General features: G+C 37.6%; 1 protein-coding gene across 13 annotated transcripts; it reads left to right on the top strand.

The window, feature by feature from the left end:
* Nucleotides 1–5,827: 5,827 nt before the first annotated feature.
* BRD1 (bromodomain containing 1) lies at nucleotides 5,828–63,425 on the top strand. 13 transcript variants are annotated; one of them, XM_081331178.1, is made up of 15 exons: nucleotides 5,828–6,196; nucleotides 10,307–10,373; nucleotides 12,128–12,235; nucleotides 14,740–16,117; nucleotides 21,874–22,030; nucleotides 29,237–29,368; nucleotides 32,066–32,194; nucleotides 36,368–36,680; nucleotides 38,935–39,195; nucleotides 42,990–43,094; nucleotides 53,678–53,813; nucleotides 54,398–54,525; nucleotides 58,213–58,322; nucleotides 59,413–59,567; nucleotides 61,586–63,425. In XM_081331178.1, the coding sequence occupies exons 3-15, from the start codon at nucleotides 12,187–12,189 to the stop codon at nucleotides 61,767–61,769; spliced, it is 3,237 nt and encodes a 1,078-aa protein (XP_081187304.1). In that variant the 5' UTR covers nucleotides 5,828–6,196; nucleotides 10,307–10,373; nucleotides 12,128–12,186; the 3' UTR covers nucleotides 61,770–63,425. The 13 variants fall into 13 exon arrangements, 4 of the variants coding, with proteins under 4 accessions (XP_081187304.1, XP_081187301.1, XP_081187303.1 ...); XM_081331175.1 differs by having other exon boundaries at nucleotides 42,606–43,094; XR_014026919.1 differs by lacking the exons at nucleotides 54,398–54,525; nucleotides 58,213–58,322; nucleotides 59,413–59,567; nucleotides 61,586–63,425 and adding exons at nucleotides 43,459–43,495; nucleotides 44,637–44,703; nucleotides 45,215–48,273 and having other exon boundaries at nucleotides 42,606–43,094.
* Nucleotides 63,426–114,414: the final 50,989 nt, after the last annotated feature.

The following is a 114,414-nucleotide window of genomic DNA, read 5'->3' as shown; positions in this document are numbered from 1 at the left end:
TTATTCGTACAAATGTCAATTCTGTCAGACCAAAAAGCCTTAATTTCCTTTCCAGTCAATGTATTGTTTAGAAAACAAATTCGTAAATTATATAAAGATACTGCCCTAACATTAATAATGTAAACTGGCTGTGGAAGAAAATGGATAGAGGGCAATAGGTGTGGAAAACTCCAAAATGCAAACAAAAACTTTGTTTCTAATTCTGTCTACTATTAAATGACTTCTGAGCCCCTGCAATATTTAACACATATTTCTTTTTACTAGCATTCATTTTCTAGCATGAAGTAGGGATGCATATTTTATCCTGTTAGGCTTTTCCATTTCCAGAGATGTTGACTAGATTACAGTTACAATATTAATGCAATACAATGCAATACAAATAATTCATTGGGCTTTATAAAATTTGTTTAAACCAGCAGTTATGTACCTATAACTATGAGAAAATACCGTTGAGTTAATATTTATTAAATTTATGTTTCTATACATAATTGTTCCTTCTTAGTCTGAATATGTTTCGTGTTTTACCTTATGACCACTACTTTAGGTGCAGAGATGTAATATACATTTTTATCTTTAGGTATTTTTTCATTCCACAACTATGTATTTTTCATGAAGAGACATGTATGTTGACTAAATACACAGAATTCCATTATACTGGATTGAATCATGTAATTATCAGATTACTGCTTGGTTCACTCCCAGACATTTGTCTCTTCAGCATTTGAAGAACTCAAGTATGCCAAATATCACCATTATGACCCATTAAAAAGAATATGTAAAAGCTTTTATTTACTTGTTTGACCAGTTGTATTCCTTTGGTTTTAAATCAAGATAAAACATCACTATTGTTTTTATTTTTGTGAGACAGATCTCTGCAGAATTAATGTAATTTTGCATTTCATACATTTTAAAATACCAGGAACATGTAGATATTGTTTAATTAAGCTTTGAAAAATCAGGTGTAATTGTTCAAAGTATACTTAATGAGTTTTGTTGAATCATGAAGGTAAACCTGACCAGGAAAAACTGGATGACTCATAGATTTATATATTTAACCCTTTATGGCAATTTTGTCTACTTGCTCAAACAAAGCCTGTCATCTAAAAATAAATGAATACATTTAACTACCGCTGCCCAGTAGTTAAGCTACAACCTGTTTTGTTATATTGTCTTTCTTTTTATGGTAAGCTTTTTTGTTGGTGGTAGGAAGGGTAACTATTGAACTGTTAAAAATGTAAATAATCCTATAAGTTAGTATGGTTCTCTTTTCATCTTTAGTGATCTTTGCTTTGTAAAGATGTACTACATCCACAATCACTTTAAAACCAAAAGCATTATTTAAAAGATAAAATAATGAGAACTGAAAATTTACAATTCTGAAATGCCCCAAATTTACAAAGTGAGAAAGAAAAAGAGAAAGTCTGGAAACAATTACAGAATGAACAAAGTGGTGTGAATGAATTTTGATAATATTTGGAAAATTCATTATAATATTAGATTTTCTTTGGTGAAATGTATTTCACTGTGTGCTATTTTTGCAATGTCTAAGCAGCTTTGGACACTTTTCAAAAGAACATTTAGAAATTTATTTCAATTAATATTGATTAAATCTTCAAAACAACATGGATTTGTATTTAGATAATATATTCCTAATACATGGAAACCTGATAACTATAGTTACTGAAATGTAAACTTTAGCATTAGGTAAAGAGGTTATTTTACTTACTACAGTTCCTATACAGCTCTAATTAGGTATTTTCAATTTCAGTAAAAGGGCATAATAAATATTTTCTTAATTTTGACCTGCAGATATTATGCTGATCTATTATTTGAACAATTGATCAGAGTAAGCAAATTTTGCAAAAATTTCAGGATGGCTGTAAATGTGCATTGTGATCACAATCTAGCTCAAAGAATTCTTGTTAAAATTTGTTTTATTATGATGCTACACTTTAATTCGTCCTGATAAATTTTACATTTTTGTGTAGTTCTCACCTATATCCAGTGATTTGCTTTTGTTGATAGAATGACATCTGTGGGAAAAAGGAATCCTTCGTCTTGAACATCTGAGTTGGGTAGGTAGAGACTAAAGAAATAAGAATAAAGAGTGAAGGGTCATTTAATTTAACATTTATCTTAAACTGTAATTACAATAAAAATAGACTCCAAACAAAAAATCTATATTGTAACATGAAGATAGTATTCACTAATACTAGACAACACATGCTTCATTGGGTCATGGATTTTGGACACATTCTGTAAGCCCATTTTAGGTATCCTGGTTCAAAAGTTGTTGGCTTCTAGCACCACTTCTCCACTTAAAGGTCATGATGAGAGTTTTAGTAGTATGTAAATAGCTGCTTTCCAGCTTCAGACATTTTGCTTGTCATTTTTTAAAAGATTTCTGAGGTGAAGAAGTTTGATTGATCAATTTTGCCAAAATAAATTTGAATCATTTGTTCAAAACAAACTTTCTTTTTGACTAGCTGAAAGAAGCATCCGATTATACAACTAAAATCACTGCCTTATTTTGATCAGTACAATATTCTAGTGACTTCAAATGGTGTTTTTTAAAAAAATAGGTATATGTACATGTGTGTATACATATATATGGACATACATACATATACATACACACACACACATATGTGACAGGATTTTGTATGAAAATGAAAATAGCTAGTCACGTATTTATGTTTGAATTTCACACTGGCTTATCCTTATAACCAGTAGTGGGATTCAGCCAGTTCACACCACTGGCAGAACCGGTAGCTAAGTTTTTGTTGCCCATTCCCAGAATGAACTTCTGGAAATGGCATCCACATAGAGATCTGGTTGTTCACACATTTGAATTCCACCACAGCTCGTAACATCTCTTCATATTATGTGCATAGACTTGCATGGAAAAGTTTGACTCTTGGTCATATCATATGTTTCAATTTACCTCTAAGCAGAAACAGAGAGAAAATTTGCATGATACAAAGTTAAATAAAACGTCTTTTTCCAGGTCAGAATATGTACCATTTATATGTCATTGTTTATCAGTTCAAAATAAACTACTTATCAAATGTTGCAGTTCTTCTAAGCCTACCACCTGCTATAGGCACTTTCTGCAATAGCCTCAAAGCAAATTATGTAATGGGAAGAATTGGTTTTAAAAAACTAATTCATTTAATTGCTGTTCATTTAAATAATTTATATCTCAGGAAACTACTGTATTAAAAGATTGTGTAACATATATACAAGTGATCAACCATTCCCCAACAACACACATCTATTCATCTGTGGATGATATAGCAGTGGCTGCACGAGGGTCAACTTTTAATGAGGTAGCGATTCTTCTTATTGAAGAATTAGGACAATATTATACCATCAACAATTTAAAGTGCAACCCAAACAAGATCCAAGTACTGTGTTTCCCTGAAAATAAGATCTATGTCAAAAATAAGCCCCAGCTTGATTTTTACACATGCACCCAATATAAGCTGTACCCCCAAAACAAGCCCTAGTTTTGGGGTGAGGTTCATGCGTAAAAATCAAGCTAGTGTAGGGAGAAGTGGAGCTTCCCCATGCACCCCACACTCACTTACCTTAGGACCGCTGCGTCCAGGCCTCCCACACCCTGACACCTGTTGTGCTGCTGTTGAGTTCTGCAGCTGCACGCCATGTACTGCATTGGTCCCAGCAGGAGGCCATGAGCCTTGTCACATTGATAGCATTGCTGATCTGCTTGCAACTGGAGGCCACAGTTCGTTGCACCACTGCTGCTGCTTGCAGGCGGCCAGTGGTGTATTGGCAGGCTGCAAGCTCACAATTGGCACAATGTGCCAAGTGGCATGCAACCACAAGCAGCCACAGAACTCAGGCAGCAGTGCGACAGGTGTCGGAGTATGAGAGGCCTGGCTATGGCAATCCTAAGGTAAGCGGATAAGACATCCCTCCCAAATCAGACCTGGTACCTCTTTTGGAGGCAAAAAGTACATAAGACAGGGTCTTATTTTGGGGGAAACACGGTATGTACTTTCTACCTCTGAAACTAAGATGCAAGGGAACTGACGTTCAAGGAACAATATCAGGAAATTGATAAACTACACATGGGGAACTCAACCATCTACACTGTGTACATCAGCTTTGGCCTTGAATGTCTCTGCAGCAGAGTATGCTGCTCTGATGTGAGGCACATCTGCACATGTGAAACAAGCTGAATCACCATCAAAGAAGTAGTACACTTGGTGACAGGATGTCTCAAACCTATACCAATTGAGAAAATATATCTATTCGCTGGCATTGTCCCACCTAAGATCAGGAAAGTTTGCAGGAGATGCCAAATGAACTAAGCAAGAGTGACCCTCGACATCCTATGAATGGACATATGCCCTAAACCAGCCAACTCAGATCTAGGGACAGCTTTATGGCAAGAACAAATATTCTTGAGGAAACAAAACAGCATGGAATTAAAAGACGGAGAAAGGAGTAACATTAAGGAGGATATAGCTGAAATATCCCACTCCCTTATACTACTTGGAGAACTCTGAATAGGTTGAGAGTTGGAGTGCAAAACCAATATGCTCAAGTAGAGGATTTTAGCTGGTAAGTTGTTAAATGTGGAGAAATGCAGAGCCTGACCCATTTGCTGATATGTCAGCTTCAGAAACATGTACCGATAATGACTTATTTTTGCCCAACAACAAAGCCAGAAAGGTGGCTTCATTTTGGCAATTTAAAATTGGACCTAGACAGGGAAGAAGTTTTTGCTTGAGCAGCACTGTTATTCTTCCTTCCCAGAATCAAAACAATGTTTTATCCCACTTTACTTAAGTAGCCTTGGTGGAGCAGTGGGCTAATGCCTCCTTAAGTAACACCAGCTGCCTGCAATTAGTGCAGGTTCGCATCCCACCAGGCTCAAGGTTGACTCAGCCTTCCATCCTTCCGAGGTAGGTAAAATGAGGACCCATATTGTTGGGGGCAATTAAGCTGACTTTGTAATAATGCCGCTTGGGGTGTGTGTGAAAGCCCTAATAAGCAGGCATATACATAGAATGAAGGCTACTGCTAAGCTTGTAAGCCGCCCTGAGTCTTCGGAGAAGGGCGGGATATAAATGGAATTAAAAAAAATGTGCTTGCACGTTTCTGTCAAGATCACCTTTACTTTCTATATCCCCACAACCCTGCGGGGTAGGCTAATTGAAAAAAAAAATGACTAGCAGCCACCCAATACTAGCTAGAACTTAAACACACGCATTTTATTAACATAAGACACCCGACGTCCTGCAGAGACTCTACCATAGGGAATGGCTTCTGGCAAGAGAAATGCGGGAGTCCCTACTCACATATTACAATCCGCGACTCTGCCAGCAAACCAGAATTAGTCCCGAGCCATCATCCTTTAATGATGATGGGGGGATTTCATAGGAGTGAACCAAAATGGCAGCCCACCACACCGACAGCGCTAGCTTCCAACTGTCGTCTTGCTTTTCAGCCGGCAAGTTTTAATAAGTCAGCCAGCAAACAGCAACCCACCCTGCGCCGCGAGAACTCCCGTTCTCCGATCCAGACGCACAGTTTACGTCCGCCAAGAGAGGCTTGGGGGGGGGAGGGGAAACCTTAAAACTTTTCCAAGTTGATTGGCTGACGGAGGGGTGACGAACGTCATGGGGGGGAAAGGGAAGAGAAGCGACCCGTTGGCTCCGCCCACAAAACGCGCGGCGTCTCAGCTTGCCGTTTGCGTCGGCGTCGTCCGCGGGGCTGGGAGGTGCCTGGCGCCCTCACGTCCTGCTCCTCCTCCCCCCCAGCGCGCTCCCTCCCTCCCCTCCCCCGCCGGCGCGAGCGCTGTGGTGAAGCCGCCGCATTGTTTGTGCCGAGGGGGGGAGGAGGAGGGGAGGATTCTCGGCCACGGGCGCCTCCGCACCCAACCCGCAGCCGGACTGCGGCCCTTGGCGACGCGCTCCGCCTCCCGCCCCGAATGCGTCGCTGCAGCCGGATCCAGCCACCACCACCACCACCCCCTCCGCCGCCACAACCGGGAGCTCGCGGGCGGCCGCGACGGCGCGGACTATCCGCTGCCGCCTCGGTCTCCGTTCAGCCGGGCGCTAAAAAAAAACACGGAGGAACGCCTCAGCCGCCATTCGTTCAGACCCAGCTCGGCGTCTCGCGTAAAAAGGAGGGCCTGTCAGCCGCGTCCTTGCGGCTCCCTCAGGTGAGCGCTGAAGATCTCGGGCGGGGGAAAAAACTGGCCCGGGTCTGGCACAGCCTCTTGAGTGAGCTCCGCTGAGGCGAGAGTGAGGGGGCAGGATGGCATTGGGCGGGCGCCATGTTTGCGGGCCCAGTATTGTCCCGGCACGGGTGGGGAAAGCGGCGAAGGAAGGAAAGGGTGCGCCGGGGGGCCGCTCGCGGTGGAGGAGGCTGGAGAAAAGAGTTGCTAGGCCTGGTGCGGAAGGAACCATTCGGGGAGTGCGGGGGAACGAGGGGGGGGAGGGGAGCGCAGTGGTTCTGGGCAGGAACTATTGGCGCGGAGGCGGGGTGTGGGAGGGGAAAAAGAGGCGTGCTTCGGAGCCATTCAGCGTGTGTGTTTATGTCACGATGGGCGCGGACAGGGCGGGGAGAAACCAATGTTTGGGACAGGGGGACGACTCGTGCGGGACGAACCATTCTAAGCTAGGAAGGCATTGTAGCTTAATGTTTGGGTTTTTTTCCCCCCTGTGCAAGGGATTCAGTAGCTGGGAGGCGGTGCGGGATCGGGTGGGAACTGCTCTCTGTATCTCATTTCAAGGCTTTCATATCAATTGTCTTCCTTGAAAGGGTTAGGCTTGATGACGTCAGGGGGAAGGATTCATTTCTCTGAAGATCACTTTCACTTTTTGGATGAAATGCAGTTTGCCCTTCCATTGACTTGGTTTACTTTGCTCCAGTGGGGTTCCGACGACCACACGGGTATAGATTTGAATGTAAACGTGAAGATCAGATTGCTGGAGTTTTTAAGATTAGCATTTATAGATAGGGTTCTCTTCTGCTCAAGAGTCGTTAAAAGAGTTGGTTGGCATACAAGTTTAATAAATTATTATTCATCTGAACGTTTCTTTTAAATGAACTGAAAAAAGTGTTCTTGTTATGCTTTTATAGATACCATAAATTCAGCAAATAGTAAAGTTTGCTTATTAGTGTTGTCTAGAATATTTAATGTGATAGTCATTTTGGTCTAGTGGTTAAGGCAGGGGTCCCCAACCCCCGGTCCGTGGACCTACACCAGTCTGCAGCATGCCAGCCACAGTGCCGCACAAACAAGCAAAGCCACATCTGCAGGATGCAGGCAGTAGGAAAACCACACCCCATCTCGTCCACGGAAAAGCCTTTATACATGGCACAGGTCCCTGGTGCCCAAAACGTTGGGGACCCCTGGGTTAAGGTTTAGGGATAGAAAGCAGGAGACCAGAGTTCACATTCCACCTTGGCCATGAAATTCAGCTTTGTAACTTTGAACCGGTCACTTTCTCAGCCCAAATTATTCCACAGAGAAAATAGGAAGAGGAAGGTGTGTTGGATATGTTCATTGCCTTGGATTATTAGTAAAAATAATAAATGCAGGATATAAACAAATAATAACTTCAGCTGCAAGAAATGTTGACTGTTATTGCTGCAGCTTGGTTATTATGTTGAGAAATTCAATCATATCTAAGGTCTGAAATAATTAGGATAGCATGTGTGATTTAAGCATTCTCTGAAGTTGATGTAGATAGTTTATGTTGTACAACTAGACCTTGACTTATGACCCCAATTGAGCCCAAAATTTCTGTTGCTGAGACATTTGTTAAGTGAGTTTACCCTGTTTTATAAACTTTCTTGCCAGAATTGTTAAGTGAATCACTGCAGTTAAGTTAGTAGCTGTTATTAAGTTAATTTGGCTTTCACATTGACTTTGCTTGTCAGAAGGTTGCAAAAGTTGATCACATGACTCCTGGATACTACAACTGTCATAAATATGAACCAGTTGCCAAACTTCTGAATTTCAGTCACATGGGGATGCTACAGTGATAGTGTGAAAAATGGTCATAAGTCACCTTTTTCAGTGCTATTGTAACTTTAAGCACTCACTAAACAAATGGTTATAAGTTGAGTAGGTACCTGTGTTATGGCTTAGGGTGTGTTTGCATGCTTAGATCTCTGGAATATCTTGTCTTTTTAGCTGTAAAATAATAATGCCCTAGGAATGTTTGGATGAACTATAGTGCACTTTATATTTGAGAGTGAAACCTGTTGAAATCTTATAAGTTATATTATAACAGATACTTTTAAAGTTATATATATACTTATTCAAAGTAAAAGATTACTGTTTTTGGTTAGAAACTAAACTTGGCTATAAGGTACTATTTTAAAAATAGGTTTTAAGTAAGCCTGTCAATATTGTAATACATTGTTGTACATATGGAATATATATTAAATACCCCATGGAATAAACTTTTATGCCTAACAATGTTAATTTTATGGAACTCTGCACATGCTTATATTTCTTATCACTATTTTAATATAATTTTTCTTAAAATATATACTGTTTAAAAAGACATTTTTAGTCTATAGCAACTTTAGCAATTCTTGATTGCTTAGCAATTCTACAGTAATTGGTATTATGCATTATCTACGACAGGAATGCTTTCAAAAATAAATTATTTTTAAAAACAAGTTATATGATTAACTGTTTTAGGATTCTATATTTTTTAGTAAAGCTTTGTAATGAATTTGAAAAAGTAGAAAGAAATTGAGCTAATCTGGGTAAATTATGAGCACAAGTTAATGTCATTCAGCAAAACTGGTGCTGTGACTTAAGACAGTTTGCATGTGATATAAATTTTTACAGGAAGAAGCATACACTTTAGAGCAGACATGTCAAACTCGCAACGTCATGTGACGTCGTGAAACATATTGGAGCTTTTTTGCCATTGCTGGTAATCAGGTGGGTGCGGTTTCTTCATGACGCCTCCGGCCTGTGGGCCAGCAGTTTGACACCCCTGATTTAGAGAGTTAGATGGAATTTAGAAGGTAATCTAGTCCAACCCCTGCACACTACAGAATTCATCTCCAGTAGGTGACTATCCAGTCTCCTTCTGAAAGACACCACTGCAGTGTTTCTCAGCTTTCATAACTTTAAGATGTGTGGAATTCTGAGAATTTGAAGTTGAAGACACATCTTCAAGTTGCCAAGATTCAGAAAGTTGGTCCATTTGAAAGGATTAACTTATTGACAGCTGTTAAATTTATGGTAACAAAATGTTTGAATAAATATTTAAATGTATTTTATAGTGTTTATTGGAGATTCATTTGGAAAAGAAGATAATTGAAGATAATTAACTATATTTTCCTCCTAACAGTTTGTTTTTGCTTATTTGTAATCAGAAGACATGGTTCTTTGCTGACGGGGTACAAAATCTTTATACATGAGAATAAGATATTACTCAGCTTTGTGCCCTACTCTTCACCAGCTTATTTTTTTCTATTTGCTCGTGTTCCTTGACTTAGTGGCTTAAGGAAGCTCTAGACAAATGTCTTGTTCTCTTGGTGTTCTTACTACTGTTTATATCCATATGCTAAAGATTGAGAGGGGAATTAACTGGTAATAGTAGATAAATGTTTTCATGTAGAGTCTTCATCTGGATATTCTTGATCAGAATGGTCAAAACATGCATTATTTTTCTGCATGTTTTAAATGTGTACTTTAAGACTAATCTACTTCACATTACAACTTTTCTCAATAGAATACATAATATATGTGGATTATCATTTGTCCTACCTTGTAATTTGCTAAAATAGAATCAACTGCATCAGTGAAACTTTCCTGAAGAAATCAGAAAGAAATAAGAAGAAATCAGAAAAAATGACATTTAGATTACATTTAGCATCTCTTCCCCCCCCCCTCCCCACTGAAAAATATCTACACCAGTAATAATGAGGCAATATGTGATCTTGGTCCATTTTTCTTGCCATTTTTAGTTCTACTCTTCATGAAAAGGTTGCCAGATTTTTTTAGCAAATCCTCTGTGTATATAAGAAATCGATTGTAACAAAGATAATTTCCTCCCATTGTACTTTTGGGAATGAAAGTTTTCCATAGACAATTGGTTCCTGAAGTTCCTTGAAGAACTGCTGCTGCCATGAGTGGGCAAGCAAGACTGAAAATTAAATGCTGACTGCAGTAATTCAACAACATAACATGATCTGGAAAGAAATAGGGGATCATTATTGGAAGTTACTTTTTGGTCAATTACTATTCCGGATATTTTTTCTCAATTGTTTCTGAGGAAGATATATTTTATTCCAGGTATAACACTTAGAATGATGAAGTACCAGTGGAATCTGATAAATTTACAAGGGATTTCCTGCCTTGGGTAATTATAAATTCTGGATTTTCAAAATTATTTACTGGAGGTAATACATTTAAATTAAACAGTAAATGTTTGGTTTGTAATATTTGTAAACATAAAAAAGATTTTTTTTGAAAGTATAGTGAATGACAAGTTTACTTGTTTAGATAAATTTACAACTTATCTCAGCAGTTCATCATAGGAATAATAGTCTGTTGAATCTCATCCTTTCACAACTTGTCTGACTGAAAGCTACATTAAACGTTTGATTTTTTTTTAAAAGCAGAATTCCTTTACTTTAACATCAACCATCCGAATACAAATTATCTACCATTAATTTAATCAGTAATACAGTATGGGGAAAACATCTAATTCTTTTGAACTATATTACAAGGATTTTAACATTCAACAGCTTTCCCTAAGGTCTCATGCTATAGTCCGGGGGGGGGGGGCTTGTTTAAACTGCTCCTCAAGAGTGTACAAAATTGGGAATACATGTTTTAACTCAGAACATTCAAAAGCGAATCTTCCTATTATTCAGTTGTAAAAACTAATAGGAACGAGATACATGTGAATTCCCTGCCCCCCATTTTTTTCTTATACTAGCATCAAAGCAGAAGTCAACAATTTATTCTTCATGCACTTTATTAGTCAGAAATTGGTCAACTTGATGAATTGCTAAAAATAAATTTCTCCACTGTGAATAATAGGACCAATAATTAAAGCTAGTTTCTTGTTCTCTGATATGCCCTCACAACATAGAACTGAGTCAGAGAAGTAACCACAGCAATGGCTTTTCTTCAAATAACCCACAAACAACATAGTATAAAAATATACATCTGTAGACATCAACAAATGAAATAATATAAATGTTGCATTTAACATCTATAAGTTTAATGGCATTTCACTATGCTTTTCATGTTGCACAATATACATTTTTTCATTTGAGAATTTGACAGAAAAATAAAACAGTCCCCATAGAAGACAGGAACAATAAGGTTACATTGAAACCATGAATTCTTATTTACTTAGTAAAGAATATAAACTGATATTTAATACACCCATTGAGCATTCACAAGTCTTTTTTTAATATTCAAAACGTTATCCATGTTTTAAAATGTATGTGCTTATTTAAATAATGTGATTGTCCAAGGCACAAGTAGCAATATTGGACAGCAAACACATGATTAGAAATATAAAAAAAGAGTAACAGGAATGTAGATGTTTCATAATACTACATCATCAAAAATCAAGCCACGTGTGCTTATTTGACTCCATTTGTGTTTCATAATACTACATCATCAAAAATCAAGCCACGTGTGCTTATTTGACTCCTTCATTTTCATCCATCTCTTCAGCTAGCATCAGACAGCGCAGCAAAAACTGTATTTGTAAGTCGCCTTGACTTCAAAGAATGTAAATGAAATGAACTAATCATACAGTGGTTTGATTTATTGAGACAACTGGAACAAAATTATACATGTATATGTATACATACACAGGATCTTTTGTCCTGAACTTGGAATAAGCAAGAAATATTTCATTTTGAACTTAGAATAAAACACAACGTGGGATGTTTTCTTCCAAGTTCAAGACATATTAAAGTGCCATTTCTAAGTAGGAATGTTGCATTAGAGTTACCTTTTTGTTCCACATGTCTCCTAGCCAGAGCTTTGAAATATGAAAGCTGTTCTGAGAATAGTGATAAGTTCATAATCTAGACAATGCTGTCTTAAAATGTCAGACATTTTATTTATTTATTTATTTGATTTCTATAGCTGCCCATCTCGGCAAATGACTCTGCATTAAAAAGCCTGACATTTTTACCCTGTTGAAGATGAGAGCTGGAAAAATCTATAACATATATCCTGTGGCATCACCTGAGTGTCAGTAGGAGGATAATTATTGGAATTGAAGAAATAATGCAAAAGTGTATGTGTGTTAAAAGTTTTTCCCCCCTCTGAGATAATTATGTGAGGATTGTCTTTGTTTTGACTTCATTTAAGAGCAAACCAAAAATTTCATACTATTTGATGTATTTATACATATACACCAGGAATCCCCAATCCCCTGGTCTGTGGATTGGTAGTGGTCCGCGGCATGCCAGAAACCGGTCTGCGCAAATAAGCGAAGCCGTATTCTGCTTGAGCAGGGGCCTGGACTAGAAGACCTCTTAAGGTCCCTTCCAGCTCTATTCTATTCTATCTGCAGGATGCAGGCAGCTCATGAAACCATGCCCCCTCCGGCCTGCAGAAAAATGTCTCTCCATGGAACCGGTCCCTGGTGCCCAAAAGGTTAGGGGCCTCTGATATACACAACAGATACAATGTTGGAATTTAATTCTAGATAAATATATGTATAAATATAACTTCAACCAATTCACTCATCAGATTTGCAGATGACACTAAGCTGCAGGAGGGAGGGGAAATTACTAAAATTTTGGAAGGTAGACTAAAGATTCAAAAGGATCTTCACGGACTTGAGCATTGGGCCCTATCTAACAAAATGCATTTTAATGGTGAGAAAAGTAAGGTCCTCCACTTATGTAAGAAAACTCAAATACAGGTAGTCCTTGACTTAACTATTTTCTTGCTTTTTTTCTTCTTTCTTTCTGTTTTGAATAAGTTTATGTATTAATACTATAAAATGCAAAAGAAAATAGGAAAGAAAAGGGAAGAGAAAAGTGTAGGAAAAAGGAGAAAAAGAAAGAAAAGGTGTTGACTTCCAACTCCCTTTGGTGCAGTAGGATCAAACCTCAGTGTTTAACTTTTATATAATAGTATAAACTAGCCACTTCTATAACAACAAACCTGTCTAATTGGTATATCCAAAATCAAGAGTTTCATTTTTTTCTACCTCAAACACAAAGTCCAGAAGTGGCTTCCAAGGAGAAACAAAACCAGTTGTATTTTTGTCTTTAATCAAAGCTGTCAGTTTAGCCACCTCTGCTAACACCATCAACATCTGCAACCATTCGTCCTTTGTGGGGATTCAAGCGTCCTTCCATTTTTGTGCATAAAGAATATTGCTGCTGTCAACACATATATCATCAAAGTTCCATTTTTCCCCCCAAATCTTTTTCCATTAAACCCGAAAGAAAAGTTTCTGGTTTCATAGGTAGTCCTTGATGTACGACCACAATTGAGCCCAAAACTTCAGTTGGTAAGCAAGACGTTACGTGAATTTTGCCCCATTTTTACGACCTTTCTTGCCACAGTTGTTGAGTGAATCACTGCAGTTGTTCAGTTAGTAACACCCTTGTTCAGTGAATCTGGCTTTCTCATTGATTTGCTTGTCAGAAGTCTCAAAAGAGGAGCACATGACCCTAGGACTGCCAGAAAGACATGCCAGTTGCCAAGCATTCTCATTTTGATTGTGTGACCAGGAGATGCTGCAGTGGTTGTAAGTGTGAAAAATAGTCATAAGTCACTTTTTCCAGTGCCATTGTAATTTCAAATGGTCACTCAAGTCGAGGACTACCTGTACTGCACTAATGAGGCCACACTTGGAATACTACATCTGGTTCTGGTCACCATGATACAAAAAAAGATGTAGAGACTCTTAGAGCAGAGCAACAAAGATGATAAGGTATCTGGAGGCTAAATTGTACAATAAACAGCTAAGGGAACTAGGTATGTCTTGCCTATTTAAAAAAAAGGCTTAGCCATCTTCTAATACTTGAAGGGCTGTCAAAGGAAAGAGGGATGATTTGTTGTCCATAGCACTGGAGGAAGGTAAGAACCTCCTCAGAGGGAAATTCAATATTGAACTAAGGAATTTCCTGACAGTGAAAAAAATCAGTGGAACAGCTTGCGTCCTGAGTTGTGTGTGCTCCATTGCTAGAGGTTTTCAAGAGAAGATTGGACAATTATTTGTCCAAGGTGGTATAAGGACTTCTGCTTTGGGCAGTGGGTTGAACTGGATACTAGAAGACCTCCAAGATCTCTCCTAGCCCTATAATTCAATATATGAAAGACAAAACTAATTTGTGAATGTCTGTAAATGAGTTTTTAAAAGTAATGATTTCAGAATAAGTTGCTTAATAATTTTAAGATAATTATAATATGAGTGGACTTGTATTTTTAGACCATTTTTTTCAATTAAAGCAGTCTTTTCTATTAATTCATTTTGTCCAAGAATTGTTCCTATAAGAATATGTTTCAAATGAAGGATAAAGGTAGATACTAATATTGGTTACTTATAAATTGATTACTGTAATTGTAGAAGATGTGGAATTGATTTTAAGGTTTGTGTTTTGTTTTCTAGTGCATAAGTATTTTTCAAAAATGCAGGTACTAGCCTTACCCTTCAAGAGGAAAAAAGTAAATGTTCCTATTTTCATAGTATAGTTCAAGCTTACTGCTTTAACAATCACTCTTTTAAATTGTAGGTAATCATTACCAAATGAGGAGGAAAGGAAGATGTCATCGAGTATCTTCAACACGGCACTCTTCTTCTCCATGCAGTATTAAACGGTCCCCTACTAGAGAAACTTTAACCTATGCTCAAGCGCAAAGGATGGTAGAAATAGAAATTGAAGGTCGATTACACCGAATCAGTATCTTTGAACCCTTAGAGATTATATTGGAAGATGATCTTACAGCCCAAGAATTAAGTGAATGCAACAGCAATAAAGAAAATAGTGAGAGGCCACTTGTCTCTCTCAGAGCAAAGAGGCACAGAAACAATAAAGTTAAAAAGAAAAGTGAAACTCTTCCAAACACACATGGCATTCCACCTACTACAAGTACTCTTCCAGAACCAAAAGTGCATGTTGTTGAATATAGCCCACCTTCTGCACCTCGTAGACCTCCAAATTACTATAAATTTATTGAAAAGTCCTCAGAAGAACTAGATAATGAAGTGGAATATGATATGGATGAAGAAGATTATGCATGGTTAGAAATAATCAATGAGAAGCGAAAGAGTGATGGAGTCTCAGTTGTATCACAAAATATGTTTGAATTTCTTATGGACCGTTTTGAAAAAGAGTCTTACTGTGAGACTCAAAAACAGGGTGAACATCAGTCTTTAATTGATGAAGATGCAGTTTGCTGCATTTGCATGGATGGAGAATGTCAGAACAGCAATGTGATTCTTTTTTGTGACATGTGTAATTTAGCTGTGCATCAGGAGTGTTACGGGGTGCCATATATACCTGAGGGCCAGTGGCTTTGCAGGCAATGCCTACAGTCCCGTTCAAGGCCTGTAGACTGCGTACTGTGTCCAAACAAAGGAGGTGCCTTTAAAAAGACTGATGATGATCGGTGGGGACATGTTGTGTGTGCTCTTTGGATTCCAGAAGTTGGATTTGCCAATACAGTTTTTATTGAGCCAATAGATGGAGTCAAAAACATTCCCCCTGCCCGATGGAAGTTAACATGCTACCTCTGTAAACAGAAAGGTGTTGGTGCCTGTATCCAGTGCCACAAAGCAAACTGTTACACAGCATTCCATGTTACATGCGCTCAAAAAGCTGGTTTGTATATGAAAATGGAACCTGTGAAAGAATTAACTGGGGGTGGCACAACGTTCTCAGTGAAAAAAACTGCATATTGTGATATACACACACCACCAGGATCTGTTCGGAGGCCTCTGAATATTTATGGAGAAGCCGAAATGAAAAATGGCCTCTACAGAAAAGAGGGCTTGGTCAAAACCAGGTCTACATCAAGGGTCAGAAAAAAAGCTAAAAAGTCAAAGAAAAAACAAGCTGAAACACGTGCAGTTATGCCTGCAGTATCAGCTCCATGTATTCCTCCCCAGAGGTAAGAATGTTTTTTTTTTAAATTCTTTACAGTTGTTAGTGTTACCAACTTATTAATGATGAGCAAAAATTAATGCTTAATGGGCTTTTTCAGAACAAGGCTCCAGATCATTAACAATTAAATGGAAATTAGAAATGGTCATTCTCTTAGATCTTACTTTAGCAATAAATTTCAGTCGTAAATAGTTTTTATTTGTTTTCCTTGTGTTGGCTTGGACTATGTAAGCCTGGTGACTATTTGAGAAAGACTGCTAGATATGTATTAGGGTGTGCAGTGTTTATGTTTCAAAGGCAGAAAGTTGCCCTGGAGTATGTGGATTTGCATATGTAGCACCTGTCTGTAACTCATTAAAATAAAGATTTTTCTTTGGATAATGCCGCAGCTGCAAAGAATAGCTACATGATCCTGGGAAACAATCCAGCTCTTTAAGGAGTTGCTGTGTGAGTGCCCAATCATGCTCCAGAGCATCTTTTTGCCTTTGAATCTGAAGCTATGCAAGCCAGAGGTAGGAACATAACCCTATCCTGTTGTTTCTTTTCATCTGGTATTTGAAGGCATGTTATTTCCAATCTGGAAGTAACACTGACTTTTCAAGACTTGAAAGCCTTGATAGACCTGTTCTTCATGCCTTTATCCTCTCTTGTTTTAATATCATCCAAATGAGTGACCATGATTCCATCTGATAGTAATGAATTTCACAAGTTAATTATAGACTGAGAGGAAGTATTTTCTTTTCATTTCTATTAAATTTTCTTTCAGTCAGTTTAGTAGGCTGATCCTAATCCTAATTTGATTTTTCCTTATCTATATTCAGTATTCCATGAAAGAAATTATGCATACTTTGATTATCTCCCTGTTCAACTGCCTGTTCCAACTATTCGGAATTATTCAATTTTGTTTAATGGTGAAGCATTACATGTTTCCTTGTGTATAATTAATTTTAGTAATATGCTGCTTCAGAAACACATTTTTGGACAAAAGTTGTTTCAGTCTTAAAGTGATTACAGAAAGGATATCAGTTTCTAAGGTATTACCCAAGTTGCAGACATATTTTATGGAGAAAGAAGAAGGGAGTTGTATTGCATTTTGTTTGCTTGTTAAGAAGAAACAAAATTTTGTCCTTTAAATATTTTGCAATCCAGCTTCCACAATCCTACATCATTGGCATTGCATAGTCTGGCTATTTGGAAAACAAAATATTCTTCTTGTGTCTTATACCTTAAATATATCAAACATTTAACTAAGACATGTCAAACTCATGACATCATGTGACATCGCCCGACGTATCAGAGTTTTTTCTCGACTGCCGGCAATGTGGTGGGCACAGTTTCCTGATGATGCGTCCGGCCTGTGGGCCGGCAGTTTGACACCCCTGATTTAACTCTTCAGACTTCCATAACGTTACTAGAACTTCAAGTGCAAGCTTATAAGCTATGAAACAGATAACTTTAACTAATGCATGCTATTCCTTGTCCATGACTTATATTTAAACAAAACCAAGAATTTCTTTCTGTAGTTTATTTAGCTTGATACTTGAACCAGATATGTATAGTTTGTTCCCTTTGTGGCAGGGCAGAGTTTGAAGTCAGGAATAAGCTATGTAGAACTATGTTACGATATTACTTACTTGATTTCTAACAATTTTCAGATTATGTTTAACATAACAACTTCAGAACATTTCTCTCTGTGTGTGTAGATATAGATATTTTCTGGATAATTTAATATTAAGAATTTAAGAATATTTTAAAGTGTTTATGAAACTATTAAATGATAATGTGCTGCTAGCATTAACTAATACAAATATATCAGGCCGCCCTGTCGTCAAGTGTCTTCAAATAAAACAGTCTTGTGGTACTTTCATGTTATAAATTTATAAAATACTTTCAGTTGGAATATACCGTATATACTTGAGTATAAGCCGACTCGAGTATAAGCCGAGACCCCCAATTTCACCCCCAAAAACTGGAAAAAGTTGGTGACTTGAGTATAAGCCGATCCGCCGTTCTGCAAGCCTCCGCCGCCGGCTGCTTCGTTCCGCAGCGGAAAGAAGCAGGCAGGCTGCTTCGTTCCGCAGTGGAAAGAAGCAGCCTGCTTCGTTCAGGCTGCTTCGTTCCACAGCGGAAAGAAGCAGACAGGCAGGGGGCGGAGGAACGGAGACCCGGCGACGTTTGGGGAGGTTTGGGCGCCTCTCCAAATATCCCCAAACGTCGCCGGGTCTCCGTTCCTCTGTGCCCTGCCTGCCTGCTTCTTTCAACAGCAGAAAGAAGCAGGGAGGCAGGGGGCGGAGGAACGGAGACCCGGCGACGTTTGGGGAGGTTTGGGCGCCTCTCCAAATATCCCCAAACGTCGCCGGGTCTCCGTTCCTCTGTGCCCTGCCTGCCTGCTTCTTTCCACAGCAGAAAGAAGCAGGGAGGCAGGGGGCGGAGGAACGGAGACCCGGCGACGTTTGGGGAGGTTTGGGCGCCTCTCCAAATATCCCCAAACGTCGCCGGGTCTCCGTTCCTCTGTGCCCTGCCTGCCTGCTTCTTTCCACAGCAGAAAGAAGCAGGGAGGCAGGGGGCGGAGGAACGGAGACCCGGCGACGTTTGGGGAGGTTTGGGCGCCTCTCCAAATATCCCCAAACGTCGCCGGGTCTCCGTTCCTCTGTGCCCTGCCTGCCTGCTTCTTTCCACAGCAGAAAGAAGCAGGGAGGCAGGGGGCGGAGGAACGGAGACCCGGCGACGTTTGGGGAGGTTTGGGCGCCTCTCCAAATATCCCCAAACGTCGCCGGGTCTCCGTTCCTCTGTGCCCTGCCTGCCTGCTTCTTTCCACAGCAGAAAGAAGCAGGGAGGCAGGGGGCGGAGGAACGGAGACCCGGCGACGTTTGGGGATATTTGGAGAGGCGCCCAAACCTCCCCAAACGTCGCCGGGTCTCCGTTCCTCCGCCCCCTGCCTCCCTGCTTCTTTCTGCTGTGGAAAGAAGCAGGCAGGCAGGGCACAGAGGAACGGAGACCCGGCGACGTTTGGGGATATTTGGAGAGGCGCCCAAACCTCCCCAAACGTCGCCGGGTCTCCGTTCCTCCGCCCCCTGCCTCCCTGCTTCTTTCTGCTGTGGAAAGAAGCAGGCAGGCAGGGCACAGAGGAACGGAGACCCGGCGACGTTTGGGGATATTTGGAGAGGCGCCCAAACCTCCCCAAACGTCGCCGGGTCTCCGTTCCTCCGCCCCCTGCCTCCCTGCTTCTTTCCGCTGTGGAAAGAAGCAGGCAGGCAGGGCACAGAGGAACGGAGACCCGGCGACGTTTGGGGATATTTGGAGAGGCGCCCAAACCTCCCCAAACGTCGCCGGGTCTCCGTTCCTCCGCCCCCTGCCTCCCTGCTTCTTTCTGCTGTGGAAAGAAGCAGGCAGGCAGGGCACAGAGGAACGGAGACCCGGCGACGTTTGGGGATATTTGGAGAGGCGCCCAAACCTCCCCAAACGTCGCCGGGTCTCCGTTCCTCCGCCCCCTGCCTCCCTGCTTCTTTCCGCTGTGGAAAGAAGCAGGCAGGCAGGGCACAGAGGAACGGAGACCCGGCGACGTTTGGGGATATTTGGAGAGGCGCCCAAACCTCCCCAAACGTCGCCGGGTCTCCGTTCCTCCGCCCCCTGCCTGCCTGCTTCTTTCTGCTGTGGAAAGAAGCAGGCAGGCAGGGCACAGAGGAACGGAGACCCGGCGACGTTTGGGGATATTTGGAGAGGCGCCCAAACCTCCCCAAACGTCGCCGGGTCTCCGTTCCTCCGCCCCCTGCCTCCCTGCTTCTTTCTGCTGTGGAAAGAAGCAGGCAGGCAGGGCACAGAGGAACGGAGACCCGGCGACGTTTGGGGATATTTGGAGAGGCGCCCAAACCTCCCCAAACGTCGCCGGGTCTCCGTTCCTCCGCCCCCTGCCTCCCTGCTTCTTTCTGCTGTGGAAAGAAGCAGGCAGGCAGGGCACAGAGGAACGGAGACCCGGCGACGTTTGGGGATATTTGGAGAGGCGCCCAAACCTCCCCAAACGTCGCCGGGTCTCCGTTCCTCCGCCCCCTGCCTGCCTGCTTCTTTCCGCTGTGGAAAGAAGCAGGCAGGCAGGGCACAGAGGAACGGAGACCCGGCGACGTTTGGGGATATTTGGAGAGGCGCCCAAACCTCCCCAAACGTCGCCGGGTCTCCGTTCCTCCGCCCCCTGCCTGCCTGCTTCTTTCCGCTGTGGAAAGAAGCAGGCAGGCAGGGCACAGAGGAACGGAGACCCGGCGACGTTTGGGGATATTTGGAGAGGCGCCCAAACCTCCCCAAACGTCGCCGGGTCTCCGTTCCTCCGCCCCCTGCCTGCCTGCTTCTTTCCGCTGTGGAAAGAAGCAGGCAGGCAGGGCGCAGAGGAACGGAGACCCGGCTTCGTTTGGGGACTTTTGGGGAGGTGCGCGCGCACCTCCCCAAACCTCCCCAAACTTCGGCAGGTCTCCGGACGGCGGTGGCTTGGGAGAGGTGAGCGCGATCCCGGAAGCTCCAAAGCCTCGGCCGCGCACAAGTCCTCAGTAAGTTTTTTTGTTGACTGGAGTATAAGCCGAAGTGGAATTTTTCAGCCCAAAAAGTGGGCTGAAAAATTCGGCTTATACTCAAGTATATACGGTACTCCATCAGGGGCATGGTTTGTTACTTTAAATATTATTTAGAATGTTGTCTTGTTCAAAATTTCCATTTTGAATGTCCTGGACTAAAGGAAGACTTTTAAGCTAAATATAATAATTGTGGTATTTCTCAAAAACAAGGATAGTTTGTAGTCTACTTTTTAAAAACAAACAAACAAACCCTGCCTTCCTAGGTTGTAAGATAAATAATGCTCAGGACTTAATATGTAATTGTAGATAGTGTTAAATTATTAAACCCAGTAAAACTAAGAGGGGATATAGGGTTTCACACTGCATTATAATAAGAGATTGACCAGACATGTCAAACTTGTGACGTCGCACAATGTATCAGAGCTTTTTCGCCATTGCCGGCAATGGGGTGGGTGTGGTTTCCTGGTGATGCATCTGGCCCGTGGGCCAGCAGTTTGACACCCCTGCTCTAAACTGCATATTAAATTGATGGAAACTGCTCACAAATAGCATGAGTTATTGGGGAACACCTAATGTGCTTGTTAAACAGGGTGTAGAGACTTTTAGATCCATAAGCTGGTGGGGGGGAGATGGATGAATGGATGGATAGATAGATAAACTGTGTCATTTATTTATTGAAGATTTTTGTCTATATGAAGTGTTTTAAGTGTTAAGAGTTTGTTTGGTAACCTTACTCTTAAGTGTTAATTAACAAAATTTGTAATGAATGTATATATTCATTTTCTTATTGAAAGTTTTTGAATATGTGAATTGTTAAGAATTTGTTTTGTAACCTTACTCTGGAAATCTGAGTAAATACTTCAAAGTACAAAAAGATTAAATAATATGAATTATTAGATTTTGTAGTTTCTGTGTAACTGATGAACATAAATAATTGTAATGGATTCCCCATGCCAAAAATGTTACTATGTTTGTTTAGCATTCTTCTTTAATATACAATAAATCTTTTAAACTTGAAAGGATTTCTGCCAACAATTTGTGACACAAGTATCCAGTATTAGAAAAAGGATTGGAAAAAAACAACCATGTAAAGATGTTCATATAGTAGAATATTTTTGAAACAACAATAACATCTAGTCAGATTTATAATTAAATACGTTCAGTGTTTTGTTTGAAAATATTGCCACTTCTTTTCCTGTTTCAGATTAAATAAAATTATGAATCAGGTGGCAATTCAGCGAAAGAAGCAATTTGTAGAAAGAGTCCACAGTTACTGGCTACTTAAAAGGTTGTCCAGAAATGGTGTTCCTTTATTGAGGAGACTACAATCCAGCTTGCAATCACAAAGAAACACACAACAGGTACCTTTATTTCCTTACTTCACTTATGATTAAATTATTTCAGTTCATAATGTATGGGTACAATTATCCAGGACCACTGTAATTATGAATGAGTTCTTTTTTATGTATATATTTTTATTAGTTTTTATAGGATTAGAAATAGGGTAGGTTTGGGTTTCGGGTTAGGATTTTTTAATAACATTCTAATATTTTAATAACTCAATATTTAGCAAACAGCATGTTGTCTGGGTACATGTATTTAAAAAAAGTAACTATCATAAACAACATGTTGATCAATCGCTAGATAGTCTTCTTACTAGTATATATTCAGTGGTACATACCACATTCCTTTCTAACTCATTTTTCTAGTCATTGATAAAAATTATCCCATGTTCTAAAGCACAGAGTCTTCTTTCTCTGTTATCTTTAAAGTCAATCTATCCATTTCTGCACACTCTAAAATTTTCTTAATTAATTATTCATTTGGTAAATTTCCATTTTTCCAATGTTGGGGAAATACAATTTTTGTTACAGTTAATACATGTAAAATTAAATATATACATTCTTTATCATAATTTGCTTCTATTACTCCTAACAAGAATAATTCTGGCTTAAAGTCTATTTGTTTGTTAGTCATTTTCTCCAACCATAAATGTATTTTTGACCAAAATCTTTTAGCTTTAGGGCATATCCACCAGATATGGTAATAAGTACCTGGTTTTTGTTTGCATTTCCAACACTTGTTTAAAGTATTTTTAAACATTTTTGCTAATCTCACTGGTATTAAATGCCATCTGTAAAACATTTTATATAAATTTTCTTTATATGCTACTGCTTTCTTTAATTTAACATTTCGTTCCCATAACTTTTGCCAGTTCTCTAATTCTATATTATGTCCAAAGTTCTTTGCCCATGTTATCATTGTTTCTTGTACTTGTTCTTCCTCCATCTTTAAGCTTAACAGATATTTATAGAGTTTCTTAATTTTTTATCTGTTTTTAACAGTATCTGGTCGAATTCTGTTATTTATAAAATTCCATTGTTTTAGCATCTTTTTCATATCTCATTTGGATTTGCAAATATGGCCACCATGATAGATCAATACCTTGTTCTTTTAAATCTTGTCTGTCTTTCAATTTTCCTTCATTGTCCAAGATATCTTTATAGGTCACAGCTTTATCATAATTAATTAAATCTGGGTAAGCAAAAGCTTCCATTGTTGAAAGCCATCCAAGTATCTTGATATAAATTTTTGCTTTTATTTTTCCCATTCTAAAAGAAGTGCATTTCTTACAAAGTGGTTTTGAAATATCTATGAATTTTATTCTTCCCATACCACAGAAAGGCATGCCAACCTGCTTGTAGGTCATGACCCTCTAGGTATAATAGTCTTTTATCTCTGAGCATTATCCATTCTTTAAGCCATTTTAATATAGTTGCTTGGTAGTATAACGTCTAATCTGACAATCCAAATCCTCCACTTTCTTTTGCTTCTTGTAATATTTTCTATCTGATTCTAGTTTTTTCCCCTTGCCAGATAAATTTCAGTATTGTATTTAGTTCATCAAAAAAGGCTTTTTCCAGTCTTTCCACTTTTCCAAATCCAGTTTTATTTGTTTTAGCAATCTTGCATAATTGTCTTCTTTTATTGTTGCACATCTTGCTGTTAAATAAATTCCCAAATATTTAACTTTTTTAACTATTTGAAGATTTGTTTTTGTTTTTTGGCTAGTTGTTTTTTTTTTTTGTTTTCCTCTTAGATTTTTAGTTAGCACTTAGTTTTTTCTCTGTTTATTTTCAACCCTGCCACTTCTCCAAATTTTTTCTATTTTCTCCATAAGTTTAGTGCTTATTTCAAATGGTTCTTCCAATATAAAAACCAAGTCATCTGCAAATGCTTGTAATTTATATTTTTCATCTTTTATCTCTAGTCCTTTAATTTCCATATCTGATGATTCTATTCAATACTTCCAGTGTTAGTATAAATAATAATGGAGATAGTGACATCCCTGTCTTGTGCTTTTTTTATATATCAAAGTTTTCTGTAAAATCTCCATTCACAATTATTTTGGCTTTTTGTTTATAATAAATTGTTTTGATTACATTTATAAAGTTTTCTTCAGAATCTATTTCCTCTAATTGCTGAAACATAAATTGCCAGTTTACGTTATTGAACGCTTTCTGTGCATCAGTAAATATTAAAGCCATCTGTTTCCCTGGGTGAATTTCATAGTACTCTAGTACAGGGCTTTTCAACCTTTTCACAGATTGTGCCACTTTTAGGATATGGCAGTATCCGAGTACCACCAGTCACCTAGCAAGGTGTTAAAAACGTGACCCCCCCAAAAAATTGATAAAGTACAGGTAATCCTTGACTTACAACAGTTCACTTAGTGACTGTTCGAAGTTACAACAGCATTGAAAGAAGTGACTTATGACCATTTTTCACACTTCTGTCTCTTACAATATCCCCAGGGTCATGTGATTTATATTCGGATGCTTGGCAACTGATTCATATTTATGATAGTCAGTGTCTCAGGGTCTTGTGATCCCCTTTTGCAACCTTTTGACAAGCAAAGTCAATGGCTGAGGGTGGAAGTGGTGGCCAGCTCAACGTTACTCAGGTCACAGGGCTTCTCTAGGGGTTGGGGCTGTAGGGGGGATCAGGGGTCTCCCGTGGAGGGAGGTGGGACTGGGGTGGGTGCCAGAGCATGGTCCCCTGGAGGAGCCTCGCTGTCCCTCTTGTCCAGTGGTGTGGGTTGCCCAGAGCCATGGACAGCAGAAGGCAAGCACCTAGCTCAGCCCTTGAGCTCCTGGGGCACCAGGACCCTGGAGCCCAACCCAGTCCATCCCCACTTCCCTGAGGGGGTGCCAGACTGCACTTATCTCCTTGTCAAGGCTGCTGATGTGCCCATTCTCCTTTGCCAGGTTGCTTATGGTGGGTGCAGGAGGGCAAAGTGTGTGGGTCAGAAGGAGGCCCACTCCCTCTCCATGTGAGGAATCCCGGCTTTGTAACCAAAGCATCCTTAGCAATAGGATGGGAGACCATCAGGATAGGACAGGAGAAGGGGCAAGGGGATGGCAAAAGGGCAGCAGGGCTGCTGGTGGTCACGTGCTAAGGCAGGACTTCCCTCAGACCCTCCCTCCATTTCATTCCACTCCTTCCTTCCTTCTTTCTTTCCTTCCTTCCTTCCTTCCTTCCTTCCTTCCTTCCTTCCTTCCTTCCTTCCTTCCTTCCTCATTCCCATCTCCTTCCTTCCTGTTTTCCGCCCTCCCTCCTTCCCTGCGTCCCTTTTTCATTCCCATCTCCTTCCTCTCCTGTTTCTAAAAAAAGTCTGCTTTTTTAAACTACTGCTGCATTTTTTCTTTTGAAATTTCCTCTGCATTGTAAAGTATCTTGTAATAGTCTTTGATATATTTTTTTTTAATTTTATCATTTTGAAACTAATTCACCTTTTGAGTCTTGCAATTTGTTTATCAGTTTGTTCTCTTTTTTCAATCTATGTGCTAACCATCTCCCCGGTTGGTTGGCATTTTCAAAAAAGTTCTGTTTAGCCCTTTTAATCTGTTGAGCCATTATTTCCATCTCAGCTAGGTTTAATTTATGTTTTATTATCTCCATTTGCTTAAGTATTTTCTTTTGTGGGTCTATTTGTAATTCTGATTCTAATTTTCTGAATTCTTCTTTCAATTTTAACTGTTGTTTCTTTTCTTCATTCTTTTTAGCAGTATAAGTTACAGCCAACCCTCTGAAATATGCTTTAGCTGTGTCCCACACATTTTGAAGCGATGTCTCTTCTTTCTTGTTTATTTTGAAAAAAAATGTCCATTTCCTTTGTCTCTAGTTGTATGAATTCTTTTTCTTTCAATCAAGGACTATCTTAATTTTTTCTTGGCTCCTCTCCAGGTCATCTTTATTGGGTTATGATCTGCCCAGATATTAGTTTCTATCTCAGTTTCTTGTATCATCATGCTAAGATCCGAGGATGTCCATATCATATCAATTCTAGACCATGATTTATGTCTGTTTCAGTAAAATGTATATTGTAGTTTCTTTGGATTTTTTTCTCTCCATATAACTTGGCTATAGAGTTGTTCTGCCATTTTTAAAAACGCTTCAGGTAATATATTTCTTCCTTTCCTCCTTGTTTAGTGCTTTTATAGTCCAAAGGTTCCATCTGTTATTGAATTTAAGCCTCCCATTATACAAAGATTTTGATAGACCAATTCTAATATTTTTTTATATATTTTTTGTTAAAATTGTTTTTGTTTATCATTTGATGCATATATTACTACCATCAGTATCTGTTTTTAATGTATCATTATATCCACCGTTAATGTTCTTCCCTCTTCATCCACATAAATTTGTTTAGGGTTCTTCGTTTCTTTAATGTATAGGGCTATTCCTCTTTTCTTTTGATGTGCTAATGCAAAGTGAAGTTTACCAATTTTCGGCTGTTCTAACAATTTATAGTGTCTCTTAATATGTGTTTCTTGGAGGCAAATTATATTCATTTTTAATTTTTGTAGTTGTGTAAAAAATGTTTCCTTTTTAAGGGAGAATTTAGTCCATTTATATTCATTGACAAGATCCCACTTTCCTTCTCCATCTCTTTCAATTATATCTAGGTCTTAATCTTCTAATCAATCGTATCTGTCTCTGTTCTCTTGGTCTTGCTCCTTCTTCTATGTATGTATTTAAATTTCTTCCTCCTCTCTTGGTTTAACTGCTCCGTCTACTGCCAACTCTTCCTGTTTCTTTGTTTCTCTTGTTGTACCAGATTCAAAATCACCTCCTTCCAGAAACGCTCTGTGGTTATCATAGAATTCCATTGCTTTAGATGGCGTATCCAGTCTATATCTTTTCGTGTCCCAATAGATTAAAATCCCTTCTGGAATCAGCCATCTGAAATTCACTCCTTTTTCAATTAATTTTCTATTTAGAAACTAGTATTCTCTTCATGATTCTCTTATTCTTCTAGGGATTTGTTTGAGAACTACAATTTCTTTTTCTTTGTATTTCAGAGGTTCATCTCTTCTCAGAATCTCTTATTGATATTTTAAGAAATCTAATATGTACTTCTCTAGGGACTTTATTTCTTCTAGTGTAGTTTGAGTTGACTTGATAGATCTGATCTAATTCTCCCTGTTTCCCCATTCCTAATACCTCTGCCAATAATTCCGTTATCAGGCCTAGAAGGTCCTCTTCCTTTTCTTCCATTATATTTTGAAATCTTAAAAAGTATGAGGCCTTTTCCATTTCCATGACAGCTATCAAGTCTTCTAGTTCACCATTTATTTGGATCAATTTCTGATTTTCATCTTTTAACTCTTAATTTCTGGTCAACCTCAGTTGATTTATCTTCTATTTTTTGAATTCTTTGTTGGTTTTTGTAACCATCTGCTTATAATTTTGAAATTGAGAGTCCATGTTATTAACTTTTTTATTCATTTTATCAAGATAACCTTTCATCTCATGGTTTGTCGTAACTGCCATGTGAGTAGCAATTACCTCTTGAATTGCTTGTAGTGTCACTTGTGTTTCTTTTTGGAAGTTGTTAGCCATTTCTTATTGGAGCATTGTATCAGTTGATCTCTGATAAAATGGACTTGCAGAAGCAGAGGAGGGAGTAGAAGTTACATATTTTCCAGCTTTAGATAGATTTGGGATGCTCACCTTTATCTTTTAATCATACTTTATAATCCACCAAGTAAATCAGAATTTGTAATTTGTAATCCAATATGTTCCTAACAAATAGGAGAGGTAAATAGTAAAAATAATAAGTAGTAAAAAAAGGAAAATATACTGTCAAATTTGTAATCCAAATTGTAATCCAAAATGCTAGTAGAAGTTTCTTGTTATTCACTCTGTCTCAAAACAGCTTGTAAAAATTCCAGGTCAAGCTGTATTTGTAATCCAGGGAAGTCAGATGACTTCAAAACAACTTTTATTTGTAATTATAATCCATCCTGTAAAGAAGGGCAACCAAAAAGATTCTTTTCTTTTCCAGCCACAATCTTCAGGACTATAAATTCCAAGGACATCAAAGAGTTTAGTCTACAAGCTGTGTCTGGGCATCTAGCCATTTTCTCACTCCAACCACAATAGCTTAATAAAAAAAAGGGGGGAAGCAAGTGTAGTTCTTAGTTTTGCCACTAGATGTCATTAGATTTCCATTTTATATTTCCCCAGCCAGGCTTTAGCAAGTTTGCGAAGTTATAGTCTGATGGTTTTCAAACAAAGAATAAAAAGAAAAGTTTATGGATGTTAAAGTATTCTTCTTCTGTCCCACTTAATTATCTTCACAATGTTATTATAAGTCTCTTTAATTTCCCCCCAAAGCTTAAACCGCCGCTTGTGTTTTTCAGGAGGGAGGAGTAAAAGAAAAGTCTCCCCCACTTATAGCTTTGGGGATTTCTTGCTTTTCGGGAGCTTTTTCCCAGAACCGGAGAGATAAGGAAAATAGTCTCACCCAGATCAGCTGTTTTGCTTTCCGCTTGATTGTAATCGTTTTCTTCCAGTGATCAGCAGCTTCTGGCTGACAGCATGGGTGCAGTCAGCCTTTCTTCCTGCCAGTCGCGAGGGCTTTCTTGGATCAAGCGGGTCAGCTACCGCTAACTCGTGATCTACAAAGATTCGCCATTTGGCCCATCGCCTCTACAGGGCAATTTTCGGTCCTTTTGGTCCCCCCCAGCAGGTAGAATTTTGGTGTGGGAAATGGAACATCTTTCCTCTGCACCCATGGTGCTACAAGCATCACCAGAAGTCATTGTGAATGAGTTCTTGTCGTGTTTCCCCTAAAATAAGACCGGGTCTTATATTAATTTTTGCCCCAAAGGATGTATTAGAGCTTATTTTCTGATTAGGTCTTATTTGAGGGGGAAATGTAGTACTGAATGTGTGTTGTCTAACTGACAATCATAACGGGCTTATTTTGGGGGGTGGGCTTATATTATGACATTCTGAAAATCATGCTAGAGCTTATTTTCCAATTAGGTCTTATTTTGAGGAAAACACGGTATATTTTACACAAGGAGCAAAATATATGAATAAAAGTGTAAATACGAAATTGAGATACCTTGTTTTACATGAAAAAAAATATTTCAATTGCCAATAATTTTGTACTACAGGCAAAATGTACTAATGGTTGTTTTTGCAATAGAGTAACTAGCTACTTAACATTACAATTAAAGTAATAAATACATGGTGTTTTTTTCTTTCTTAAGAGGGAAGACGATGAAGAAACACAAGCCTTAAAAGAGAAATTGAAGTACTGGCAAAGACTCCGTCATGATCTTGAAAGAGCACGGTTGTTGATAGAACTTATACGAAAACGAGAAAAATTAAAAAGAGAACAGGTATAAAGCTGTTGATGATTTTGTCTGAGTTTACATACCTTACATTTCACGTCACAATGAATGGAGATGATTTATTTTCCCTTTTACAAAATATCTGTACTAATAGCAAGCACTGTAGTGAGAATTAATGACATCCCCTAAGATTGTGGAAGGAAGGGACAGCAATAGGGAGCTGCCCCACGCTTACCGCACTTGCTTACCATAGCAGCCAGGCCTTTCATGAATTGACACCTGCCTCGCCTCGCCAACCCACTGCTTCTGCAGAACAGCCCCCCAACCCCCCCCCCCCCCCCGGTCTGCATTTCACCGTCAGAGGCCTTCAGAAAGGCCTCTGCAGTTGAGAATGGAGCTCTAGATTTCCCCTGGCCTGTATTTCGCCGTCAGAAGCCTTCTGGAAAGGCCTATGCAGCCTAGAACTGAGCTACAGATTCAATCCGTAGCTTGGTTCTCAGCTACAGAGGCCTTTCTGGAAGATACATATACATACATACATAGATTGATACTATATGGCACAGCTATTAAGAGCTGTGATGGTGCAGTTTCAATTCCCTCAATCCTGACTGGTTCATGATTGATTCAGCCTTCCATCAGGGATGGCCGGCAGCTGCACGCAGTCTTTGGGCAAAAAGTCATCTGGGCTGCTGAGGCTCTGCTGAAGGCCCAGGATCGGCTTGCGCAGCTCCAGCTGATCAGCGCTGTGTGCATTTGCCAGCTGGGGAGTGGGTGTCTCGATGAGGGAGTGGGGTAGTGACAGACACTGTAGCTCTCCCTGAGCCCCAGAGAGTGGTGCACTCAAAAGAGAAGAGAAGGAGGGGGGGGAAGGATATAAAAGGAGGTTTTGGCGGGAGAGGAAGAGAAAAAAACGGGGAAAGAAGGGAACGGAGAAAGAGAGAAGGAGAAGAGAGGCTTCTGTGAGACAAGTAAAAGGGATCAACGAAGGAGTAGAGGCTGTGAAAGAGAGAGCAAGGAGAGGGAGAGAGGAAGTAGGGTCCACTAGCGACCTGACCATCAAGGTAGTGGTGCGTATTAATATGGATAAATTCATCATACATTCGTCAGTGCAAAGGGAAAGTGATTCAGTAAAGGAACCTCCACCATAGAAATTAAAACCGGTACTTTTTTACTTTTTTTTTTTTTGGTCATGAAGTTTTTGACACCTTGCTAAGCACTGGTGGTACTCAAATATTGGCAGGTCCTAAAAGTGGCACAATCTGAAAAGATTGAAAAGCACTGAATTAGAAGACAGCAAATACACAGTGAGGAATACACATTGAAACCAATCAACTAGGAGACACCAAATGCCTAGGAAGCTAACAAAAGTCTTTAGTGATTAATTGTTAATTTCAGGCTGTTAGTGCCAGCCAATCAAGGAGGTTAGTGCTTTTTAGGGATTGCTGTATTGTCAGGTAGTGACCTCTCTGCTCTTTGGGGAGGGCAAATGGGTCAGGAACAACAAGACAATGTGTACTAACTGACAATAATGGCAAACGTGATGAATGCTGTGAAGGTCTAAATTTATGCAAGGATTGCAAAGCTACTTTTTCATCCCCATCATAATTATGAATGCTCCCTGTCTAAGGCAGTGGTTAAACAAGAACTACTGATATATGTATTTAAGAATGTAAATTAGCTGAGAGAAAGGGGAAAGAAATCATGGTTGGCTGGAATTAATAAGATCTTCAAGACAGTCAGAAGAGATAAGTTTAAAAAACAAAATAAAAGCAATGTATGAATTGTATTGGACCTGATATATTCAGGGATGATTTGTAACGTTATTAAGATATGAAGAAGTATAATTATGTTGATTATTTCTTTGATTTCTTACTTCTTATTTCCTTTATATATTTTGCATAATGTTGCTTACCCCAACAATAGTGTTATCCATTACTGCAAATATAGGGATTCGCTCTTGTGTATGAGTGGTACAACATAAAGGATTGCTACTTGGAGAATTAAGTTTGCTTTAACATATATAATTCTAATAATGTTGAATTTTGATTAAGCTTAGTAAATATTGTTTTTAATAATCGATTCTCAAAAGAAGAAGGAAAGAGTAACAATTATTTGATCAACATATACTATATATTAATGATGTCTGTATCATCATATCTGCTAAATCAATTATAGTTCTATTTTTTAAGTGTATAAAAACATAATCATTTGCTGAGAAAGGAGGGAACCATCTGAATACTCAGTACATAATTAGTATTATATAGTTATTTTTGTTAAATTGATAGCTTTAAAAACCAAACAAAAATTAGATCTCTCCTTTTTAATCAATACCAAAGTTAAGTGTGGTGAAGTTTACTGAATTTTTTAAGAGAGCATTATAGTTACTTATCAGATACACAGTTTGCCTCGTATCAGGCTTAACAATCTTTATTAGTAAATGCCACAGTTGGATTTGATAAACGATCAAATGCACTATAATGCATGTAATTAAAGTCTGAACTGACCAAATCAATGCTAAATAAATAATTTCTGCAATTGATTTGTTATCTATTTTCCTATGCTATTATAAAATTATGCACGTATGGATATTCCTTCTGCCTATAACTTCATTGTGAAAGTTTCATTACAATGGTAGAATTTATCGCTAAGTGTAGTTTTCATGGGTTTGAACTTTAATTGTGATTTATTATAGCAGCAAAGTAGCCAGTGATCAAATTTTGATGACAATTATCCTCCGTTGTGCAGATCAAAGTCGAACAGGTTGCCATGGAACTTCAACTGACTCCATTTACTGTATTACTGCGTTCGGTATTGGACCAGCTACAGGAAAAGGATTCTGCTCGTATATTTGCTCAACCAGTGAATCTTAAAGAGGTAAAATAAAACATTTCTGATATACCGAAAATTTCATTGATGTAGTAGAATGTAACAGACATCTGTCATTGTTTTGACTGTTAAAAAGTTTAATAAAGTATAATTTAACTACATTAAATTTAGTTACTTAAATTCTGAAGGCATATAATATTAAAATAAATGTGAGAAGAGATTAATATTTTGAATGTATAGTTTTGGATTTGACTTACATGTTTTTAAAAATGATTTCATTAAAGATGTACAATAGTAATATCTAATACAAACTTAGAAAAATAAACAGAAAAATAGGTGCAGAAAAGAAAAAGTTAAAAATTAAAAGAAAAATAAGAATATGGTAAAGAAAAAGAAAATATATATATATAAAGAAATAACTTCTCCCTTCATCGCAGTATAAACAATTTTAATGTTACCATCTTTTAAAATACAACAAATAGTCTCTTCCATATCCCATCTCTTATCTATAACAAATTCATAAAATTTACCGTATTTTCCGGCGTATAAGACGACTGGGCATATAAGACGACCCCTGACTTTTGAGAAGATTTTCAAGATTTTTCGTCTTATACGCCGGAAAATACTTACATGCCAGTTGCCAAGTGTCCGACACAAGCCCGATTCAGATTCAGCCCCGTCTGATGCAAATGGTGCAAAGCCACGCGCTCTTCCAGGCCAGACTCTGCAAACAGCACGCCAGAAGCCACAACCACCGCGGGAACTCTTAGTCCCCGCCTTTCGGCAGCCTGCATGGCCAAACGCGATTCGGCTTTGAGATAGCATTTGCAGACAGAGCAGCCGCCGCGTCTGAAGCCAAGCCCCGCCCAGGAGACGGTTGGCCAGGCGGGCCCAGAAGACGCGCTAGAGAGCTGGGCTTGGGGCAGCCATGGCGAGGCCGGCTGGCGAGGGCCGCTGCATGGTCTGCGGGCAAGACGGGCGCCAAGTACCGCTGATCTGCACTCCGTGACCAGGCAAGCGATTCTTCCGGTCGGCGCAGGTCAGGCGGTGCCTCGGCAGGAGCAAAGGTGCTCCCTACTGTCGAGCAGCGCGCCTCTGGGGACCGCCTGCCCCTCCTCTTTTCGGGGACCTGACAACCAGCATTGGAAGCGCCAGCATGGCCAGTCCTACAGAAAGCAACGGTGGCGGCTGCAGTAGCCGCCCCAGGAGCTGACGAGAGTTTGCCCTCCATCACCCATTCGCCATCGGCCGCTTAACCACGGGTCGCCATCGCCTACCTCCATTCACCCAGCGATCCCGCCGTCCAGCAGAAAAGAGAAAAGATCAGAGAGGTGAATAGTATTTTCCGGCATATAAGACGACTGGGCGTATAAGACGACCCCCAACCTTTGAGAAGATTTTCATGGGTTAAAAAGTCATCTTATACGCCGGAAAATACGGTAGTCGTATCTCTCCTGATTTCAGCAAAAGGGTTACCACAGACAACCAGATATCTATTTTAATAGTATTAATCAAATAAACTAACCCTAACTTTATATTCATTCCATTTACTTCTAACAATCTTGCTCTTAATCCTTTCAAATAAGTATTTCCATTTTTTTTCTTTGTCCCTTCTCATATCACTCTTCAAAGCTTAAACAAACTTTTTTTTCTTTGTTGTAAATCCAGTATAGGAATATTATCTGGGTTACTTTGTTGGCTTTTATCTGTATATCTATTTTTATTATTAAGACAATAAATAGTTCACTTCTTCTGTCTGTCCAGTATGACATCTTTTTCCATGTCATTCTTGAAACTTGTCATTTTTAAATTCATTTTCAAATCAATCTTAATTATTTCAGGTAATTCTTGATTCTTTTTCATAGCGTTTTTTAAACACAGTCTGTTTATAGAGGCAGACACTCTTAAAATTAAGTTCTGGGTCCATGGTTCAAAAACATCCTTCAGTATGCTTTAAAATATTTTGCTTCATTCACTGTTAGTAGTCAACTTTGAGTGTTCTTCTTTAATTGCAATCTTTAGTTCTGTCTGGTTTTATCTACAAGTTTGGTTGTAAGTGCAAGGACCCAACTTTTTTCAGCATCGTGATTACTTTGAACACTCACCAAACAAAGAGTTGTAATGCGGAATTTTTAAATTCTTTTTTTTTTATTGAAAAGTTTTACAATACATTTTTAAATACAAAAAACCTTTGCCATAATCCACAAAGGAATCATCATTGTTAAGTGCAGTCATATAATTGTTAAGTGAATCTGGCTTTCCCCTTGATTTTGCTTATTGTAAGCGCTCTTGGAAGATTGCAGGAGGTGATCCCATGACCCTGGGATGCTGTAAATATTTGCTGGTTTCCAAGCAGTAAAAATTTGATCATTTGACCGTGGGGAAAGCTGCAACAGTCATAAATGCAAGAACCACTCATAATTCATTTTTTTAATCCCATTACAACTTTGAACAGTCATTATATCAACGATCATAAATTGAGGATTACCTACGTATAATTACCCTTTTGCTGCTTATTCCATAAAAAAGTACTTAAATTTATATTTGAAACTTCTTTCACTATGGATTAAAAGTAAGTGTTATAAAAATCCAAAGGTTTCTAATAGCTTAAAACTAATTAAGCAGTTTCCAAAAATGATTTTAAGAAAAATATGCAAAAAACCCTTTTGAGGCACCAAGCCATGGTTTGAGCAAGATGACTATTCCTGTATCTTCAAGAGTTTTAAACCCACCAGAGAATGCTATGTTATGGTTTCCTTCTGAGGAACAACTATTTCAAACACTTGTGAACAATCTCAAGTCCTCTCCTTGTCTGGAGAGGAATTACAAAGAAGCAGGCTGCTCATTGACTTTTCATTCCGTTATGGTCATCAGCTTCGCTTCAAACCAAGTTGCTTTATTCACAATTTCTTCCTTTGGAAGTCCAGGCTTAAATGATAAAGTTAACTTAATTGGGTTAAACTCACTTTAAGAGTTTTAAAAAATGCATTTAAATATAGGATGCTTAGAATAAGACGCAAGAGTCAAGTTCTAAGTGTCAAAAATGCACTGCAATAAAATCAGGCCATTTTGGTTTTTCTCAGTATTTTCTAATAATCCGTTGCAGCTTTTCAAAACAATATTTTGAATTTTAGTATATTATTCAAAGTGCATATAAGAATGTGCAGAATACTCTATGCATGGAATTGGTGGCTTTTCGCAACCTGTATGCAGACTGAAACAAACATGTACAGATGTGGATAGTTGTCCAGAATGCGGACAGTAGGAAAAAGATAAGGTCAGTGGAAGGATGATGATGATAATGACAACAACAACAACATTGGAAGGGGCCTTAGAGGTCATCTAGTCCAACCCCCTGCTCAGGAAGGAAAGCCTATACCATTTCAGACAAATGGCTATCCAATCTCTTCTTCAAAACTTCCAGTGTTGCAGCATTCACAGCTTTTGGAGGCAGGTTGTTCCACTGATTAATTGTTCTCTTTAATTCTAGTTGCTTCTCTCTTCGGTTAGTTTTCATCCATTGCTTCTTGTCCTGCCTTCAAGCACTTTGGAGAATAGTTTGACTCCCCCTTCTGAGATATTGGAACACTGCTATCATGTCACCCCTCGTCCTTCTCTTCATTAAACTAGACATACCCAGCACCATTCCTTATATGTTTTAGCCTCCAGTCCCCTAATCGTCTTTAGGGGACTGTTGTAGTGTGCAAACTTTAAGGGAAGAAAAAGAAAGCATGAGATGATTGTGGGAAAGGTGGGCAGACTATTTGGACATGAGTGGCACCAGGAGTGCTATTCCGATGGTAACATTCAACAAAAAAAATCATGAGATTATTGGGGAGGGTTACTGATCAGTTAAATATTCGCTCCTAGAATATAGATGATACAGAAGGAATGGCAACATGTAGCTTGAGGAGGGAAGATTGGAGTAAGGTGCTCAGATCAGAAAGATGAAGACATGCAACAAGTACAAAATGTATCGGCCTTGTTCTATTAGTAAGACCCCTTCATATTTCTCTTGGTAAAAACCATTGATATCTTGCAGGGTTTGGTTCATCAGGATTGAAACACATGCACGCGCGCGCGCACACACACACACACACATACAGTCACTGAAATGGTCTGACTTAACTTCTGAGCTACAGTTTTTCTGTGCGTGGAGCAAAACACATGTTTTGGTTTCATGCATTATCACATGTCTTCCATTTAAAATCTGTATTTCAGGTTCCTGATTATTTGGATCACATCAAACATCCCATGGATTTTTCTACTATGAGAAAACGGTTAGATGCCCAAGGTTATAAAAATCTCAATGAGTTTGAAGAAGATTTCAACCTTATTATTGAGAACTGTATGAAGTACAATGCAAAAGATACAATATTCTACAGGGCTGCTGTGCGGTTAAGAGATCAAGGAGGTGTTGTTTTGAGACAAGCTAGAAGAGATTCTGAAGCAATTGGGTATAATAATGAAACTGGAATGCACTTACCTGAACGGCCTAAACTTGAATCTCCTCCACCTTTTACCTGGGAAGATGGTAAGGAAATAAATGTCAACTATTGCAGCAATATTTTCATGTTTTTGTATGAACAGACATATTTTTGTGTATATATTCTACACAGTAAATGAACTCTTTTAGGCATGTTCTTCTATATTCTTAAGAATTGCATATAATTTAACTCTACATAACAACAATCCTGTACCACAAATTGTTTTAAAATTAATTGAATAGTTATGCTGATGGACTACTATTAATAAGAAAAAGGGGAAAAATGAGACACTCCTTGAAGTATATATGTGTTATACTGTGTTATATGCTTTTGAATTGCTGCTTGGAAGAGACTTCATGAATGGAATTCTTTTTTTCTAATGCTTAAATATAACTTCTCTCTGTTTTCTTCATTGTCTGTTACTTTTTCCTGTATTCTCCCTACTTCCCTTCCTATTGTTCCTTCCCATATTGTCGTCATTATATTTATTTATTTACTGTTCTTTCTTTTGGAAGGTAATGTCTGTCTATATCCCAAACTGGTTTGAATGATTGATGTAGGCAGGTGTGGATCAATTAATGGAGTAAATGGAGTCCCTTACTTTACAGATACTTTTAATTAGAAGCTTTTAATTTAATTTAATAATTCCATAATATATTTATTGGGCAAGCAATAAGGCTGTACTAAATTATTCTAATATAGAGTTACTAAACCTAAATTCACAAGGCAGGGAAAGCGAGCTTTACCGAGGAATTGCAAAACCTAGAACAAGAACTTCTTTCAGTTCATCTTAACAAACCTCTTCTTGATCAAAGTAGAGGTAGTGTGATATCTTTAGAGAAGTGGAACAACATAATGTTGAAACTGGAGTTGGGAGTGATGAAAGTAGGGCTGAACTTTCCCATAGATTTTTACCACAACATGATGTAATAGTGGACTCAGCTATTGAACCATATTAATTAGGATAAGTATTATTATATTTTCTATTAAATTTGTCCTTTCAGAAAATGTGGTTTGTTTACTAGGACTGCTATGGTGACAATTTATTAATTACTTTGCAATGATGTTTCGGAAATTTCTTTTGTTCAAGGCTAAATCATACCTTGGATCTTACCATTGTACTGTTTATACAATTAATATGAATTCCTACTTGAATACTAATGGAAAACAAAAGCATAATGGCAGCTCACACTAATACATTTTAGTAGATTTGCAAAAAATTATTGATTGCCTCATTCATCTTACATTAGTCCACCAGTCCTTTCTCAGTAAATAAATTTATATTCTGCATCATTAGATAAATCCCTTCCCAAGTTTTTAATGTTTCATAATTTTTAGAATAAAGTTCAACTTGATTCAGGGCTATATTGGATATAAATGTCTCTTCCAAAAATCAATTGCATTTTCTTTTAATAGAATGGCTGAAGTCTTTTATTGCTATAGAACAAGGGTGTCAAACTCTTCATGTCATGTGACGTGCCGCGATGTATTGCAACTTTTTTTTGCATTGCTGGAGCTAGGGTGGCTGCGGCCTCTGTATGATGCTATAGAACTTTGTACTATGAAAATAAAATGAAGGACAAGCTTTACTTGAGGCTGCTTAGTTTCTTGAATAACAGCCTATGTGTTCTAACACCATGTGGCACATGTTGTAAACATTGAAGTAATACTTTGAGATACAACAATAAACTGCATGAGTGATACAGAAAACAATTTTTGGCTCCTTAAAATTAAAAGCTGATTTGAGCATTAAGGCAGAAGTTAGATTTGATCGGTTCTTACCTTGCAATGGAGTAAGTGGCAACTATTTGTGCTGTACTTCAGGAGTAAAAGTCTATGTGCAGTGACTTTCTTGTCTGTGAAATGGATTCGGAAAAGTGATGCTCTCATTAGTAGTACCATACTCCATATAGGATTCCTGCTGGAGGAATGAATAGTTTAGCAATCAATATATCAAGTTTATGTATTGTTGATTGCCAGATGAGCTCATAGTTACCTGTTGAGTGGCAGTATTACCTGTTCTTAAGGTGCCAAAAATTGAATTTGAAATACATACCATCCAGTTTTTATGCCAGCAAAATCATTCAACAAGGGCATAGGGAGATTTACTGTTTTAAAATAATAACTAGGATAGAACTAAAGGTCCTATGTTAACGTCAGATGCTTCTTTAGTGTTTGCAGTGAAAGTCAATTGAAATAGCAATCTAATAGCATTTGTTTTATTGAGTATCATTGTGCAGCAGAGTCATGCTGTTTCTCATACTATAGAAAAGTATTGTAAATGCCTGTGTTTTAATTCAGTGGATAGGTTACTGAATCCTGCCAACAGAATGCACATGTCTTTGGAAGAGCAGCTGAAAGAATTGTTAGAAAAACTTGATCTCACTTGTGCAATGAAATCCAGTGGGTCTCGGAGCAAACGAGCAAAGCTTCTAAAAAAGGAAATTAACTTGATTCGCAGCAAGATAAGTCAGCAACATCATCAACCCCCTCAAATTGAATCAGGTATTGGAAGTTTTGAAGAAGAAAATGCAGTAGTGGAACACGAAAGTGAGGAAGAAGGTAAGAGACATCTTGATTTAAATCATAATAGTACATTCAGAAGGAGAAGGTTGGGGGGTGGATAGAAGAGCTAATTTACTATTAGTTGTAAAGTTTTAGAAGTCCAAAACAGTTCTAAATAGGAGTATAAGGGGTATTTTTTTTTGTTACTACATAAATATGCAGTAGCTTGGAATGATTTTTTTTCTATTTTTCCCTACCCAGATTCAAACAGTACATTTAAATGGTAAATTCTGAACCCATGTTCTTTTTAGGGGAGGGGAATGGAGATTTTAGAAATATTTTAGTGGTCACTATTAATACCTAAATTTACTTTTAACGCTTCAGCATAAATTTGTTGATGCATTTAATAAACTTGCACAGCAACTCCATGCATTTTTATTCAGAATAAAATCTGTTCTCTTTTGTAGAGATTACTCTCAGGTAATACATGTAAGAGTGCAGTTTCCAAAATGTTAGTTTTCTACAAGCAGAATTGTAAATATGTTCAATACTAAAGGAGACTGAAATGCAAAATGTTGTGACAATATCTTTGCATTTTATTTCTAAAATGTAGGGAAAATATTGTAAATAGAAACCTTAGATGTTGTAGAAAGCCAAAGAAAGCACATCCAAGACAGACACACAATCACAGTACTAAATATTTGGAAATTAAGTTGATTCCTAAACAATTTATAATCTGTAAGAGGTTGTTGGTGGTGTCATAGCCAGTTTAATGGGAGAGGTGAACAGGTTAAAAAAATCCAAATTGTTATTCTAAGTCATAAAGATAGAGGATGCAAGATTTTTTCCCCAGAAGACCTTTTTATAATTTCATACTTTCCAGATTTAACAGTTGACAACAACTGACATTGTGAAAATTTCAGTGTTTGCAAATTGTAGTGCATGAAACAGGAAAGCTATTCTATTTATTTTTTCCAAATTAGATCAAAAGGCATCAGAAGTACCAAAGTAACAAAGACCCTTTAAGCTGTCATAAACAAGCCAACATCCTTTAGATAGACTATACACTGAATTATTGAATGCTATAGATTGTCTTATATCAAAATTTTGATACAGTATAAATAGAGTAAAAAGAATGGTGTTACAAAAGATTAAACACAAGGTGGGCTTTTTTGGTTGTTTTAGTATTCTATCAAATTTTCAGGATTTTCATCTTCAAATGGGGAGAGTAGGACGAAGGATTAAGATACATTTTTCCCCTTTGACCTTCATTTTTAATATTATAGTATGTGAAGTATAAACCACAGTTTATACATGTACATGTACATATACATGTACATTATACATGTGCAGATCAAATTGCATTCTGGCACAATAAAAGATGAGACTTTTTTTAAAAAAAAGCTATACATATGCAGCCTTGTTTAGTTTTTTTTCAGGCTGAAGCTGCTGGTGACTTTCTACATAGCAATCATTATTAATAGTATAATAACTGCAGTTCACATAGCAGTAAAATGAATTACCATATGAATAAAGAAGTGACAAATTCTAATTCATTAGAAAAGGCCAGTTTTTTTCCCTTTAGAAAAACTTCACAAATTTCCTAAAGTATGTTGATTAAATCTCAAAATTACTCTAAATATATTCCAACTTGAATGGTGTTATTTGAATAGAAACAATAAGATTAGGTCAAAAAGATATGCGTAAAGGATACAGAATAGTAAGGAAATTATGGCCAATAAATTCAGTTACATTTCTTTGGTGGGATTCAGATGGCTATGCCTTTCTTATTCTGTCACACAGATGATACCATTACTAATATTTCTCTAAAAATATGTATTCCCTAAAGGTGTATAGGATAGTAATATTATTAGTCATGTCCATATATTTACTAAGCTATCAGCTGTCCCTGATCTTCCAGTGCCACTGTATTTTAAATTATTAAATTGGCAGGAATGTAAATATCGCTCTTTATAAACATAAATTTTCAAACTACTCAAGCTGATTATTTAAATGTGAAAGAAATGTTATAGTTGAGGCTTTTTAAGCCTCTGCAAAATAAAATAAAATAAGGTTAAGACATAAAAAAATCCGTGCTCTGAAATTATTTTTTCAACCAAAATATTGTAGAGGTTGTCATCTGAAGTTGGGATTCAAATAGATTTGTTAATAAAATTGTACAATAGTAAATTTGGTTAAATTGATCAGTAGTTTCAGTATGTGTAGGGCAGATACCATGTGAAGAGTAACTTTTGTAAAATGTCGGGTGTGTGTGTGTGTTTGGTTTGTTGTCTACGCAAAAAACATCCACAGTAATATAGCCAGACTGAGATATTAACGAGAAAATTATAGAAATAACTATCTTGATTATGTTTTTATCTAGACATTCATGCATATAATACAGGTAGTCTCATTTAATATCTGCTCAAAATTTTGATTCACTGAATGAGGGGGATTTAAGATGGATCCTTGTAAGTGTGGCCATTGCAGCATTCCTGCAATCACGTGGTTGCCATTTGTGATATCTACTACCTGCTTCTAGCAAGCAAAGTCAATGGGAAGCCGGCAGGAGATAGCAAATGGCAATCACATGACTGTAGTAAAACACAATTGCATGGTATTCACCTCACAATGAGAATTGGGATTGCTGGAACTCCTGTCAGATGGTCATGTAATGTCATACCTTATGCATGGGTCACTTAGTGAAGAAGTTCTCAGTCCCAATTACCAATGGTAGAGAGGAATACCTGTATTTGGAAAGTTAAAGTAAGAAAATTCTAAAATATTCTAAAACCCTCATACAAAACTTCTGAAAAGAATATCTAAAATATCACATAAATAAATAAATAAATAAATAAATAAATAAATAAATAAATAAATAAATAAATGATAAAAGAGGAATTGATAAGGATTAGTTCTCTTGAAATATTTTAATGTTTCCTGCCAAAGTATTTTAATTTAATCAAACTGAAAATTTATCATAATTATAATATTGCTTTCTAAATACATTAATTTAACCTCTATTATTTTAGTTAAGAACAGTTGAAAAGGGTAAATACATAAAGTACATATAAATACATATTCACAGTGCATTCTACTGAAGGTGAAGTACTTTTATAAGTACAGCATAATACACAAATGCTGCGGTATAAATCTTAATATTTAAACATTCAATTCATTCATAAGAGGTGCATAACACCAAGAATTCATAATATTCGTTCCAGTGAGAGTTTCTATTCCCAAATAATGACATTGAATATTAAAGCCACTCTTTTTTACTTTTACATCATTCCCACATAAATTTAGGCATTAACTAGGACAGATAGTTTGTTTAAAGTTTACATACATGAGATGCTTTACTTTGTATCAAACAATATTTATTGCGGGCTACCTATTTGATACTAAGTTTTATGTAGTAGCTCTTATAATTACCAGTTTTCAAAAAAAAACTTTATTAATTTTTTCAGGAGATAAATCTCCCCCTAAACTTGAACCATCAGATGCATTACCTCTTCCTTCAAACTCGGAGACTAATTCAGAGCCACCAACCCTCAAACCAGTAGAACTCAATCCAGAGCAGAATAAATTTTACAAAAGAGTAAAATTTGACAATGAATTGTATAGTACTTCCATTCAGAAAGAAATAAACGGACACACTCCAGAACACTTACTTGACAGTAATCTCAGTGAGTCGACTGTTTCTGCTGTAGCTGAGTCATCAACTGATGTAAACAGACGTACATCAATTCTCTTCTGCAAATCGAAAAGTGTAAGCCCCCCAAAGTCTGCAAAGAACACTGAAACCCAGCCAACTTCTCCACAGCTAGGGACCAAAACCTTTTTGTCTGTAGTCCTTCCAAGGTTGGAGACACTACTGCAGCCCAGGAAAAGATCAAGGAGTGCATGTGGAGATTCTGAGGTGGATGATGAGTCCCCTGTAAAGCGTCTGGATACAGGTAAACATTTGCTTTACCTACTTTTTGAAGGTAACCTAGATAAATATTAAATATATTAAATCATTTATGTATATATATATATATATATATATATATATATATATATATATATATATATATATATATATATATATATATATACACACATATTGTGCTTTTCTTGGTATATCTTTATCAGATTAATTTTCTTTTATGTCTAGCTCTACTTTTGGTACAGTAGGTTTTTGGTCTGCAGTTGAAATCTTGCTTCACGACTATATATAGTAACCTTTGTTTCTAATGAATAGAAATTACTCTATTTAAAATTCAGCTGCAAATTATATCTATTTCCATGTAACAATTTAATAATTATTTCTTTTTCGAGGGGTGAATTCCATGAGATGGCATTTGAAAATGTATAGGTGTGTATCTGTACATCTATTATATTTAGATACAGGTATATATAAAATGTTTCTACAAGTGCTTTTTCAGGACTATTAAATAGATTTTGTATTTTCTGTATATTTTATGCAGTGCTTCTAATGAAAACTAAAAAATAGTTGTTCTGAGTATTGATAACACTAATCTGAAATCTCTACAAGTGAGGGGGTAGTAAACGTCTTAATTACTATGTTTAATTTTAGCATAGATAATTAAACTTACACTGTTCATAACCCCTAATGTGATATAAATTGATGTAAGATCAAAATTTTTATCTCACATTAAAATCAGAATGCTTGGTTAGAAACAGTGTGTATATAATGGAACATGTGCTGTTTTCTAGATACTGTTATCTACAAATGTGCTGTCTACAAATTTCTTTGACTTTTTATTCCTGAAAACAAATTACTTATATCATAAAAATCACTTATTTTAGTATTCGAAGTCTACCAATCTATATAAAATATATTCAAGAAGTCCGTGTTTCAATAAATAGGATAAAATAGTTGATTAATGTTTTTATTTCTGGATGTAAACTTACACAACTTCCTGTTTAGAAACTGTGAATTCTATCTTTGAATTTGGAGCTATGAACCAAAATAGTAATGACTGGCTGACTGTTCAGCAGCTATTGTTGCCTTTACACTGTTTTTATACTACATGTATTTTCAGGTTGAATGTTCCTTCTAAATCTGTGGACCTTACTTAAGGTTTTGCTTTGAACAATTGTATGAAAATGATCAAGCATAAGTTCTACATGCATAATAGCATTGTAATTATTTAAAGATGAAAGTTTATATATTTTCAGAATTTATAACAGAAATTTCATAACAGAATTTCAGAGTGATTTACAGGTCAGAATAAAACATGTCAAGCTGAAATACAACATCTACAGAAAAAAATAAATGTCAATCTTAGAAAGTATTAGTCTGTTTAAACCTAATTCAGATAAAAGCTCTTGAAATACCTTTTGCTCTCCAAAAGTTAAAAAAATAAGTAGGAAGAGATTTTTTTAAAGAAGGAAGAGAACAATACCCAACAAATCTAGAAGGTTCTCTATTTTTTTTAGAAGGTAGAAACAATTCATAGAGTTCCCTTAAATTATTTCACTGTCTTTCACAGAAGGGAAATGGAAAACAAAAGATCTAGTGTGAATTAATCATGTTGGATTGAATTCAGAACTGTAAAGGTAAATGATACGCGTTTGTTAGATCTCCTGTTAAAATATTTCTACTCTAGTCACTTTCTGTAGATGTGGGGAGAAAAGAGCTGGTTTTTTTCACCTTACTATATATAAAGAGGATACAAGATGTTATGCTACACAAAAGACTGCATTTTGTAATCTTCCATTTTGGGATTTTATTTTTATTTTATTTTATTGGAACATACTACACTTGTTCAAGGACTTAACATAATTGATAGTTGGTGCCAGAAGTATTCCTATGCTATGTTGTAAGATTTGGGGTTTGTCTGTAATTTGGGGGGTCTGGCTATCCATGTGTTGAATGTCTTGCGAGTGCCATAGAAGTGGGTTAAAAAAAGTAGCTTCATGGCACATGAGCATTATCTTGACCTAATATAATAGGATTTTGAAAAAGCTGCTCAGGTAAGCTTTTAAAATATATGAGCTTCTTGCATATAGTTATAATTTTCACATTTCATGCAACTCCTTATTTAAATTGCTTTCCTATTTTAAAAAGGTGAAAAATAATCACAGATTTCACTGCCTTCATGAAAATACAAAAGCAGGAGAATTGTACTTGGTGAGCAATGCTTTTAAATTTGATGCTTCATACCTGCATGTATTGAATCATCAAAGATCCGTTGTGTTTTTGATACCAACAGACCACATACTTCTAGAAGGTTCACAAGTGGGAGTGATGATCTTTCTCTGAAATAACACAATGCTATGGTATATATTAAGTGAATTGGATTGCTTCAGTTAATGATTTGAGTAACATGATTTTTAATCCATTTTTTTTAATCTGTAATCTATAGAAGTCCTCAAGCGTGATCAGGGCACCATACTGGATTTAAACCAGTATATGTTGGATTGAATCATGCTTTGATTCCATTGAACCAATGATATTTAAGAATGAAATACAACTCTAAATCCACTCTATTTATTTATTTATTTTTGGGACTTATATGCCGCCCTATCTCCCGAAGGACTCAGGGCGGCTAACAACAATAAAAAACAACAATACAAAAATTAAAAAAGAATTAAATAACAGCCCCAAAATAAATTAACTACACAGTTAAAAAATTAAAAATTAAAACATATTTAAAAACCCATCATCAATCCAGGTCAGCCTGATGGAAGAAAAAAGTTTTGAGGTCGCGGCGAAAGGACTGGAGGTCCGGGGCCATCCGAAGCTCAAGGGGGAGTTGGTTCCAAAGGGCTGGTGCTCCCACAAAGAAGGCCCTCCCCTTGGGGGTTGCCAGCCGACATTGTCTGGCCGACGGCACCCTGAGGAGGCCCTCTGTGTGAGCGCACTGGGCGATGGGAAGTCGTCCCCGGTAGCAGACGGTCCTGCAAATATCCCGGGCCTAAGCCATGTAGGGCTTTAAAGGTAAGTACCAGCACCTTAAATCTCGCCTGGAAGACAACTGGTAGCCAATGCAGCTCACGCAGGAGGGGTGTAATATGGGAGTATCGGGATGCTCTCATCACTACCCGCGCGGCCGCATTCTGCACCAGCTGAAGCCTCCGGGTGGTCTTCAAGGGCAGCCTCATGTAGAGAGCATTGCAATAATCCGAGAGGTAACGAGTGCATGAGTGACCGTACGTAGGGCATCTCGGTCCAGATAGGGGCGCAACTGGTGCACCAGGCGAACCTGGGCAAATGCCCCCCTGGCCACGACTCCAATATGATCTTCAAAACTGAGTCGTGAGTCCAGGAGGATGCCTAAATTGTGCGCCCTATCAACGGGAGGCAACAGCTCTCCTCCCATAACCAAAGATGGAACCTCTTGGACAAGTCGAGATGCCGGTACGTAAAGCCATTCAGTCTTGAGCTGGAGCCTGTTCTTCCCCATCCAAATCCGTACCGCTTCCAGGCAACGGGACATTACATCGAGGGCATCACTGGCTTGGTTCGGGGTGGAGATAAGCTGGGTATCATCGGCATATTGATGATACCTCACCCCAAAACCATGGATGATCTCACCCAGCGGCTTCATATAGATGTTGAACAGGAGGGGCGAGAGCACTGACCCCTGAGGCACCCCACAATTAAGGGGCCTAGGGGTTGACCTCTGCCCTCCTGTCAACACCGTTTGCGAGCGGCCCGAGAGGTAGGAGAACCACCGTAAAACGGTGCCTCCCACTCCCAACCCCGCAAGACGTCGCAGCAAGATACCATGGTCGATGGTATCAAAAGCCGCTGAGAGATCTAAAAGGACCAGGACAGAGGAATAACCCCTGTCTCAGGCCCGCCAGAGATCATCCACCAGTGCGACCAATGCCGTCTCCGTGCTGTACCCGGGCCTGAAACCCGATTGGTACGGATCCAGATACTCTAATATATTGTGTCTTTAGGTAAGGATTTGGTTTCTGGGAATGCATATTATAGTAAGCAATTTGTTGTTTGGCACTATGGTTTTGTGAGAATTACAAGAAATGTTCCACTGAAGTGCAGAGAAAAGATATTCTTTCTAAATGTTCTATTACTATCGCTATCATCACCAATATTTCTAGGCATAATTTATATTTGAAGTATATATTTGAACTATATAGTTAGGAATTGGGGTAGATTGCAAGGGTGACTCCAAAATATAATTTTATCATATTTTATCTATATCTTAAATTATTGTACACTATTACAATTACATTTTAGACTGTATTTTATTCCCATTTCATTTTAAATCATATTTTATTCTAATTCCATTTTAAATTGTATTTTATCAAATTTCATTTTAAATTGCTTTTATCAAATTTTAGTAATAATTTGTTGCTGGAACTTTGCGCTTTGATATGGACCAAGGGCTAATCAATAAAGACTTACTGTTATTATATAGTTGGGAGTAAAAGAGAATTTTATTTTTCTCAGAACTTCAGTTTTCTAATATATTTATAAAGTGCCTCCTAAAACTTTAAGAAATCAGGTAGTCCTCGTTCACAGACCATTCATTCAGTGATCAAAAGGAAACTTAAGCCTGTTCTCAAAGTTGTTGCTGTTACAGCGCACACTGACCCATCACATGATTGCAGTTCAGGCACTTCGGCCAGCACCCATTTCATAGCACCCATGCTATTACTTGAAAAGAAGTTTTTCCCTGAGCCGGATAGTGCTAAAATGCCTTGGTGCCATACTGGCTGTATCTGGCTGGATTGCAGAGGGGAGGCAGGTGGCTGGGGGGGGGGGGGAATCAGAAGCAAGGTTGTTTTTTTTCCCCTCCCCCCTGAGTAAGCCAGCCCTGCCCAGAAACTCTTTACCAAGAAACACCCCTTTCTTCCGCTCTGGCTCAGGGAGGGGTTGCTTTGTGCCTTTATTATTATTATTATTATTATTCCTTTTTCACAATCCAAAGCCAATCCCGTAAGCCCAGGAGAATGGCATTTTGGTGCATGTGGGCTCAGGGAGGAGCTGCTTTACTTTTTTTTTCTTTTTCCCCGGTGAAGCCAGCTCCATATGGCCCCAACATCAGACTGAACATGTCTTTTCAACAGGATCAAGAAGACAGTGGCAAAAGTCAGCTGGGGTGGGCACAGGATGGCAAAGGACCAAAAAGGCATATAGGAGGAGAGATTGACGGGGTGAGTTTCAGCTTCCCTGTGTTCACAAATGCATCAGCAGTTGGGACCTAAACCATATGATCCGGAGATAGATAATATAAACAAATTCATAAAATTGAGGGTTCGGGAGTACTTCAGTATAAAGCACTACCTCCTGTGATTGGATAAATACTGAATGAGTTATTCATGTGTTTTCTGTAGGGGTATTCCCTATTTATTTGTGGATAAAGATGAAATATATTTACTTTCTAGACTTCAATTCTGCTTGGTGTTCAGGATCTTTAGAAACAGATTTGTGTTTAGCCTTATCAGTTTGCCTTTTTTGTGTGAAATAAGCATTTTTGACTCAACACACTTTATGGCAGACATTTTAATAAATAATGCTTTCTAATAACTTAATCCTCCAACTAACAAACTAATCCATTAGAGCAATATGTATAGTTGCAGCTAACAGTCTCTTGCAATGTTTTGTTCAACATTTTTAAAAGGAAAGGTTAGAAAAATGATACAAACAAAAACAAAATATTCTAATACCCTTGAAGTGAGATAAGCTCACAAAACAAACAGGGAATGTAAAGCATTTGGAAGGCAGTCTTCCCCCTTCTTAAAGCATTAAAATAATCATGTCTCCCAGAGGATTATTATTTTCCTTTCCCTGCTTGCCTCCATATGTGTGAGCCTGCGCAGAAGCTTTGCTGATGGGTGCTGCTAATTTGTTGTCTATGAATGCAAATATTGGTACCTTTTCTAATGCTGGAAAGGTAGCTTCGTTTTCCTATTCATTCCTGTGTAGATAAATTAGCTCAACTAGTTTAGTAAAGTGAATACATTTAAAACTGATTACATTTTTTTTAAAAAACAACCACAGGGAGATATTTAAAACAGACCCATTAATTAAAATGACATCATAATTGTTAAGTTGTATGTAGAAATGAGTAAAAATTAAGTCCAGGGCTTGTGATCTGCATTCAAGTAAAAGGATTTCAAGGTTTATACCCATTGTACCTTATCTCCTATAAAGAAAATGAATTTAGTATAACTATTCTCATTTTTTTTAATCAAACAAGATTGTTACAGAAATATTTATGTTAGATAACAGTGATTCATGCTGTGTGGAAAAAAAATAAAATCTCTGGATTTCCAACATCTATGCAATCTATTTTTATATAAAAAAATTCTACATCTTTGTGTTCTGATTGTCAGAACTCATTATTACTAAACATACTGTTAGCAAATGATGTCTCTAATATAGAAAATGACATATTTTGTTTGTAAAAAAATGCAAATAATGATAAATGTGCACAAAGTACATCTTTCCTTCTCTTTGAACAATTGACAATATCAGGCTATAGTATTTTTTTAAAAAAAAGTATCCTGTCTAAAATCATGCAGTATCAAGGTACATTCCTATATATTTAAACTGGTTTATAGGTTCAATTTCTTATCTAGTATTAAACTGCTTTATAGGTTCACTTTCTTATCTATTTACATTCTTAGGAAGTTCATTATCAAAATTCATTCTACCGTTTAATCTGCTTTCTTTGAACATTTTTAAATACTATATAAGTTTTAAATAGAAATTTAGAGGTAACAAGTAATTTTAGCTAAATTCAAGACAACTGTATTTTTCCTTTATATATGCTGAATGAATTAGTAGCTTCTAGTAATCTTAAATGTGTTACCATAATACAGCATATATACTCAGGATAGTTTCTTAGGTTTTCATCACTAATATTTTTTTCTGTACTACTATGGCATAAGGCAAATTACTAATATTGACTATTAAATATAGAAATAAGTGCACAAGTATCATTTGAATTTTGTTTTGGAAAAAGAAATCTGCCCTCCAAAATCAGCCCATGATTTTTATTAAAATACTTGAACATTTTCTGCTGATGCCAATTTCAATAACGAGCAGCAGATTCAAAACACTGTTTCAGTCCGTTACATCTGGTTTTACTATTTTGTATTCTTTTAATACCCACAGAACTCTTCTCTATAGATAGATTAAACATATAATAAACAAGTAGTAACATGGATAATTTGCATAGTTTTTGCTAATCTTGCTCTGAAAACTGCTGGGAGGAGGGCTTATTTATATCAAGCTCTTTTCCTTTCAGTGAGACTAAATGGCTTTTTCACTGTCTTCCAGGTTCTCATATTAACTAATATGCTGACTATTTATCTATTTGGATCCTAATTATTTTCTATTATCCTGAACACGGACTGGAATTCAATGTAATGATCATTTTGGAACGCAGAAAGACAATTACATTTCAAGTAATTATTTTGGATCATGTTGGAGACATCAGCCATCCTTATAACAAAATCAGTATCTTGAACACTGTTGGAGGAACTCTTTGATATATATGAACCTATGCTCTTCATTCAGTATATTTTCCCATCTCCGTAAGTTATAAAATTGTATGTTGCAATCTATGTGACATAAATTGGCTGCAGGTTTACCAATCCCCAGAATTCTTACCTTAGATATTTTACTTGTGGGTTGATTGGTTAAGAATGTTCCTTTCCATTATCATTCCTCTGCAAACTAATTCAGTCTTCCATTGGCCCAGATTTAGACTTCACCAATAATGTAACAATTTTCCACTTTATTCGTTGCCTAAGGTATGAATATCCACACAGCATACAATAAAGTCACTAGTAGTTTTTTAAAAAATAAATAAATAAAGCATGATTTTTTGCATACACGTTTTTGCATACACATGTTTTTACACAAACTCTTGAGTTGGAAAAAATTGTTGAAATTTCTCACATTTTATAACTTAGCTAATGTCTACATAAGATAACCTAATCCTGTGTGCTTCAGTTAGCCAGAAAACAAGTAAAGTAGCTTTGTGCTATTTAAAGTGGATGGGCATAATTTTCCTCAATTCAGTATCTCATCGCTGACTTTACAAATGTTAATAATTTTACCTTTATGTTTCCTATATTATTTATGCTTGCTTGTGTGGCTGTGCTTGCATTTCTTTAAAATTTATTTTGCTTTTTTATTTGTTTCGAGAGAGGGATCAGTAGAGAACACTACTCTGGTAATAACAAGTTGATTTAGTTGTATACATTTCAGAAGGCTTTGTTAGCAGTGTTAAACCTTCTCCACCGTATTCTCATCTTCAATACAATTCAGTTATGTTTATGGTACAAGTAAAAAAAAGTAATGATTTCCTTCCATTTCTGTGTGTGTTGTATGTCAATAAAACAATTTGTTAAAATAAATACAATTATTCTATGATAAGGAGAATATAATTGCTGTTACAATTACTTATTTCAACCTCCTGATTTCACATGCACATGCATACATTGCCAGTTAAATTTTATATGCCTATATGCTGATATAGTTACTCTGTGGAACAGCAGTAATATAAAAAAAACCCTTTAATATTGCAGGGGTAAAAGACTGATTCTTTAGAAGGAAAATAAACTTTAATGGGTATTTTTAACTGAATAATAATAATCTCACTTAAATGTCATAAACTGTTTTTCTTAAAACCAAATTAATAGTTGATTTTGCTGTTATGAATATTGTTTTATCTAGCTATACCAAAGAATGGAGTGATCTTGAACTATTGTTTGAGATGACCATGTGAAAATATATGCACACACTGACACATGCAAAAATCATGGGGAGTTAAATAACCCTTTGAATTAAAAACCTATGTATTGGGACATATTTTAGGTAAATGTGACAGAACATCTAATAGGCAGAAGTTGAATTCAGATGTACATCAGTTTCCTGACAGGGCAGTCCTTGAAATTTTCCAAAATTGTTTGAAATGCCATCAGTATGCATTTTCTAGATTATTTTCCCTCTTCATTGTTTTAAGTCAATCTCTTAAATAGCCTGTCAGCTAATCAAAAATATGAATGGAACTATAGATATACTATATCTGTTCCCAGCAATATTCAAGCATTTGGTATGTTTTATATTTTGAAACTCAGCCTTTGTATAAAATGAGTAGAGAGTACTATGTAGACATAGGCAATAAAATATTTTTATGCATTTAGATTCATTTATCTAATTGGCTAAATAGAAAAAATGCACATATATGCTTGAAAATGCAATGTTTTATTTGCCAAATTTACTTTCTAGGCTTCTGAGAAGTATACAGTCCTTCCACAGTTCCATCATCTCTGTATGTGTATATTTGTACTAAAATGCATGCACATGGTAACTGTTATTGATAGTGGGAATAACTTTACCTTTATGCTGTTGTACAGATTGAGCACAGGTGTAGATATAAAATAGATATAAAACATGTGATGTTAATACCTCTGGTAACCTTTTAGGCAACAAGCAAAACATGTTCATTTTGCTATCAGAAAATGATTGCCTTTAATATAGAGAGGATAGTATCTGCTGCCTGCTCTCATGCATTAATATGTTTTAAATACCGAGCCAAATGGTAATATCTTGCTAATAGTAGTAGGTAAATATTCTTGTATTGCTTCTTCCTTATATATGAGTCCATGTATTTCTTTTGGCGTGCATAAATTATATGGAAATTATAGAAGATAGCGTAGAAATCTGAATTTCATTCAGCAGGATCGTATACTTTGGATTATTTTGTTGTATGAGTATCAGATGGTAACATCCTTTAAAAATAGTTGTTTAAAAGTGAAATATTGGAAATATTTCATTTATGATACATACTTTGGTATCTTGATTATTAGTCATAAAAAATCCATCATTCATTTTAGTACTTTCTCAGCATGTCCACAATAACCCTACAAATATTTTCTTACTATATTAGATTTGCCAGCCTCTTTTCTCAAATTTAGAATTGTCAAATAGTTTAGGTTATAGAAGTTTGGATTCAGTGAGTGTAGTACTGTTTTGTATGGGATAGCCTGTGTATAGAATAATAATGCTGGGTGGTGATGATAATGATGATGAAGAAGAAGAATTTTAAATTTATGGAAATAAACACTTTGCTGACTGTTTTTGATCCAATCATGAGGTGAGAAGTGGAGGACAATGACTTCATTTTTTTCTGGTCAGTTGGGAAGAATAATTATACTTTCTTTTGCAGCTATGGTGGTTTATACTGAATATCATTCACATGGTTACAGTTTGAGATTACATGTTTTCTAAAGTGATAATTGAATGAAGGGTTTTAGCTGTGTGTTGCTTTCTGTGATTTGATTCTGCATCTATTATTTCAGGAGCAGTACTGTTTGATATGACTTGCAATTATTATTTCCTTTGACGACCTTTTTTCACTGGTGCCTACACGTCTTCTGAGTTTTGTTTTTTTTAAATTAACATTTTATCCTTTCTTTTCAAATACTACAGTTCTGTTAATAGAGACAATAAAAAATGCAAATTAACATACATAGAAACTTGTATGAAACTGCAGCATCCTTCCAAATTAGGCGTATTTTTTTTTCTTTGTTAACCTGCCAGGCCTTTCAAACGGTTTTGGAGATGGCAATAAAGAGTCAGAAATAGATGACACTCCAGGAAGAAAAGTTGAACCTCGTCGCCGTTGTGCATCAGAGTCTAGCATATCTTCAAGTAACAGTCTGTTGTGTAACTCAAGGTAAAAATATGTTTGCTTAAATGAAAGGATGCTGAAAATATAGTGGGGGGATCAGCAGTGTTAAACTTACAATATTCTAGATGGAATCCATCACACACACACACACGAGATTCAGAAGTTAAATTTAGAAAATTAAATTCCTCTGATATCGCATGAATTTTTGTACTAACAGACAGAAAGAGATCTTTGCAATATTCCATGAGATGGATTTTAGTCCTTATATAAATCACAGGATTTTTAGTTCTCAAAGAAAGCAACTTTTTTGCTAGCTATTGAAAATATATTTTAAACAGTTGGCAGGTGCATTGGAACAATATGGGAAATGGCATAACTGTGTATAAGAAATTAGTGAACACTGTTCCCATTTTCTCATCAGGGATTGCAGGCATTGTTTGAAATTTCAGCATTTTTAAAAAATGCTCTGTGTTATTTTGAATTCCTGAATTAGAATTGAAAGAATTTGTTTTGCCCTTACAACTTTTGCTGCTGGATAGTAGCACACACACAGCCCTATTAAGATAATGTTTGGATCTCTGAGAAAAATATATTTCGGTGATTTCTAATACATTTTAAAATATGTGTAGTTTTAGCCTGCCAAAATGTGGAAAAGGTAAACCAGCGCTAATACGAAGGCACACCTTAGAAGACAGAAGTGAGTTGATATCATGCATTGAAAATGGAAACTACGCAAAAGCAGCAAGAATTGCAGCTGGTAATTGACGTATTTTCATATATATCTATATATGTATATATAGATAGATATATATTTATAAAAATTATCTCTCTATCTTCTAGTTTGCTTGGTAAACTGAAAGGCCTTGTTTTTCCAGGTCTGGGCATCTATACTCATTGAAATGAATAGCTGATTATATATATATATATATATATATATATATATATATATATATATATATATATATATATATATATATATATATATATATATATATATATATATATATAATTTGCATGTGTTTTCTTAACCTCACTTATGCTTCCTTTTGACTAATAACCATACATGTAGTCTGACTTATGCTGATCTCTTAACAACCATTGAATGTCACAATGGTCACCCCCATAGTTTGGGCACTTCGTAAGCATCCTGCATTTATGGGCTTTTGCAGCATTCCCATCATGTGACCACACTGAAGTTTTGCTGGAAATCGGTATTTACTTACAGTTTACAGCAAAAATCGCCTGTTGCAAACAGTGTGTTTTGCTAACGACTACCATGTTCACTTAATGACTGCTGCTAAAAAAGATGGTAAAATCGAGTTGTGGTCAGGTAATGATCCACTAAATAAGTGGCATGACTTATGACTTTAATTCTGGGCTCAGTTATGGTCATAAGCTCTCTTAAATTTTAAATATAACAAAATTATTTTCAACTTCTTATCTTTGTAAACCCATTCAACAGCTTTCATAAATGTTCCTTTTAAGATGTGTTGTGATAAAGTTTTGCTAACATTGCCACATTTTTCCCAGTTTCTTCATGGCTATTTGTCACTCATCTGATATACTGTAAATCCTATTTGTTGGACTCAAATAGAGACACAAAGATTGCACATAAGCCAGGGAGCTCTTATAAATACCTCTGGTGCCAGCTGTTGGAGGGCAACAGTATCCCTAAAGAGAATTTAAGATCAGATCATCATTTGATGATATTTTCCCTTTCTTCTCAGACATTTTGTAGCATTTATTAAAGGAAGGAAGAAAAAGGAAACTATGCAGGCCATTAGGGGACAAGGATTTGAATTTAAAGTCATGTATACCTGACTGAGATAGAGGTAGTGCTGCTCTTTTTTTGGCGGGGGGGGGGTAGTATTTTTTTAATCTTTTATCATTTTTGTAAATAACACAAACATGAATAATGCTCCTTCCTCCCCCTATATTCCCCACAACAAATCTGTGAGGTAAATTGAGCTGAGAGAGAATGACTAGTCCCAAAGTCACCCAGCTGCCTTTCATGCCTAAGGCAGGAGTAGAACTCAGGGTTTCCTGGTTTCTAGCCCCCCTCCCCCAGCCAGTGTGGCAACTGAGAATGACAAAGATGGTTTCAGCTAGGTTTGTTTCAAAACTTGACAATTGGACTCCCCTAGAGAGAACTTAACCATTAGACCAAAATGACTTTAAAAATGGCATGCTCACATTTTAAGAGATTGGACCAATTTTAGATGGCTATTGCCCCCCCCCTTTTTTTTGAGGAGTTTGGGCTGTTGAGAATATGGCTGGGTGATAATTACTAAGGGCGTTGAATGAAGTAGATTCTTTGGATTCTTTTCTCTCTGGGTTCAGGCCTAGGCATAGAATGAAAGCATTGTGATGGGGCCCAGGTATGGTTTAATATGCCCTTCTATGCCTTGCATGTTCTTTCAGTGGCATTTGACCATGATATCCTTTGCAGTTACCTGCAAGGAAGTTAGTGCTGTGGTGCTTCATCCTGAGTGAACATTTTTAGTTGATATTGATAAAGGAGGTGATGTTAAGCTCTTGGATATTTCATTGTGGGATGATTCAGGTGAAGCCCATGGCCCGAAAGACTTTGGCCCAGCTTCAGCAGGTGTCCCAGTTGTGTTTTTTTCTGGTTGAGGATGCTGTGGCTGTAGTAATTTGTGCTTTCCCATTTTGTGCTTGAATTACTATAATTCTGCTTTATATAGAGGTACTCTTAAAGACAATTCAGAAATTTCAGCTGGTCCAGAACACAATTGGTTGATACCATTACAGCAGAGTAACAGCAATTTTGTGAGATTTGCAGTGGTTACTATTGGCTTTCAAATCCACTATGGGTTATCACCCATAAAGCTCTATCTACTTTGGGGGCCTTGCTACTTTTGAGACTATGTTGCCTTCGTCCTGTGCGCTCCCACAGGGAGGGTCTTCTCAGGGTACCGCCGGTAAAAGATTGCCGGCGGACAATACCCAGGGGGAGGGCCTTCTCTGTGGGTGCGCCTGCCCTTCGGAACCAGCTGCCTGTAGAGCTTAGGACTGCCCCTGACCTTCGCTCATTCTGCCGGGACCTGAAGACCTGGCTCTTTGAGGTTTCTGGCCTGGACTGAGAGTATTAATTGGGGTTTTAATTGGATTCGAATTGGGATTTTTATTTATTCAAGGTTAATGTAATCATTTTAATTTTTGTAATTGTTGTATTTTTTTTTAAATAAACCTTGTGAACCGCCCTGAGTCCTACGGGAGAAGGGCGGTATATAAGTTTAATAAATAAATAAATATAAGTTAAATAAATAAATAAATAATCCACATAGGCAGAGAGGGCAAATAAAAATCTTTCCTTTCAGAAGTCAAGATGAAATTAGGCTCAGTAGCAGGCCTCTTTCATTTGTACAGTTGATTCAGATTTCAGTGCTTATGGTTGCTTATTAATTTTGTTTTATGGTGAACCACCTATAGTTGTACTAGCCAACGTATACATAATTGTAAATAAATGATCTGTGTGTGCTAAAATTTAAATCCAGTTCACTATTTTCATGCTCCACAGTACAGCTAACAAACTTCTGTCAGCAAATGATCTTTCCTTGATTATTTTCTCAAATATCAAATATTGCACTACAAGTAGTCCTTGACTTACGACCACTCCTTTAATGATAGCTCAAAGTTACAATGGTGCTGAAAAAAGTGACTTACAACCTAACCTCAAAGTTACAAACATTGCACCATGGTCACATCTCAATTCTGGCATTTGGCAATCTGCTTGCATTTAAAACAGCAGCGTTTTGCAGTCATGTGACCCCAGATTTGTGTCCTCAGCTGGCTTCTAACATGCAAAGTCAATGAGAGAAGCCAGATTCATTTAATGGCTGAAATTCACTTTACCACTGCAGTGATTCATTTTATGACCAGGTAAAAATGGTTGTAAAATCAGGTCCAGTTATGTTATAACTCACTTAATAACCACTTCACTCAGAAAACAAAATTCCTGTCCCAATTGTCGTAAGTTGAGGATTGCTTCCAAAGATTTGGTTTAAGGCAACCTCTAAACCAAATTGATTTTTAATCATGCCAGACAACAATAGCAATAGCATTTAGGCTTATGTTTCACCTCATAGTGCTTTACAGCACTCTCTGGGCAGCTGCAATGTAGAAGCATAATTTGCACATTGCCTCCAATGATCTGGGTTCTCATTTTTATCAACATCAGAAGAAGGGAAGACTGAGTCAATCTTGAGCCTGGTTAGAATTGAACTCCAGGCTGTGGGCAGAGTTTTCTGGCAATACTGTACTTTAACCACTACATTTCCAGATCTTAGTTCATATAGGGCAGGCATGTCAAACTCGTGACATTGCACGACGTATCAGGACATTTTCCCCAATGGGGTGGGCGCGGTTTTGCCGTATACAGATCACAATGAATTATTTTCTAAAATAACTTTCTTCATTTTAGAAGTTGGACACAATAACATGTGGATTTCAACGGATGCTTCCAATTCTGTCCTTGAACCTCTAAAAGTTGTGTGGGCCAAATGTAGTGGCTATCCTTCCTATCCAGCACTGGTAAGTTAGCACTCTGCAACAAAATCTTTTGGGGAAAACCCAATTTATAGAGTAAGGATCTGTATATAGGAATCAACTTTCATTAGGGATAAAACCAGTTATTCTGTTAACTCACATCTAAAATTTAGTATGTAATTTCTTAATTCCTAATGTGATAAATAACTTGTTTTTTGAAGTTGGCAGGATGTAGCTCTGCCATGTAGATTCAGTTATACAAACATTTAACAATATGTATTTTGCATATCATAAAAATAAGCCAACTTGCACTCATAGGAGGAAGTACAAGTGCTTAATGAAATAACAAGTTTATATCTGATTGTTCAGTTAGAGGCAAACATAAGTTTTTTAAAAAACCAAAACTTTCTGAATCTCTTTGGAATACATTGCATAGCTAAACACTGACCTTAAATGATGAACCCATATTGAAACTCTTTAGATATGTATGTGTGTATACACATTCATATACATCTGTATTTCACATCTTGTTACTAAATGTGAGAGCAACAGTCTGGAAAGTAATGCAATCTGTTATATGATAATTACTTTACATGCAATTTTTTAAGAACTACAATAAATTGAATTTTAGGATTGTATAGAACTTCAGATTCAAAGACAAAACGCATATAGCACCTTCTGCAACTCTGTTAATACATTTTACCAGAATTTCTCTGTAAGTACAGAGAGTAGTTAGAAAGTTCCAGATAGTAGCAATTTTTGCCTTTGAATCCCAAATCCTGCACACCTTATGTCTACTGGGCTGAATATTAAGTCTGTACAGAATTAATTTACGTCCAGTATTGGAGAAAATTTCTTCCAGAGAATCCCTTTACAAAAGCAGACTTCAGTATGACAGTCTCTTGATTTCCAGTGGAGCATTTGGAAGTGCTTGAGGAAGAGCTGTGATGAGAGGGAATGGAGAAGTTAGTGTGGAAATTAGATTCTGAGTTAGGATATCTCAGGAGAGAAATGTTGGTACACTCAACTCCAGATTTCACTTATTCATAAGTTCATAGTAATATTAATTTTTACATATTTTGAATCTCTAAAATATTGCTAGTTATTTAGCATTGTTTGCCTCTCCGTTTTATAGATAATTGACCCTAAAATGCCTCGTGTTGCTGGTCATCACAATGGTGTTACAATACCAGTGCCACCCCTTGATGTATTGAAAATTGGTGAACAAATGCAGACCAAATCAGATGAAAAACTTTTTTTGGTTTTATTTTTTGATAATAAAAGAAGCTGGTAAGTAATTCTTCTCTCACCTTACAATATTTTTTTTCTTTGTAAAACAAATAGATATTTATTGTAAATTCTCTTTGATAGGAAAATATTGCTCCAAATGCTGTATTACAGGAGCAGTGTGTTATTTGTAAAAATAAACAGACTTTTCTAAGTATAAGTAGTCTATGTAAGGACAGCCTTGTTTAGCAACCATCTGCAGTTATGACTTTGAAAAAGTAGTTTTGCAACCAGTCCTTGCCTTTACAACTTTCACAGATCTGCAAAGCAAAGGGCAGCTGAAGGAAACATCATAAAATTGAGATATTTCATTTAACTTTTCTTTTTATTATAATAATTTTTATTAAAGTGTAAAGTTTATAAGGTACTCCTTGACTTATAACCATTTGTTTAGTGACCATTTGAAGTTACAACAGCACTGAAAGAAGTGACCTGTGACCATTTTTCACACTTACAAGCATTGCAGCATCCCCATGGTCATGTGATCAAAATCCAGATGCTTGCAACTGGTTTATATTTATGAGGGTTGTAGTGTCCTGAGGTCATGTGATCAGCTTTTGCAGCCTTTTAACAAGCAAAGTCAATGTGGAAACCAGATTCACTGAACAACCATGTTGCTATCTGAACAACTGCAGTGATTTATTTAACAACTGTGGCAAGAAAGGTCGTAAAATGGGGAACACTCACTTCATAACTTTCGCTTAGCAACAAAAATCTTGGGCTCAGCTTCCGGTTTGCCATCGCGGCACTGGTGGACGTAAGGAGGTGAGCTCTTGTCTTCAGCATCCGGTTTTATCCCGCTGGGGGAGCCTGGAGAGGGTCGAAAGTTGCCCTGTAGGGGCGACGAGCAAGGAGAGGATCCCTGCTTGATTGTGAAAGGGCGGCAGCCCTTCCGCTTGATCTGGGGCAGCTCTCCAAACTGGCGGGGAAAAGACCGGCCATAGCAATATGGCTCGTCATTAAGCTGCTGACAGCCAAAGTCAAAACTACAACCAAGCACCTTTAAAGCAACGCGGATGAAATTGGATGAGATCTGATCTTCTCTTTAAGACTTTAAATATTTTTCCTGCAAAAGCTGCCCAAAGTATTTTTCCCCCTGTGAGGAGAGAGGGAAAGGAATTCTTAACCCACCCTCGTAAGAACAGCAGGGATTGACTACCTAGGGGAATAGAGCAATTACAAGAACAATTCTAATTTAATTGGATGCATATACCTTTGAAATTTGGAAACTAAAAGTTTTCATGTTCTTACTGGAGATACTGACGTTTAAAAAGAAAAGAAACAAACCTTGAAAAACTAGTACTAAAACTCGGGATTTAAAAAGTTTTAAATGGCATTGGTGACATCTTGTGGCGAAATATGCTATTACAATTTGTTATTGACTAAAAGAGACCTGGCTGGAGGCCCAGAAATTAGAAAAAAACCCTCTCGACCTTGCCATACCACCTGTGAGAAACACAGCTGTAAAGAAGGAACTGCATGAAGATAGCCCTATCTCTGCCTTTCTGAAATTCCTGAAAATGTGTTTTTTCCAGCAATCTTGGGGATCCCATGGGAAGCCTGTAGGACGATTATTTTGTGTTTAGATATTCTTTTTATTTATTTTTAAGTTTTCAACAGTTGTGATATTGTGATATATGTTTTAATTGTACAGTATACTGCCCAGAGACACTTTCAGTGGGATGGGGGAATCATAAATTTGTTAAATAAGTACATAATCCATAAATTCCCATATTTCTTCTAAAAGTTGCCACTAAATTATATTCTAATTTGAATGGATTGTCGGATTATATTTTTTCAAGCTTAAAATGAAGTAAAGTTTAAATTAAACCCTGTTCTTGTCTTGGCCCCATCAAATTTGGAACTGTGGCAAAGACTCATTGCTTCACCAGCCCCCAAAAGATATACACCGTTAGTTAAAATGATAAGATAGACATTTTTAAAAAAGAATTGCTGGAGAAGCACTCAGTATTTAATTATTTTGTATCATTTTTAAAACTTCTTCTTTAATCTATTTACAGGCAGTGGCTTCCAAAATCCAAAATGATTCCGCTTGGGATCGACGAAACAATAGATAAATTAAAAATGATGGAAGGTCGAAACTCAAGTATTCGTAAAGCTGTAAGAGTTGCTTTTGATCGTGCTATGAACCACTTAAATAGAGTTCATGGAGAGCCAGTCAGTGACTTCAGTGATATTGACTAACATAGGTTGTCACCAAGATATAAAACAACCTTGTATAGAGAACTACAAATTAACCTCTTTGTCTACAAGAATGTATTGAAGATACAGCTCAGTAATCATTGATCCAGTGGCAGAATTCTGCAGACTAAACTGGTTGAGCAGCTTCTCTAAATCACCATTGCCATATTGATTTAAAGTTTTATCATTATGTTGCTGTTTCAAGCATTTCCATTAAAATATATCTTGTTCATAGTGTTCATAAAATGTATATATATGTATAGTCAGCTCTTAACTTATTCTGATTTTAGATGTAGCTTTTTAAAAATTTCTTTCTTTTATTTGGGAAAAAGATAGATTGTTGCTTCCATTTGTTTTCACTTTAAAAAAAAATACATAGGCATCACTATCCAGCATTAGGTGCTAAGGGACTTTTTAAGGAAATAACATCAGATTGGTTTAGTAGATCATATATTATGATGCGGTGCTGCTTATGTAACTTTTTTGTGATCCATAGTTTTTAACAAGGCCTCTGAATGTTTGACTTTGCAAAAAATCATTACTCTTTGCACAAAGTACCACATACCTAAATGTAAATTTATGACAACAAATAAATATTTTAAATAAGGAATTACATTATTTTGGAGGGTACTTTGTGAGAAATATAATGAAAATAAAATTATGCTATATACAACAGTTGAAAAAAATCTTTAAAAACACTCCATTGTTGCCCAAGATACTATTTTAGACATTTGTTGTGTTTACGCAACACTTGCTTAAACTTGTTAAATGTATTATTTCTCACAAACCCATATCTCATCTATTTCCCCTGGATTTTATGTGCCTCCCTGTGTTATATTTATTATATAGAAAATGTATTACTTTGCTTTATAAAGAGAAATAAATAAGAAAGTATATTGATATACATTTTTATACAGGCACATAAGACAATTTGCTTTGAGAGAAAAAGTTGTCTTGAAAATGGTTGTATAAAATAACTTGATGGGTTGTGTGTAATTTGACTTTTTTGTAACTTGTAATCTTTGCTTCAGTGAGGGGATTTATGTAACTTTTAATTTTAGAACACTTTGGTAGCAATAGAAAATTTGGATACATTTTTGTATGGTACATGTGATGTATATAGAATTAGTACTTTATTTTTATTTCAAAGAGGTAAAGCATTACATTTAGGGAAGGAAGTGGTAGGGGGGTTTCCATTAATATCTTTTATATTAAAAAATAAAGTCAACTATTGATCGTTGTAGCTACTTTCTTTCTATGTTCACTGGGATACTGAATTTGTAACAATGAAAATAGCAATGTTTTCAATGTGATTTATAATGACTACGTTATTTATAAATGCACTGTGTTGGACTCTTCGTTGATAATTTAAATACTGTACCAAGGTATATAATATGCAACACCAAATAATGCATACGAATGCACGGAATATTTATGCCCAGCTTTTTTTTAAAATAATGGGATAGCAAATATGGTAAAGCCAATACTTTTAAAATCTTTTAAAACCGTTTCATTGGGTATTCTTCATTGTAAAACCTGCTTGAATCTTTTATTTTAAAGCTACAGCCAATTTTGGAATAGTTTCTAATGTTTTTATTCCCTATGGTTTGTAATTCCCCCTCCCTTAGAAGCTTGAAATAAAATTCCTTTCTCAAATGATACTTTTGTCATGCATTTGGCCCCTTAAAATGTTTTCCAAATATCCAGACTTGTTGAATTTCCATTGAATCCTAGTTGTCATGATGGAAATTCCTCCAACTTCTTAGAGTTCATTTTAGCATAAGGATCTGAATAAAGAATGTATACTTTCATGGGCAATATTTCATAATGTTTCAAACATGTAGTTGCTACAACCCAAGTTTTGTATGTATATGTTATCTAATATTCGAGTGGAATTGCTAGAAGGACTCTTGGAAGTATTTGAAGTTTCCTTTGATAACAAGAATTCAAAACTTCAGCTATAAATGAGTATAAATATTAAGAAATTAGCTGTATAAAAGGTGCAGAGGATGGGCTCCAGAACGAGTCCAAAATCTCTGAAGACTAAAGTTCTGGTTCCTGTGACTGACCCAGATTAGATCCTGTAAAAGGTGCAGAATTTAACTAGACTAGAAATTATATTTTCAAAATCTTTTTGACTAATGCACATTTTGAGTTTATTTATATACAATGCCTAGTTGATTCTTGCTAGAGTTTTTTTACTAAGTCATACCAAATAAACCCATATTATCAGTTATAAGTCTATCCAGTCAGAATGAGTATACCTCTACATCAATTCAGATATATCTTTCACAAATATTTCAAAATTTGTTTAATTTGTTGCCACTAAGTGTCACTTAGAATGCTTCAACCTGTTAGCAGAAGAATGATTTTTTTTTAAAAAAAAAGATGCTAGCATTTGTTGAAGGTAAGATTTTTCTTTTTTTAAAAAAAGCTGTTCACAGTTATAATAAAAGCTGATTTTCCTCTTTGACGCATTACACAATGAATGAAAAAAAGGCACTGTCATATCTATATCATGATATTTTAATGAGAGTGCAATTTTGTCATGCACTGGAAATGTTTTATTTTCCTCTGCAGCTACCTGTACATTATGCAAATATGTTCTAGTATGTACTGTGACTTGGTTTCTGCATATTGGAACTCACTAATTGATCATACAAAATAGTTTAGATAATGAACTGATACATTATGGTTATGGTTTATTTTGCCAGCTTGGTTTCCCGTCAATCTCCCTGTATATACAAGGACAATTCGGAAGTAAACCTCTGTTTGGTTATCAAGGACAGACACTCGCAGATACAAAACTTTTATTACACACATTAGAAAACTACAACATTACTTTTCGACATAATCGTCATTCCAATTGAGACACTTGTCATAACGTCTTACAAGGTTTGAAATTCTTTAGTAGTCACTCAGTGCCAAATCTGGGCTATAAGGGGAGGTGATCAAAAACATCCCAACGGAATTGCTTCAGAAGTTCTTGGGTGCGTCTAGCGGTATGGGGGCGAGCATTATCATGAACCAGCACCCACACGAAGTGGTGTGATAGAAAATCCCGCCAAATGTGACGATGCCAAAGGAGCACTGCTAGTGAAGTTCGTGGAGCGTGATTCGACCAGTGGCCTAGAGCAGGGCTTTTCAACCTTTTCACCCATTGTACCACTTTTAGGATGTGGCAATATCTGAGTCTCTTGGACTGCAAGGCGATCAAACCGGTCAGTCCTAGAGGAGATCAACCCTAACTGCTCTTTAGAAGGCCAGATCCTGAAGCTAAAACTCAAATACTTTGGCCACCTAATGAGAAGGAAGGACTCACTGGAGAAGAGCCTAATGCTGGGAAAGATTGAGGGCAATAGAAGAAGGGGACGACAGAGAATGAGGTGGCTGGATGGAGTCACTGAAGCAGTAGGCGTGAGCTTAAATGGACTCCAGAAGATGGTAGAGGACAGGAATGCCTGGAGGAACATTGTCCATACGGTCGCGATGGGTCGGACACGACTTCGCAACTAACAACAACAACAATATCTGAGTACACCAGTTGCCTAGCATGGTGTCAAAAACTTGACCAAAAAAAGGAAAAAGTGATGGAAGTACAGGTAGTCCTCGACTTACAACAGTTCACTTAGTGACTGTTCAAAGTTACAATGGAACTGAAAAAAGTACCCCCCAAGCCACAGCCGAGCAAGACGCCTGCCTTCCCAGTGGCGCTCTTCCTCCTGTCCGAGGTTTTCATTGTGAGCATTTCTGTTGAGGATTGGCAGCAGGGGTGGTGGTGGTTGGTTTTTCTTCCCCCCGTCTGCTGGGTGTTTGCAGCAGGTTTTGGTCACTTCACATGACCCTGGGACACTGACTGTCATAAATATGAATCAGTTGCCAAGCATCTGAATGTAAATCACAAGACCCTGGAGATGCCGCAACATTCCAGCTGATCGGCGCTTCTGGGCTCAGCAGAAGTGCCAGGATCAGCGCCGAGTTCCAGCTGGAGCCTGGCACTGATCTTGGCGCTTCCACTGAGCCCTGACAGCCCTGTAGTTCCAGCCATCTCTCGCTCAGGCTTGTGTGGTGTTGCCACCAGTTCAGCTCATTCCCCTCTCCCGCTACTACTTTTCTAGGATGGTCGCGTACCACCTGCCAGGTGCCAATGTACCACAGGTGGTACCCGTACCACTGGTTGAAAAGCCTTGGCCTAGAGCAGGGGTAGGCAACCTTGGCTCTTTTATGACTCATGGACTTCAACTCCCAGAATTCCTGAGCCAGCATGACACATGACACAGCATAATACAACTGCCTAGTATGCAGGCTGCCCAGGTTTGAATCCTGATGAGAGCAAAGAAGCTCAATTCTAGTCTCCCATTTAACTCTTAACTCTTTGTCAGCAAAAAGAAATTTGAATATATATATATATTCACAAACAAGTGCTCAATAGACAACGTGATGACTGAATCCATTAGTGATTCTGTGGTACATACAAGCTTCTTCCAACTAAGTCCAATATTACACCCTACAATACATCCTCTCTTCTGGTAATAACCATTTTTCCGCACTAAGCAAATACAATTCTTATTTTTGTTAACATACAATTGCATATCAACATTTGTTATATTTTTCTAATAATATCAATAATATCAGTTTAAAATATATTTTCTAACCAAAGCATATCTTAATTGCATTTGCGCTCAATTTCCACATTTAATCCATATCCTCTTTTTACTTTTTCAATTTTAATTTCCCATCCATGTTCAAAGTATACCAATCATTTATAATTTGAAAACAAGTTATATTTGGGCAAGCGAAAGCATCCCTTATTCAAAGTTCTTAGCATATTATGTTTTTGATCACCCCCCACCCCACCCCATTGGTGTGATTTGGTGCCAAGCAACTACTATTAAGGAATTTCAAACCTTGTAAGACGTTATGACAAGTGTCTCAATTTGAATGGCGATTATGCTGAAAAGTAATGTTGTAGTTTTCTAATGTGTATAATAAAAGTTCTGTATCTGCGAGTGTCTCTCATTGATAACCAAACGGAGGTTTATTTCCAAATTGCCCTCGTATATCAGTGAAATCTATTATTTATTCTTAATGCAGGATTGTGTTGAAGGATGAGGTGATTTGACAGATGGATAAACACTTGATGTCCTTAAGGATACAGGTACATTGCCCAGGTACACTAAGTGAGTTGATAGTCTAGCTCCTTATTCGCAAAGGTTTAGCACTACGATAAACGGTTGCAGGAACTAAGTGTATACAGTCAAACAAAAGCAGGGTTAACTAGGAGTGACATTATAGCAGTACTTCTTTGTCACAGAGAAGAGGAGGTTGACCTGTTATCCAAAACACTTGGGAGCAAGACAAGAAGGAATGGGAGGAAGATCATTAAAGACAGATCCAACGTAGAACTAAGGAGGAATGTCCTCGCTGAGATCAATTGATCTCCAGAAATTGGGAGTACTCCACTGGAGGTTTTCAAGAAAAGATTGAAGAATCATTTGTCTGGAATGGTCTAGCATTTCCTAGAGAGTTGGACTAGTAGACCTCCAAGTTCCTTTCCAACCCTGTTGTTCTACTTAAGAATTACTCTAAAACTTATGTTCAAATGCAGTCCCTCAGCAGCTGACAAGTGTGGGAATAATTATGCTATGAACCAGCAGAGAGAGCTCTTGCTTCACTATGCACCTATCTCAATATATTACCACTACTGGCTAGCTGCTGTTCAATTTCATTCAGGTCTCTGAGCTGTCAATCAAAGCAGAATAGTCCTGAAAGCAGTGCTGGAAGTTCAGGGGTGGGGATATGCCTGAAATGGTTTGAGCTAGCTGATCTCACTGCTTAGATTTCACGTGGTTGCACCAGTAGCAGAATAATTAATGGACTATCAGATTGTTATCCACATAAGACTTGTGTATGGTTAAGTGGGAAAGTTCTAACAATTGCTTAGCTAAGGACAACTTTAGACTTCAGGAACATCAGCTGGAGATTAAATGAAGCTGATAGCATGAGGACACAACAGAAAAAAAAGTTACATGTGTGAGTGCATGCACACATTCTGCTGGAATCCTAAGCAAGCATAATGAAAGTATCTTAACATTCTCAGATTCATGATAAACAGTAGCAACGTAGACTGTTAATCAAGTGGTAGCATTACATTACCATCTTGATATGTGGGCTCCAATTGGACTGTGCACCTAATTTAGATGTTTGGTTTTTTTTTAAAAAAAAAAACCTGATGTTCCAGTTTAGATGAAATAGTCTGTAATATTAAAATATTAATCTTTTGCAAGGTAAATTGACTAGATGTATGCTGTTACTAGAACCAGTTTGGTGTAGTACTTGGGGCATTGGGATAAAAACCAAGAGACCATAAATTCTAGTTCTGCATTGGGCACAAAGCCATTTGGGTGACTGCACCAGAAACTTTCAGCCCTGGAAAGAAATCAGTGCCAAACAACTTCTGAAAAAACTTGCCAAAATAACTGCAGGGACTTGTCAGGCAGTGTTTGAGAATCGGACATGATTGAATGGAAGAAAAAAAAATGATTTTACTATAAAACAATTGGACCAAATTGTTTAGAATGCTCATGAGCAAATAAAATTAAGTCTTGACAGCTTGTATTTTCTTACATATTTCAATTATAAAGGTTTTCATTTAACCAAGTTGTGGATGCCACAATACTGAAGTGAGGGGTAAAGACAAACTAAATTTGATTTAATTTAATATAGATTAATAAAACACATATTTGATTGCTGTCCATATAGTCAATAATTTATCCTATTAAAAATCACAATTTAACTGTTAGAAAAATTCTGAGAGCTGAGTTCAAGGCAGTTTGAATATCTTAAGCTCTGGTATCTTGGATTTCCAAAATTTTTCATGACTTCCACTTAAATTTCAGACATCCGTGTCATGGGCACTCCACAGCATATTCTCTCACATTTCAAGGAAAGTCTATATCATCACTGCAAAGTAAAAATGTCTCCTTGTCTATATTCTACAGGAGTTGTTTCTATTCTTGTCCACAACGAGATTACCTGTCTATATTGTTGACTAAAATAAGAGTAAATTTAGAATAAAATTGTATATAAATAATTGTAGATGTAGTATCACAGTGCATTCCCAAAATTTAAAAAAAAACATCAAACAAACAGCCCCATCCCTCGTCCCAAATTGATTGCATGATTCATAAAATGCCTGATACAAATAGAATAGATTCTATAGCATTTCAGACAAATGGTTGTCCAATCTCTTCTTGAAATCTTCCAGTGATGGAACATTCACAACTTCTGGAGGCAGGTTGTTCCACTGATTAATTGTTTTAACTATCAGGAAATTTCTTATTAGTTTTAGATGCTTCTCTCCTTGATTAGTTTTTACCCATTGCTTCTTTTCTGCCCTCAGTGTTTATATTCTGTCCCAGTCCTAATAACTAAAGGCAGCACACATAAGCAATCTCCCAATATCGATACAGTCATCTATATACTACTAAAACTCTCATACATCACCTTTAACTGGGCAAAACAGTGCATCATAGGACAAAATTCCTTGGAGTGGGGAACCTAAGGATTGAACTGATTTATGAGAAACATTTTGATGCCAGGTGGCAATTAAACAATTTCCATATGTCCACAAACATTTTTCTGAATCAGGTGGCACGTTCTTTTTTATTTTATTTTATTTTATTTAAATCTCTTCTCTCAGAGATTTTATTTTATTTAAATCTCTTCGCTATTTGTCTAATACAGTACTGGAAGAAATAAAGAATATTGATAAAAACTCTTCATGCTCGCCCATGGTTATTCATGCTCTCCTCTCCATGCATGCCTCATTTAGTCATTTTTATTGAACTCTGTTAAAACGACAGGGATTTTTTTATACTGGCATGAACTACTGTTGATTAAAATAAATCTAAATGGTCATGGATATCACATCAACCTAACACCAAAAATACTCTTAGACCTTTGTGTGGATGGGGAATTTAATATTGCCTCTTGATCAAAAAGAAGATGTGGAGAATTTTTTTTTTCCATTCTAGATAGGTAGCCATCTTTATTGCTGACATTCAGTAGTCATGTTTACAAAAAAAATGTGGTTATATTTCAAATGAAATGACAAGTTCCTTGGGCTGTACAAGTGAAGGAAGGTTTTGTCCCCATTTAAGTGGAACTGGATTTAGAATGGGTATATTGAAACATTTTCTCTTCATAAAGAATTCAGATAAGTTTTACCACACCAGCCTTTGAGCTCTGCTTATTAGAGTTTTTGTTCTTTGAATACCCCAGGGCTGGAAAGTAATAAAGGTACTGTATGTAATCTTTTCCAGACTTCTCTTAAGTATTAAGGATAATTTCTCAAGGAACCAATCTACTTTTTTTTCAAATTATTCTTTAAAATGTCATGTATATTGGCTGTATTACGAAATGGATAGAAGGGAGAAAAAGATGGAAACTACATATACAAAGTGAAAATGAGAATAAAGGAATATTTGCTTCTCTTCATTAAAAAGTATATTTTAAAAAAACCTATCTTTCTCTCAATGATCAAACAGGAAGTTTATAATTTTTCCCTGGATGCATATTTACTCACTTCCTATCCCCCCCTTAAAATCTTTTTCATAGTTTGTTTTACTTATTTTTGCAAGCATGGAAAAATGCAGGCTGGGTGAAAATAGAAGAGGGGCAACAGATGCTCCTCTCTTTCTTGGCACCATAGCATTGCAGATGAAATGTGCAAATAAAATATATTTGGGGAAAAAGTGCTCAGCTTGGCAAGATCAAATAATTTGTTCATTTTTTAAAAAAAAATCTCAAGGCTGCTTCCAAGTTTGTTCTGAAGGGTCAATAAAAAGAACTAATGAACAATAAAAACAGGAGAGCAAAAATAATGAATTAACAAATCAATAAGCACATTTTATTTAATCATAATGTTATGATCATTTATGTTTACTTCACTTAAGCCTATTTAGTTAGAAGGTTTTTTATTGATTAATCTTAGACCTATTCATGTTTAGCATTTAAACTGCTCCTGTCCTATGCTGGAAAAATCTTGTCCAGACTGATAAATTTTGGCAATACGTTGTAAAATATGACTGGAGGCTACCACCCCCATCCCCCATTGGATAATTCTGTACTTCAGGAAAGCAGTGGCTAATCTCTTTGCTTATTTGGTTGGATATTCCAAGATGTGCATCCTTTAAACTGCCGATAAGCATTAATTTAGGGGTAATGTTTCTCTGCAGAGTAGCCACTAAACTGCGGAAGTTGGCCTGCAGCAAACTGAAATCCTCCATTCCAAGCAAGGAGGATGTTTTTGATGCTACAGAACATGAAAAAAAATATAATTTGCAAGTCAAGCAGAGAAACACAGTCTGAGGTCACTTAGAAAGTTAGTGGGAGATTAATAGATTACAATAACTTCTGCTCCTGCACCCCCAGAAATGGCTGCCTGCTTATTATGGTGATGGGATAACCAACAGTGCAGATAAGCCCATAGTACAAAGGAAAATCAAGGGTTTTATGTTGCACAAGCTTCCTGAGTATTCTTTCTTTTTTTAATGTTTTATTGATATTTAAAAATTACAATCTTTAGTGCTTAGTAAAGAACTTGTTGTCTGAGTTCACATATTTAACATTAACTTCTTCAATATAAATCTGTTCAGTACTACATAATCCAGTATTTTTCCCTGGTCCTCCTTTCTTCCCCATATTTTTTTCCATTTTCCCCTCATCACAGTTACAGTTCTTATTGCTATAGATGCATACAAAGTTAGATATAAACATCCTCATCATATTTTACTAGTAGAACAATGTCAATTCATACATCAATATCCTGTTTTTCATGTTCCTATTAAGGTTTATTTTCCCATCAATATTTGAAATATCTTTGTCAGTTATGATTTTCTCAATATTAATTACATTTAGCTAAAAGATTTATTCATACCAGCCATCCTCTTATTTTCATATTTCCCATATTAAAAAAGGAAAAAAAGAATGCTATTTTAGTTCTAAATCATATCTTTCATTATAAAAGCCTAATTATATCTAAGGGTCATCCGTTCTTTTAACCAAACAAATATTTAAACATGTAATGCCCCCTCTAATAGGTCAAGTCTTCTGTTTTCTTAAATCTAACTCTCACTTTCTTTCTTTGCCAAGTAGCTTTCCAAGCCAAGGCAATTAAATTGCCCAGGCATTTTCTTTCTATTTTTGTAAAAGTTGCTCGGCATGAGAAAGGGTATTTAGGCAGGGTATTTTTTTTGGGAGGGGGGTATTCCATCCATTTATATTCCTTGAGCAACTACCACTTTCCTTCTCTCTCAATTTCTCTTTTCATTTTTTGTCTCCCAAATTGTGACATTTCCCCTGACAGCTCTATATTCCATTTTTAAAAATCTTCTTCCTTATCTTCAGGTATGTTTTGCAGACCTAAGGGGTAAAATATCTTTTCCATTTTTGTTGTTATGTCTAAGTCTTGCAGTATTTTATATGTACATGATAGTTTATATTTTCCTTTTTTTAATTTCTTCCATCTCTAGGTCCATTTCCAATGCTTCATCTTCTGATTTCTGGTTTATTTGTTCATACTTTGTCGTTGTCTGGGAATTTTCTAGTTCCAGATTTAGTTTGGAGATTTGCTCATTTATATTATCTAAATTATATTTAGTCTGATTAGGGTTTCTTTTTGTGTCCTCTTTGTGTGTGACAATTGTTTGGTGAATTATTTGTAGCATAGAGTATATTTCCTTCTGAAAGGTGTTTATTTTTTCTTGAGGCATCATTTCTGGAAATCCTCTGGTATCACCAATTTTAATAAGAGTTGAACCAGTCCTAAAAGCAATATTTTGTAGTAATCTTTTGTCTCAGGTGTCCAAGAATTGTCAGTCAGGCAAGATTGTAATCCACAATGTTCAAAGTGTTCAAAATGTTCAACCACCCTGAAAACAGCTCAAAAGTCTCTCCTAGCCAGACATACTCGAAGGTAATTTTTTTCTTTCTCTCCCAATAGTTCTTGAGATTAAAAGTCCAAGCTCAGTAGGAGTTTATAGTCCAAGAAGATCAGGGTGATACATATGCCAAAATATTTTCCTTTATTGCCAGCTGTTCTCCATTAAGCTAGGAGTCACCAAGCAGCCAGGAAGCTAGTTGTAGTGCTATACTCAAATCCACCACTAGATGTCATTTAAAATCCATTTTCCATTCTTAAGACAAAGAATTTTTTTTTTTGAAGAGAATGTTTTTTTCCCAAAGAGAAAATCTTAACAATTATCTCAGTTCTCAAATTTATCAAAGCTGTAGCTTTATGTTACTTCCACTTTAGTATTATGTATTTCTGTCCCCCATAAAAAAATTAAAACACTGCTTCCATTCACGTTCGGAGAGTTTAGCCTCTTGGGAGCCTTTCCCAGGAAATTCAGTTGTAAAGTAGTAAAGAAAGGATTAATGTTCTCACCCAGTTTCAAACATGCTGCTTACGATCTGCTAATTGGTGTTTTTTCTTCTTTGGTTGTCAGCAGCTAATGGGTGGCCACAGGAATTTAGCCAGTCTTTCCCCTGCTGGTTTGGAGGGTTTTCCTCAAATTGAATGGAAACACCGCCATCTCTCCATGATCGATGAGGCACCTCTCCTTCTTCATCACCTCTTCGAGTCGACTTTTAGGCCCTTTTAGGGCCCACAGCAGGGTGAAATCAGACATGGAAAGCAGAGCCCTGTCTTCCTGCGTCTGTCTCACCATGAAGCAAAACTGGGAGTCCTTCCTCAGTTTTCATTTGGGGTATGGCACTACGATGTTCAGCATATTTCCTGTTCAGCTGCTGTTTTTATTCTTCCATCTCATTATGCATGGAAAAGAGATCTTGTGGCATGGAATCCAGTTTTGAGAGCCAGTCCATATCCATGTTTACATCTCTTGGTTCTAGCTGTATAAAACTTTTAGAACTCTTTTTGCTGTCCTTCCTTCTCTCAAGACCTTTCAGTAACATACTGCTCTGAAGGATTAGCAGCCTAAGTTGTCTTTATTTTTGTTTTGTCCCTCTCACAAATGCTCTCATACAGAAAACAGAACAGAGTTGAAAGGGACCTTGGAGGTCTTCTAGTCCAACCACCTACTCAGGTAGGAGACCTTATATTCCAGACAAATTTATTGTGTTTCCAATTCTGTTTAGTTCCTGTCTTAATTGTTGTCTTAAGTGTTAAAAGGAAGTGCATTGAGTTAATAGTTTCAAGGAAATCTATGTGAATAATGTCATCTGCATCTGTAAAAATGATAATTTATGAAGTCTGGGATTCCATCCCCCTTCTCCCCAGCAAAGGTGAGATAATTTTATAACGGCTGAGGTTTCATTTCTGAGTCATAATTGACTCAAAAATTTACTATTGACTATTTCATTGGCTATTTTATTGGCTATTATAATGCTGTGAATTAATTCCTCACTTTAAATCTTGTAACATCACAATTGCTGGCAAATGACAACTCTTTGATCTCTACTTCAGCAAGGGAGGAGTCCATCTTATATAAACTATTGAAGAACAACAGTAATGTGACCCACGTGTTCTTATTAAATGCTAAGCTTCACAGCAATTTCCCTTTGAGTGATCTGCTGACTTCCCTAAATCATTTCCTCAAGCTTCCCCCCATGACACTTATTGGTTGCTTTCAAATGTCATTCATTTCATTCTTGATCACATAAATCAGCTTGTTCTGGTTCACCATCCTTATATATTTTTAGCTGAGCAATGGAAGTAGATTTTGTATTGTCTTTTCACTATACCAGAGCAAATTCCAGAGTTCCTTACCAGAGAACAAAACAACAAGAATATAACCAAAACAGTGCTTTGGTGCACATGGTGAATACTTACATTCCTTTCATCGGTAGGAAAATAGGGGGTTACCCTACTATTAAATAGAAATAGATATGTTCTTACAAGCTGATACAGTAGTATCCTGGTACTCAACTGCTTTGAAATTCATCAAATTTGATAATCAAAGCATTTTGACACAAACATTTTGTTCTGCTACTCATCATTTGTTTTGGTACTGATGCGCAAACTAGAATTTGTCACTGTCAGCTGCCTTGTAACTCACTACATTATTCCTTATGGGGAAAAAATTGTTTGATACTCATCCAGCCTTCCCGAACCAATTAATGATAGTACCAAGGTACCACTGTATAGCTAGCATGAATAAATGTTACTTCTTCAATGGGTTTGCATGATCTTCATAGAAATACCAGAGTTACATATTTCCAAAGCATGATTCTACTTTTTTTTCCCACAACTACTTTTTTAAAAACTCAAGCAGGTGTTACACAAAAAATGGCCTGATCTTTTATGCTTATTAATATGGATTTCTAATAAATGATTCAGTAATGACAACTACAAGGTTACTTTCAAAAGAAAACAGCTGGGTCTATTGAAATAACAGATTCTCTCCTCTTCACAAGCAATATTCCCTTAAAATATTTCAATTATTTTTTCATGTATAAAATTACAATCCATTAAATTAAACTCTTTAATTTAAGAGGCTCCATGATACAGAAAATGATCTGAAATAAAAAATACTATTTTATATTAAAGTTGCCATGAGTGAGGAAAGATAGAAAATAGAAATATTTTCTTAAAGACTTCTAAAGATATTAGTAAAAGTGATTGCTCATATTCCAGATATATAGTATCATGTATTATTTATGCATAATACTAAATTTTAAGGCAACCTTAACCATTTTTGACCTGCTGTGTCACATGATCCTTCGGGAACTGTATTCTCTGCATACCTGAAATGCTTCGAAATAGATATAAAAAGTCTCCAATATAGTCTTTTGCCAACCAACATGCCCACTAGATGGCAGCATTGGATTGGTACTTTGTCATAATCTAATTTTAGGTTTTTACTCTGTTGTGTTTTATTTTTGCTACTTAAAAATTATTGGGTGGGTGTGATAGAGCTCTGGAATGCATCAGATTTTTTTAAGGATTGCTTCATGCTTAATCTCAATGTAAGTTATTTTTTTGGTTTCTCCCCGCCCCATGCTTTGATTTTATTATTTCTAGGTATTCTGTCTCTACCTGTACTTTTTCTTAGTCCCACACATTACACCCTACTGTTCATCTTCTGTAATAAGATAAAGTAAAATCAGTTTATTTCTGGTACCTCACTTCACTATGGGATGACGTAATTTTGCATTAGTGGAAACTTGTGCAATATGTTTGAAATGTTTGTCTCAGTTTTGTATCTTGCATCTCACAATCCCTATATCAGGGAAATAGAATCCCTCTGAAATAGAAATGAGAAGCTCACTTTTTTCAAATAATGATACATGTATGTTTACAGTTGTTCTGTTATTCTATGTGCCTTTCTTTAATGCATTATTGCAATCAATTTTTGCTGTTCTAGCTGTGAAGTAAAGAGTGACTGCTAATTTACTATTGCTTACAAGTTTCCCCTTAAGTCCAAATTAAGGCTTAAGGTTTAATTAAATTAAGAACTAGTGCAAAACAATTATTTTATGTTATGATCTTTTTAGAGAGTGCTCCAGATCCTGATATTCTGCTAAGGTGCTCGGTTTTGTACTATAGTTTTTATTGTATGTAGTTTTATGCCCATTTTCATAGAATTCATTTTAAGATTAAATGATCTGAATACTAAAGCTATTAGACTTGGGCCAAAAAATATTCATATAAGCCAAAGGTGTCAGCAAGGAATTATTGCTTTGTCCTTTTTTTCTTCTCACCTACTGGGTGCCTTGATTTTTACAAACTAGATCTGGAAATCCTATCAAAGAACTTATTACAGGTTATTTTTGAACTGTGCAAATGCATATCAATCTGGCAACTCAAGTTATGGATTCTTAGAAATACTATAAATAAAACAGTAATAATGCTTTATTTTAATACTTTAATTGCAGACTTTTTTTGCTTGTTAATTCTAAGATATGTATGAACAGTTGAACTTTTGTATTTCAGCAAAAATACAACTCCTTAGGAAGTGTCCATATGAACTAGAATGATAACACACACTATAATGTACATATTTTAATATGTCCACAAAAGAAATTGCAGATGATGAAATACCATCATCTCTACAGTTTATTGTATAAGCATTAAAAATAATTCTGGTGGGATTTAATAACAGCCCTAGAGCGAAATGTGTTACATTTAGCATGACCTCAACTTTATTCCCACTGAGTTCTGTCTAAGACCATATGTTCCTTCAACAGCTATCAAATAAACCACTGAATGTAACTCCTACTGACTGAAGCAGATGTTGTACACACCAAAATCAACAGCAGTTGAAACTTTTATGCAAAATAAGAAATTAAAAAGCAAAATAACTATTTTTAAAAGAGTCTCTAAAAGAGAGGCGAATATGGTGGCCACAATAATGAGACTGAACATTTCTGAGCATTACAAACTTGTATTTCCATATTTGACTTTGCAGAAGTAACACATTTTTGTGAACCTACATCATATCTCATAACAATGCTTTTCATATTGTATGGCTAAACTACCAGTTTTTATATGCCATTTCCCTGCAAGCACTATCTTCATTCTCTTCTATGAAAACATACATAAAATAACTGTCTTCTAAAAATGAAGACATATATATATACACATATAAAGGTAAAGGTTCCCCCGCACATGCGTGCTAGTCGTTTCCAACTCTAGGGACCAGTGCTCATCTCCATTTCAAAGCCGAAGAGCCAGCGCTTGTCCGAGGACACCTACGTGGTCATGTGGCCGGCATGACTAGACGCCAAAGACGCACGGAATGCTGTTACCTTCCCACCGTAGTGATCCCTATTTTTCTACTTGCATTTTTACGTGCTTTCGAACTGCTAGGTTGGCAGAAGCTGGGACAAGTAACAGGCACTCACTCTGCTACATGGCACTCAGGATTTGACCTGCCAAACTGCCGATCTTCTGTTTGACAAGCTCAGCGTCCTAACCCACTGAGCCACCGCGTCACTATATATACATATATATATATATATATATATATATGTGTGTGTGTGTGTGTGTGTGTGTGTGTGTGTGTGTGTGTGTATGTATGTATATATATATACATATGTTAAGTGTTTGTTAAGTATTTTGAATACCTTGCTAGGCCCCAAACACGGGGCAAATCTTATTTCCTGTTTCAGCCTAACCCAAGGCCATCCGCAGGCTGTAGTCACAACAACAGCTCCTATTTGTGTAAATTTGTTGGATTGCTAACAAACAATTAAAGGGAGGCTGATATGGCCATTTCAAACTCATTTGTTCTCATCAGTCAGCCATACCCTTCTGAAATTCGAACCAGAACAAATGAGTTTGAAATGGCCATATCAGCCTCCCTTTAATTCTTTGTTAGTAATCCAAAAAATTTACACACACACACACAAACACACACACACACACACACACACACACACATATATATCACATATCGGGCACTTTCCATTTGAATTATTGGGCTAATAGGTCTTTGGATGTAAAACTGCAATGTTGCCATTCTTTGCAACATGTGGTAAATCTGGAAAAGCAGACTGAATTTAAATCTGGAACATAGCAATAATAAATTATCTAGCCCAAGTTTGGAAAATATGGGCAGATCTTCAAAGACTGAATACATTTTCTGACTACATTTTTCCTGTATAACTGTTTTCCACATTTATAGAATTTTGTCAGGCAAAAAGGATGGGATAGTATCCAGATGTATCCAGAATTTTGCTTCTAAAATTTCAAAACTCTGTTTTAAATAATAAAAAGAAACTCAGTGTCAGGGAATTGTGCAGCTGGTGTCCAAATGGAGTCAGAGACGTTGACATAAACCAGTTTTATATAAATAAATATATTTACAGCAAATAAGATTGGCAAGTAGGAGCATCGTCAGGTGAATCAACGCAGCAGAAACATGAGGTAAAATGAAAGAGAGCATACATGGCACACAGATGGGGAAAAAAGGCGGGAAACAAGGAAACTCCCCCTTTATTCTCACAGCAACCAATCACAGCTCAGGTTCTCTCAGATTTTCAGCTCTGTTTAACTAATTAGCCATAAGTGTGTGATCTTACTCATTGCCCAACTCTTCACTGCTCTAGCTATTACATTTCAAGTATCTTAACACTCAGGATCAAGAGAAGCAGGAGCAAATACAGGTAGCCCTCAACTTAAAGATCACAATTGGGATCAGAATTTCCATAGCTAAACAATATGGCTGTTAATGAATCATGCCTGGTTTTACAAACTTTTTGCCACAGTTGTCAAACAGATTCTGGAATGGATGGGTGAGGATTGGCCATAAGCAGTGCTGGGATTTGGCCGATTCGCACCACTTTGGCAGAACCGATAGTTAATTTTTTTTGTTGCCCAGGCCCAGAATGGACTTCCAGAAGCAGCATCCACACAGAGAACCAGTTGTTCACATATCTGAATCCCACGACTGGCCATAAGTCACTTTTTTCAGTGCCATTGTAATTTCAAATGGTTGTCAATTGAGGACTACCTATAAATGGGATCAGAATATGTTTGCTCATGAGAGGCAGTTTAGGGTAGTTGTTAAGTTCGGACAGACGAATGACACAGTGAGGTTTCACAGTAAGAACGTTTATTAATACACATATGTCAACTGTCAACTGTCAGTTAAACTTCGGCTTATATACTCCAGAATGTTTGAACTGTAGCCAATCCCCAGCCCAGAATTTCCCGCCGTTTAAACATTAACCAATAATTGCAACCGTGTTTCCCGCTTCACAGAAACCTCTCATTAATTAACTACTGACACAACACCCCTTCCCCCCCAGATGATGTTATTTGTTAACGTAATCTTTCAAATATTTTGGTGGCTTGTGAACCCTTGAAGGATATCTATTGGCCTTGCAACTTACAGTTGTGTTTGCAGACTGGCTGATTGTTATGGGCCTAGATGTTTGGGACACTGACTCTGATAATGCTCTATCAGATAATTGTTGTTGTTGTTGTTGTTGCTGCTGATGTTGTTGTTGCTGTTGTTGCTGCAGAGGAACTGCTGGTCTTTCCATTGGAAACAACTCCCAATCGATTTGACCGTGCTGTGGAATTGTTTCTGCTAACCTGGGTTGAGTTTCCACTCCCCCCCCCAACAGCTGTAGTATCAGACTGGTTATGCCAGAACGTAGTGTCGCATTGTCTAACACACTTTCGGGAACCCGCATAGACCCGCATTGTCTAACACACTTTCGGGAACCCTCTTCCTTAATTGGTCAATATGTCTTCTGATTACTCTATTCCCTTCCCCCTCAATGGTGTAAGATAACGGCCCCGTTATGTCAGTGACTACCCCTGGAACCCATTTGTCCCCATGTCCATAGTTCCTGGCCCAAACTAAGTCTCCAATGTTGAGAGACCGGTTTGGCATGTCAGGTTCAGCAGTTGTGGGCATTCTGTCAGGGTGTAACCTGTCCAATTTAGTGGTTAGCTGTCTGCCCCACCTCATCTCAGCTGGGCTTTTACCGGTAGCCGTGCAGGGGGTCGTGTGCTGAGCCAGCAAGAACTTTGCAAGTCTCTGGTGCCAATCGCCACGTATGATCCGCTTCAGAGCGTCTTTTGTGGTTCTGACGTTGCATTCAGCCAAGCCATTGGTGGAAGGGTGAAAGGGTGCCGACGTCGCGTGCCTAATCCAATTGGCCTTGAGGAAATCCTGAAATTCAGTAGAGGTGAATTGGGGCCCATTATCAGATACAATCACATCAGGTAACCCATGGGTGGCAAAGAGGCCCCTCAAAACCTGAATTGTTTTAGCAGATGACATAGTGGTAACAGGCACAACCTCCAACCACCGGGAGAAACTGTCCACCACAACTAAGAATGTTATGCCTTGAAATGGCCCCGCAAAATCAATATGTATACGAGACCATGGGTTCCTGGCCATCTCCCACTTATGTGTATGTGCGTGTGCCTGTTCAGGCCTAGAGCGCTGACACTGATAACACCCTGATACGCACTCTTCAATTGCCTTGTCTAACCCAGGCCACCACAAATGACTTCTAGCTAATGCCTTCATGCGGACAATCCCCGGGTGACCCTCATGTAATTCTGCTATTACAGTATTCCTGTGATGTTCAGGAATGACAACTCGGTTACCCCACAAGATGCAACCCAAATGAGATGATAATTCATCTTTTCTCCTAAAATATGGAGTGAAGTTAGGGTCAGGATTCTTATTTGGCCATCCACCATGTACCCAGGTTGTAATTCTATTGAGGATTCGGTCTTTTTTAGTGGCATCAGCAATGTCTCTAGCTGTCAAGGGGCATTCAGGTATTTCTTGTAACGACAGAATTTGACCAACCGGCGCGGGGCCATCCTCTGTGTTAGATAAAGGTAGTCTGCTAAGGGCATCTGCATGACCCATCTCCTTGCCAGGTCTATGTTTCAAAGAGAATGAATATGCTGACAGGAAAATTGACCACCTAAGCATCCTAGGAGACATTATCTGGGGTGTCTGTTTGTCTGTGGTAAACAGTCCCAATAATGGTTTGTGGTCAGTGAATATGGTAAAGTTCCTACCATAAAGGTAATCATGGAACTTTTTTACTCCTGCCACTATAGCTAATGCTTCTCTGTCAATTTGTGCATAATTCTGTTCAGCTTTGGTGAGTGTCCTGGAATAGTATGCAATTGGCTTTTGATGGCCCTGATTATCCATATGGCTGATGACAGCCCCAACACCATAAGGTGAAGCATCACACGCTAAATAGATTGGTTTATTTTCTATAAAATGTGTAACCGTGGATTGGCTAGATAGAATATCTTTTAAGGTTTGGAAGCTAATTCTATGTTTTTCTTGCCACTGCCAAGGGGTTTTTCTGTCTAGCAATCTATGTAATGGTTCTGCGATAGCAGCTTTATGTGGCAAGAATGTGTGATAGAAGTTAACTAGCCCTAAAAAGGCTTGTAACTCAGCCTTGTTTTTAGGTTCAGGTGCTAATTTAATTGCTCTAATTTTTTCAGCTGTAGGATGTATTCCCTTTTCATCTATTCTAAACCCTAAGAATTCAGTGGATTTAACTCCAATAAAACATTTTTCCTTTTTTAATTTAAGTCCTGCCTCTCTAAATTTTCCCAGTACCTGTTCCAGACGATCAGCTAAAATTTCTTCAGTTTTTCCAGCAATCAGGACATCATCAAAGTAAGGGCATACACCTGGTATGCCCTTTAATGTCCTCTCCATCACCTCCTGGAAGATGCCTGGAGCTGCTGCAATGCCAAATTGCAATCTGTGGACTCGGAACGCCCCCTTGTGGGTAACAATCGTTTGAGCTTCAGCAGCTTCCCTGGAAACAGTGAGTTGCAAATACGCCTGCGCCAAGTCAAGCTTGGCAAAGATGACGCCGTCCTGGATTGTCGCGAGGACCTGCTTCACCGTTGGGACCGGGTAAGCATGCTTTTTCATTCCTAAATTCAGGGTGGCTTTATAATCGGCACAAATCCTCACATCCCCATTAGGTTTTAGGGGTGTGACGATTGGTGTCTCCCACAAGCCTCCCTTGACCGGTTCTAATACGCCTTGGCCTACAAGCTTATCGAGCTCGGCCTCGATTTTTTGTTTAAGGGCAAAAGGCACCCGTCGGGCCTTAAGCCTAATGGGTTTTACTGCGGGGTCTAAATTAAAATTAATAGGGGGCCCTTTGTATTTACCTAAAGACCCATCAAATACGTCTGCGAACTCATCGCAGACAGACTTGAGGGTCTTATTATTAATAGTATTTATTCCCCCGACCCAGATTCCTAGGGCTGGGAACCAATTAAGGCCAATTAAACTAGTTCTCTGGCCTTCGGTGACTAATAAGTCTAAGAAGCCATTAAATCCCTTATATTTAACCCTAATGGTGACTTTTCCCTTAATGTGTATTGGAGTTTTTTGGAAATCCGCTAACTGAATCTTAGTCGAATTAAGTGGAATTCTACGGCCACTTCTAAGTTCAATATGTTTAAGAGTTTCACTAGAAATTATTGATACTGAGGCCCCAGAATCAACTTCCATTTTGCAGGGAATTCCTTGCAAATGGACTACAATTTTTAATTTAGGCCTCAGAATATGATTAATTTTTGGGTTCCCTATGTGGTTGACTCGCGCCACCTTCCCGCGGTTGGGGTAACGTGCCAAAGGTCTGGGGGTCTCAATGCCACGACAGTAGGGGGTTACCTTACCTTCGGCCCAAACGTCAATTTCATGGAGGCGATTGTCGCGAGGTCGGCTACGGCAAATGGCCTGGATGTGGCCCGTTTTTCCGCACATCCTGCATTTTGCGGAACAGAATCTACATGTTGCTCTGGGGTGGTTGCCCCCGTAGCTTCCACATCTGGTGTCTGTGTCGCGCGGTCTGGTCGGGTTGTCCCTCGGTTGTCTTTGCGGTGTTGTTGTCTGGTATCTGCGTCCCGGTTCTGGTGCTTCGTTGCGAGAGGGTCTTGCCGACATTTTCCCGAATCTTCTGGCGACTTCGGCTATGTCGGCTTCCCATTGTTGATCCACCTCCCCACTGTCCACATGGCTTTCAAGATTTATTTCGGCTGAAGCGCCCATGCTATTGCGGGGGGGGGTCTCGACTTCCACTTCCAGTAGATTCGTAAGTTAGCAATTCGTCGAGGACTTCTTGTAGATCACCGGTGGGCTTGGCAATAATCCGATTTTGTAAATGTTCATCACGCAAGCCCAGCACTACTCTGTCTCGAATTCTGATTTCGAGATTATCATATTTGCAGCGCAAAGCTGCCTCTCTGACCGCTGCAATGAACTTCGTGATCGACTCGCCAGGTCTCTGATTGCGCTTTTCAAATATACGCCTCCAAAACAGTTCAGATCTCTTAGGCGTAAAGTGCACTTTTAATTTGGCCAATAAGTCAGCGTACGAGACACTGGATACCGGCATTGGTTGGCACAGGCCGATGGCAACCCGGTAAACGGGTGTGCCGCTGATGGTCAATAGAGCTGCAGCCTTCTTCTGGTCATCGGTTATGCCATTAACAAGCATAAACCCTTCGACCTGGCCAACGTATTCTTCCCAATCCTCTGGGTAGTTTGGATCGAACTCTTTCAAAGAGCCGACTTGCGCCATTCGGAGGTTTGTTAAATTCCGCCGCGGCCGCCAACGGTTGACTGTGTTTTAAATTTTACCACCTTTAGCGCAGCTGATTATCGCCGCTCCTTCACTACTCCGCCGTCAATCCCACCTTCGTCGCCACTTGTTAAGTTCGGACAGACGAATGACACAGTGAGGTTTCACAGTAAGAACGTTTATTAATACACATATGTCAACTGTCAACTGTCAGTTAAACTTCGGCTTATATACTCCGGAACGTTTGAACTGTAGCCAATCCCCAGCCCGGAATTTCCCGCCGTTTAAACATTAACCAATAATTGCAACTGTGTTTCCCGCTTCACAGAAACCTCTCATTAATTAACTACTGACACAACAGTAGTGGTTAAAACTGTTAGGTAGAAATTCATAGACTGTGGCTTCTAATCACATCTTGGGCAGGAAGCCAGCTGGATGGACCCTGGACCGGTCATTCTCTCTCAGCCCTAGGAAAAAAGGCAGTGGCAAACTACTTCCAAATTCTTGCCAAGAAAACTGCAAGGACTAATCATCAAGAGTTGATGCTGACTCAAAGACACATATGTACAAGTTTCTTTATACAAAATCAAACTATTCGAGATACAATAGTGCCTTCTTAAATTCATAACAGCTCTCTAGATTCATAAGCTGATACTTAATTTTTCCCCCCAGTGAAATAGTATCTGGGTTCAAACACCAAGTTAAACTATAAATTATTTAATGCCTGAGTTCAAAACTGCATGTTAAGCGAAAAGCAATCAAACCATATTATGGCTTAGTGCAGACATGTCAAACTTGAGACGTCATGTGATGTCACGCAACGTATCGGAGCTTTTTCTCCATTGCTGGCAATGGGGTGGGCACAGTTTCCTGGTGATGCGTCCGGTCCGTGGGCTGACAGTTTGCACCCCTGGCTTAGTGTGATATCTGAACCTAATAATTGTGAATGGAATCTACTACAAACAGCTAGTATTAAGTAAGGGCCTTTCCTGCTTCCCAAATAGGACAGTAATCCTGAAAGTATCTTTACAGCAACTGTGTAGTAAAGTGGCAATATAAACACTCTAACTTTCAAGAATCTTTAAGTGAAAAAAACAAACAAACTAGAGATCTGTATTGCTATAATGTTGTAATGACTGACAAAAACACTTGAATAATGATAATAATAAAAACAGTGACATTTCATATAACTATTAAATGATTATGCAAGACACAGAGAAATTTCCCTTCCACAGATGCTGGGTGTCTTTCTTAATTAAATTTGTGAAGAAGAGTGTTTTATCAACTCAGGTTCTAGTGTTTTGGCAATGAACAGTCCAAAGTGGATAATGTTCTTTGCAGGTCTTATTCAGTGATTTTTTCCAGTAAATTAAAAATAAAAGGGAAGCTGATGTTGTTAGAAATAAATAATGCAGCACTATGAAATTTTGGACTTGGATTTTAGCAAATAGTGCAAGAAAGCCATTGCAAAACATGGGGGGTAGCAATGGGGAGTATTCTTATTCTAATGCTAATTGTTGTGATGTTTTCTGAAATGTGAAGCCCCAAGGTTGACTTAACCAAGTGCCTGACATTGTAACTGTATTTCCTTTTAATAATGATTTCTTTAACCTGAGATTCTAATCCTATTTAGATGTTTACTTGCCCCAAGATAGCTGGAGTGAAAATTCTTGTGGAAAGGCACCATCATTAGTACCCAATTAAAGTGGGAAGCTGTGCTAATAAAGCCAGAGTTACTTTACAAAGGAAGAAAAGCAAAAATGCTTAATGAATAGATTTCTACACACTATTTGATGTTCAGGATAATTAGCTTAGTCCTGCTCTTAAATTAAGGTCAGCTTTAAAAGTCATAAAACAGTTTGAAGATGGTTTTATTCAGAAAGACCTTTCAGAATAATCAAGCTTATCAAAGATCCGTTTACAAAAGTATGTTAGGAATTTTATTTCTTCAGCTGCCTGTTTCTGCTCTGCATATTTCTTGCTGTTGAACTATATTTTATTGCCTGAAAATCTCTCAACCAATCACTACTGTTTGCTCCATTTTTGCATTTGGGAAATGTTCCAATTCTTGTTGTGTGTCATTAGTTGTGCTGAGATGATGGCTGTAAAGTTATGGTCCAAATCCAAACACAAGTCCACTTCTCTTTGATCAAGCCCTGGAGCTTAACAGACATTGATGTAACTGATTCTTGTAAAGAAACACAAGTTCTTTAGATAAACAGCAAACCATTTAGATACAAAATAGAAAAAAAGTGTTGAAAACTCATGGAAGATACAATTTATAATTCTTTGAAAGATCAAGGCAGTTTCTTGTCAATCCATAACTTATTAGCACATTTTCAATTTTTCCACAATGAAAGTCAAAGTAATTACATGTTCATGTCAATACCCAGCCAGAATTCCTTGGGTTTTCCATTAATATCCAGGCAGAACTCTATGCTGATATAATTATGGCATGCTCTGATTAATGAGCTAGTCCCATATTTCACTGAATAGATTAAGCTGTGTTTATTCCAGCCCACTTCCAGAGTTTACAGCTGTACCTCAGCAGTATAGTGTTATGCCAAATGCTTATCCTTTGGAGGTAACAGATTTCACTGTTGATTGCTCCCTTGTGTACAGAATTGCCCAAGTCCAGGCTATTATGAACCAGAAGACGGGTTATCCATTTTATGGTTTCCTCCTCATTAGGCTAGTTGTAAATCATATTTTAGTTTGGTTGATAGGGAAATTGTTGGGATTGGGGGGAAAATATAATTCACATTTCAGCCAGGAAGGCAATGACTTTCCTTTGTCAGGCAAGCAAGTGGTAGTCACTGAAAAGGACTGCAGTTGCTTTAGAAAAAGCTTCAGGGTTTGAGATCAGGCTCGCTCGTTGTGATAGATTCTGTTCCATCTGCTAAGCAAGATGATTCAGCCTCTGAGCTAATTAGTGCATCTGTGTTGCCACTTGATTCTGATAGTGGAGCAAGGCAGTGGTGTCTTGATCCAATGGCTGGCAAGGATAGAGATGCTTACTCCATTCCAGACATTGCCTGTCCAACCTGTGCATTCAACTTCTAGTAATGAAACACCCATGACTTTAGGAAGCAGACTTTTCCACTGCTTAATAGCTGTCATGGTTAGGAAATTCCTTCTCCTTGAATTTGTAAAATGTATGTATGTATCCACTGCACATATGTATACTATATATACATATACAGGCACATACACCCATACACATAGTGGCTGGATAGTGTAGTTATTAAGGTGTCTCTTTTGATGTCAGAGGCCAAAGTTCAAATCCTGGCTGTTATTCTGTTCCAGCCTACAACCGGCCCTGTTTGAATGTCAGGGACAATCCCTTTTTATAGTCAACAGGCTGGAAAAAAACCAACCAAATTTATTTACAAAGAGTTCAAACAAAAGTTAAACAAAAAGTTCAAACAAGACTTAAACTAAAAATGTTAAACAAGAGTTAAACAAGAATAACAGACCAGGACTCTAGCAGAAGATCTTCAAATGGTTGCCTTCAGCAACCAGCACCTCCCACACATTCCCCTTTTATCAGCAGTCCCAAGGTGTGGCTTCTCATTGCCTTCTCCTGAGTTGCCTCATTGCTTTCCTTTGTTCTGTTCTGCTAGATTGCCTCCTGCTCCTAGCGTCAGAGCCAGCTGTGGATCATCTTCTTCCAATCCCTCATACTCGCACAGCTGAGTCTGAGGAGGAACAAGACGGGAGGGGCCAGGCTGAGAGTTCTGCAGTGCATCAGACCCTTCCTCTGACACCAAAGGCTCTCCAAACCCCTCCTCCTCCTCCTCTTCAGAATCATCTGACTCAGCTGCCGGAACCACAGGCTGATGCTGAATCACAACAGCTGTACAATTATATGATACCTGGGCTACTGGAACAAGCCATACATGGATTGGACAAGAGAACTTGAAATTACTGCAATGCTAATGAGAAGGATATATGAAGTGTATGAGAGAACTATGAATGAACAGCTACCTCCTCTACTTGAATGATATCAAGTTATCTGCAAAGAATGAATGAGACATTGACTCACTGACACAGAACTACCATGAGGACATCACATCACAATATAATTCTTATTACAGAAGTGTAGTTCGATGGTGGTCAAGAAAGGGAAAATAGTTAAGACTGATGAGGTTGAACTACCAGCAGTTTACACAGACCAGTTACAATTACCTTGGTGTCCCACAGTCATATGTGAACCATGAAGAGGAGGGCAAGGAAGACAGCAACATCCAAATATCATCAAAAAGATCAGATAGATCCTGAAGAGCCAGCTCAATGAGAAGAACAAAATCCATGCAATCAGCATATATGCTCTGCCAGTCATTAGATACCTTGCAGGTATAGTGAGCTAGCCAAAGAAGGACATGGAAGTTGCTGATGTGAAGACTTAGAAGCTCCTTACAATGTATGGAAATTTCTACCTTAAGTCCAATACCCTGAAATGGAAAGAGCACAGTCAGGCTTAGACCCTCCTAAGTCTAGATCCCACAGAAGGTTATGGAAAATAAGAGGGTTAAGATCCTGTGAGATTTCCAGATCCAGTCTTACAGGCAGGCACTGGCCAACCAGACATCATGTTAGTAGACAAAGATCAAAATACAGTGGTGTAATAGATGTAGCAGTGCCAAGTGACAGCAACATCAGGAGGAAGAAGTATGAGAAGCTGGAGAAATATCAGGGTCTGAAGGAGATACTGTAGAGTATGTGGAATGTAAAGGCCCAAGTAGCCTTGGTGGAAGGAGCATTTGGGGCTGTGACTCCTAAGCTGGGAGAATGAGTGCAGTGCTAGGAACAGCTAAAATACAGTGCAGAACTAGGAATTATGTATTTTACAACTTTATGGTAGATTGCATTTATTTTAGTCATCCTAAGATGTTTAACAAATCCCATTTCAACTATTACTTACAGGTCCATTCAGTGCAATGGATTTAGTGCTAAATATGCACACATAAGGATTTTCAGCCATATCTTCAGGCATATAATGGCAATGCTAGAACATAAACAACAAAATGATTTGATTTGCAGAAGCTAATCCTGTAGCCGGTTTTGTTTAAAAATAATTGGTATTTCATGTCACTGAAGTTGATACCTGGAGGCAAGTCCATTGAACTAAATGAAACTGACTTCCTAGGAAACATATATAGGATCATACTGCTGTACAGACTTATATTTAACTTGTTAGGTGGCCTAAAAGTTATTACACTGAAGTTAAGGGGAAATATCTTTTTTTTTAAAAAAAAATCAATCATGAGAAAATGTTTGACAACTTGGAAGCAAGAGGCTAATGTGTACTGGAATTAAAAATTAGTAAGCAGAACAATGGAGCATAAGCATGGTTGGCTACAGTTAAATAAAGAAGTGAAAAATAAATACTTGAAATGCGTGTCCAGAATAAAATATTTGATTAGGTAGATATATATGTTGCAGCAAACATACATAGTTATATAAAAATAAAATTTTATTTTTTTAAAAAAACATCTTCAAGTTATGTCGCAGATCACCTGAGGATTGTTCTCATAATAGGTCATGTTCATAGACATTGGCAGAGAAATGCAATGTTACAACATCGGTGTTCAGCTAGCATTATTTTGGCATCCTTGTGATTTGTATTTTTTGTAATAAATATTAGAGATGGATGTAAATGACTTTTTGAAATTCTTCATCAAATATGTAGGTGAAGAAATTGGTGGGATGGTTTCTCTGAACTTTTTTAAGGAAAGAAAAGTTTTGCCAAGAATTTCTCAAGGGAAGAATAGCATCTCCACTGAATGTAAACTCACCACTGAAAAAGCCCCGTGGGAAACGTTCAGTTAGGATGCCTTCCCTTGAGATTTAATTAAAATGTCAGAAACAGAGAGTCAAAAGTCCTCTTGAGGAATGAAAAGCAAGAAAGGATATTCAGACACACTTGGTAACTTAGAACAACATATTCTACCCAGGAGAATATCTTTGAAATGCTTTTCTCCCCCAAATGAATTTCAGAAGCAAATTCTGTTTTATCCAATTGAATAAGAACTGATAAAAGAACAATGGAGGACAATTTCTCTGCCCAGCATTAATAAATATTTTAAATAGATAAATTCTCAGAGTTATTAACCAATCGGTCTTATGAATTTTTCATGCAAGATACATGTATTATTAAGAATGTAGATTGTGCATTTTTCCAATTGACCATATGAAATATACTGTGTAGCTATAGATATAGAAGTAAATATATATTAAATTTGATGCTACTCTGAAGTCATATAGCTAATTTATTATATACAGTATGTCATTAATGTTCCAGACACATAGGCAGTCTAGAGAGGTCTCTGTTCCCAAGAGGCTTACAGTCAAAGATAAACAAAAGAAACAATTGCAGGGAAAGGCATACAAAAGAAACAATAGGAAACATAGGAGGAAAGAGGAACATTGTGGGTAACTGCAGTTATATCAGAGTTTGATGGCAATAACGGCATCAAGTCAATTATTGATTCAGTTGAATATCTAGATCAGCTCTTGGAGATCCAAATCAACTCTCAGGGATCAAATCTCCAAATTATTCAAAATGTAGGACCTAATCAAGTGTCTTGGATTGTTGACCCGGAATTAGGAGACAGTATAGAAAGTATCAATTGTGAATACTGTATGTGCAGATGGCCTGCTTTCCTTTGGGCACTTGCAGAGTCCTGGATGCAGGGTCATAAAAGAACAGCAAGGAAAACACCCAATGTCCTAACCCACCTGAGAACATACAATATCTTTAGGGAAACGCCCAAAAGGGAACATGTTTAGCTACTTCTTCTTTCTCCCTTCTTATCTACAGTATGCCAGACTTACTGGGTGAAATCTTTATCTTATGTGTGTCAGCTTTGCTGGATGGGTTGCTTATGTAATCAGAAAGAATAAATACAAGGATTTCTTGTCATTCGGGGCTTCTCTCATTTAGAGGAGCCCGTCTTTGTTCAGCTGAATAAAAACGTAAAAGCTTGAAGGCAACTTCTGGTTTCCTGTATTTTTTTATCAAGCAAAAACCTCAGAACCTGCATATCAGGATCACTTCTGAATGTGTTAACCTTAGCAGGTACACTAGATAGGAAATTGTCTGAAAGTACAATTCTGTTGCCGTCTTCTTTACAGCCCAAGTAACTGGGTGTTTGTGTGTGTGTTTCTGAGCCTCTTGCCTCACCCACTATACAAATGTAAACTATGCTGTCTCTAATCTGATTGCTTCCTCCCCTGTCACCCAAGGTCTTTCCCATATAATATTACAGAAGGCAACTCAGAGTTGATAAACTCTTTGGATTCAGAAGTAGCTTGTAAAACACTATCACAGGAAAAGAATCATGCAAAGATTATTAATGAGAAACCAAGAAAACAGGCCATTTTTATTCTTGCTAGTTTTTTCAAAATTGGTGGCTGAGTTGGACACTGCACATTTAGTTGAGGCATATCATGTACTGATAAAAGTTCAGAGTGGTATTAGATATGAGCCTTGGTGGAGCAGTGGGCTAATGCCTCCTTAAGTAACACCAGCTGCCTGCAATTAGTGCAGGTTCGCATCCCACCAGGCTCAAGGTTGACTCAGCCTTCCATCCTTCCGAGGTAGGTAAAATGAGGACCCAGATTGTTGGGGGCAATTAAGCTGACTTTGTAATAATGCCGCTTGGGGGGGGCGAAAGCCCTAATAAGCAGGCATATACATAGAATGAAGGCTACTGCTAAGCTTGTAAGCCGCCCTGAGTCTTCGGAGAAGGGCGGGATATAAATGGAATTAAAATAAAAAAATAAATAAATGAATCCAGACATATGTATAATGTAGATCTAGAAAGGGGAATAAAACTTTTCTGTTAGCATAGCACAATCTTTCTCACAAATGTAATAACTTATAATAGTTAAGCATTAATAATAGTAAATTAATAATTTATCATTAATCAGGTTGAATATCTGGTATACTTTAGACAGCCAACTTGGCCACTTTGCTAAGGACCTTTCCATTCAACACAATACAGGAAGAGGAAGAAGAAAGTAGTTACGGAGGGAAATGGGAAGACTGGGAAAAGCAACAGCCTTTCAGGTAGAGAGTTCCAAATACGTAAGAGCAATAAAGTTAATATAATTTAGCTAATTATAAATGATCTGATTGAGTAAAATCTTGGATCCAAAAGTAGAGTTGATTCTAAAGAGAGGGATAGAACAGAGGGATAGAATCAAGATCACGTGAAGTGTTAATACCAGTTTATAATGCCTTGGTAAGGCCACACTTGGAATTCTGCATCCAATTTTGGTCATCACGATCTAAAAAAGATGTTGAAACTCTAGAACAGGGATGCCAAACTGCCAGCCCACAGGCTGCACGCATCACAATGAAACCGCGCCCACCCTATTGCAGGCAATGGGGAAAAAGCTCCAATACCACGTGATATCATGTGATGTTACGAGTTTGACATGTCTGCTCTAGAAGAAGTATAGAGAATAGCAACAAAGATGATTAGGGAAGTGGAGGCTAAAACATATAAAGAATGGTTGCTGGAATTAGATATGTCTAGTTTAATGAAAAGAAGGACTAGGGGTAACATGAAAGCAGTGTTCCAATATCTCATGGGTTGCCACAAAGAAAATGGAGTCAAACTATTCTCCAAAGCACCTGAAGGCAGGACAAGAAGCAATGGATGGAAACTAATCAAAGAGAGAAGCAACCTAGAACTAAGGAGAAATTTCCTGACAGTTAGAACAATTAATCAGTGGAACAACCTGCCTCTAGAGGCGGTGAATGCTCCAGCACTGGAAGTTTTTAAGAAGTGACTGGACAATCATTTGTCTGAAATGGTATAGAGTTTCCTGCCTGATAATAATAATAATAATATAATAATAATAATAATAATAATAATAATAATAATAATAATAATAATAATAATAATAATAATAATAATTGCGCAGTCAGTCAGATGTTCAGACTGGATTTGGCATTTTTGATTACGTATCAAGTCCTTACCAAGGACCTGCGATAGGCAGATGTAGATGTTTGATGGTATTACAGATATCGTCGCAGGATGGGAGCAGTTCCTAGTAAGGCCACCTTTTGCAATTGACTAATGGTGAATTTGTCAATGCCAATGGTGTTCAAGTGGTGCTCCAGTTGTTTTGGGATTGCACCCAAGGTGCCTATTACCACCCTTGCTTGCCTTTGCCACAGTCTTTCTATTTCTATTTGTAGGTCTTTGTATTTTGTTATCTTTTCCAGTTCTTTCTCGTCTATTCTGCTGTCTCCAGGCACTGCCAAGTCCACTATCCAGACTTTTTTGTCTTTCTTATCAACAATTGTTAAGTCCGGGGTATTATGTTGCAGGTGCTTGTCTGTTTGGATTCTGAAGTCCCAGAGCAGTTAAACTTTATCATTTTCTATGACTTTCTCTATTTTATGATCCCACCAGTTCTTGCTTACAGGCAAATGATATTTCTTGCAGATCTTCCAATGCACCATTGTTGCTACTTTGTCATGCTGCTGCTTGTAGTCAGTCTGTGCGATCTTCTTGCAGCAGTTTACCAGGTGGTCCACTGTTTTTTCAGCTTCTTTGCATAGGCGGCACTTACTGTCTATTGCTGTCTTCTCAATTTTGACTTTGTATGCATTTGTCCTTAAGGCTTGGTCTTGTACAGCCAGAATTAGTCCCTTGGTCTCTTTCTTCAACTTTCCTGCTCTTAGCCATTGCCAGGTCTTGTTATTATCTGCTTTCCCAGCTATTTTTTTAATGTACTGGCCATGTGGTGCTTTGTCTTCCCATGCCTCTATTCTGTTCTTCATTTGGTCTTTCTTGTAGGCCAGTTTGGTATCTCCAGTAGTCAGTAAGCTGCTATACTAATTTCAGTGCATCTTCATCATCGTCCTTCAGATATTCTTCCAAAGCCATTTTTTTCTTCTTCAACCATCTGATGAACTTGCAGCATTCCACGTCCACCTATTTGCCTTGGTAGGTAGAGTCTATTATTATTATTATTATTATTATTATTATTATTATTATTATTATTATTATTATTATTATTATTATTATTATTGTTGTTGTTGTTGTTGTTGTTGTTGTTGTTATCATCATCATCATATCTAATCTAAAAGACACAGTGTTGATTTTTTCTGATAGTGCTAAAAATTCAAAGGTTGAGATCAATGTCAATCAATGTTTATGGACATATGAGATATTGAAAGTCAGAAGCTGCCTGTAGTTTCTGATGTCAGTGAACTAACCAGCAAATCATAAAATTGTTTGACAGCTTAACTCACATTCTAAATCACCATACGCTTAGACTGTAAGAGAAATATTCAAAAGATAAGTACTAGGAAACAAAGGATAAAATTTAACATATTCAATTTTTACAGCATGATATTAATTTACCAGAATTGTATAAAATAGGACTGTGCAAATCTTCAAAGTGATATTTCATTTCAATGAAGATTCAACAGAAACACTTCCTCCAAGCGGTTTCATGGAGCAACATGGCCTCCTAAGGGTGAAGTGAGACCGTCAAGCTTTTTTGCTTAATGGGGGCAAATTGTATTGAATCTTCGCTTTGATGAAGAGCATCATGATACTCCTATGGTGCACAGCTCTCCAGCAAGGTGAATCTTTGTCACCTTGCACAGACCTGTCAAGGAGTATTACCGGTATATAACAGGACATCAAGATTTGTTACACCTTGGTGAAACCAAATGTTTTAGAATCTATTCTTTGTGCTAGAACCTGGGTCACAAAGTAAGCTCTTAAGGCTGGTCATTTGTATAAGAATGACAATTCCCTTCTAAAAAGTGATTTCTTATACGTTTTAGAAGTCAGTCAAAGAAATATTTTTCACAGTACATATTATATTTACATATACATATTTCTTGGCTTTTACTGTTGACTTTTGGAGATTTTGAATGGCCGCTAAATGAATTGTTGTAAGTCAAGACCTACCTGTATTGGTTTCTACTGTAAAGGCATCCAGTTAGGCCCTACCCTTTTCCCTAGGTAGGACCTACTGAATTTAGAGCAAAGACAGATGTCCATTCTGCAGGCCCCACTCCATATCAAACTACGAAGAATTATTCAGCACATCCTATGAATGAAATAAATGAGACCCCTTGTTAAGCCTGATTAAGTCCTGGGCAGGAAATGTGAGTAGACTGGCTAAAGATAATTACCAGAAGTGAAGACTGAAATAAAAAGAATGGCGAACTAAAGAAATTGAAGTAAAACTGTTCTGCATTAAGCTGCCTTTTCCACTAGAAATGTTGGCAGAAGTGATACAGTCCATGTCTCTCTAGTGTAAAACTGTACCACTCTTGCTGAGCCTGTAATTCTTCATCGTGAACTTCCCTTGCCAAAGAGATTATTGCCCTCCCCTATTAGCCAGCACTACTTTCTACCTAATGACACCTCTGAACTTGTATTTTTCAGCCAATTCTGGTTTTCTTTGCCGTTTGGCAGTGTTCAGACTGAGCAGGTTTAAAATAAAGTTTTGTTGTCTTCTGTTTTAAGACCTGCTTGGGATTTTGGAAAGCTTTGGCAGAAATCAAGGGACCCTTTAAGCTACAATGAAATAAGGCTGGCAATTTATTTGAAATATTCTACAGTTTATTTGAGGTGCTTATTCATAAGAGGCAGAGTTCCAATTGTTAAGTCTGTGATTAGCAGAAGCGCTTGCCTTTCATGCTTCAATAGTTCAGATAAGCCTATTATTGAAATGCTATTTGCCACAAAGACAGATTCACTAGGTAAATTTACATATAGACCCAGTTTAAGGAGATAAAAAAACCTGAAGCCATCAACTTAGAATTACTGCTTTGGATGCAGTGTCCACAACATATTTGATATATTTATTTCCTCTCTTTACTTTCAACTTTCAATAGGAGTTTAGTTACTGGAATCCAGAATAAACAAATAGATCTTCTTCAGTGTTTCATGGATCCCATATACCTCTTCCTAGTCCACATGTTATGTACTTTTAAATTATGTTGTTTCATAAAGAACAAATGTCACATATCTGAATCAATAACAGGTGATAGTATGGATAATAATGCACAATTACTGAAGAATGCCTGGTTGAATACATTTAGGCCATATCAGCTTGATTGGCTGATCATTCATTAAGAAGAGAAATATGGAAGAACTCGGTAATGCCTTTTGATTGTTACAATTCATTTGGAAACAAACTTAGAAAGGATTCATAAAGGAGTAGAAGACAAGGCAAGCATAAGTTATGATCAGTGGCTTTCTCTCAAAGTGTAGAAAGGTGAGCAGCATCAACCACAGTTTCTAGTTTATTACCAAAAGTCTTAATCTTTTCTGTAAGACTCACTCCCAATAAACTTTTCTTTGTGGCTATCCTCATTATTTGGAAAATCTGGAGGAAAAATAAAATTAGAAATACATGTAAAGTAACAAACAAGCAAATAATAAATTACTCCAGAGAAAAACAAAGATATTCTTGGTATCACAACATTTTACTTCCATTTCATGGCAGTAGATCCTACATAATCCAGAGATCAAAACTGTAGTAACAAACAATAATTTGAAGCAAGCATGGAGAATTTATGGCCTTGCCAATCTTGTGGAACTATTGTTTCTACTCTAATGCATCACTGGAAAATTTCATGCTAGCTTGGGGAACTCATTTGAATGGGAGAATGTAAACAAACATCTGTCATCAAACAGACACTATGAAGGCTAGAAATAAAAGAAAATCCAAGCCTGCTCTTCTGAGCACAAAAGTCTTGAAATCTCAGTATAAAATCTAATTACCACTCCTACTAATTCAGAAACTCAACTACTGGATCTGCAGTTGCCTGTAATGCAACTTGCCTGCAATGCAGTAGAAACTGAGTTTTAGCTATATTCATCCTTGTCTGTATGTACTGTAGGTTTGAGAGGAAACGACTGTCACTTATCTCCACCATCCCCATCTCAGATACACCAACAACAGCCATGCCTCCTACAACTGACCCCATCCCCTTGGGTCCCCCACCTCTGTTGATCCAGGTTTATTTGATGTGCAAGGTCTATTTCACAGACAAAAGCCTGGAAAAGCAGCAGGCCCAGACAAGATAACCCCTTCTTGCTTGAAAGCTTGTGCTGACCAATTGGCCCCCATCTTCACCCCCATCTTTAATAAATCACTAGAGATGTGCTATGTACCTTCTTCTTCAGATGCTCTATTGTCATCCCAGTGGCAAAGAAACCCTCCACCAAAGAACTGAATGACTACAGACCAGTTGCTATGACATCTGCAGTTATGAAAACCTTGGAAAGGTTAGTGCTGGCCCACCTGAAAACCTTCACAGATCTGCTGTTAGACCCCTTGCAATTTGCCTACCGAGCAAATAGATCAGCAGATGTTGCTGTTAATATGGCTCTGCACTACATTCTACAACATCTTGAATCTCCAAAGACTTATGCAAGGGTCCTTTTTGTAGATTTCAGCTCGGCATTTAATACCATCATTCCAGATAGTCTTCTAACTAAACTAAATCAGCTAGCCATGCCTGTCCAAACCTGTAAGTGGATCATAAGCTTTCTAACAGACAGGAAGCAGCAAGGGAAGCTAGGTAAAATCACATCAGATACCTGAACAATTGGCACAGTCCCCCCCAGATGACTGCATCTCAAAAGATCCATCTGTTAAAGTACTGAGGTTTGCAGATGATACAACAGTGATTGGTCTCATTTAGAGACAATGACAAATCTGCATACAGACCGGAGGTTGAAAAAGTAGCCTTGTTCAAGTGTGGCTGGAACAATATTGAACTGAATACAGTCAAAACTGTAGAAATGATCGTAGATTTTAGGAGAAACCCTACTATTCTACAACCTCTTACAATACTAGACAACATAGTATCAACAGTAGAGACCTTCAAGTTTCTAGATTCTATAATATCTCAAGATTTAACATGGACACCTAACATCAAAAATGTCTTCAAAAAAGCACAACAAAGAATGTTCTTCCTGTGCCAACTCAGAAAGCTCAGACTGCCCATGGAGCTGCTGATACAGTTCTACAAAGGAATTATTGAGACTGTCATTTTCACCTCTATAACTGTCTGGTTTGGATTTGCAACCAAACAAGGCAAACATAGACTTCAATGAATAGTTAGAACTGCAGAAAAAAATAATAATTGCTACCATTGAGGACCTGTACACTGCACGAGCAAGAAAGAGGGATGTGAAAATATCTACAGACTCCTCATATCTCGGACATAAACTATTTCATCTTCTTCCCTCAAGACGATGCTATAGGACATTGCACACCAGAACAACTAAGCATAAGTACAGTTCCCCCCCATGTCCTCATTTTGCTTAACGACTAATTCCTACAACACTGTCAAATTACATAGTAAAACTGTATTACTGTGATACTCCTCATCATTCCTATTACCTATCCTTATCTTCTTATGACTATAACTTTGTTGCTTGTATCTTACAATTTATATTTTTTTTAGTATCCTAGTATGATTTATGTTGTTGCTTAACAGTATTCTATGACTATCACTAAGTGTTGCATCTTATGATTTATGATAAAGTGTTGTATTTTATGATTTATGATGCATATATTTTTATGTTGTTTATGATCATGATTTATCACTATTACTTGTAGGTACACTGAGATCTTATGCACAGGACACAAATTCCTTGTGTGTCCAACCACATTTGGCCAATAAAAGATTCTATTCTATTCTATTCTATTCTATTCTATTCTATTCTATTCTATTCTATTCTATTCTATTCTATTCTATTCTATTCTATTCTATTCTATTCTATTCTATTCTATTCTATTCTATTCTATTCTATTCTATTCTATTCTATTCTATTCTATTCTATTCTATTGCAATCTACAACCATAGTGGCTGAGGATCTGAGAGCTGTAGTTCAACAATGTTTGCAGAAGAAGATATCTCTTCTGATCTAAGGGAACGTTGTCTTCCCTACCAAAGACTGTACTTAAATCAGGGGTGTCAAACTCAATTTCATTGAGGGCCGCATCAGCATTGCGGTTGCCCTCAGGGGGCCAGGTGGGTATGGCCAGGGTGGGCATGGCCTACTGGGTGGGCATGGCTAGAGTGCGTATGGCCTACTGGGTGGGTGTGGCCAGCTCTACATCGTTCACATCAAGGGTGCCTATGGTGGCCTGGGCAGGAGTGGGACAGATCTGAGGGTCTCTGGCAGAAGGAGGGTCTCTGGGCCAGGGCCAAGGCAGTTCACTGTTTCCAGGTTGGCTTCACGGGCCACATGAAACCATTTCGCGGGCCTGATCTGGCCCCCGGGCCTTGTGTTTGACATGTCTGACTTAAATCACTGCAAGTGCCCTCACTTGATCAAGTGAGAACTAGGAATTTTCAGCAGTGGTACTCTGATTAAGGAATGTGTTTCCAGGCAACAATGATGCTTTTATTTTCAAAGTGCCAGGAGAAAACAACTTTTTAAATCTTGACATTTCAACTTCTTCAGCAATTTAAGCACATATGTCCCAATTGGCTGTTCATTTTAAATCACTGTGGCTCAGTCATTTTTAAGTGGAAATACAAGAGAAATATTTCCTTCCACACAAGACTAACCCTGCACTAGTCCACCAGCACTTCATTTTTTGGCTTTCAAAGTACCCCCTACAATTTAGCCATTTAAGTGTGGAATACTGCCAGTGCCATTTTCCATCATTTCAAGCTTGTTGTCATGGCCACATTTTGAGGGATTTCTGGAAGACTACCAAGTGTGAGGCCAATCTCACTTTGAGAAAGATGAGTAGCACAGCAGAAAAGGCTGGATCCTGTCAGATATAACTCTTTAAGAGATGGGATCCACAACAAACCTCTCCTTTTGGACCAGTTAGGATGGGCAGATAAAATTAGGAAAAGTCAGTCCCTTAAATTACCCAGCTCTATAATATAATCTGACACCATAACCCCTGTGGTTTTCTACTTTGCCTCTAATCAATGTATCTAGAATCTGATCTGAAAAAACTAAAAAAAGAAAAAGGAAAAAGAAAACCTAAAAAAAGATTCCTTTATTCATAAAGGAAAGAAAGATCCTTTATGTTCAAATGTGCTTTGAATATGCAGTCACCTATGCACATATTAATGCCTTGGAAGTGTATTTCAAGTTAACTGGTACATTAAGATTCAATAATATCAATTGCTTGATCCATATTATGTGTCTGGTGTGTGTGTGTGGGGTAATAGCCCTGGGAAGAAGGATATATTCTTAGTAGCTTGAGGAGATAAATAATAGAAAGGCAAAATAGCCAATGAAAACTTAGATTTTTCAGAAGCAGGCAAGAATCCATACAATGTTAATCAGGTTGTTTATCAATACTAGATGAAGAGTTTTGCAACCAGTTAAAAAAATGCTAGCACTCAAAGCATTGCAGGGGAGGATCTCTCTGTGCCCATGGCAACTCCCTGATCTGTGGCACTAAATAATCAGTGAAGGAAAAATAATCCATTTTCTAGCTATTGAATTTTCATGACACATGATACTATTTCTATCCAAATTAATAACCTGGGTTTGCACTTGCTGAAGATCAGGCACATTGACGACAAAATAAGATGCAATGCAATGACTGAAAGATATACTGTAGGATGAAGGAAGCAATTTGATTAAAATTCTGGCTGACCTAGAAGTACAACATTGATGGTAAAGGCAGGACCACGTGATCAAGGTTTTTGGCCTCCCATTTGGTCCTAGACATTTATGAAGTAATGCTTTGTTTACTTAAGTAAACGAGACTTATATCAGCACTGGCCAGGAATTCCTACTCTTTATATAGATAAAAATACATGAAGGGAACTTTCATTTCCCTACAGTTTTTTATTCATTTCAGAGGACATGAACTAAGAGAATAAACATCTCAGCAACACTAAATAATACCTTTTTCTTTATCTCCCTGTTCATCTTCATCTAACACAATCTCATGCAGAGAAAATGTCTGATTGGTAAATGATATCCAGGGTATATAAAATCACTTCACAAGAGGAGTTTAATATATAGCCTGTCTTTTTCATCTGAAAATATCTAACAATATTTTACTTCTGTTCTTATCTTCATTTACATCAAGTTGAGATCATAGATTTGTCAGTTAAAGCTTTGATCAGTGGAGTTAACTATACAGGTGTACTTACAGCCGACCTTACAACTCTGAGCACATACTTCCACCAATGGAGGTTAATCCCAAGCATAAGCAAGACAGTCACATCATGTTTCCACCTTAATAATAAACTGGCAAAAAGAGAACTCAATGTATACCTAAATAACAAATTGCTCCTATATGAGGCCACTCCAAAATATCTGGGGGTCACCTTAGACAGGACCCTGTCTTTTAAAAAACATATTCAGAATATGGCTGCCAAGGTTAACAGCAGAAACAACATTCTGCAAAAACTATGCGGAACAACTTGGGGAGCTTCAGCTCCAACTCTTCGATGTGCAGCCCTTGGGCTTTGCTACTCTGTAGCGGAATACTGCTCACCTGTATGGACAAACAGCTCACATACAAGACTTGTTGATGTTCAAGTCAACCATACGATGAGATTAATTACTGGGTGCATAAAATCTACACCTATTCACTGGCTACCAGTTCTTAGCCACATACGTCCCCCGCACTTACGACGACAAGAAGCTCTCATTCGGGAATATAGTAAGATCCTGCTAAACTCCTCTTTACCCATTCATGCCTATACCTCTGATCTCTTAAGATGTCGATTAAAGTCAAGAAATCCACCACGCCTCACAGCGCTTAAGCTGCTGGCCGAACATCAGAGCACTATACAAAAGTGGATGGAAGCATGGAGTAGCTATACCTCCCAAGATATTTCTGAGCATATTAATCCTAATAGTATACCTCCAGGATTTAATCTACCCCGACACATATGGGTGACATACAATAGAATTAGAACGACTCATGGGGTGTGTGCCGATTCTCTGTATAAATGGGGGAAGACATCTTCAGCGCAATGTGATTGCGGGGCTTCCCGACAAACTATCCAACATATAGTGAGGGAATGCACTAATAGAAGATACCCAGGAGATTTTAAGGACTTCCTCTGCGTAACAACGGCAGCTACTGACTGGATCTCCAAACTCGACATTAAACTCTGAAATGTTATTTCTGTTTTCCTCTTAGGTTTTATAATTGCTTCTTTTTTAAAAAAAATGTTTTAACTGTTCTAACTTGTAAATATGAAGTGCTTTTAATTCTGTGTGTGACCAGCCATACGCTAAATAAATAAATAACCATACAGCATTTTCCTTTTTCCACTCCTAGTCATTCTTTCCCCTTATCACAGTTTTTGTATTCATCTGTTTAGAGCAGGGCTTTTCAACTGGTGATATGCGTACTACTGGTGGTATGTTGGCACCTGGCAGGTGGTATGCTTACGATGGGTTGAAAAGCACAACATGCAAAAAAAGTGTAAAAGTGTAGCACGAGGATGAGCTGAAGCCATCTGGAGCCGTGGTGTTGCTGGGGCTCTGCTGAGCACCCAGGATCCATGCCAGGCTCCAGCTGACTGGCGCTTCTGGAAGCTGTCTCCGCCTGGGGAAAGGAGTCAGTTGCAGCTACACTGAAGACAAAAGGAGGAGAAGGAGATAGACATTCCTGCAGGATGTTTACCTTTGGCCCAGGGCCACCCTGGTCACAGTGAGGGGCCAACCCACCGCACCCCACAATCAAAGGAAAGCCCCAAATCCAGTGGGCCAGAAGGCAGCCCAGCCACTGCGCCACTCCATTTCCTTCTCCTCATCCCCTGGGCATAGATGCAGTCATTGGTCCTTGCCATACCTGGGTCAGGACTTGCAAGTACCTCCATCTTGCCAAGTGGCACTCCCGTGGTGCTCCTACCCTCCACCATGCTGGCAGCCCCGACTAAAGGTCGCGCACTCCAGCTTTGTCCTGCCAAGGAAGGGTGAGGCAGCCAAGACTACAGCAGATTTGCAGCTGCCCAACTTTACTTTGGAATTTGGGGGTTGGAAAGAGGAGGGGCAGCACCAGGTTTGCAGGCCTGGCAGCACCTGCTGAAAAACCTCCTGCTTCCCTCCCCCATAGCTACTTCCTTTGGAGCTGTCCTGATTCCCACGGGCCTGCCGGCATGGCAGACGGAGGTACTTGCAAATCCCCTCCCAGCTATAGCAAGGAGCAGCAACTGCATCTGTGTCCAGGGGGCAAGGAGAAGGAAACAGAGGGGCAAGGTGTCTGGGCTGCCTTCTGGCCTGCTAGATTTGGGGTTTTCATTTGAATGGGGCCGTATGACCTGACCCTTGCCAAAATGCAAATCTGTGAGGCTGAAGGCTTCTATTTTTGTGGCCATGCAGTTCTGAAATTAATGAGCTGCTGCTGGGGAGGAGAATCAAAATAGTGCAAAACAAGTGTAGTCCACCATGGTTTATTGATTGCCAAGTTTTCCTCGGGTTTTCCTATCCCTTTCTGGGCTATTAAAATCATATTGGCAAGGTTACTGAACACCTGGCTGCAAACTACTCAACTAGATTTTAGTCTAGCCCCTTGTGCAATCCCAGGAAGTAAGAGGTAAGAGGATGTAGTAACAGGAGAGAGCTACAAAATCGATTTGTTATTTATTCTTGTTTTTAGCAGCAATAACTATGCTGTTTGATGACTTTGCTAACAACTTGCAGGCTGTGAATTTGAGAAAGAAGAACAGACTGAACAGAAGACAAACATATCAGGGCAAGCGTGAGGAATTGGAATAACAGGGAGATAACTTAACGAATACAAATGGGCTAGTCCTTCCAAAAAAAGGGCAATTAAATGGTCTTCTTTATTTCAAATAACATGTATAATAATAGAGGGAGATCTATTTGATGATCTAAAAGCACTGATATGGAAGCCTAGTTGGCAAAGGAAGAAAGCCAGAATAAGGTTGAAGAGAATTGATTTTTTGACTTATTAGAGGAGATTTCATATTATTAATTAGAAGGTTAAAGGGAGAAGTTGAGATAAGGGGAATTCTGGTCATCAGATTTAAAATACTTGGAAATTAGTTGAAAATAAGGACTTTATCTGTTTAATATTTAAAAATTAGACCTAAAAGGAAAAAGTAAATTAATTATTATCAATATGTTTGATTTACTGATTAACCCAGGTAATATACATAATAGTTTTGATTTATTAAAGGGGATATTGTATTATTAAATAGATGATTTAATATGGTGGGAAATAGATAATTCTTAGGAAATAGAATAAGATTACATTCAAATAGATAAAATGTGTATCTTGGATATTAGATTTTGTTATGAATTGAGACAAGGGAAATCTTGGTTACCTAAAGCCTGAAAATTATAAATATCAAAGGTTAAATGGGAATATTGATGAGAAACTAGAAATTGGGTAAAAACTAATAACAGGATATGGATTTTTTTATGAAGATTAAGATACATTTAAGCTAAAAAATTATTGATAAATGTAATAATGATGTTTTTACTGAGTTGACATAATAAGAACTGTACTAGCTTGAATAAAAAGAGAGAAGAAATATTTGATGTTGTAACTTAAGATTTATACTAAATATTTTGTTATCGAACTATTGATCAACCCAGTCACCAGGTTGCTTTTTAAATACTTAAATGTAAAAATTGAAAATTAATAAAATATTTTTTTTTAAAAAAATAAAATAATGAGAACAAAAGGCTCAAAGGGAAGGCAGATTAGAAATAACAAGATCTTTTGGGGGTCTTCAATTCCCTTCCTGTTAAGAGTTCCTTTTTAAGGTTTGCTCTTCGTTCCTAACATCAATAAAGGTGGTTTTTCCAGAAAATATGTGAAGAAATGTAATTAGTGATTTAACTATTTTTTTCTTTTTGGCGGTGTTTTAACTTACAGTGTATACAATGTATGTTTAATTGAGGAGGGCTTGGAGAGGTAGAAGTGGCCAATATGGAGACTGCACCTTGCCCTCCAGATCTTCTGTCTCCCCTCCAGATCTCTGCAGAGGAGGAGGGGATGGCAGGGGAGCTGTGTGAGGGAAGGCTGCCCCAACAGGCCAGCATCCTTACCCGCACACAATTGGAAATGGGAATTCCCTTTCAAGAAGGGAATCTCTTGTATAGGACCCGGGAGTGCTGCACCCTTGCCGCCTCCTCTTGCTCTCCAGATATCTGTCAAGAAAAGAAGTTGGACTCAGAGGAAACTGCTTCCTGCAAATGTCCTCCACCTCCTCCTTTGCCAGGAGAGGGCACCAGACAGGGAAACACCAACAATGTCTGAGATTGGGAAAAGAACATTTCTTTAGCATGCTACACACACACACACACACACACACACAAACATTCCAAGCTTGCACACTTGTACCCACATCTGAGCTAGCAAATTGCCAATCATGCCTGGGCTTGTGAAGAAGGCCCTCTCTTTCCTCTGTGGATAAAAGTCCCCAAACCTGGAATGCACTCTCTCTCTCTCTCTCTCTCTCTCTCTCTCTCTCTCTCTCTCTCTCTCTCTCTCTCTCTCTCTCTCTCTCTCTCTCTCTCTCTCTCTGTGTGTGTGTGTGTGTGTGTGTGTGTGTGTGTGCACGTGCGTGCACGTGCACATGCATGCATGCATTTGGCTGCTAGCAGTTTGGGGAGGTGACGAGTTTGTGTGGCACCGAGTTGTTCTCACATTGAGTTAGCCAGTGCAACTTGTTCTGTTCCGACCCAGCTGTCTTGAGTTAACTGTGTCCAGTGAGTGGTGTTGAGCAGGCCATACCCACCTGCTAGGTGACTGGTGGTACTCGAATATTGCCATATCCTAAAAGTGGTACAATCTCTGAAAAGGTTGAAAAGCCCTGATTTAAAGGATCTACACGGGAACTGATAGACTGTTTCCATGTTTTCCAAATTTGCGTAATGGGCCATTAACCCGTGGACCAAATCTCCATGTTTTGCTTCTTTATTTATCAGATTTCATTTCTGGGAGTAACCTTCTTTAAGTATAGTTGAGATGAGGCTCCTTTGAGTAAATGCCAAAGGTAGAACTGGTTTCAGATGAACTGTCCTTATATTAAAGGAGCCCACATGGGAAAGAAAGAAGAGAAAAGAGGTATGTTCATTTCAACATGTACTGAATCTATACTGATACCCAGCTAATACAAGCAAACAAGTTCGGTAGTTTAATTATGAAATTCATTGGTTGTATTTAAATAATTTGGTTAATTACATGATTTATACTTGGGAGATTGTGTGACTTTTAAACTATTAAAATTAATGAAATCTTATTTCATTCATTATTAATATATTTGTGCAGGTGTATGTCTGTCTCTTTCTCTATGATCATTTATATATACTCACTTAAGAGCTCACCTTGGTTTTATTTTGTGTCACATTTACCTTTGCAAGACAGGAACACAAATCATATAAAAATATATATTTCCATATTATAAAAATACATAATAAATTTTACCCTGAGATCTAAGAATGATTGTGATTTTGTCCAAAGATCTGTGGAATTTTTCTGACCACAGTAAATACATTTAGCAAAATCCACATTAGGATAATATCTTTACTATTCCATTTCAAATATTATAAAACTGTTTTGGATGATGTAGCCATGAAATCACATACCCACATTCTAGTCAAACTATTGATATTGATCATTAGTCTTTTCCTACTTTTTTTCTTTTCCTGTCCATTTTTTTATACATCTTAACAAGTGAAAAGATCTGGAGATTTTTTAAAATTGTATTTCTATGACCTTTAAATTAGTCTAATCATATATATACAGGGCTTTTTTCCTCATAGAACACTCAGAACGGAGTTCCGGCACCTTTTTTGGGTGGAACCTTGTAGGTTATGCAAGGCGGATTGTATGACATATATATATATATATGCTGTATATATGTACGTGTGTGTGTGTAAAGCACTGTATATATATATATATATATATATATATATATATATATATATATATATATATATATATATGCTGTATATATGTATGTGTGTGTGTAAATATATATATATATATATATATATAAGGTTACAGACATGAGAATGTTAGTTGTATATATATAATTTAATTTAATTTTAATTTTAATTTTAATTTATATATATATATATATATATATATATATATATATATATATATATATATATATATATATAAATTAAAATTAAAATTAAAATTAAATTAAATTATATATATACAACTAACATTCTCATGTCTGTAACCTTTAACAGATTGAAACATCACTGGGCAACAATTTTTGAACCAAGATATCTCAAATGGACTAACTTACAGAATGTGCCCCAATTTGGGAGTATAATTCCCACGGGATTGAAATTTGTTGCTTCAGTTCTGCCATGCTACTGCACCACTGCCTGAAGGTTCAGTAAACTAGTTCCATCCTAACCCTCCAGACCTGTCCCACCACTGGCTGTCAAACAGCAGTCAGCAATAGATAAGCTGCCAGGAAATCCGAAGTTGCTTCCACTTTGGTATTTTTGCCTGTGGGCATTTGTTTCTCTGTTTAGGTAAGGAACTATCTCTGAAAAGATGACCCAACAGGTCACAGTTGTCTAGTATGTGTTAAAAATGGAAACAAAGATGAAGGGAACCATATAAATAATTCAGCACAACTTTCCTATATAAACCCCTATATACAGTAGATCCAAGGCTTTGCTGAAAATATGAGAAACCTTAGTTAAAAATGCTTCAAACTGTTATTTTACAATTGACATTTTAATGCAAAATTAAACAATGGAAGCCTAGGGCATAGCAAATTGTATTTTAGATATCATGCAGTTTCACTTTCTTGAATGTATAGAGTTGGCCAAAGGCAAAGAATGGTAATAATAGCAATTTGCCTATGAGATTTCATATCATATAGTCTACCCTACTGCTTTTGTTATATTTTTCATGTATTTTTAACTTTGGGTAAGAGAATTTTATGGCAAAAAGGAAAAAGTACTTCATAAAGTAAAATACATGCTGGAAGTTTCTGATTCAAGCTTGAAATATTTTGATCTTCAGCTGGCTAATATATGGCTTTATTCAAATTGAATTGTGGCTGAATGTGTATGAATTTATATGACACATTCATTCTTTATCATTTATTTATTTATATAATTACACTAATGCTTGAAACTATGGGTAATAAAATTCTAAGATAACAAGATAAAATAAAACATTCATTAAGTTCAGTATTGTAGTTGAGAATGAGGTATATAATATATTGCTGCATCCAAATTCACACCTGGATTTTCTTTATTGGTATCAAAGTAATGGCACATCAGGTGCTAGCAAAAACATTTTCTCAATCAATGTGTGTTCTTATTTATATCAATGAATTCAAGTAATGTAATATGGATTTATCCATGCTGTCTGGCTGCCCCTTTGCCAGAAAAAGGAAGCACTAATTTCTTATACTTTATTTATGAACAATTTTTCTAAATTGTACTCTAAGGTATTGCCTTAAGTCGTCATGTCTGCTTGCAACAGTGCAGCTCAATTTGGTGCAAGTTAACTTGAGCAGTTCAGGAGCTGTTTTGAGAAGGAAGTGACAGCTCTTCAATGTAATTAATTGTTTCTCCTTAGCTCACCTTTATATTCTTCAGTTCTACTTCCTGTAATAGTGGGAACTACCGCAGTGTTGCAGTATTACCACTACTTCCAGTAATACAGGTAGTAGGAAAACTAGCTGGTTAAAGAAAAAAAAAGTAACTAAACAAAATCTGCTAGGTTTCAAAGCATAACCTTTTATATGGTGGGGAAAGATCATAGTCACAAGAGAGGAATTTTAAAGTGGCAGAAAAGCTTCTGGATGTAATCCACAGGGAGAATTATAGGGTTTATATGTGCACCTGAAATTAAATTTTAGCTCTGTATAATCTCATATACAAGATGGTCCTCTCTCATTCCATATCAAACAGGTAAAATCACCAGAGTATAGAAATGTATTGGCTTGTATGCCAATGATCCTTATCTCCCTTAAGCATAGGTAATACTGCAACATTAACAAGGTTTGCAAGATAACTTTTAGAAATGAAAAAAATATAAAATTATTTAGACCACCTGAACCACACTTATTATTAGCAATCCTCACGTATCTTTCCTGGATTCTTCCTCTGAAGCGTTTCAAGAATATATAATAGGATTTTCAATTCTTGATCTAAATGTTGGTGGAGGTGTTCTATTCTTGTTGTCAGAACTACATTTCAATGCAGTACCATTTCTGCTTTGTGGTTGAAAAAGTGTTTTCTCTTCATAGAGTTCATAGGTAAATCTTGACCAGATTTTATCTTAATTTCTTCTTCCATTCATTCACCCAATCAATAGTACTTATCAACTTATTCATAGGTAATTAGTTGACCTGCAAATGAAATTTTTCTATTGTTGTTATTTTAATCAACTTTCTGATGCTCCACAACCTTGCGTAGTATGAAATAGATCAAAAAACAGCATGCATGCTTTGTTGTCCAAATGGGGAATGTGGGACAGGTTGAACCAAGGGGACAATGTCAACCACTGCTGATATAGTAGCTCCACCAACCTGATGGAATTAAGTGTCCATAAATCATCCACAACTTTAATAAATGTAGCTTTCATTTCAGATTTTCCCACATAAAAGTTATCCCTTCTGAAATGGAAGGGAGATAAAATTTGGTCAATTCACTATAGAAGGGTTGTATCATCTGGAAAATTTATAAAATTGCCACAATTTGCCATCTGTTGTACTCATGAAAAGGTCCATCTGGATATAGCCAGTGTCCCTAAAGAATAAAAATCTGACAAAGCATCAAGATTTTTTGTAATTAAGCTACAGAGCTAAAAGCAATATAATTTATTCTGTTTATTGTGATTTGTGTTATGCATAGCTCAGTAATTCCTGAAATAGCTTTGAAGCACTTTTGTAATCTCAAAAATAGAAATTTATGACAACTGCTAGAGATGAAGGAAGCATAATATCATAGGCTGAATCCAAGCTAAAATCCAAGCTAAAAATTCTTCTATTCAATTCTTTATCTGCAGTATTTTTCTCTCTATTCATAAACTGATTTTCCATATTAACTTCCATTCTGTTTAATTCACTTATGATAGGAGCACTCTAGAAGTGGCAAGCTGAAGAAGGAGAAAGAAATCTCATTCTTTTTGTATTTCCTTGGACTAGCCAAGATCAGTGGCGTAGCGTGGGGGGTGCAGGGGGCCCCGGCCGCACCAGGCGCAACATCTGGGGGGGCGCGCTCGCACTCGCAGCTCTCTGCCCCTGCCTGGCTCACTCACTCTCTCTCACTGCAGTGCTGGCTGTGCGAATCCGATCCGAGCCGCTGGGTCGCCGCCCACTGTGGAGGGGGGGTGCCAGGCGTGCGGTGCGGTGCGGAGAGAGAGCGAGGGTCTATCTGGGGGAGGGACAGTGCAGCGGCCGCCCAGCACAGCGCTGAGCGCGGGAGAGAACCACACCAGACCAGACCAGGCAGCAGCAAGAAGAAGCTGGCAGCGGCGGCAGGGTTTCTTTAACTAATCTAGTGGAAGAGACTCGAGTGCTAAAATCCACGGGTTAGGGGGTGCAAATTACTTGCCTTGCCCTGGGTGCTGACAACCCATGCTACACCACTGGCCAAGATTCCTTACCCTTATCATTACAAGAATGCTGCTGCTTGGAACTAGAACTGAAGAATGTATAGTGAACAGAGGAAAAGCTGTGATGGTGAGTGGGGGAAAAGAGACTTAATAGTAAAACATCTTGATAATCTCAGAATCAGAGGAAGCAGCTCTGCTTACTTCTGAGCCAAAGTTGGTGTGAACTTCAGAGAAATGGTCCTCCTCTAGTGATAATAAAAACAAACAAACCGGTCTCCCGGTTTCAAACCTGATGCATGAAGCATTACACCAAACTGGTTCTCTCTTGTCTATTTAGGCATGATTACTTGGGTTTGTGTGAGAATTAAAAATTGCCCCTGAACTTTAAAGGAAATTACATTTATTATATATATAAAATATTTGTGTGAATTAATACTCCTATGATTTAATAGCTTTTGCAGCAAAGTAAAGTACCCTTGGTATATTTGGATGTACAGAGCAACACAAGAATAGACTTGATGTTCAGCAATGGATTATCAATAACAGCAAGAGAGTTCTCCCATCCTACAAGAAGTAGCATGAGGTCACCAAGTTTTTTTTTATTACTTCTTAGGTGTTAAAATGACAATACAGCCCTATCACTAAACTTCAGAGGACACTATCTTTAGCTTGCTTTAATGCACTTATAGTGTTTCTTCCGGGCAGATACAAAAAATTCCATATAACTAAGGTTGTGCCTCAATGAAGAATATTCTATCAGAAACATAGTCCATGACCTACTGTATTTTTTAAGGATACAAAAGGCCCATCTTATCACTCTCTATTGAATAAAGTACCCAGAAAACATTGACTTATTCTATATACAGTTATTATCAAACCAATATAATTCTGTCTTTATGGGTATGGCTGTCTGCAAAGCGAGGCATAGTTTGATTGCACCAATCAACTACTTAAAATATGTTTTGTCTTATATGCTGATGATTGTTGTATACTGGTCAGTGACCATAATAAAAACATATAAAATGATAACACAGGGATGACAGTCCTTCTTCTAGGGCAGACATGTCAAACACAAGGCCTGGGGGCCGGATCCGGCCCGCGAAGTGGTTTCATGTGGCCCGCAAAGCCATCCTGGAAACTGTGAGGGAACGGCCCCCACTGCCTTGGCCCTGGCCCAGAGACCCTCCTTCTGTCAGAGATCCTCAGATCTGTCCCACTCTTGCCCAGGCCCCTATAGGCACCCGAACGATGTAGAGCTGGCCACGCCCACCCAGTAGGCCATATGCACTCTAGCCACACCCACCCAGTAGGCCACACCCACCCAGGCCATACCCACCCGGCCCTCTGAGGGCAACCACAATGCTGATGCAGCCCTCAATGAAATTGAGTTTGACACCCCTGTTCTAGGGGAAAGTAAATTCTCAAATACATTGGAAGGGTTGCAAGTTATGAGTGCAAGAACATCCTTGGAATCTGTGTCAAAACTCTAATGGTAGGCAGGAAAGGAACTGCTTGCCCTCCATTAAAAGATATAGAAGTAAAAGATGTAGAAGATGCTGATCCCATACAACATGACTAATACATGTTCTTAAAGCAGTTCCATCTGAGTCTCTTGGTGTAGGATGCTCAAATATGCTATAGTTTCTTGTACATCCCTTTTTGTTGTTATTGGTTAGATCAGGGGGTGTCCAATCTTGGCTTGCTGCCTGCTGAATTCTGGGAGTTGAAGTCCACAGTTCTTTAAGTTGCCAAGGTTGAACACCCCCGGGTTAGATTGTTATCATGCCTTTTCCCAAAAGCCTAAGGAAGCTTCCATGGAGATCTACATTTCTTTATTCTGACCATAGCTATTTTGTGAAGTTGTAGACTTTACTAAGATATAGTAATGGGTCCAAACTAGATAGGTTGGACAATGCAGTTCTGTTATCAGTATTGAAATAAAAACCAATTCTCAATCTAGTTAAACTGTATATGCAAAAAGGAGGAAGACACCATCTTGTTCTTTCCCTCAGGCTCCAAAAGATCTCAGAATAATAACATATAAAAAAAGCTCCTTTTCATTTTCTTTTCCATCTCAGCAGACTTTCCTTAAGATAATTTTGGCCAAAGAGGTGAATCAACATTGATTCTAGATAACATTCCACAAGTGGAAAATTTATGGATTATTCACTCAATTTCCCAGGTGGGTTTGTATCTCTCTTATATTCAAGGATTTTCAAAATGCACTCTGTTGTTTAGTGTTGAAAAAAAATAAGTTCTTGCATATATAAAAAAAATGACCTTGGCTAAGAAAAAAAACATGTTTCATGAAGTTATAAAAAAGGCCTAGTCTGCCCTGCTAAAATGCTAATGTCACCTTTTTAAAATGCTAATAATGAAGCCTAAAACCCCATGTAATAAAAGTATGGAAACATGTCTCATAACATAAGAGTATATACTTGAAGAGAAGTCCTAATAATTGTAAAATGTGGAGGAAAAGCATGTTGACACTGCTAAACCAATGATTTACCAATTAATAGTATGTCAGACAAGGAATATTGTTCCTAGGAGTTTTTATCCCTCTATCTGGGGGGATTGTTTTTAATCAGAGCATTTTTACCCCATCTTTCAATTAAGAACTCCTGGAGAGACTTGCACACTATCAATGAAATATGGGGAAAAGAGAGAAATATAAAGAGGAGAAGCAAATTCAGGAATCATTTCTGAACGTTGTATAATAAACAGCTTATATATAATAATCAGTAGGATACAGTCCTGGGATTTGGCAAAGCTGGTCTGTGCTAGTTTTTTGTGGAGTTATAAAAGTAATGAAGGCAGACTTCTGATATTTTTTTATAACATTATGAAAAACATTGTCCATAATTTTTCCATAAACACTCTTTTGTTAGCTGAGGGCACTTTTTTTAAAAATGCAGAATACAAAATGGATGAAGCTCACAGTATGTATGAATGAAACATATTCTGGGGAGACACTTAAATAGAATGCCCTTTAACTGTAAGCCTGTGTATTTTAGGGCTTACAAAATAGTGCTAATAGAGGTTGAGAATGGAAAGAAACTGTGCCACCAGTTCTCAGCAATCCTCATCTGAAGAGGCTCCAAGGCCCATAAAAGGGTGTTCAGAGGCTGGATGTGATTCTGGGGATGCAGTCATCCCACTCCTTTTTCCATAGGATGTTGAGAAGGGAGTGCAAACAATGACAAGGTTGATGGGATGATAATGTAGGCCAGAGGTGTCAAACTCGCAACATCATGTGACATGAGATGTATCGCGACTTTTTCTCCATTGCTGGCAATGGGGTGGCCAGCAGTTTGATACCCCTGATGTAGGCCAATAGCACACCATGGGGATGTAGTAACCAGGGCTTTTTTTCTCATAGAATGTCCAGAATGGAGTTCCGGCACCTTTTTGGGATGGAACCTTGTAGGGTAGGCAAGGTGGGTTGTATGACTTGTGTGAGTTCTGGCACCTTTTTTCTTTTACAAAAAAAGCACTGGTAGTAACCATTCAGGAGTTAGAACTTTCAGGGTGCTGAGATAGTTATCTCTTTATTTCTGTTGCTACTAAAAACACAGGACTATCTTTTTACATCAGACATCAACAGTTGTTGTCTTTATGTTGCAGGAAATTTTCTCAAGAGCTGTTGCCACCCCACCTTCATTTCCCCCCCTCTTCATGTTTATTTATCACTTTTCATTCAGGAGCTCATGGTGCTCTTTTCCTCCTATTGCACCCTACCAGAGTCCTGAGTTGTATTGGGCTGAAGGGAAGTGGATGAGGATAGTCTTGGACTTGGATCTCTGTACTTCTAGTTTAAAACTTTAACCACTTTACTACAATGATCTCCATACTCTTATGGAGTGAAATGGAGTTCAATCTCATACTTCATAGCATATAATACAGCTTCAGATTTCCTTTTCTACATGAACAAACATTAACTCATATCACTTTTGTGATGCTCAGATCTAGTAGATAGGATTCTATTCTATAGAAAACATTCTATTCTATGAAATCTGCCAGGTTGTCTTTCATGACGTTGGGAAAAGAGAAAGTC

The sequence above is a fragment of the Vipera berus genome (genome assembly GCF_964194415.1).
Source record: "Vipera berus genome assembly, chromosome: 6".
Lineage (NCBI taxonomy): Eukaryota > Metazoa > Chordata > Lepidosauria > Squamata > Viperidae > Vipera > Vipera berus.
This window is presented reverse-complemented; position numbering and strand designations above follow the sequence as displayed.

Excerpts from the sequence above, each read along its gene's own strand:
- BRD1 (XM_081331175.1), top strand. The coding sequence starts at position 12,187 with ATGAGAGCTGGAAAAATCTATAACATATATCCTGTGGCATCACCTGAG. Across the intron at positions 16,118-21,873 it reads CCATGTATTCCTCCCCAGAG|ATTAAATAAAATTATGAATC; the intron begins GTAAGAATGTTT and ends TTCCTGTTTCAG. Across the intron at positions 59,568-61,585 it reads TTTGATAATAAAAGAAGCTG|GCAGTGGCTTCCAAAATCCA; the intron begins GTAAGTAATTCT and ends ATCTATTTACAG.